At 39.9% G+C, this 144,179-nt stretch overlaps 3 protein-coding genes across 10 annotated transcripts; 2 read left to right on the forward strand and 1 right to left on the reverse strand.

Annotated features, from left to right (window-relative positions):
- The first annotated feature begins 12,871 nt into the window (after positions 1–12,871).
- Positions 12,872–33,764, forward strand: pax6b (paired box 6b). Of its 8 annotated transcripts, none has more exons than XM_041991568.1 (14): positions 12,872–13,029; positions 18,617–18,803; positions 21,656–21,709; positions 22,503–22,526; positions 24,929–25,059; positions 25,401–25,436; positions 25,521–25,736; positions 26,110–26,275; positions 29,428–29,586; positions 29,802–29,884; positions 29,981–30,131; positions 31,128–31,240; positions 31,491–31,632; positions 32,321–33,764. In XM_041991568.1, the coding sequence occupies exons 2-14, from the start codon at positions 18,791–18,793 to the stop codon at positions 32,404–32,406; spliced, it is 1,374 nt and encodes a 457-aa protein (XP_041847502.1). In that variant the 5' UTR covers positions 12,872–13,029; positions 18,617–18,790; the 3' UTR covers positions 32,407–33,764. The 8 variants fall into 8 exon arrangements, with proteins under 8 accessions (XP_041847502.1, XP_041847496.1, XP_041847527.1 ...); XM_041991562.1 differs by lacking the exon at positions 12,872–13,029 and adding an exon at positions 18,306–18,409; XM_041991593.1 differs by lacking the exon at positions 12,872–13,029 and adding an exon at positions 21,353–21,426 and having other exon boundaries at positions 18,506–18,803.
- Positions 33,765–36,637: 2,873 nt separating this feature from the next.
- Positions 36,638–100,357, reverse strand: elp4 (elongator acetyltransferase complex subunit 4). The gene is made up of 10 exons (XM_041984610.1): positions 100,138–100,357; positions 98,760–98,795; positions 94,132–94,253; positions 92,193–92,327; positions 90,647–90,783; positions 87,691–87,775; positions 85,034–85,222; positions 74,781–74,889; positions 72,767–72,873; positions 36,638–38,433 (listed from the first exon to the last, which is right to left on the reverse strand). Exons 1-10 carry the CDS (start codon positions 100,355–100,357, stop codon positions 38,305–38,307), a joined length of 1,269 nt encoding a protein of 422 aa, XP_041840544.1. The 3' UTR covers positions 36,638–38,304.
- A 56-nt stretch (positions 100,358–100,413) lies between these two features.
- On the forward strand, positions 100,414–114,253 carry immp1l (inner mitochondrial membrane peptidase subunit 1). Its single transcript, XM_041984621.1, has 6 exons — positions 100,414–100,498; positions 107,589–107,699; positions 107,806–107,894; positions 108,078–108,204; positions 113,441–113,551; positions 114,109–114,253. Exons 2-6 carry the CDS (start codon positions 107,595–107,597, stop codon positions 114,187–114,189), a joined length of 513 nt encoding a protein of 170 aa, XP_041840555.1. The 5' UTR covers positions 100,414–100,498; positions 107,589–107,594; the 3' UTR covers positions 114,190–114,253.
- The last annotated feature ends 29,926 nt before the right edge of the window (positions 114,254–144,179 follow it).

Consider the following 144,179-nt stretch of genomic DNA (forward strand, 5'->3'; position numbering starts at 1 on the left):
GACAAGGTGACAAGTTTAAGTAGATGTGAGAGTTGTTTGTTTCATGTTTCATTGTGGGCTTCCCTTTCTGAGTCACCAAGATAACGAAAATAACAAGTAAATGTTGTATAAATGAAGCGTTAAATAAGGTTTAAATAATAAGGTTTCTAGGCATTTTAACAGAGACCTAAAAAACTAAGCGAAATACCGAATATGTGGCTAAAGAAAGAAAGATAAATGAATGAATGAATGAATGAATGAAGTACTCCTATGTCCTTTAAAGCTGCGTTAAGTTGTAGAATTTTGCTTTAAACAGTAAATAATGAAAATAATATACAAACTGTCTAATTATATTATATAAACAATTTCGGTTAAATTATTTCATAACACTTCCCCATAGTAGGTTAACTATTAAAAAACAAACATACAAACACAAAACAAGTGAGTTTTTCGCAGGATCTTCCAGCTTCAGGCAAAGCAGGCTTGTGTTAAACATGCATTTCGGGTCTCCCAACATGTTCTTGGGATTGCTCTTATACGTTATTTTATGTTTATTAATTTATTTCCTTAGGGGGAGATGTAGGGAAGTAAAACATTGGTTTAAATGAACAATATCGAACAATGCGCTCTCATCACTAAATACCTCTCTTCAGTTTTTCCTCTTTTTAGTGAATTTTCAAAGTTCCAATAACTCACAGCCCGTGCTATTCTAGAGAGATTAATAAACATCTCATTGCTGCCACACAGGAGAAAAGAAACCTTTGCTCTGTTTAATGACAACTGTAAAGTGGAGGCAATCATGGGATGCCTCCCATGACATTTCCCCGTTCCTGTCCGCTCCACTTATCTTAGACAAATGGCCATGCCAGACCACTATCGAGATGAAGCGTTTTCCCCGAGTCATTACGTCTGTCACCGGGGCCATTTCCATATTGAAAAATCTGAAACAATAAACGACGCCTGAGCCTTTAATAACTGTGAAGGAATCATATTTGGAAAATTGCATTGAAGCAATAACCTTTTCTCCCTGTAATTAGATGACAGAGAGGTCCTGGTTTTAATTAAGTCAGCAATTTATAGTCGCACAGCCATACCTCAGCGTGCTGATTAGTATAGGAGGGATCACAGAACAGCGTTGCTTCAGTTTGAACAGATTTGATCTAGTAATTACTGTGTTATATGGCAAAGGCCGCAGCAAGTCTTAGACTACAGACTGTTGTTGCAGTGCTCTGTGAAGCATGGCCCTTCCTTCCTATCGTTACTCGAGCTGAAAATATGCATCGAGCAAGTGTCTGTCTGAACAGCTCTTCAGAGTTGGCCATCAACAGAGGACATAATGTTTGAGGAGGCATATTAAGGTGAAATTGTGAATGCGGGGGGGCCTGTCTGTGTTTGCAAGCAACAGAGCTCCATGCAGCATTGTAAATTGATCCTCTTGGTCACTAGTAAATGTTAACATTTGCACGACGGGGCAGGAGGGAATTAAGGATGCTGCTTTAGTGCGGTGTTAATAAACATGGCAATTTACTGTCAATTTATGTCCTGACAGGTCGTAATGAAGACCATGAAAAGAAGATTAGCTGGAGCTGTGTCGGGTCTGGGGACCGTCATCATGAGACTTTGGGGACCAGCGCGAACTGTCGGCCTCTGGCCGGCTGCAGCTGTCCATGTGATTGACATTAATGGTTCGGGTTTGGTTAAAAGGGGGGGCAAAACTCATGAATTGTGTCCTCTCGTTTATCTATAGGCTATCAGAACAATAGCACATGACAGCCCCCTTGACTTATCATTAGTGACATCAAACAGATGTTCGTGATCTGTGCCACTAATTTCATTAGATTTTCCTGTTAAGTATATCAGTGTCTTAACAATGTTGTTTAGGCAGTTATTAAATAGATGTATTAATTGTCTCTCAGTCTCTCACTTTTCAATGAGTGTGTCTTAGAGTTTTAAACTGAGTCACAAAATCATCCCTGGTGGTAATTTAGGACTAAACAACACTATAATGCATTGAAATACATTATAAAATGCAAGATTTTAATGACAAGATACATTTGTTTCACACCTAGATATCAGTGGAAAAGTGCATGGACACTCCTGCAAGACTTCTTTCAATCTGATGTGCAGTCCCAGAGGCCTAATGGAAGAATGGGGTTAATTAATCCCAGAGGACATCTCAGACTGAGGAGAGGGGCTCCTCAACCCCCTCGCTCATCCCTCCATAAAGGTCACACTTCACAATAAGAAGACAATGCATGTGTTGCCCCTCTGAGGAATTTTCATTTCCTCCCTTAAAACATCTAATTTGATCTCTTTCTTTCAATCAGCATAACTATATGGCCTGAGACCAAACCCTGGAAGCCACTATACAATAAGTGCCAATACTAAATGCCGTCCCCGGGCTCTGAATCATGCATAGATCTGTGATAAAGTGCCCTCAGAGGCAAAAGAGTCTGGTGCTAAATGTTCACCAGTGGCTAAACATAATTTGCGTGTAGAAGTTAGATGCTAAAGACTATCTCCAGGCCTTGGCTGCATGACTGTGGCCTGTGATTTATGGGTCATCATTTGGGTGACATTTTCCTCTGGTTCAACATTCTAGTCAGTTGGCATTAAAATACTTTTTGCACCTTCTCTGAACTGTGGCATATTTGAAGCAAACGTTGCCCAAGTGTATGCACGTGCCACAAATGCAGTTTCTAGCCTTTGTTGCTGTGGCTATGGGGTATTTCTGTGGCAGAGGACAGTGTATGTTGCACATTGACAGAGGCCTTAATTTTATGTGATGTTAACAGATTTGTCTCCAAACTAATAATTCTTCTCAGTGTGTTAGGTCAGTGTTAAATCAGAGAAAAACAGGAATGATGACCGAAATTCTGCAAGAGAATTAAGGAACAATGTATCAAGGTTTTCCTTGCATTACTAATCTTAATTCCACTTTTTTTTTAAGTTAATCAACATCTGCAAACACTTTCTCTGACTTGCATTTCTACTTCTCCATCCAGATAGGATAGTGGAGTGGTTTTGGCTGCAGATAGAGTGTCTCCCATGGGTTGCAGCACAGCTCCTGTCCCCTTCTCTCCCTGCAGCTGGAGGCACCAAAGCCAGATGCTTCGTAGCTCCACCACCCTCTGTCGTTCCTCTCTCTCTTCCAGGAGGATGGTGCCCAGAGAGGAAGATGACAAACGCCTCTGCCTCCTCTTACTGACGGATTTGGACGACCTGACTCCAGCCCTGCACTGTTCCAACCGCCAGCACAAGATGTTGACTTAATGGAAAGGGGTTGGCTGTGGGTAGGCCCATATGTGTTTGTATTGGGAAAATATGGCAGGGCGGTGTGTCTGTGTATCTGTGTAGTCAATGGGATTGTGTGTGTGTCTGTGTTTGTGTGTGTATCTTTTCACCTAGCCCAGACTGCCTACATCCATCATGCCATGGCGTTCTGGCAAAGAGTGGGACTCAGACAGCTTCACTAACACACGGTCAGTTAAATTGCCTGTTAAATTGTCCTGGTCCGTAGCTATCTTAGGTGTGGATAAAAACACTGCACTTAAAGCCTGCACTTAAAGGCAGAAATTGTCAAGTAAATGCCAGCCTCCTTCCCTGCATAGAGAAAGAAAGAAAGAAAAAGAGAGAGAAGGAGATCCTCTGAGGGAAACACATTTGCCGTCACATGACAAAATTCTGCTCCACTTGTCTGTGTGTAGATAACACAAATATAGCTCAAGCAAAAATATATGTAATCTGCTGTATATTTTCATGAAAACATGCCAATCTTTTCTATATGATAATGCTTTATATAGGCCATTACAATATTTCAAAGCTGAATACACCTTTTTTTTCCACTGGAGCTGATTCAAAAAATCATCAAAGAAGCTTCATACTGCAATCGGCTGCATGAACTTGAGGTCCATCTGATCAATAGGTAAATTATGCATGAGCAGCCAAACCTTAATCCCTCTTCATCAACCCGACTGTGCTTCCTTAATGATTAAAACAGTGGTCTCAATCCAATACATTTGACATTTCTCTCCATGCAACCAGATGGAAAATTAAATCTCATTCTTTTTACATTACCGGGATATTAAGGATAATTGCATTTCTTCTTCTCATGTACCTGAAGCAATAAGCTATGTATACAGAGCTGCTCTCCTATAACAAATGATGGTGCTGAAAAAGTTGGGTATGGCCACTGGTCAGTGCTCATATTGCAAAATGCAGCACAGTGGAGAAAGAAGTTTGCAAAAACACCTCTCAGTCTGAATTCAGATGTCAGAGTGGGAAAGCTTTTTTTTATGTTTTCCATTATGTCACTAAAAAAACTGTCTGCATAATGAACTAATACATAGTTAAAATAAGAAACTATGAGCTCAGATCTTATAGGTTTTTTCTTTGGCTCCAGGCGTACTCTAAAACTCAAATCTGCAGCCTTTTTGTATATTCAGATTAATTTTTAAAGAATAAGCATCATCTATTATTCACACAACTTATATATGCATGCTCTATAATTTATTATTTCATAGATGATTAGAATCATCATTTGTTTACTGTAGTGACACACAAAAAAGATGAAAAAAAGAAAGAAATTTGTTACTTCATTGACACATGGGTCTCAGAAAATAATTATGGATTTAGAAATATGTATGGTAAATAGATCAGCTGCTTTTTTTTTTATCTTAAAAGAAAGTAGATAATGTGTCACATTACATCAACTGCCCTACTGAAAACACACTGTGGATTTTATAGCAGTATAACAACCTTGATAAGTAGATGGATGCATGCAGTCTGCCAGCATAAACTGTGAAGTGATATGACAGGTCATTTCTATTGACACAATAGGGAACTACATACATACATTAACTGCATCAATGAGCAATGTGTGACAGCAAAAACATCAATATATGCCAGCAGCTATTGAGATTTTAGTGTTTGCATAAACCCATGAAAATCTTTTAACAGCTTCAAGGTGTAACAGAGAGAAAATTGTAGGCTGAGTCAAATAATGAAATCAACTGACAGAGCTCTTATAAAGTAACATTACATTGCACATGGTGAAAAAATGCATAAAAATAAGTTAAGTGAACCTTTTAAAGTAAAATTAGCTGACAGTCGAATAGCCAATTTCACTAAACTGAGTATAGCAGTGAATGTATATCCTCTATGCCTACATCATTTCTCCTTTATTTAACCAGATTAAACCGATTAGAAATGTGTTTACCAAGAGTGATTGGGCCTTTAGTCATGAATAAACTAAATAAAAGGCCCCTTTATTTTCAACAATCTTATGTGATTCAGATCAATCCGCCAGTTTAATAACAGTGCCAGTTTACTTTTGTTTAGGTGACAACAATTGAACTCACTCAAAGGGCTTGGATTCGTTACTCGCCACTAGGGGGCAGAAAAGCTCCACAAATGGCGCAGTAATGGAATCAGAGCAGCTGCAGCACACAGGTCAACCTTTCACCCTTTGCTGTTGTCTGAAGATGTTTTTAAAAAAATCATATTCAGACCCATGTTTGCATTAGGAGCTTTACATACACTCTGTTGGATTTTTATTTAATTGCTTTTACGTTTCCTGAAATGGCTCTTTGTTTCTGTCAGAATGACTTATTATATGACAAAATGACCATCTAATCATTTAAGATATTTTAAATCTAAATACAGTTAGCACACGTAAAATACAATTATTCTATCATGACGCCACTTCTGTCGTCTTAAGTTGGCTCCTATAGACCCACTATATGGGATATATTTCAACATCACAGACTGAGCTAAGAGGCTATTTTGTCTCCAGATGCTTTCGCACGAACTCGTAGGTGAAATGTGGAGTGATGATGGACACTTCTCAGTGTTTTACTTTCGATCCACATAGTGGTATTTGCTCAGGGAGATGCGACGAAGTCTAGAAGCCAAAGTGCAATCTTCGTGTTTTTTTATTTATTTATTTATTTATTTTTGTTTGTTTGTTTTTTTTTCCAGTGGTGCTCGAGCAGGTGGGGAAACTTTGCAGGGGGTTTTGGCTAAACTTCTGTCCATCTGCTTGTCCGTCTGAAAGGGGCCAAATTCTAACTTTCACAATGCAGCTTATGCAGAGAGACGTAGTTGAGTGTGGACGCGTGCGTGCCATAAGGATATAGGGTCAATCCCGAGTTTGTATAATGTGGTCTGTGTGATTGGCTTGCTATAGGGTGCACGTTTACGCGCGACACCAAAATATATGAAGACTCGTATCTGAAATTAAACCTTCCCATTAAAACACTCATCACACCAACAAAATGACATCAACACGTGATTAAAAATGTTCAGTCTTGATTAACGTTTACTTTAAAGAGGAATAATTATGGACAACGTGATATCAACTTTTACGGGTGGCATTGTCGAGCCCACCGCGGGTTGGACCATCAGATGCCGGGCTAATGCACAGGCATCACGTTAATACAAGTTGACCGGAGACTCTCCTGCGACAAAACCCTACAGCTGTCCTCATGATCACGTCAGAGAAACATGAAAAACAAGCGTATTCTTCTTCTTAAATGGCAATACTCTTCTTATTTCATATCAGAATGTTAATGCTGTATTGTAAATAAAACAAACGGAAAAAATCTAATTTGCCTTGTTAGCGGAACAGGAGCTGATTCCTCTTTTATTGCTTGATATCGAGTTAGATTTAAACTGCAGGTGCAAGGTAAAAATAATAATGATAAAAATACTTTCTTCTTTTTTTTTTATCAGTTCCTTTTCATGCCATAGCGCATTCAGATAAGCAGCAACCCTGAATCACAGTTCAACTGTCATTATTTATAGAATATTAACCGACTGTGTGCGTCTAGATTTGTGTGTTTCTTTTTTTGAATCAACACAGGAGGAGGGTTGCATCTGTTAGGGTCCAATGTTAGTCTTAATTACTGGCCTTCATGTTCTCCGTGGCCCTCAACCGTCTTTAATTAAAACCTTGATTAGGGGGGAGGAGGTCTCGGGTAAGACTATTACCAGATGGGTTTCCAGCAATAATAATAAAGACCATCCTCTGCCGCTGCTGCTGCCTGTGTGCCATAAAGCGCAGAGCGCACTAGCCGACCATATCAAAGCACAGCGAGCAGAAAGAGGCTGTTAATTACGCCGGTAATTACTTGTCTAATTACGGTTCGTTTGTGATTACATTTAGAAACGTTTCGTAGACTATGCAGAGGCTCTTCGTCGCCAGAATGCGGGCTTAACGCTGCATAGACTGAAATCTAGTGTGTATCCACAGCGGGGTGCTGCTGAATAACCGGCCTGCAAAGGATGGAGTGAATAAGATCAATAGTTAAGCACTGACCCGAAAGTTATCTTAATTTTTCTCAAAGAAGTCTTCAATAATCTATACGTTCAAGTTACAACAAAGTGTCTCAAGAATAGGCTACAAACATGTTGTCAAACACACATTACACCGCACTTCTTCTCGCCTTTCCCAATCCTGCATTATTCCCACATTTCCTTAATATTCCTTCTAGAATTTGAAAGGCTTTTGATGGCTTTTAGTGAGCTCTAGTGAGCTTAATTTAAAGGGAGTGAAGAGGTCAGTTTATGTCAGATTTTAAAAACAGACTTATTTTGTGAACTTCCAGAGCCTCAATATAATTCACATTTATTGTGCTAAAAGATTTATATAAAAATGGAAAGAGAGGCCAAATCAATAATGCATCCTGACATATTCCACAGAGCTGCATATTAGCGATTCAAGAGTCGCCACATTATGAATATATCTTGCCAATGGTCTGAAAGTCATTATGAGTGCGCACAGGCAATCCGCCTTTATATTCAAGACAGAGAAACTTGCAAATAACAATCAGTTCAATTATCCTCAAAATATTTACTCCAGGATAGGATTTGTCATCCAGACACCGAGAAGGAGGGAGGGGAGGAAGAAGTGATTTCTTGCCGCACTATACGTCCATTTTCCAGACGGTTTGTTGTCGTTATTGCCTGATTTACTGTGTGTTGTTTTACATAGCCCAGTTATCTGTGTGAGTTCACGTACACTGTGTCGCTGCATCCATTTATACATATCACACAAATCTGCGTTGAGTTTGTCACATTTGGTGTTTTATGTTCTATCTTCTCTGCTGCTTGGAGCTGCAGGCTCACTGGTCTCTGCGCCAGCCAAGCATCCCATGTTTATTTATTTGTACTTCTTCTTTGTATATTTGTTTCTTTGTAGATCTATAGATATCTATCTATCTATCTATCTATCTATCTATCTATCTATCTATCTATCTATCTATCTATCTATCTATCTATCTATCTATCTATCTATCTATCTATCTATCTATCTATCTATCTATCTATCTATCTATCTATCTATCTATCTATCTATCTATCTATCTATCTATCTATCTATCTATGCTGGCCCCTGTGCAGCGGTCCTACAGTGTAATTACCTTCCCTCCTCTGCAGCAGGTGCTCCAGCCTCTGTGACCCTGTGCAGAAAAGTCTCACAGGCCAGGTGGTGGCATTGGTGAATTAATGTCTGTTTTTAAGCACACCCCGCCTCCTCCTTCAGGAGGGAAAGGAGCAATGCCAAATAACATCCATACAAATGCCATTCCACCACACGTCACTCAAGAAGCTCGCCGAATCTTAGATGCGCTCTTTATCTAGAATCACTGTTATCGTGTGAGTTGGAGGGAGACCTTACTTTTTCCACATTTTAGGGTAAAGCTGAAAAGAACACCAAGATGATGTTTGCATTATCCGGTAATTATCAACACAACTCATAAGATTTTTGTTTTAAGCATCTTGTCTAATGTTTTTTCCCCAAACCAAAACATGATACATACTTCCGTCATGCTGGTCAGGAAATGTGAAAAATTAGTGATCAGTAAACTTATTAGATGATACTTCATCCAGCAGAACATAGATCAGGGCACCTCAGCATGGTTGAGTTAGAGACTTCTGTCAAGCCTGGGGGGTTATGTATTGTGATCATAACTACAAAACAATGTGTTGGGTACATCGCACTCTATACACAGAAGAAGGAGCAACCTCAGCGCTCAATGTCATTAGCAAAACCCTGTTTGGAGTTAAACCCTTTCTGTTCATAACACTGTGAAAGGAGTTACATTATTGCAGAGTTTGATTTAAACTCAGGCCTTGGCATAACTTAGCAATTATGTATAGAAACTCATTCAAAGACTCACGTATTCTAAAAACAACAGCAACAAAAAAAAAAAAAAAAAAAAAAAAAAAACCGACTACATAAGGGTTTTGACCTTTACTGTAAATTCATCTTTTAATCTTTAGTGTATGACTTTACTTGATTCTCTCCAAGAGTTAGATCTTGAATTTACGACTTAATACTTGAGAATTTTCCAACTAGGTGCTCTAAAAGGGTCCACAAAGACAGCTCTGCTACAATTATTTTCGTTAGTTTTTTATTTTTTTTTATTAACAACAAAGTCAAAGGTCGAGCTGTTGCCTATATATCATAGGTGTTATACAGATAGTCCTCTTTGATGGCGCCGAATCCAGGCCAACACCCTTTAGCTGATGCGTAATTTACCTCGCAGTGCGTAATTAAGTGAGTCTCCATCAGAGCCCGGTGTGTGTAACACTTTATTTTGAACGGTGCAATACGTTTCCATTAAACGTTATTAAAGCGCAGGGAGTGACGAGCTCTCATTTGTCTTGTCAGGACATCTGACAACCTCGTTAGCTCCCATTTTCCCCTGTCAGCTCACAGCGCGACACGGACACTGACTTCAGCCACTCATGGCAAGTGAGTGATAAATGCGCCTACTCAGCCCTGCGCAAAACAGCAGCATTATTGTTGCCAGCACGAAGCATCAGAATCAATCACACACAAGCCTACGTGGCAGGTGTCAGTCTCCCCTCCCCCCCCCCCCCCCCCCCCCCCCCCCCCCCCAAATCCAGCACGTTGTCAATCTTTAATCTAATTTAAAGGGTCATAGATTTGGGACATAATATCCCCTCGTTTTGACTTTCTCTCCCCAGCCTGACTCTATACTGACCATGTTACAGCCCAGATTTGGAGCACCACACATGGCATCACTGGGGGATTAGAAGTTTCACAAATTGAACTCTTATGAATATTTGGACGATCTCGTTATTTCGGGGGGGGGGGGGGGGGGGGGGGGGGGGGGGGCAGAAGAACACTTACTGGCATGGGATCTTTCCGGTCCCTGCACTTTCAGATGCAATTGTAGATCGAAGTTAGACTTGTCACGTTGAGCCAAAGTGAATTCCTAACATCCAGGACGTGCCTGTCTACTCCGGACAAATTGCATCCAATCACCCCGGGGGAATTCGGCTAATGTCTCGATCCAGGGCCGGGGAGCATAGACAGAAAACAAATCAAACTGCACACAGAGCGTGTAGAGCTTATTAAAACATTTCACACAGGAGAAACAAAGAGAGAGACGCGTTGTGTGTGTGTGTCTGTGTGTTTGCGCGTGTTTGTGCGTGCTGTGGGAGCAGGGGGGTAATTAGGTTACATTATCTTTGGACACTGTATTTCAAACTGAAAATATCAGATAACCAACCGAAATATCTTTTGCACACTGTAGGCCCTATCCCTGTTCGGGAGACAGAGTCCTGCGGGAATAAATCTCAGCGTTTCAGCCAATAGCCACAAAGTAGTTTAATAACTTTGGCCTTTCTGTTCATTCGCACGAGGGCCTATCAATTAATTTCGTCAAAAAAAAAAAAAAAAAAAGAAAAAAGAAAAAAAAACTATGCATCGAAGAATCAATGACTTTTCCATAAAGCAGATTTATGTCAGACGTGTTAGACCCCTTTTACAGCTAAATTAAACCTAAAGTCCAGAAAGAAACTTACCTCCTCGCCTCCACTGCAATTAATCCTAATTTAGATGAATGAAATGACCCCTTTGAAAAGCAGCATCAGCTCTGCGTGCACCCTCTGCTTTCGACTAACTTGCCTGGTCCCCTGGACATTTTTCTCTGTCTGCTACAGCGGCAGTAAACAATAAGCTCATGAGGCGTAGGTTATGGCAGTATAATGTTCTGCATGGCTAGAGAAGGGAGGTTGATCATTATACAATTTGTTTTAAATTTGATCTGTCAGAACGAGCAAGAGATTGACATCTGCCTTCAAAAAGTGGAGTAGGGTCCCACAGTATCCATCCAAGTTTTCATTTGCAACATGTTGCATGCAGGCCTGCAAACGTGCACATTTTAAGTTGTAACTGCGAATAAGGTCAGATATTTAACTGACAGAAATGTTTGTGTTTGGTAAACATGCATTAGGGGATAAAGAATGGGATAGCATGCAAATAAAGGGTTATATCATGAATATTTGAGCTGTAAAGTAGTTTCCATACTTCCATAAAAATGTAGTAACAACTGTCAGTGTGCTTTAGTGTGTGAGGAGGGGAGTGGGGGTTAGAGAGAGGGAGGTGGCGTTGTGTAGCAGCGTGGTGACGGCAGAGGGAAAACCGGCTGGACAGATTTGCGTTCACGCCTGATCTGCTTCTGGAGAGCAGGGCTGTGTGGGAAGGGAAAGGCAGCACCTGGCTCGACCGCTGTATCCCATCTCGTTTTATTGACAGCCTGATAAGCAGGGACCAAGCCGTGCGGTTTCCAGCGCTGATGTCGAGCACCCTGCTGCGTTGCACAGTATCAAGGCCTCTTAATGGCTGTTCCTCCAAATAATGGCCCAAACAGAGCCAGTCCTGACTGGCCCGTACCTGCGCTGCCCAGGTATCTTCCTGAGAGACAAACGGCGGCGCGGTTGCCCATTTACTCACCATCTTGTTCAAATTGACACAAACATCAGAGGCTGTGAAATAGGATTTGAGGCTTTTAGTTTGTCTTAGTAAAAGGGAAGCAAAAGCCCCTTTATATGAGTCACAAGTGATAATTAAGAGCTGTAGAAATACAACTGTTAGAGTGCAAAGCTAACAGTGCAGATGCGTGGTAAAAAATAAGTCTTTATTTAACAAAAAAGTTTTAAATCCATTGGGGCTCTGGTGCTACTGCAGATTTTTAAATAATCAGGAGTTTGGAATAACTTCTGCGTTACCTGCCCCCTTTCTTTCCACACCTGTTGCGCACCGAGGATGCTCAGATGCAAAAACACAACAAAATCAACTGGTCAATGCAGTTAGGTGTGTTTTAACATCCATTTCGTCTCCTCAATAACCCTTAGAACAGCAATTGCTGCAGCCTTTAAAGTCCAATGTGATGGTCTCCGTTGTTCTAAAGTTTTGAAAACAATAAAAACAATAACAATACATAATAATAAAGATAAATAATATTTAAGATAGCCTAATTAGCTAGTTTAATAAGGCCTTTAACACATATCCAGGAAAAGCTTTTCACATGTTGACTGTTTTTAAAATCAGTGGAGAAGCACCTGAACGCAAAAGTGCAAATGCAGACTAAACTAGCAAACAGTGGTTTACTACAATGTGCCTGTTTCCTTTTGAGCATGCTGCGGAAGTAATGGACACTCCAAAGCTTTATTGAAAGAAAAAACAGTAAAAACAATTAAAATGGAGAATATGGTGTTCAGGAGAGAATATTTCAAAGTTCAAAATTCATTGCACCTCTTTGGAAGTTTAGCACGTGCAGAAATAACAGAGCTCACTGTAATTTAATTTTATAGTTAAATGAAATTAAACAATACAAAGCTATAACAACCAAATAAGTCAGGTAGAGTGTGTTGTTAGCCGTTAGCTGTGATACAGCTACACCGTGACACGCAGGCCGGTGCGCTCCTGGGCCACCTTGTGCACTTCCCAGTTCTGCACCGAGTCCCGTCCAAGGTGTGACGTGGAGCCGTCGCTCCAGCCAATCACTGCCAACTTCAAGCTGATGCTGAAGGGAAAGTTGCTGCTAAGAGCCGCAGATTTTTTTTCTCAGTCTCACTGACATTTCAACTTCACGACGGATCCAAAGGTAGATAGATTTTAATCGGGACCTACAAGTTTCTGTTACAGGACACGGAGTAGAAATCTGGGGACTGAGAAAACCACGTTATTTTTAACGGACAGGATACCGGTTATACGCCGCTGCTGCCTTTCGTCCGGTGAGTTTGAGCGTGTTACTCTTCTGAACAATTTCGTTTTGAAATTTAAATGTAACCTTCTTGTTGAAAATACGCAAACAGCACTCATTTATGTGCTTCTACTTTTTATAACAGCTCGCAAATCATGACAATGTAACTGAGCGTTTTAAGCCTGCTTCACTGGAAACGTTTGTGGGTAAATGATGACAAAAAAATAAATATGAATATAAACCGTTTAACAACATGCACATTGTTTCATGTGGTCCTGGAAGCGTACACCCACACAAATGTGAGCGTGCTGATTCCGTTTTTTGTTGTCATCTATTACTCACACATTAAGCGTGTAATTAGCGAACATTGCTGATGGATTAGACGCACGTCACTCCTTTAAAAACGCCTGTTACTGTGAGATATACGCAATGAAAATTAGACATTTAAACCTGCACAGTGGCCTAAATTTAATGATCAGTTCTATTCAGCTCTACCCGATCTATTAGCCCAGAGGAAAGGTCGCCTTCCACAAGTGGAATTTGTCACCGTGGACTGCAGATTTGAGAGCCCGGAGATCTTCATCGTCTCGCTGAAGCTTCTGGTTTTGGAGAAACTAGAATTTTGATGTAGATGTTGAGTTAAACGTCGCGCTGTAGATCGACTTGCTTGTTTTTTTAACAACTTGCAAACATGAAAATGACACGAGGTTTGACGGTTTTCACTTGGACTTCTGTGTTTAAAGGTAAAAGGGTCTTTTGTTCAATTTCCTTCTCAAGACCCAAAGAGTCTAAGCGAGTCTCAGGTCCAGGTTCCTGCATGTTTGGCTCCTGTGTTTCTTCCTGTCACGCCTGTCGAGCAGCGTTGTGACACCATTAGCCCCGGTGTTTATCCCAGCCTTCAGCCTTTTGCCAGGAGAGGGCTTTCGCGGACCACAACTTCAACGTCCTGTACAAAAACAGCTCCATACGCCCAATATCTTGCCAGAAATTTTTAAGAATTATGAACTCTTAAAGACTGACATGTTCAATAAAGAACAGCATAAAATAAACTTATAATCCTATAAATCTAATACATTAGAAAATGCAGTCATCAGTTATGATTGAAGATGGACGCAGATGATTCGACCTTTTACACATAGAGCTAAATAGGTGCAACTTGCAAACATCTCCACTTGAAGAAGCTACATGGTTGTGTCCTGCACGCAGTGATGGAGTGATGTCTCACTATATTTTCTCAATGTCCTGAAAAATAAGTCGCCTTTAACAGAGATCCTGCTGAGGGTAGCGCTCCACGTGCACAGTCATGTTTAGAAAAACAACCGCTTGATGAAATCTTCCCGCAAAAGTCGAACAAGCAAGTGACTGTGAAATGGCTGCTGTTAAAAAAATGGACTCTTACATAGTACACTTGGAAATGATTTATGCAAATAAATTGGCGGTGTCCTCGTGCATCCGTTTCGGGTGAATGGATGTGACAGTCTGAGGCTGTTTGATGAATGACAGCTCATGTTAACAAAAATGCAGCTGCATTGTGTAAAAAAAAAATCATTTCAAAATGAGTTACAAATGTTTTAATAAAATTGAATCAATATTTATTTGTGGTAATATTTAATAATAAATGCTATGAGCAGTTTTAAGAAACATAATGAATTAATAATTATCTATTCACAAAATGAAAATGTACATCTTTTTTAACTTTTTGACAGTGAAAACACATTAATTACAAAACAAACAAAAATAAATAAAAAAACCAGACCAGAAAAAAAAAGAAGAAAAAAAAATCTAGTAAAAACCAATTTGTATTTCCTTCTGGAATAACTAAATTCCAACTTGTTTTATGATTACAAAACTATTTAAAAAATAAAGTAATTTAAAATTAGATCAATACAATGGAAATAAAAGCCAGTGTAATTAAAATTTAGATAGAATTGTTACAACTTCATGTTGTAAATATGTTGTCATTTTTTCTAGTAGACATCCCCCAGATGTTCTAATGAATACAAAGTAAGTAAACTGTGACCCCCAGTGGGGGATCATCACAAAGACAAATGACTATCAATTAAAATACAATAATGAACAAAAATGTCTTTAAAGACAAAATCCTATCACAGGAATTTACCAAATTTATTAAAAAGGGGATTTTCAAAGATTATAAAACTGCACCAATTTCTACATACCAGCTTAAAAAAAATCCATTTTCCTCTTACCAAAACGTTTTTCCAATCCAGATCATCACTCATTCAATGACTTTCGTTCTTTCTTTCCTTCCTTCATTCTTTCTTTTATTTTTGTATTTAAAAGTTTCTACAGGGGTGCAAATACCACATTGCCTAAAGGGAAAATAGCGGCCAGATTAGGCTTTCCTTTCAAGGCCTGTGACATTAGTTGCTGCTAATCCGAATTGGGCTAATTGCTTTCCCAACATCGCCCCCTTCCACCCTAATTCTTTTTCTTTTCTTTTCTTTTCTTTTCTTTTTTTGTCCTGTAGAAACTATCATATCTGCTACAAACCTGCAATGTGAACGTAATTTAGATATACAGTCTTTTTTTTCCTACACCTGGGTCCTATAAATGCTGTTGACACACTTGACAAATCCGTGTAGGTTGTGAGAAGAAAAAAATAAATAAAAAAGTAAACAAAACAAAACAGAAATCTCTTGAATGGAGACAACGAATTAGCTCTTGGAGCGGATTTACAGCTTAACCAAAGAAATCAATAACCTACTGGAGGTATTGTTTCCAAAGAAAACTACTTGACACTCTCATCGGGGAATCTGTCTTTCAGCAGGCAGGTTAGCGGTCTGCATTTTTGACAGCTGCAGTCTGTGACAAGTGAGTGGTAATAACATTTGCACAACAAAGGAAGAAATACCATACTTTTCAGTTGATGATCTTGGGGACATTTAAATTTTTAGATGCAATATTGCAGCTTTTTGTTGAATCTTGGTATGAATTTAAATCAGAAACTCGAAACCATTTCTATTTATATATATAAAAAAATATTCTCCACAGCTCTCATGCGGACGTCTGTGTCATACTGACTCAACCATCAAGCACTCATCGCTTAGTAAACACTACAAACCTCAAGACCCCTTTGGTCCTTCAGTCAACGAGCTATTCTGGCAGTCCAATATGCTTCTCTCAAATTAACCAAAAAAATAACTGATCTTGTAGGAAACTGTTAATGCTCACTGATGATGATTGTTGGTTGAAAGTTAAACTCTTCCTTTACTGTGAAAATTCAAACCAATTCGAGGTCACTTCATAGGAAAAAACTCCTGTCTGTGGGGGGACTGTGAGGTGGTGCAGGGGGTGTTTGTAGTCGAATGCATGTCTAATGGGGGGAAAGTCCTTGACGTGAAAATGTTAGGGAACCCCTCCTTCAGCTGATATAAGCTGCAGCCATTCACGCCAGGGCTATAGGCTGAGCCACCAGTCTAAGTAAGTAGAAACAAAGCAGGAAGGAGAAACAGATGAATGTGCTTGTTTAGTTTACGGGTTGTTTGATGAGGGAGTATTGGCCAAAGTGTTGTTCCTCACCGCGGGACCCTCGGTGACAGTTTGAGCCGGTCCTCTCAGCTCATTATCTCGCCGGCCCACTGAGGGCCCCATTCAAGCCGGGCAGTCCCTCACCTCCCCCTTTCCTCCCTCTCTGCCTCTCACCCTCTCCCTCTCGCTGGCAGCGTCGTTTGTCTACTCATTGAACCCACAGTCAGGAATGCGATGGTTGTTAGGGAGCCCTCTTTCACCTCCGAAGTGTTTTATTGATGAGCTCTGACTTCTCCTACTTTTTCACATGTCAAAGAAAGTCAAGTGTAGGCCTCCATGACTTCATTTCGTGGCCTCCAATCCCCAGAAAAAAAAAATCTTTCCCCTCCCCCTGCTTCTGCCCCTCTGTAGTCTCAGTCTCTTCACCCCTTCATGCACCCCCTTTTCTACTTCGGTTTGGCTTCAACATCCACACAAACCTCTCACTCTCTTCCCCTCGATTTTAACCCCCTCCCTTTTGGTCTGAGCGACGGGGCTCCTCGGCGCTGAGACTGGTGCTGCCCAAAGCCCCGAGTCTCCGCTCAAACACGGGCGCAGAGGGGTTGCTTTTGGGTGCGTTGAGGTGTGCGTTAATACCCAAGTCATTCAACCAGCGCAGTTTGGGAGCGTGTGGCCATGGCTACACAGTCATTTGCTTTACTTTATTTACGCGTGCTATTTGCTGTCAGGTCGCAAGAGTGACGTCGCCGAGCCTTGCAAATGTGTCCATAAAAAGCAGCCGAGCTTGCCTAAAGGCTGCGCTATTTACGCACGGCGTTCTTGTTGACAGGAGGGGTAAGGCTATTCAGGGGAAGGTAATGGTCAAAGAATAAACAAAAGCACGTGGTCGATTTTTCTTTTCCTTTCTTTCTTTTTTTTTCTTCAATGAGGGAAGACCGTGTTTCCCCTCTTTTTTAATGCAAGAGATTTTTGAAGTATGCAAATTTGAAGCTGAATGCTAAACAACTTTTGCCAACTTATCTGGTGCTAAAGCACCACCAAACTTCCTCTGAGACTCAGATTGATACGTTTCAGCTTAATCATCTGTTTTGGAGTAAAATAAACTTTCTTATTTTAAGCTAATCGCCTAGAAGAGAGTGAGAAGCTAGTGCGCGTCAAGCTTTTCATAGACAGACTAATGCAGAATGATAAAGTCTAAACTCCATCTAAATCTGAGCTGACGCTTTGCTACATGCCTGCAAACTTTCAAATAACACAACCACATGCGTCTCCACTTTAATCGCATCTGTACAGAATCCACTGCTTCATAAAAGGCACGCTGCAGCTCTTTGTGATTTTAATTTGGTGTTACGAGCTCCAACATTCACGTGCGCGCTGCTCTACCGGTATAGTCCCCCCTCCCTCCCCCCATCTTTTTTTTATTTTTTTTATTTTTAGTAGCACTAGCTAGCCTCAGGTTGTAGCTAGGCATGCCTGAGGTTCCCTGCCTGCCTGCGCGGACCCAATTCAGCCTTGAAGAATAGAGCTTTCCTTCCAATAAGCATTTCCACGGCAGTTGCTTTTGCAATAGGGTAATATTCAGCAAGTGAGCACAGAGTATTTGCAAGCGTGGGCTGATTAGTGGGTTGGGAAGACTCTTTCTCTCTCTCTCTCTCTCTCTCTCTCTCTCTCTCTCTCTCTCTCTCTCTCTCTCTCTCTCTCTCTCTCTCTCTCTCTCTCTCATTCTCGCTGTGGCTCGGCCCCGTTTCCCGCTTAGGCTGTGTGGTGCAGGGGGAAGTGTTTATATGGGGGATGATGACAGAGGTCGGGTCGCGCTAATGGGCCAGTGAAGAGCGGCGGAGGGAAGCGAGGAGAGGAGAGGCGCGCACAACAGACCAGGAACACATACATTAATACACTTGTTCTATCACCAATCAGCATAGGTGTGTTCATTCTCTTTACCCCCACCTCCTTTCCTCCCTCCCCTCTTTTGCCTCTACACACCCCCGTCATCACCCTCCCTCGTTCTCTTCCCCACTCTCTCTCATCCCGACTCTCTCATTCGCTCTCTCACACGCCAGCGCACATCCTCGCCAAACTCTGTGCGTCCTGACATCTGAGTTCACTGTCAATCTCTGTCTCCTTCGCAGGATCCCCTCCGTCTCCGCCGAAGACCACTGGAAACTAATTTTTTCCTCTTCTAAACTTCCCGTGAGAGACTGATCGTGGTCGGCCTTTTTTTTTTTTTTTTTTTTTTTTTTTTTCTTTGGTGTGGACAACTAGGCTAACCTATAGTTTGTCAAGGAGTTTGAAAACGACGCAGGATGCCCCAAAAAGGTGAGATCTTTACTAAAAGTTTGTTCTTAAATTATTATAAACAAATTATTATAAATCACAATTATTATTATTATTATTATTATTATTATTATTATTATTATTATTATTATTATTACAGTTGGCTTATTTTCGGGTGTAGGGTGAGGATCAGGGGTCAGGATGCATGTGTTTTATCGTTTGGACTGTGCAGCCTGTCTTCTGACTGGACTCTCTCAAAAGTGCGAACAGCCTTTAGCGCCTCTGTCGGTTTTATCTGCTCCATTTTTGTTGTTGTGTTTAGGCCTACGGATAGCTTACCGCTTATTTATGACAGCAAAGAGTAAAAAGTCACGTTGGGCCAGGACAGTGATCATCGTGGAGAATGGGGCGCAATGACCCGTTGAGGAAAGGTGTCAGATTGATTCATGCAGGCGAGTCACCCAAGCGCTTTCAAAAAAAAAAAAAAAAAAAAAAAAAACTCCACGAAGCACTTGCAAGGTCCGTTTTAGCGTGTTTGTGCGTCAGAGACCATATAACTGCCCCCCATGTTTCTAAGGTAAATTTGATGAAAACATCTTCAGCTGATTTTATAGCTTAACAGTTTGGTTCTGGGGATAATTTCAAGTAGGAAATTACTGACCTTGCTTGGCCCATAACCGTGTAAAAAAAAACATTTTTAGAAATATATCTGTTGTAAATAGATTTTGTTATTTAATAGAACATAAACTTTAATTCCAAAACTGTTGCAGCTTTTAAACTATTTTCTGTTTTTATACATGTTTTCAAAATGATGCACTGATTAACTTTAACTATACACGTACGTTGTGTAATTTTAAAACAAAACTCTGCATAAAACAGAAAAAGGTCTAAAACAATAAACAATAAAACTTTTGGTTATATATTAACATGTTCTCATCTTAACTGCATTAAACTTATCGTTTACTAAATATTTAATTGTGTGTGTGTGTATATATATACATATATATATTTATGTATATATATATATACATATATATATAGATAGATATATATCTATATATATATATATATATAGATATATACTACCAAAATTGTAGTATCCAAGGCCCACATGGCCTACTGCATGTAGGAATGAATGTTGTAATGTTGTTAGTGCAGAATCCCCGGCCTGAATAAGTATGTTGAATTAAGATTTTGCTGTTACGGATTACAGGGACAGAAAAGCATATTAGATAGATCGTCGTTAACCTCAACAACAACGTTTGAGCTTTCAACCCTAAATGAATGATTAACCACTTGCTCCTTACAATGCTAAAAGCTACTACAGGGAATTTACAGACTAACTATTGTGCAAATTTTTTTTATTAAGATTTTTTCCCTCTACATCCAATTTAACTTCACAACATTCGGCTAAAAATACACAGTGTATACAAGTTTATTTATGCGCCGTTCTAAGGTTTTCAGGCTGACTCAAAAGCAGGGCCATGTGAAGGAATCTGAATTTGATAAATGACCGAGCAGCCCATTTATTAAACATGAAAAGGAAGCTACAATCTGAAAGTAATGGCGGCCCTGCGTGCATCTCACAAACTAGTCTTGGACTAAAACGCAGTGTGTGAGACGTCGACATTACAGGCCACTTTGCTCCGCTCAAAACACAACTTTGTAGGAAGAGAGAAAATGAAAACTTCAGTCTTCTCCCTCCCTGGCCCCCTTTTTATCTGTTCTCTTTTCAATGGCTTCTTTACTGCATTTGTCTTTTCCAATTGAGCGCCCCACTGCGCTGTTGTGTATTTAAACCCGCTTTACAACCCGCACCAGCAGCACCAAATAACCACCAAATATTTTTTAACAAGAAATTACTTTTTTAAAAAAAATGTAGAAAAGCAGGGCAAACAAAACACACATTCACGCACCAGCGGCAGCGGGGTCACGGTCGTGCACGTGTGTGTGTGTGTGTGTGTGTGTTTGTGTGTGTGTGTGCGTTTTTGTGTGTGTGTGAATGGTCCCGGAGGGGGTGGATACATGCCTCCGGCTCTTTGTATTAATCTGAACTTGTTGGTGTGTTTAGTGGGGAAGCTGCGTGTTTCTAGTCGCGGAGGCCGAGTTTTCGCCCTGGGTTTGAGGTATACGGAGGCAAAAAGAGGGGGTGCATTGTTGGACTTTGTGCACCAGCTTTGTACCCCCTCCTGGTCTGGACTTTTGCAGAGCAGTGAGGCGAAGTAGACAACGTGTGTCACTGTACAGTTTCCACGATAGACTCCGCAAGAGGGGGCATATCAAGTTTAAAAGAAAAAGGCTATATAGAGGCCTCTTGCTGGGACGATAAGGGTTGATTTCTTTGTTTGAAAAGAAAAAAGAAAAGTCTGAAAACACTAAAGGAAACAGTGAAGAGTTACAGGCCCTACATCGCGACTATAGTTTGAATGATTTTTGACAGGTGCTTTAGGAAACATGCCTAATATGGAAGTTGTCAATTTGAATTTATTTGCTTGGCAACAAGAATTACGTTAATTGTAAATATAGGACAAGAAAAAAAGTATCAGTATAGCCATGGCTGTGCTAATGTGTTGTTTTGCTTTGTCCTATAGGGAGACATTAAGTAGTGAAAACGGCAGATGATTGACTAAATTGTAATAGAGTGGACAGTCAACTCTGTTTCCAGGCAAGTTTAATTAAAATGCATACATACACTGAGGATGTTAAAATTCACTGTGCATCTATAATTTTAAACAAGCAGATCCGCAAAATTCAAAACGAACGAGATGAAAAACAAATTATGTATTTTAAAGAAATGTTGCAAACTATATGACACTCAAAGCAAACAAAGATCTGTACACTGTAGATTTTTTTTTTGATGCTAACCAGTTTTGTTATTTCCCTGTGACGCTTAGAATACCACAACCAAGCCACGTGGGAGTCTGGCGTAGCCTCAATGATGCAGAACAGTAAGTTGTTTTAATATATATATATTTTTTTTTATTTTTTTTCAAACTTTTCATTACAGTCGCAGGTTCTAACGTGGTTGCAGGAAAGCAACACCCACCGACAGTTTGCACTGGTTGTTAAAGCGGAATTAATTTAAGACACACTTTAAATAAAAAGGGAAACAAAAGGAAAATTATGTGCAGGCAAAAAAAGAAAAAAGAAAAAAATGCATGACTTCCTGAGATGCGGGGAAGAAATAATCTCAGTTATTTGATGGCTGTTTCATTCTTGTTAATTTATTTTTTTTGTGCAATGATAGGTAGGCAAGTTATTATTGAACAAGTTAATCACACGTCGTCCTTCTCCAGGGAGAAAGAGAGGAGGGAGAAGGGGAGAATAGAGGGGGCTGGGTTGAGAGGGAGATTTTTGTTTCTGCTTGAGTTGGTATTAAATAATTGCACAGCCGTCTGCATTAGCGTTAGAGCTGGCTGCCAGGCTGCATACAAGATTAGCTGCGCGGAGAAGAGTCCTGCAGGAAACACAAGGAATAGCAATAATGTCATATGTAGATTAGTCCATATTCTTCCCGGACAGACAGCATGAACTAGAAAAGAAAATGCTCATATTATAACCGCAGGCCTCACTCTTGGTGCAGGCTGAACGGGGAAATAAATATTAAAACAACCATATTGTCGTGGGTGCCAATCAAAAGAAACAAGATTTATGAAGTTGCTTAAAAGTCTTATTCCTGGTGTGTGTTTCAAACAAAAAAAAGATAAACATGAAACATTTTCTCTCTTGCTGCTGGACAAGAGGTGTATGACATCTGTGATGAAGGTGTGTGGAATAATTTTATTACATTACTCTCCATATACCTTGATGACGTGTGTGTGCTGTAACCTGTGCGCATTAGTCTAAATATGTTTGAATCCAATGTTGGGCCACATGTCAGTTGGATTGTTTTGATGTGTAGAGGTGTGATTCATGTGACAAAAACAAAAAAGCTCTTTCTCATTGGAATCTTATTTACAGGCCGCAGCGCTGTAAATTTTTCTCTTTTTTTTCTTTTTCTTATATTGTCTTGCTTGCCAGTCGTCCACTATACAGATGCTAAGGCCTTATCAAAGCTGTGTACAACACCCCTGTGCTCCTGCTTGCTACGGATTGATGTTAATGGGATGCTCCCCTGGCTTGGCGTGTGATGTCTGGTGCGAATTGCCGAGGAGATATCATTGGGCTCGGCCCTTTGGGTTGTCTAAAGGTCGCGACGGCCTCGCTGGCTTTTGTGCTAATAACTCCTGGGTGTATATGGTGGGGAGCGTCCAAATTGACACCATATGTTTTCCTATTAGTCGACTTGCAATAGAATACAAGGCGCATAATCAGCGCCAGCGGGCGAGATCGACTCTGGGCACTTGAGGGAATTGCTGCATGATTAAGACTTAACCTTAGAGAATTTGATTTTTATGTGATGTCCTTATCTGACGGTTTTATCGATCCGGAGAATTTATATGATAGTTACAAATCAAAAGTGATGGAGCAGTCACGGAGAACCCGCAGAGTAGAGCAGGACTTAATGTGGGGAGGCCAATTTCAGCGTAAGAAGTCTATTAATTCCACTTAATCCTGGAATTACCAAAGAGCTGGAGGGATGATAATGGATTTACTATCAATCAGATCCACGCTAGAAGATTATTACACATTGCGGCCAAAAGGGATATGTTACTTAGTTAAACAGGTTTATATCCAGTCAAGTATAAAGAGGCCCCTTTTTGTTATTTAATATAAATAAAGTCTGTATTTAAAGCCGAGTGGCCACTGTAGCACATTTCAGAGGAAAGACACCCACTGATTCCACACAACAGGACTGCAGTGGCTGTGAGCATTTGTTGTCAAATACAAACAAGGGGGGAAAAAACTGCATGTCACTTTTAATATGTTAAGAATCCAGGCGCGCCCTCGTTTGTGTGACCGCGCGTAGCCCCTGGCCACCTTAAAACGAAGTCTCCCTCGGAGGGTAAACGAGTAGCGTCCAATTTTGTCTGAGTGATATCCAAATGCAGACAGAAAGGGTCGTTTTATCATGCTACTATTTGTCGTGACGATGCGATTTTCAAAAGCAGAGCGGTGTCATAAAGTGACATGCCTGCCACAAGTGCTCCAACTGATCTTTTCAATTAGCCTCCCATGCATGATCCGAGGCGACTTCCGCCTATTTCCAGAAATTAAGCTCAAACTTGACGTGCAGCTAGCTTTATTTTAAAGACAAATGTCAGGCAGGCTCATCATATTTTCCCCCTCTTCTATATTTGGAGCTTATTTATTGCTAAGGAGCCTCTGCTCCCGGAGTCAATGTACCGGGCGGCAGCGCAGGGGAAGGGAGCGGAGAAACAGAGAGCAGCTCAGGCACTCCGGGGAGTCAGCTCTCCCATTTGGCTTCAGGTTTGCAAGCTTATCCTGTGCTTTAGAGACATTACAACAGTATAGGAATATTTTCTTCTTTTAAAAAGAAATGATTTTTTAGACAATAAGTAATAATAAAAGTGGCTACTCTGGAGCTAGTATGTTGATGTTTATTGTTGATGCGTAATTACTGGCTGTTTAGAGGGGATATCAGAGCCGGGATTTTGTTGATTTAATGCTACTTTCCCAAAAGCGATGCTTTTGCATGGACGCTAATTTAACATTTTATTTCAGTCTGCTCTTTTATGGGATTATTGATGTTGCTGGTTCATCATTTAGATAGTTTTTATGAGGAAGGTGCTGGTCGTGGTGAGGGAATGGATAACGGTACTAGTGCTTTAACACCGAAGTTTGCCGGTTTGATAAAAGGTTGGTTGAATTTTGTCGTAGCAAACAAGCGACTGATTTGTTAATTTAGTGCTAAAAATATGGAGATGTTTTGACTAGAATTATATGATGCTGCTGTTTGATTCATTTTCTGCACGCGTTAGCTGCTATAACTGCGCAGTGTTTGAAAAGGAGGATGTTTGTCAAATGTCCTAACCTTTTTCCATTAGCAGATCACAATTTAAGGAATTTTTAAAACCTTAAATGAATCTAATTTTTTAAAGGAAACTTTTGTATGCTGCCTTCATGTTGCATCTTTAACTCGGTTAGCCTTGCGCTTTAACCATTCTCCTCACCATTAAATGAAAACCATGTGCATTCTCATACATTTTACCTGGTGCTGTGATGTGGTGTGATGTGATGACTCCGTTGCTTTTGTCCCCATGTAGGTCACAGTGGCGTAAACCAGCTTGGTGGTGTGTTTGTTAATGGTAGACCGCTGCCGGATTCCACCAGGCAGAAAATAGTTGAACTTGCTCACAGTGGTGCTCGACCCTGCGACATCTCCAGGATATTGCAGGTGACAATCTCGCTCTTTTTTAAATTTTTTTTCCAGAAAACAGGTTCATGCAGACTTTGCTGGATACAATCTACCTGATTGTAAATTAGCACATGGAGCGAAGTGGGAATAACTTAACGCTTAAGTTTTCATATAACATCCGTATTTTGTGCATCATAAATATTCAATTTCTGACAGTTTTAAACAAGAAATATTTTTACTTATATTTTTCCTTAACTGGAAATATAATAAGGCAGAAAAAAATTATTTGTTATACTTATTTAAAAATAAAAATAAACAATAATAATATTAATAATAAAACAGCCTAATATACAATTCAAGGCATATTTTCTGTGTTATAGACCCATGATGAAGTCCAAGTGCTGGACAGTGAAAAGGTGATAATTATTTGAGCCATCTTAGAAATTCCGCTAATAGTCATAAATAATGTATGTGAATTGTGTCTTTTGTTTCCTATCCAGGTATCCAACGGCTGCGTGAGCAAGATCCTGGGAAGATATTATGAAACTGGCTCCATAAGACCGAGAGCAATAGGCGGCAGCAAGCCCAGGGTCGCCACTCCAGAGGTGGTCGCGAAAATAGCGCAGTACAAGCGGGAGTGTCCGTCAATCTTCGCGTGGGAGATCCGTGATAGACTTCTGTCGGAGGGGATCTGCACCAACGACAACATACCCAGCGTAAGTGTATTTACTGGAAGTTGTGTGCATGATTTAATTTGCCACATGAAATGCCTTTTTCTCATGCAGTGGAGGAAAGGGAGATGGGCATCCAACCATTCAGTCTTATTAAATACACTGAGTTGCAAAGTGAGGGAGGGAGGAGGGAGGAAGGGGGGGTGATTGGGGGTGGGGTGGGGCAGACATGATGCGTATGTGATCACCCATACAGTCGATTAGGAGAACATCGCAGTTTTGCACTTTGCAAGATTTTTTCCCCCAGGTTTATTGTGATGAGATGTATGCACCCTGTTCCCACCCACGTCTTTGCCCCTGCATGTAGACACATTCTAATCCTAATCTTGATTTTTATCATATGCAATTTGTCATTCAGGTGTCATCAATAAACAGAGTCCTTCGCAACCTGGCTAGTGAAAAGCAACAGATGGGCGCAGATGGCATGTATGACAAGCTGAGAATGCTCAACGGTCAGACAGGAACTTGGGGGACCCGGCCCGGCTGGTACCCCGGAACATCAGTGCCAGGGCAGCCCAACCAAGGTGAGCCTCATTATCACACAGTGGCGATGAAGACACCTTGACGCACGTGGTTGTTGGGTTGTATCTGCGAAGGATTTTACCGGATGTTCTAGCTCTGATTTGGGACCCCAGGCTCTGGATCATACTGAGTCAGTTACAAAAAAAAAAAAAAAAAAAAACCCTATTTGACTTGTTTAAGGATAAATGTCCAAACTCCACAGAACTCGCCATTAACTGCCATAATGGAACATGAATTAAAGAATTACAGCTTAGTTCTCCAGTGGTTTCGTTCCAAAGGCTCTGTTAGGAGGCAGGTATTCTGATGGCGTGTTTCTGATGGCCCCTAACAAGACCCCCAATTAAGCCTTGTCTAAATTAAAGAAGCCATAGGCCATGTATGCAGTTTGAATGCCTCCACTGTCCCAGACATGGATGTGCGTGACAGCGGCTTGTCCTTTCAGCAGAGGTGTCCATCCAACAGCCTGCATTTTCCTCCCCTCCTGATGAGGAGGCAGAGCCGGGGAGCAATGTGCGGGGATATTAGTACAAAGGAATGTTTTACTTCACACGCAATGATTGGTTATGGGAACGGTCCGCACTACGTGTAATTGCTCATTAGAGGGGCTTTGTGTCTCATTATGGCAACATGCAGGAGTGTGGAGATGGTAGGGCTGCTGTGGAAGGTGTTTCACTTCAGAGGGTTTCCGGTCTTGTCGGCCTATCCAGTGCAGGCCAAAAAAACAAAAACAACAAGAACAAAAAAAACAAACAAACATCACTTTAATTCCTTAATACACACACAGTAAACGAAAAAGCACTGTCTGATTTATATGCACAGATACAAGTGTTGGAGTTATATAGGCAAACAAAAAAGAGAAGAAATTGCGTTTGTTTGGTGACCACTTGATAAGTGTGATAATAACCTGTCATCAACAAGATGTAAAAGGGAAATTATTATTATGATTATTATGAGTATTATTGTTTGCTTCAATATGAAAATGCCAATTATATTATAGCATTCATATATAATTTATTTATGCTCCACATATAATAATAATAATAATAATAATAATAATAATAATAATAACAATAATAATAATAATAATAATAATAATGAGTTGTTTATGTAGTTATTGTGTTTTTAAGTATTTGGCTAAAGTAATTGTTTCAAAGGAATGAAAATACGTTTTCCAGCAGACAGCCGAGTAAGCAAAGGAGCGACAGGGGCCCAGAAGAAGACAAGTCTATCCAAAGAGGAACAAAAAAACAAAAACTTCGCACCGATCTTGTCTTTCATCTCTTTCTAATTCTCATTCGCTGGCTATATGGCTGCAAATCCCATCTATAGGATTTAGTCTCTCACTTTCTCTTTCAGTTTTAAGCGGTTTCTCAAGAGTGTTTTGATCCAGTCTCAGCAGCTGAAAGGTGCCGCAATTGGTTCGGTATCTCCTTTTTTCTGCTTTTCCGCCTCACTGGCAGAGACATCGTGATACTAAAGAATGAGTTTATTTCCCAGCGCTTTTTATAAAGAAAACAAATCCCATCCTAGCGTCAGTGGGTCTGGCAGACGGATAATAGCTGCACAATCACTCCTTTTTATGGATTATCCGGAGTGAAGAAACAAATAGCGTGGATACAAACTATTGGCCTACAGATGAATACTTAGTGTATTATGCAGTGAGGAAAATTGTCAAAAAAAAAAAAAAAAAAAAAAAGAGAGAGAGAGGGCGTGAGAGAGAGAAAGTATCGCACCAGGTCTCTTGCACTTACTCTAAAATATAAACACTTACCATCCTTTTAGGCCAACACACGTTCAAATGTTGTCGTCATTTTATTATTATTATTATTATTATTATTATTATTATTATTATTATTATTAACAAATCATTTCATACAAACGCTTAAAAATCAATAAATGAATTTGGTGGTTATACATTGGGATTGCACGTTTTCTTTGTAGTGACCACACTGACAGTGTAACTTTATAAAACATCCGTTCTCAAGCCAAAAAAAACAAAAACAAAAACAAAACAAAACAAACAAATAAAAAACAAACAACCAAAAAATAAAAAAAAGAACCGTGCAACTTTATTACTTCAACCTATGGCGCCTGTCAGACATCAGTGAGATATTACATAAATCTCCCTCTATCAACGCACCCACTAATTTCGCATTAACTTCTCGGTGTGATAATGATGTCCAACAACAAGACAGACATTAGTCGATAAGCCTCGCCCTGTAACTGAAGGGGCCTTTGGGCCTACCGCGGACAAGCAGGAGCAGTGAATAGATTGGCCTTATTTTGGTTGTTCAGGGGGTTGCATGCTCTCTCCTCACTCATTTGTTTCCAATTGAAGACAGAAATCCTGACTGGCATGTAGCTGGCCGGGGGACGTGATTAATGATGGTAGTGGATAAGGGTTAACACACTGGACTCAAAGCTCTGTTGACTGGGATCCTCGTGTGTACAATGCCAAAGCACTATAGCCTGTGTGCCTCCACAGAGAGAGGATCCTTTTGTCATCTCCTCCAATAGCTCCCCTCCCATATATTACACCCACCGAGGGCTCACTGCTCGTCCCTGGCTGTGTCCATAGTTTAATGGTTTCCCTTACTCCTGAAGGCATTGTATCATTCTGAAAAGCGTCTTCTCCTATTCAAAAGTTGGTGGTCACCTCAATGGCTCTACCAACGCCCATATGGGAACGACCATTGAGGCACTGCTCTGTCCTAAAATAAAGAGGGGGGCTACAGAGTTTGGGGTTTTAATACATTTCATAGGCTCTGAAAGGAGGCTCGCCACATCTTGTCACATTTCTCTTAACCTTTTGAGAACACACTCTATTGTTGGGATGCGATAAGTGCGTGCAACCTTTCCCTCGCCAGCCTGTTTTTCCCACAATATTTTATAAACAGTTTAACTGTTAAGCCTTTTTGACATCACTCCTTTTCAAGCAGGCACCCGTCTGTCATCTGGCAACATTAGAGAGAAATTGCAATAATTTCTCCAATTCTGAATTAAATTAACCATGATGGGGGCCGTAATTAATGATGTATCGTCGCGGTCTGTACAATTAGCTGTAGGCTGATGCAACATGAGGCCCGATAATTAATTATTCAATTAGCTTAAATGAATGTATATTTCCATTAAGCTTTTTTTTCTATCCTCTCAGATGGCTGCCAACAACAGGACGGCGCAGGAGAAAACACAAATTCCATCAGCTCGAACGGCGAGGATTCAGAGGAGACACAGATGCGCCTGCAGCTCAAGAGGAAACTACAGAGAAATCGTACATCCTTCACACAGGAGCAAATTGAAGCACTGGAAAAAGGTCAGATAATCTGTGGAATATTTTTATTAACATGCCCTTGATCATGAAAAGTAAATTTAATTCTAAGAAAAATTGTTTGGACTGCTAAGGCCTAAAAACATATTTAGACATAGCCATTTAATTAACCAACAGCCCTGTAAAAAACCCAGATACCCTGTACCTAATCTACCTTTTCCTCCCTAACACTTTTATCTGCGCAATGTCTCCCGTTACAGAATTTGAAAGAACTCATTATCCAGATGTTTTCGCACGAGAAAGACTAGCAGCAAAAATCGACCTACCTGAAGCAAGAATACAAGTGAGTAGACACAACTTTTTCATTTGTGGGAAACAACAAGCAACCTGAGAGTTATGGCCTTTATGAAAACCATAATGGAAATGTTTTTTTTTCTAGGTATGGTTCTCAAATAGAAGAGCAAAGTGGAGGCGAGAGGAAAAGCTGCGGAACCAGCGCAGACAGGCCAACAACTCCTCCAGTCACATCCCCATCAGCAGCAGCTTCAGCACCAGCGTCTATCAGGCCATCCCACAACCCACCACACCGGGTCGGTACCCCACACACTTAAGGCCCACTTATGCTCAAAGCGGAAGAGGGATAAACAGAGGGACGGACATTAGTACTGCATCTGTTACGCACGTAATAATTTGGTCAATTTTTACAAGAGCTTACCTATCCGTCGCTTGACGCAGAAAACGAAGCAATACCACCGGAAATCGCGGGGGCAGTGCTGAGCAGAATAGCTGACATGCGACCAGCAGGGGAAAAAACCCAAACAAACAAACCAGAGAAGAAGAATGAGAACGCGGGGTAAAAAAAAAAGTAGAAGAAAACGAATCGAGCACAGCAACTGTAAAAATTGTGCAAGCTTTTATTCTACATTCTATTCTAGAGTCATTTAGCAACTTGGAAGAAAGTATGCGAGTGTAGGACATCCCAATTTATTTACGTAGTAGCCTAAAGGATCATAAATTGGCCTTGACACAACTCCCTAAGCCCTTAAAAAATAATATATTTTTGTCAACTTTTGCTCCGCACAAAAGCTCCACAGATTGTTACTTCGGTCACATGTTAGCTAAACTGCTTTACTTTCATAACGTAGCCTATAGCTTATAATAACACATCAAACTGCTAGCGGAAATCTGACAGGATCTATGTGAAACAATACCAAACATTATTATGTCTGCGGAACCACCTAAAAGTGGGGAAGAGGCCTCGGTAGCTGTGCGCTCTAGTTCACATGGAGAAGTGCCGCTGCTTTCCTTTTAATGGATGACTGAGCAAAACTTCTCAGCTGACTATCTGCGTAATTACCGAATCAGGCACGAGGGCACACCGGCAGAGCTGAAACTCATGCTCACAAGTCAATCACCTGAGACACACGGTACACTATCTGCCCGGGCCTATCAGCTTGTCAAATAAAGGCGTCACCTCACGCACGCACTGCTGAACGCTAATAAGATGAGCCCCGCACATCCCGAGGGCTGTATGTGTGTATTAAGATTTCTGCTGTTTCAACTTAATATTTCTTTTCCACTCACAGTGTCTTTCACCTCGGGGTCAATGCTGGGTAGGCCCGACTCTGCGCTCACAAACACTTACAGTGCGCTGCCCCCCATGCCCAGTTTCACCATGGCGAATAATCTACCTATGCAAGTAAGTAAAAGGCTACATACAAATTTAAGGAACCTTTCATTATGATTGGATTTATTATAAGAGTAGAATCAAGCACACCAAAAGTAATTTCAACTGTTGCTTGGCTAAATAACGATAAAAGGAAAAGTGTAAAAGTTGTATCCACGACACGGAAAAGAAACAAAACTTATTTAAAATGACAGCATTACAGGGTACTGAGCTGAAAACTATGGATGGCTAAGCTAATGTAACATTCTCTCTTCATCTATAGCCCAGCCAGACCTCCTCTTATTCCTGCATGCTGCCTACAAGTCCGCCTGTGAATGGGCGGAGCTACGAAACATACACGCCCCCTCATATGCAGGCACATATGAACAGCCAATCAATGACCACTTCTGGTACCACCTCAACAGGTAGGCAGAAAGTTTATTACTTACCAACATCCTTGGGAGTTAATGCAATCTAAAAGTGCACTTTTTGAAACATCTGCCACCTCTTCTGTAATTAGGCGGTACTATAGCAATCTCTAATTCATGATGTGTCGCAGCGGCTTTGCCTTTCCATCCAGCCTAGTCAAGAGACTTCATGGTTTACATGTCTGAGGGTCAATATTTCTACATCTCATATCATTTTCTCTCTGCAGGAGCATGAATGCAGTTAATTTCATTGCCACTCTAGGCCATCATGTCAATCCCACAACTCCAGCACATAGTTTAGTTCCACCCCATTAGGATGCTGTTTCTGAAAGCCATATATACCGGTTATAGTCATGAAGAGTTAATCATGCATAACCACATTTCCTCTGTGCTAAATTGCTAATTAATTTGATTCATTTGCTGTTGTACTCTCTCTGTTTAAATGCCATTGCCACAGCCTCAATTTATCGAGCTTGCAAGCCTTTTACTGAGCAGCCTTGTGCAGAACATTGTGACTCATTGCAGCCTCATGCTTGTTCACCTATTTTGCAAGCTTTTAAAGTACAATGCTCTGTCCTAGTGTTAGCTGTCACCTTGAGTGTGCATCTGCTTATCTAATTTAGGCTTCTTTTGGTTTGATTGGCTTTACTTTTTATTGACACCTTTCTCTTTTCTGTCTCTGCAGGACTCATCTCTCCTGGAGTGTCTGTCCCTGTCCAAGTCCCAGGGAGCGAGCCTGACATGTCTCAGTACTGGTCAAGACTACAGTAGAGAAAAGAGCTACTTCACCCTGTAAGCACCCACTCCACCATTGCCCTCCGTCAGTGCTCCTCACACATACACGGCACAGGAAAGTAAAGACATTGGGAGAGAGTTGAGGAGAGGCAACAGAGAGGACAGGAGCGGAGAAAGAAAGGAAAAGAAAGACTCTGGGAGAACCTTGGGACGTCTGGGCTTTGTTTTTCCACTGGGACAGTGTGCTGTTATGTAGCTCCAGGCACATTCAAACGAGGACTTGGAAGAGAGAACAACTATTGAGAGACAGAAAAAATGGACCTCTGTAAAGTGCCCCGTGTTAAATTTTTATGGAACAAAAACTTATCTGTCTTTTTCTATTTCCAACTTCAGTCATTGTTTCCTTTTTTTCTCTGGTGTGTTTGTAAATGGCCATTTGTATGTTAATATGAAACAAAAAGAAAAAAAAAACAAGATCAAGTACTGATAGATGGACTGCTAGAAAACCATGTTGGTCTTGCGTTTGTTTGCGAGAGGAGAACCTGAGAGATTCTGCCATGACTATCTTTTAATCTGCTTATATCGAGACTTTCTACCAGCCTTTGCATGGTCTCTGGACACTGTTGCATATCATTAAGACGAAAAGCTGGAGGGAAGACTCTTACTGTGTCAAAAAAAAAGAAAACTATTTATTAGTCTAATTTCTTACGAGTGGATATTTAACAGAGGAAACTCAAACTCGATCCACCCACTGAGGCTGTGGTCGTGGCTCCTCCGGCCTGCATTTAGACTTGGATCACTGTCAGCAGCCCCAAGTGTGCAAAGACAATGCAACGTGCAACACACCTTGGACCTCTTGCTTTGGTGGTTGGATTGACTCTAAATTACCATGAAGAACATTACATGTGGAAAACAGGTATAAAAGAATACCTGTAGTCTGTAAATGGTAGACTGCGTCTTCGATATAATCCAGTTTGTTTATGTCAAAATGTAAAGTACTTGTCTTCCCTAGAAATCTTCCAGAAAGATTTCTCAAATAAAAGTTGATTTCATTTATATCCCCAAGAATATTCTATAAATGTTCCATGCATCATGAAAAACATTTCTTTAGGGTCAGGTACAATTCGTCTCTTAGGTATAGTTGTAATATAGTGTCCTATGGTCAAAAAAACAAAAAAACAAAAAAGAAAAAAAAAAGAAAAAAAAAAAAAAAGGTGCAACTAGAAATATTTAATTCCTATAATTATGATTAAACATTGCTTGACAGAGTTTTAAACTTAAGTGTTTGGCAGTTGTTTACAAGTACATATCAGATTTAATCATTGTTGATTGTAAAACAGACCAAAGCCTTTGTATTTCATCTAGTACACAATGTTTTTTTTTATTTGTTTTTTTTTTCAAAGAATTTAATCTTGTGTTGCAAAATTTTGTAAACACGTTCTGTTCAATTACATTGGCTTCGAGTTCAGAAGACTGCAGTCAATCCCTGCAGCCCTTATTTATAATTGAAGACCATGGGAGGGTTTTTCTAGCATCATCTGTCATGCTCTTTTGAGTTTTGCATTTTTATTTCAGTGTGTACGTAGAACATGGACACATACTGGGTTTATGTCTGAGCATTGAGATAAAAACGTCTACACGCTGTCTCTTAAATATTTCAATTTAATTTTATTTAAAATGGAGCTTTCTAAATGTATTTTGTGAAAACTATAAAACATTTTGTACAGTAAAATTGTGTCTTAAAGAAAGCCTTTTTTTGCCTGGTCAATGCTGTCAGTTTTCACAGAGCAGGTAAAGACCAGATTTTGACAGAATGCATCATCACTGCAAATGAAAAACATCTCTAATATAACTAGTGTTACTAAAACAGCTAGCAATACACATAACACTTCAAATTCCCTCCGAACAAAGGTGTCCAAAATAACAAACCTCTTGATGTATGGGGGCTGAACCAAGTCGACTCAGACCACACAACACAACACAACACCACCACACAATGAGAAAGGTCAAGCAATTCACCATCACTGGCTCTTGTTTTAGTAGAGTTACGATGGTAAGAAAAAATACAGAAGCAATGAGGAGGAGGAGGGAGCAGAGAGAGAGAGAGAGAGAGAAAAAGTCATGGAATAAAGCAGTCAGCGCCTAGAGCGAAGCGGAGGAGCGATTGTGTGGCAGAGTGAGTTATTTTGCTTCACTTGCTGCCTCAGCAGGGGGGTTATATGTGTGTGTGGATTTAAAGGGGTGTGTAGGTAGAGTGAGAGACCATCTCTAAAAGAAAAAGACATCCAGGAGAGACTGAGGTCAGGTAACATTCACACAGCATGCAAAGACACCAACTGTCTTGCTAAATTGATTAATTGAATTTTTGAATTTGCACCTCACTTAATATTTAATAGTCCAATTCTGAAGTTAGAGGATTGAAAATTAATCAGTTTTCCCCCCATAGATAATTCCACTCCTCTACTGATTTAATCAAGGTTATCACACAAATGGAGGAACACCATTCAGAGTGTGCAAGCAAGAGAAGGCAGAAAAGACGACTGCACAGAGACAGAGTAGGAACATTAATAATTACAGAGAGGGAATAAAAGAGAGATTCTAAATGCAGGAAAGACTGCAATTAGTGGAGGTCTAAATAATACACAGCCTTGGAGTGAAATGGTTGAAATGTAATTCTTGCTTGCAACAAAGTAAGTTTTTGTGAAAAAGTTTTGTAAGAACTTTGCTCTTTTTGATTTGTTCTTTAATGAGACACGATTCTGACCTGGACGAGTCTTAATCTGAATTCCCACAGCAGGGACCAGAGGCTCACATACTCCCCTTCAGCGTCACTTTGCTCTGTTTGAGTGCGTGAGTGGGTTTATGGTTTGAGCAAACATGAAATAAGATTTTCCTCATCATTATAAAAACAAATAGCTTGTTATAGCGTAACTGTGTCTCAGACCAAAGACTCCACAAAGATATTTGGTGTGGTTTATGAGACTTTATCTTGATTTGTGATTTGTGTAAAACACCTGAAGGAAAACAGCAAGAATCAATAGCAGCTGGTAATCAACCAAATATTCTGCCGTCGGTGTCATATTTTTTATTTAACTACAGGCCATTTAAAAAGGGAGCCCTGTAAACTGTGCCAGTGACAGTGAATGTCATTCTTAAGCAGTGTTAAAGATGATTTTTGTAAAAAATTGACATTTTTCCCCCTTAAGAAACTCCAAACACAATGTGTTTTTTAAAAGCAAAATTCTAATGAAATCTGTTCTAATGACTACATCATATAACGTTTTATATACATGCATTTTTGCATCACGCTCTACACTGCATTGTGAGAAAATTACACTTTGACCCTATTTCCAATAATCAATGTGTTATTTTACCAACGTAAACTACCAAGTCTGAAGTCATTTGCCATAAAGGATTATAAATTAGAATTATATTATAAAGTAGGATTAATAAAGAAATAATTTGGTTTTCAGCTATTAAAAAAACATGGCCAATGAAAGCAACATGAAAACACAGCATTACATTCAGGCTCTTTGAATACCAAAGACACTACTGTGGAAGAAGTGAAAGGGACAAGGGCATCTAAAGAAGCACATGTGGTCATTTATCAGTTTTGGATTTGGTGTTTATACAGTAGGCTTAACACACTGAAACCGAAGGTTCCCATACAAATACCTTAAAACAATATTGTTCTGAATAAAAGCTTAAATAAATATGAGGGTTTTGTAAAAAACCTGAAATACAAAAGGACATTAGGAGAGTAAAGTTGGTCTGCCACAATGTTCATCCCTAAAATAAAACCAGTGGCCACAACTTTGGAAAACTGCAACACACTTATTCTGCATTAGGTTTCTAAATGGAGAATCAAACAAAAGTCAATACATGTTAAATGTTGCATCTGGTCTTGTTGGGTTACATTAAGTGGAAAATCATACTTTGAACAGCTGTTTTGCAAACACTGTAACATCTCTGATTATTTATGTGGCTGTTATGTTTCCTGTGTTGCTAGAGTTTGTGCATATAAGACTGAACAACAGCACAGAGCAGCAACAACTAATGTGTTCAAAATAATTTTTTTTCCAGGGTGTAACATTTTTCCTAAAAGCATGTATGATTTTGTTGTTGCCTTTGAGCTGCTCTAGTGCTCTAAACATTTTTGAATCTGTAGACCTACACACCATGATTATGGACAGATGTTTGACTGTAATGCAACGTGTCCAACCAACATCTCAAGAAGGGACTTTGACAAAACTCAGAAATCAGAAAAAAATGTTGAAATGCCATTTATTTTACTTCAGAGAGACGAGCACAAGTAAATACTACATTTACTCCAACTTCATAGAAAACTGAGGCAACATGTTATTCTTACAAGCACAGACATAACTCACATTACAAACAGAAGCTAATCTTTAAAAAACAAACAAACAAACAAAAAAAACAAAACAAAACTAATCAGAACAGTGACACAGGCACTTTCCAAAGTTAAGTTGTTTAAAAAGAGGTGTACCACTAGCATGCCAACATGAACTCATGGCAAAATTAATTTATTCTGTTTTCATTTACTTTAAAAGTATACCCTGAATATGCCAGAACTTTAGCAACAGCAACTCAGAGAACTATTTTCATCCTGATAACATAAACTTCTGTTTACCTGTACAAGTGACCTGTGCATGTCATGTCTCTCTCATGAACCCGATATAAGAGCGCTCCATTCGTGTATAAAACTGTCAGGTAACGCAATTCTCTCCCAACACATGTTGCAGATGGTTACCAATACTGCCAGTTTCTACAGGCAAAAATATTCAAAGTGGCATCGGTGGTGGTCTGTGGAAAACAAAAGTGAAACATTTAATTTTTCATGTTTCTTTTTCTGTTTTTATCCATCTCACCATTTGACCTAATTTGTTCTTTTGGACTTGTCATGGCAAAGCAGCTCATCCAGCAAACATGCCTGATGAGGTGTGAAGCCTGCATCCAAATCCAGTTTTCCTACCCTCTGCCTACATTCCTGCTCTGCTCCGCTTACTGGAGGTGGACGTTACTTACCGGCACAGTCTCAGGGGTCAGTTGGACATAACCCTATTTGAACCTGAAACCAGTCAGGGACCACAGAGATCAGTCATTCATAAGACACACTCTCAGGGAAAGTCACTTTTCTGCTCAGAGTTGATACTGTGGTGTAGTAAAGCAAAAAAAAAAAAAAAAAAAAAAAAATCTCAATAAAGAGAATGTGTCAGGTTCTGGTTTGTATACTTGTCATCTTTATTTCACAAGAGGACAGTTCATTGTCCTAGAAAATAAACTGTATTTTTAAATGGTGGAGCAGCACAGGAGCGACCTCATGTTTTGTAAAGTATGCCCAGAGCTTAGTTGAATTATTTAATGTTTGCCAAGATGGAGAGTCTGTGAAGACTGGAAAATATTTCATGATTACACTTTACTTGTAAACAAAATCCCCAGAGGCAGAGAAAAACACAAAGAACAAACTAAATGTACCAAACCCTGAATAATTCTCTGTATTGGATTTTAACTGGGTTAAGCACCAGTCACTCTGCCATTCATAGACCTTCATACTGCATTTTGAAGGACCTCAGGGTTTACAATTTTTGCAGATTCTGGGGGAGCTGATGATGATGATGATGACTTCAATAGGCTTCTCATGAAACTGTCTGAGTCACAAAAAAAGGCTATATGGTATACTCATATGTAAAAAAATGGCTTGAAATATATGAGTAAAAGTGTCTGTTTTGAACAGAGGTGTTGTGGATGTTTAGATCTTCACCCCTGGCTGGTACACTTGGCAGGTGGTAATGGCTGGCCAGGTTATCACTGTTGACATTATGTGGGCGAGGAAACAACCTGGTCACTGCAGCAAAGAGGACAACGTCTGCAGCATTCCAGGTGTTGGTTGCCCATGGCGACTGTGCCAGAGATCTAGAAGTCCAGGTGTTTGTTGCCGGAAGTGCCGGAGCCACAGGCTGAAGCCACCATGGCTGCTCCTGCCAGATCTCCCCTGCTCACACGACTCACAGTCTCGGACAAGTCTGGAGGCAAATGCAGCCGCTATAGAAATCAGAGGGTTGGTGGGGGTTGGGGCAAACAGAGGTAGGATCAGAGTGTTAGAGCATAACAGAAAGCACCACATTGTTTCAGCATACAGTAGATAGTACAGTTCAGTGATACTTATTTACGGTGAGACATGTTTGGTTGAAATTGCATTAGATGCTTCAGCACTCCCCTTAACACTGCTAACATGGAGTAAACCTGCTAGCCTGCTGCTAAATGCTTCAAAAAGCTTTAGATCTGTTACACCTCACTGGGATTATGTGTACATATGTGTGAGATAGTGCTTTTCTGGAGCCGTTTGTATGGAACCAAAACATTAAACTTTGAAAAGGAAATTCTATGTTCAGGCACAAATGGGTATGATAAATCCAGATGAATGTGTTTGTGCTGGCACTGACTGCTTTAGTCTAAAAGAGATTATTATGTTCGGCTAATGCCAGAGTCATTACAGTCAAGTCTTTTAGCCAATTTTAAAGCGAAGCTTATCTGTAAATCAGCCCTGCATCAACTCAAACACAAAAGCTAAGAGGTTAATGAGGGCCACTCATGTAAACCCCCTTACCCCCCTACCCTTCCACCCCCCAACTAACACCAAAATGCTAGCTATAACACAGCTTTGGAGGGGCAACACTGCTCTGCTCTCATCAGAATCAACATGAAAGGCCACCAATAGACCTGCATGAACAACATCTTGAAGTGCCCTCAAGAGCGTGAGAGGAGGGGAAGTATATCCCAAATCAAGTGTGCCCCCAACAATGGTGTTGAGTAGCATGTTGCTCGAGTGTCTATCAAGGAAGTTAATTCAGAATGCTGCCATTCTGGAGACAAGAGAGGTTAAACCCTGTAATTTGCCCCTGAAAGAATTTGCCATGACATCTGAAACCCACTGGTCAAAGCCAGCGCCTCCACCCCATCCCAGTCCTCTAAACCTTCTCTGCCCGCCTCATCCTCATCCCCTCCAGACATCCAGCTTTAGGAGAGCCCTTCCACTCCCATAGATACTTATCTTTTACTAAATGACAAGGTGTTTGGGTACAGGATTTAAGAGTGTCATTATTAAGAGATAATTCAGGACTACGCAATACTCTTCACCCCTCTAGGGTAGACTACTTCCATCCATTATTCAATGCTGCTTTATGTTTTAGAAGCATCAAAACACCCCAGTATGTTTTTTATATTGATGATGTTCATGTCTGATATGATGCCTTATATTCCTGCAGCTAAGGCAGGCCGTTCCGAGGTGTGTCATGCTTAGGTAGCTTGTTTCCTGTTCAAATTATTGCCTTTGTGTTGCAGAAGACTGCTTGTAAGGTAAGGAGACAAAGAAGAGGAGGAGAGAAAGAAGAGGAAGCAATGTCTTTGTGCTGCTCTGAAAATTATCTGCAGCAGGTGAAAGACTGAGAGAAAACCTTCAATTTAGTAAATGTGTGATTTCTTTAAGTACAACCCAATTTCAGAAAAAACCTGACACCTGATCAAATGTAAAAAAAAAAAAAAACAGAATCAAGTGATGTGCAAATCTCCTAAATTTCTCACAAACAAAAAACTGATTCATAATAAAAGAGACCTATTTCTAAATGTTAAAAGTAAGACATTTTGGTGATACATAAAAAATATTAGCCCATCTTGAATTTGATGGCAGCAACATTTGTCAAGAAAGTTGTGAAAAGCTTTACCACCGTGTAGCATTCATGAGAAGACCAGCGCTGGACCTTTGGGAGAGAAATCCCCTATTCTTGTCTGATAAACAACTAGCTGTTTAAAAGTCATGGGCTTTATCATATTTAGCATTTCATGATGCTCCAGTTGTTTTTGCCTGCTCAATGGTCTGGACTGCAGACAGGACAGTCTAGCACCAGGAATTTTCGACAATGAAACCCTGCAGTAGTAATAAATGTCTTCCCTAAAAAGGACCATAAAAAAACATTATGGAGGAAACAGGTTTCTCTAAAACATACATCTACCTTAATGTAGTGCCATCTGAGGGCCTTAAACGATGTCTCCAGATTGACTGTTTTTATGACATTATGTACTACAGATGATGGATTATTCAAAGACTTTACACCTTCGGGATAGTGAAGAACATTATTCTGAACTTGCTCCATAATTTGTAGGTGCAGTTGTTTACAGATTGTTGAACCTCTGTCCATCACTACTTGTGATGTCCTCTTTGTCTCTTTGTTATATCAAATCAAGTTACTAACCTGTTACCAATGAACCTAATTAGTAGCAATATTTTCCTACAGCTGTTTCTTTTTAGAATTACTTAATTTTCCAGCTTTTTGTTGTCCCCATGTTCCCTAAATATTTTTAAGACATGATACTGCCATCAAAGATGAGCAAATATTCAGTGAAATAGTAAAATGTCTGACTTTCAACATCTGATGTGTTTTAAATTTTCTATTTGGGGGGAAAAATAAATAATGGTTTATGACATTTGCTAATTTTTGTCTTATTAATGTTGCAACTTAAAACAACAACAACAAAAAACAACCTTTTATAGGGCTGTAGAATTTAAATCCTGATCAACTCTTTCTGTGACTCTCCGTCTTAAATATCCATGCAAAACTTAAACATCATTGGCCCTTGAGGAGGCCTCTAGAAGCTCCGCTCTGCTTCTATTCCTGCCAAACCTCACCTGTGTAACCTTTCGTGTCTTCAGCTCACTCAAGTGTGATTGAAAAAGAAAAACAATGCATTGATCAAGCCTGGACTCAGTCCTGCTTAGTGCACTGCAGCGGAAGCATGGTAGAGAAAGGGGTAGAAGAAAAATCAATCACATATACATCATCCTCACTGGGTGAGTTAAAAAAAAAAAGACATCACACTGCTGTCTGGCTGTCACGCACCCACGGGCCTGGCTACACCATGCCTGTTTGGCTCTTGGCTCTGCGAACCCACTGAGCATGTGCAGAGCGAAGGTCAAAGCAATCCAGGAGTGCAGCCCAGCTCCTCTAACCTTTGAGTTCTGGGGCAGATGAGAACAATCAATGGTAACATCAAAGTTGGAGGGAGGAGCAGACAAAACCAATCGATTGGTTTGACACACAGAGGGAAAAGACCAGCTCGAAACAGTCAAACACCATTGCAGTCATCAGTGACAGGCAGCATTAAAGCTGATAACTATAATGGTTATCAAAGCCAAGTAATCTCAGTTTATACTGTCCAATCTAAATAAACTATTTTGTGCTAAAATGAGAAAGTACAATCAATGGAGAGATTTACAAATCAGTTTATCTTGGTTTACTTCATTTAAGCAGGGTTGCCTTGAATATTCACACTGACACCAAAAGAATGAAGTTTGGTAAAAGACATGGTCAGGGAGGTTTTAAGTAGGCTTCCCTATGATCTGCACTCTATGATGTAAACAAGGACATCCGGAAAACCCTCAGAGGCATGGTGGGGTGGATATGTGTGTAAAGTCTTTCTCTGCTGCCTGGCAACCTTCATGAGGGTGCAGAAAGAGGGGAAAAAAAATAAGATGGAGGTGGAGGGGTGATGGTGGGTGTTAGATGGGAGTGGACGGTGGGTGGTGCAGTGGTGGTGGAGGGGGTGAAAATGGATGTGTGCCACAATGTTAGTGTGATTATATGTGTGTATGTGTGTGTTGTAGCTGTGATGTTTGTGTTCTCTCCCTAGTGGCAGGCAGGGGTAAAGGTCTGTGGTTCAGCTCAGCCCCACAGCCAGAGGGGCTGGGGCCATGCTGGCAACAGGGTGAGGGGTGACAAAGCTCCAAACGAGTGCTAAGCACCCCAAATGAGCCCTTAGGGCTGGCCCACAGACTAGCTTTGCCTAAGAGGGTTACTAATATCACCCCACAATGGACTATTCCTTCAGCTTACTAAAGAGCACATTCTTAAGGAATACACCCTATTCTCTACATATGTTTGTGAATATACCATTTTGTGGTTTATGGGTCAGAAAAGATGCTGTTTTTAAATGTGATGTTGTGATAAGGTTATCTGTATACAATATAATGTAATTGTTTATTATTCAGAATACTTTTCTCCAACTGGAGGGGACCCAGCCACACAAAGTAGCACCATCAAAGGAATTCCACTGGTGGTAACGGCTCGCTAATTACTGGAGTATTAGGGACTAATTTAACGAGTCATTTCTTCTATAGAGTTTTAGCTGCACTTTCAAGTGGCCCGTGTCACTGTACAGCTTAGAACTATGGGAAACCCGACACCTTGTTGGAACACATGATGACTGGTCTGGCTGTTTCAATCAGATTAACTAATGATGGAACATGCTCATGGAAGTGACACGATATTTACCATCAACACCTACTTAATACAATAACTGCTGCAACATGGTTGGCATTTTTATAAGCTGCACTAAGTCAGTGAAATGAGAGAAACTGAATGCTTTATTGCTAAGCTGACGGCATAACAGAAGAAATGGTAACCAATTAATTCAACTGTATGCGGTCATGTTGTAAATTAGTTTCCCATTACTGCAGGGATTCAGAGAAACTCACTGTTATTTTCAAATACAATAGTTAGGTGATTTTGCCATTTTTGCTTCACTTAGTGGCACAGCTGCTGTGCAGCCACTGTAAACTAATGTGTCTGACCATGACACCGGGTCAATGTCCTCCATTTCAAGCCCGATTCTACAACCAGTTAAGGGTCACAACAACTTTGGAATCTTTCACAGCTGAAGCTGGTAGATTTTTCCCAGACTTTCCTGTCTGATCATCACTATTACAAGCTAAATCGCCTACCTAGTACCGTAATCCCTCACACCTCTAAAGTTACACTGCATTGTGTGGGAAATCAGTTGCTAAACCTATAGGAAGCAGTATCAGCTTCAGTATGCCAAAAATGAGGAAATAGACATAAAACTATCATTACATTTACAGCAGCAGTTTTAGAGAATACTTCCGCTGCATTGCCAAAAAACCCCAAACAAAAACAAAACAAACAAACAGAAAAAAAACAAAAACAAAAACAAAAACACACACACACACACACAAAAAAAAACCCAAAAAACGAATGAACTTAGCCTAAATCCCATCACTTTGCTTTGGTAATTCTAGCCCACCTACACCTAACAAAAGCTCTACCTTCCTCTTATTCTGTGATAACAATGAGTGAAACACAATCCTTGGTCTTGCCCTTAGAGCAACCTGTTGACTAGAGAGGCCTTTCTACCACAGACTTAGCCATTTTTAGAGTTAAAAATAAATCTTTATTCCATTTATCTCATTTGCAATCAAACACAGCTCAGTACATCTAGAAATTTTTTGGCAAATTTGAACTTTTTCCTGTAGCTCTCCATTTTAGTGGCCTGTAAATTTGGTGATTGAGGGATTTAACCTTATTCAACCAATTAGGATCAATTGAATTCAAGTACAAAATTGTGCATGACTTGTAAAGATGGGCATGTTTTCCACCTTCACATTGTTTTGTTGAAATGCACAGTGCTTCAACAGGCATTCAGTTCATTTTTTGGAGGAAAAAAGAGCACCAAAAAAACCCCAAACCAAAACAAAAAACCAAGAGATACAGCAGAGGAAAGAAACATGTTAACAACGTGGGAGCGCTTCTCCAATTTCTCTTTGGTAATTGGGTGATGGTCACCTGCTCACTATGTCACCTGCTGCCTGATCCAGGATAATCTGAGAGGCAGGCATACAGACAGTCAGGCAGACTGACAGACAGATACAGACACAGGCTCCTCATCTCTTCCGCTTCATAGCCTAATGAATCTGACAGAGTAGGCAGCAGGCAAGCAGAAGGATGAGTAAGCATTTTGAGTGTAATTATATTCCCAAATACAGAAAGAAAGAGAAGGGACTAATAAGTGACTGAATTTCATTAAAAGGTAGCATGCCCAAACAGGAAATTGATTAGCTGACAATATTCCAATGTTTTCTTTAATACCTAATGGAATGCATATTCTTGAATAGCTAGCTCCTCACTAACCTTTTACGCTCCACAGACCAATAAAAAGCAGGATTTGATATAATCTGTCATGTTACTAAATATAACATGCATGGGAATTAGCGAGCTTTGCTGTACTTCTGAATAACAAATGGACAAACAAGGGCCAAAGTGTAACTGTACTGTAACACAACAACTTGACTTGTTATCTCCATCATCACAATCTCTAACTAAACCCTCCTCTGGGGTCCTCTACTTGGGCCTGTCAAAAGCTTTGACAGGGGAAGCAGTGTGGGGCCATTTTGTCTCTTTTCAGTTCAGTTTTGTTTCTCTTTGGAGGGCAGTGTTGGTATGTACCGTGGGCGTTTTGGGGTGAGGGCACATTGACCCTTATAGTGGTGGATAGTAAGGGGAGGCGGGTTAGTTGGTGTTATAGATGTGGGCACAGCCAGAGAGAGCTGGTTTGCCCCTGGAGTGACATGGTGCCTGGGGAGAAAGGGAGAGGGGTAGAGGGCGAAGAGTACAAATGTATCTAAGTGCTTGCCTTCACTACAGATAGGCCCATAGCATAGAGCATGGCTGCACGGGTTATGACAGCATGTCTGGGGGACCTCTTGTGCCCTCCACCCCTCGAACGCCCCTTATATCCCAAACTATGACTCTGATACAGACATCCTCAGGTTAAAACACCACTGACACTTTTGGTAAGTGCAGGTTTTCTAGTGCTGTATAAGATGCCCTGTTGTAAAAAAACAAACAAAACAAACAAAAACAAAACACACTTTAGTTACAGTTAGAGGCTAAAACTATAACTTAACAAAGTATTCAGCTCTTTCAAGTCAAAGTTTTCAAATTCTTCACTGTCTTTCAGTACAACACATTCTCATTCTCCCTCTCAGAAGACCCCTTTAACCCCTTTATTGTCACTCTCTGACACACAGGGAAATGTTCTACAGCTGCATACTGCTACTTACCTTTCTGTGGCATTAAATGACCAAACAGCTGTGTTAATAATAAATGCTGACAGGAAAGCATTATTCTACAGTAATTACTTATAAACAAGTAACATGCTTTGTGTAAGCAGGTTGGAAGAGAGGAGAGGAACAGACACTTGACTCCAAAGCATGAAACTTTTGTTCGAGTCAAAGCTTTTAATTTTTTTTTTCACTTTCTCTTGTTTTCTGTTATAATTTTGACTTCCTTCATGAATAACTGTACTATTAAAAATACCTGTTTGAGGTTAGTAAAGACTGTGATTAGTTGTTAAAAACATAATTAAGAAAATTTGATTGTGGAAAACTTTGCTAACATTTTCCACATTGTGAGGGCCTGTAGTTCAGCTAAGGATATTGGAGGTCCAAAAGTGACACGCTGGGGTGCCCTCTGCTTTCAAACCTGACCCAGTAGGCTCCGGAGAAAGCATTAGTATATGATGAGTGAAAGTGAGTTGTTTAGGCTGATTTTGTCTGTTGTGTCTTGATTTGAATCTGGAGCACATGTGTAGTCAGTCAGCATAGCTAAAGATAAAGACATCCCACCAACACTGCTAGAGTTTCATAATTCATGTGTTCTGTGTCTGCTCTGTTATTCATATTGTTAATCTGTATAAAAATCACAGTAAATATATTAAGTAGTGGTTTAATGTACAATTATACACCAAACTGTTTCTTCATCTAAAGCAGTTTCACCTAAATTAAAACTGTTTCTTTGATACTGTTTGCTGACTTGTTCTGTCACTTTGCTAGAAGAAAAAAAAAGCAAGTGCATCACCAAGAATTTTTTGTCATGCATTATTCATGCTTTCTTCTGTGTTGTATTCAGTCTTCAAGTGTGCATACCCTTTGTAAAAAAACAGACAGAAAGACACATTCTGCCACTCTCCTCTGCATGTGTCATACAGATCTATTTACAACATAAGTGCACAATGCCAGCTTGTACATCTAGAGTTTCCTAAACCCAGCCATGGCTCCAACTGAAAGTCCTATTTTTCACCCATCATTTGTCCTGTGATAGAGTTCACACAGTTTACAGGCATAACATTTGGCAAAGCGAAAGGTCGTCTGGAGGTTACTGTGTCGGGCTGCGTAAGTGGCTGACCCCTAGGGAGGGGTGGGAGTGTGGAATGATTCTCACAGAGGAAGTCTGTTGTGCTAGCAAAAAGACTAGCACTGAATAAGGCAAGAAAAACATATCTACCTGCCATGTAAAATATTTCCAGTGTCTTTCATAATCATGTTAAAGCTGTCACCACAGGTTAGTAAATCTCATCTAATACTACACCTCACTTCCATCCTGCACACTGCAGTGTAAGACACAGGAAACAAATGACAGTGCTCTACTTTATTCCTGCACAGTTCCATAAAGAGACATCTCTTGTCATCCTCTACAGTAGAGGACAAGACTGAACTGCGAATGACTGAGCTGGTTTTTGCATTAGTACAAGATCATGGACTTAAGTTCACCTGTTTCTAATCTTTAGGAAATTACGCACAATAAGGGGAAATGTACAGTCAAGAAAAGGAGAAATGTGGAGAAAACAATCAAATTTTCACCTGAAAACAGGGAGAGAATATTAATCATTGAACAAAATGAATCAACAACCAATGCCTGAGAAGGGACAATTAAAAGATAACCTCAAATGCATGTGATGTTACCAATTAATAAGGACACCAAAGAAATGTGCACGTAAACAGTTGTTAAATCTAATCCAATTTGCTGATTTGGTCTGTGATAGTTTAGATAGCTTTGTGGTTTTGCATTTATTAAGTGAAAGTGTGTGTATACTTTTGCTCATCCATGTCTGTTAGTCTGCCTGGATGAATAACGGGGGTGGGTATAATCCATCACCAGTTGATAGTGCTCACAAAAAAGAAGCCCTTTTTGCTGAGAGGACAGCCCTTGTGCGGACAAAGACCACCATACTGGGGACTTCATAGGACCCAGCTCAAAAGGTGTTGCCCAGAGTAACCCCATTCACATTAACAGGCATGCTGGCCAAAGCCAGTCATTACTGCTGACTTGGACCAGCCAGGCCACACATAGACCAGCCTAGAGCCTCGAAGGCCATTCACTCCACAGGCAAACGGCCTGAACTCTGCCACTGGGGAGGACCTAGAATTGTTACTATTCTATTTGACTGTCCGTCTTGGGAACTTCAAGGATTTGAGTAAATCAATAAAAAGATTAAAATATTATCCACTTGGTTATGTTTTGATAATTTGTTTATTTGTAAAATTCTGGCAACAATGTAAAAGGCTCTTGTAGACATATGTTTAATAATTTCACTCTAACAAATATTGACTTTAAACAAGTAGGTCAATAGTAGGGCTGGGCGATTTATTGAATTTTAATCTCAATTACGATCTGGGTTTTCAGAGATCATAAAAATGAAGTGATCCAATCTTTTGCTCTTTCGCAGTTTACTCTAGTGCTGTTCTCAGTTGCAAATCGAGCGCCACTGGCATTGCAGCGCTCTGCTGCAGACTCCTCCCACAGCCACAACCGCTTTGGTAAATTCAATGTGAGTTGCAAACACCTCTCAAGTTAAACTGAAATGTCACGACTAAATAATCCACCAGCTCCCAGAGACACAAAGAGATAACAAACGCTATAAACAAACATAACTTTTTTTTTTTTTTTCGCCAAAGACAAGTGCTCAATTAACACAGTGACCGGGATTTCAGAAACTCATCAACACTTTGGACAAACAGTATCACTGCCATCTCGTCACCATTTTAGTTGAGTGTCTCTGCCTGCCCTGTATAATGAGTGTCGTGAGAGTGACCTGTGGTCAAGCCGCACCACAGAGCTGTATATAATTGTCATGCTACATTTTATTGACATGGATTTCAACTTGAAAATGAAATGTCTCCAGACTCATTTTTTCCAGATCACACCGGGCAGAACATAGCTGCTGGTCTGAGACAAACAATAGCTATGTGGGACCTGGGTGAAAAGAAACTAGTCTGTATTGCCACAGAAAACGCTTCAAATGTCACACTGGAAGCATGTGATAAAGCTTCAGTCTTAGTTCTGCAACACTGTTTTAAAAGCTGTTTGGACCAAATTATGATCAAACTGAAAAGCAATAAATTAGTCAGCAGGCTTGTTGTAAATGTCTAAGCTCATCCAGCTATCCATTTTCTTGCAGCTTGTCCAGGGTTGGGACATAGGCAGGAAAGCCCAGACTTCCCTCTCCCTCGCTACTTCTTCCAGCTCATCCATGGGGATCCAGTGGCGTTCCCAGGCCAGCTGGGAGATATAGTCCCTCCAGCACATCTTGTACTCACAATCTTGTTCTTTCAGTCACAACCCACAGTTTAAACAATAGGTGAGCTTTGCCATTCGGCTCAGCTCTTTCTTCACTACAACAGACTAGTGCACAGTCCATATCACTGCAGATGCTGCACCGATGCCCCTGTCAATTTCCTGCTCCATCCATCCCTCACTCGTGAACAAGACCCCAAAATACTTGAACTCATCCACTTGTGACAGGACCTCATTCCCAACCTGGAGAGGACAGTCTACCCCTTTCCGGCTAAGGACCATGGTCTCAGATTTGGAGGTGCTGATTCTCATCCCAACTGCTACACACTCGGCTGTGAATCACTCCAGCAAGAGCTGGAGATCATGGCCTGATGTGCAAAATGCAAAGACACAATCCTGTGGCCACCAAACTGGATCCCTTCAACATCTAGGCTGAGCCCAGAAATTCTGTCCATAAAAGTTATAAACAGAATTGGTGACAAAGGGCAGCCTTGGCAGAATCTTACCACAGCTTCAGTTGCTGTTATGTGCATAGGCACAAACAACAGTTAGGACCTGTCCCCCTACCTGAAGGTGGAGGGAGGCTACTATCTCTTTCACCAGGTTAAACCCCAATGTATAGACACCAAGTTGGGGGCCAATGAGTATGCCAACACTTGGCACATCTCACCAGGAGCAACTCCAGAAGAGGGTTCAACCCTTCTCGAAACTGTTTCCAGAGTCCAAACCATGCGTCGAGATGAGTCCAACTATATTTAACTGGAACCACTAAACCTTGCGTACCAGTTCAGGCTCCTTCCGTCAGAGAGGTGATGGTCCATATTCATAGAGCTAGCTTCTGCTACAGCCCGAACTTGCACTGCACAGGACCCCCATGGCCACTCCAACAGGTGGTGAGCCCACAGGAGGGGAAGGCCATGGCAACCTTTTGGCTGAGACTGTCCGTGCCTGATGGGCAAAGGCCCAGCTACCAAATGTCTGCCTCCATATTCAACCTCCAGGCCCGGCTCCAGAGGAGGCCCTAGTGGCCCGCGTCCGGGAAAGGGAGACTTGGCTTCAATGTTTTTGTGGGTCACAGGGGTCGTTTGAGCCACGCTTTGTCTGGTCCTTCCCCTGGAGACCTGTTTAGCATTGATAACCCTACCATGGGCATAACTTTATTACTCTTTGAAACATTTTATAAAAAGTATATGGATATGAATGTTTAAGACATTATTTTTTATAGCTTTGTTTTTCAAAGGTTGCAAACCTATAGATAAAATGAGAGAAAGAATGGCTTGGGTTTTAAAAAACATGTCAAAATTTCAGTGTGCGGAATACAAGGTGCAATACTGACTGATGGTTTTGAAGTTTATGATAAATATCAGTACCCCAAGGTAAGCATTACATGTGGTTGCATTCATACAGGCACTATTTGGTCTGCTTTAAGTAGATTCTGGTTCAGAATAATCAGAATTAGAAATACTTCATTAATCACAGAAGGAAATTGCTGCATTGCAGTACTCCTTAAAACAATTAAATACAGTGAGACATTCAATTTCACACAGTCTAGTTCATTTGGAGCAGTGTGAATGTGCATTTGGACCTTGGTCAGGTCAGGTTTATTTATATAGCACATTTCTAACAGGTCATGCTGTCCAAAGTGCTTTACAAACTACAATACATCTAAAATAAAATAAAGTGAAGAATAACAGAGCAATAAAATAAAGCAGTAGAATAGAGCAATTAAAACAATTAAAAACAAGCTAAAAACAACTAAGACAATAATGACTAGGACAGTTAAAAAAAAGAAAAATGTTTAGGTCAACTTGAGATAAAACCCAGTCAATCTGGTGCCGACCAAAGAAGCACACTGGTCTACTTGAAAACCTGGAGCCTCGGCCCACTTGCAAGTGAACTCTGGTCCTGTGCGCTGACACTGTGAAAGGAAATGGACAATCCAGTGGACCAAAGAGAGGAAGTGATCTAGGACATGATGCAGTCCAAAAAAGGAAAAGCAGAAATCCTAGGACAGAATAAAATCATTGTTGCTCTACTGTTTACTTGCAGTGAACGAGCCGTTTTCAGTCCTGGCCAATCGATGAAGCAGATTTTCTTCTTCTTTCTCCCTCTTGCGATAAGTTGTTGTAACTGCATGGCATGGTTGAGGTGGTTGGGTCTGCTTAAGTGCAGTGTGACAGCAAACCAACTAAACGAAAGTGCGAAAATTGTTGGAATTCCCCACCCATTCGAAAGAAGTCGCCTGATTATCCTGGTGTAAATGTGCCATAAGGGCATCTTGAGAATAATTTTGTTGGCATTCAATGCAAGTTTTAAATCATAAAAGGCAAGCTGTATGCTATTCAAGTCTTTCATCTACTAGCAGAGAATGTGGCTATTTGTAGATGCAGAAGTACATCTCGATGAGGTCAGCATAAGAGTAAAAATTTGCATTTGAAACATTTTGATTTAGACTAATAGCATACAAAATTAAGAGCAAAGATGTAAAGAAGAACCACTGGAGTACACCTGTTATTATGATAAAGCAGATATAGCAATACGTTCTGTCTTTACATGTTGAAATGTGACAGTAAATTTGAACTATCAATAAAATATAAAATAAAACTTGATGAATGATACCTATCCTTACAACACATCACAAGCTTGAAGGGACAGTCACTAGAGAGAAAAGCTGATGTACTTCCAACGAACATGGGCTGGGATTTCTGGGGGCTGGAATGTGAACAACTAATCCAGTGTACAGCTAATCTAGTAACCCCTGGCAATTTGGACAGATTACATCCTTACTTTCTAAACTTCGCCAACCAAAAAAAAAAAAAAAAAAAAAAGGAAAAAAGAGTATTCTGAACTTAAATGGCAAACAATATTCAAAGTCACTATGTAAATATTTTATGCACCAGATTTTTTTTTTTCTCAAACAGATGCACATCTGTCTCCCACTCCCACCCCTCTCTCTTTCCTTCACATTTCCCCTCCATCTCCACTCCACCTCCACTCTCCTCTCCAGTACCCTCCCTGTGGGCAGGTGGTTGTGTAAATTTAGCCACAGCTAGGTGAGGTGCTTCCTGGGTAGACTGTTGGCAAAGCCACCTTTAGGGTGTTCAAGATGTCAGACGGAATGAGACATCACCTCGACTGCCCTGTCAAAAAATTCACCACCTTCCATTTACCACACAACCCCTAGGTCCTCGAAGCACCGTGGGTGATAGCGGAATTCTTGTTTTGTGTTTTCTAATTTAGCCTGAAACACACCAGCCATTATCTAACCCAGAGCGCTGGCTGAGTGTTAATTGTGAAACATTACTAAAGCTATTAAAACAGTGAGCCAGAGCCTGAGGAGAACAAACGCTAAATCAGAGACACAGTGCTAAATGCATGCTATACCATTCCTACAAAGGACCCCCAATAAGGAGCGACTCCACAGAGGATATCTACATTTAAAATTATAACAAGAAAACAAAAGTAGTTATGGATATAAAAATGAAAGAAATAAATATAATGGTTAACAGTCTTTATAGATGTGATGTTCAAGTGTCACTATAAGTTTAATAAAGAATTTATTTCTTGTAATTTCCCAGGCAATTTGGCTTAATACGAGACATTTTAGACTCAGGTTCTTTTCATTTACAATTTGTGAGGGCAAAATACTATGCTAGATTTGAGGGGATAATACTAACTCTGAAACTGTAATTTGCTGCTATAACATGAGAAACTGCTGAAGAAAGAAAGAAAGAAAAAAAAACAACAACAACCAACACACAAACAAAAATAAAATTGTGCAGCCCTAATAGGTCCCCATTCACTGAACTATGTGTTGACACTCTTCACATTGTTCCTCTTATGAAAACCATTATGGTATGAGAATGAGAAGACGAAAAATGCATCACTTTAATGAGACTTATTTAGCTTCTTAAAGTGGACAATGACCATTATGTTCTTGAGAAGGGTCACTTTAAATCAGATGACAACAATAAAACTGCACAAACTGTTCAAGGATTGTTATAAAGCTGCATCCTTGGCAATAATGAAGCTGTAATAAGTTAAATGTTTTAAAGGGTGACATTATGAGAATTAAATATGATGGTGAATTTCAGCTGCTACTGCTACTACAGTCAAGCTAAAACAATATAATTGTTTTATATAGTCAAAGTAAGAAACAGCACAGTGCGTCATTGCAGCTGCACATGTTTGATTACAAGCATCTACTTGTCAGAACAGAGGTTTAGTGTTAAATGTGCTGTACTTGAACACCGGAAATCTACAGACAGCATGCTGCAGTACTAGACTGATTAGCGAGGTGACAATCTCAATACAAATACTGTCTTATTTTCACACTTTTTCCAGTTTTGGAAATGGTTTAAGTACAGAGCTTCATTTTTGTGGTAGTTTGGAGAAACTTGTAAGCTTTTCTGTGGTTATGATTATTTATTAGAAACCTTTGATCAGAAAACCACAAACGCTTGAGACTAATGAATAAGGATATTACTTGGAGCTATGTAATTAGTGTGCAATTATATTCTGTGAAGTATAGGAAAAAGGAAAGGGTGAGTATTGTGATGGATACAGAATGCTGTTGAGTTGAAAAGAATAATAAAATTGGAAAGCGGTCCAAATGTGACTATCAGCTTCTTCATTCTCCCTGATTTCAAGTTGGGCATTTTGCTGGGAAATGGGCGGCCTGCCAGATTGGGGCCAAGTCAGAGTTGTCAGGGGATTACAGTTCTGCCTTGCTCACTGCAGGGGGTGCGGAGTGGGCCTCAATTACCCTGGAGCGGCGTGTTTGATTTGGCCCGGCACTTTTGGGGACAGACCAAAAGCTGAATAATGCACCATTAGCAACTCAAAATCCTGCCCCAAAATGAGTCCACTTATGCATCACATACAGTAATTGTGTGTCTATCAAAGGCTGGCAGGTCCACACCAATTACCCTGATAACAACAAAACAATCTATGCATAATATTATGTGCTGAACACCTGTGGGCACCCGCACACATCTAACTTTCTACCGCTCATTTAAAGCCTGTTTTCGACACATGGTGGCATGATGGCGTGTCAGCATCAAAGTGCTCAAAGACTAAAATGCAAGGCTGCTTTGAGATAATCTGAAAAAAAATTACAGAGACAGAGTGAGGGAGATCCCCCTACTCTGGCTACAGTTAGAGCCTGTGCAATTGAATTTCACAGGGTATGAGGCAGCAAATGGCATGTAAAGGCTGGTGCATCAGACGGTTCCTACCACACAAACCAGAGATAAGGGAGGTGTAAGTGACATCATTAGGTAACTCTGCAAGACATCAGGGGCAGTCTGAGGCTGGCAGGGGGACTATGAGAACCAAAGATCCTCCTTGAGCTCCATTGAACAGCTACTCAGCCTGATATACAGACACTTACAAACACACAGGGAAAATCACTTATACAAACAAGGACTCAAGTCAGAGACAAGCAAACAACCAAGCACTGTTTTCACTCTCCACCTACATATGCACATTAACACTCATGGGCATGCGCACACACTCTCACACCACTTCAAACTGCAGACGCCTCATTGAGGTATCAGCCCTGGTGATTGTGTTTGTCCACCTGGGTATGAAAGAGCCATTCTGGCTTGTGTAGAAGAGACAGCAGTGTGGTACCGCTCAAGCCAGAGCCCAGCTAGGCTACGTCTGTCTCAGAGCTCTGAGGGAGGGAAGCAGCCAAGTGTGGATGCACCTCATTACCTCACTCATCCACACACCAATTACCCCTAAATAAATACACCCAGCCCACAGGCAGCAACAATGACATCCAGCCTGAAAGGGAAGAAAGGACGCTGTTCAGAAAGCATTTGCACGCACAGAAAAGTGCTGTTGGATAACGATGAAGAAAAGAAGTACAGAGAAAAGAAGTAAAAAGAAGAACATGCAGGGGGCTCCAAGTCTTTTAAAGTGCTCAAAGAAGAAATGAAGAAAGAGAAAGAATGAAACAAACACTGAGCAAGCAGAGGGAAGTGATTCAGAAAATGATAATTTCTTGCTAAATTTCACCCAACACATCCGCAAATGATTGTTGTGGCGGGGGAGGGGCAAAGTTTAATTGTTTTAATGCACGCAGCCATGAGATAGCTCTGGTGTAGACTAAAATGGTGATCACTGTAGCGCTGACGTGTGTTTGCATGTAAGATGGACTGCTCGGGGTAATGACAACAGCAGTGTGTCCGAAGGCCAATGGAAGCAAGCTAAAAAGAAAACCAACTCATAGCCAAAAAGGTTGATACCCAGAAAGTTTGGTAAAATATAGCAGGTGGTGCTAAATGTGGTAACAAACCCTCATGCCTTAAATATGAGAAAACAGTTTAAGCTGTTAACAGGGAAAATTTACTGTTACTGGAGTGAGAAGGTGAGTGTAGGCTGCAGAAAAGAAGACAGATGTGTTTTCAGGGAAGGGTGGTACAAATGAAGAGAGGAAGCCAAGAGATCCGTCTTGCCCCCTTACCTCTCCACCCCACTCTCCCACCTCCCTCCATGTGGGATCTTTCTGCATGAGTGACTCTGTCATACCTGGGGGACAAAAATCTCTCTTTCTCTTTCTCTCTCTCTCTCTTTTCCTCTGCCCCAGTTTTTCATTCCTCTGCTCATGTATATCTGTGCTGTAATTGTGTTGACCCAAGCCTGGTTAGTTGTGTGGTGTCTAGTGGTAAATAAACCAAAATAAATGATTGTTAGTATAAATACCACAATCTATGGTATTTTTGTTTTAAGATTCTTATTACTTCAGCACCCAAAATATTCCATTTTAAAGCTCAACCAAGGAAAAACTTGTATTTAAATGGATTACTTATAGTTAAAAAAAAAGAAAAAAAAAAAAAAAAAAAGATTCACCTCCTCCTTGAACACCTGGGGAAAAAATCAGGTGATGGGTGGTACAGTTTAAAGTTGGGATGGTGTGTTGGGTGGGTGTATCAGTGTGCGATTCCTGATAGGCTGCTCTCCAGTCATCAGTGTCAGAGCCCATCCAAAACTTGACCAGAGGTAGATTCCTGGTTAAGTAAAACAATGGCTGGGAACGTATCAGTTTTCCACGCTGTTGATTCAATATAATAAACAGAAGATGATGGATGGAATGGAAGTGAAAGGAGCAGGTTTATTAGGATTCCTTCCTGATGGAGGGATAATTAAGGGAGAGCATTTTGCGTGGGTCTGGTGCCACAGGTGGGTGGAGTAGCACTGACATGCTGTGGCAGCATAGTCAGGATTCCTGGTGTACAGCTCAGCCCTTCGCTGGAATCAGACTGCATGAGAATGTCGGGCTCTGTCACACATAAGAAAACAGGTGAGGTCTATGAAGACCTCTGACTTTTTTACAAAACACTCTGTCACTTACATGTTTTGACTGTGGATGGGAATAAAAATAGAAAGAGTCCTTCACCCTTTTCCCCTCTTCCTAGCTTGATGTGGCCTGGAGGATCTTACTGAAAACACCCTACAACAACAACACATGTTGTTATCAAACCCTAAAGAATGTTTCACAGACTCATGTACAAAGAACACCATAATTTCATTACTGTTACTTGTTTTTATTTTGATAAAGTTTGTAACTAAAGTTTGTAAAAAAAAAACAACAACAACAACAAAACATATTCAATATGTCAACCCTGGTTTACTTTATATAACACTTCTTAAAATATGTGAGAAAATTTCTGAAAATGTTCTGGGAATTCCCTCATCTGGAACGTCTTTGTACCAAGGTTTGCGTGACCTGTTAGATTTCACACACTACCTGTGCCTGAGAGGAATGTACAGGAGATATGCAAGATCCTGAAGCACACACCCAGATATGCTTCATGATCTGTGCAATCAAAAAACTTAAAAATGCAGACAATAAGACACCTTCTTGCTTTTGTTTATTACCAAATTATGTCCAGTACGCAGGATTAGACATCACAGTTAGTACCTTTTTAAAACAACAAATGGAAATGGTTTTACTGACCAGTTTTATTGACTACTGCTGACCTCAGAATTGATGGGTCTGTAGTTTGTATATACTGTAAAAACAAAGCTCAGTGAAGCTAATTAACTTTTTCTGTGGTTTAAAGACTAATGAGAAGGCAGCAGCAAACATACCAACTTTTTAACCATTAAAATGATGGAAATTGCGATTTTAAAATTGCAGCACTCCTCAGTGGACAAATATGCTTCTCTTTTTCTTTTTGTTATGATATCCTAAACTTCAGCTCAGAAATGGCCTTTATGCTCAATAAGCAGACATGACACTTTGTGAAAAAGCAAATAATTAGTGGACTGCCACCATTTAGTGTGCATAATCACTAAACTGTTATGAAGGTCGAGCGAGTTCAGTCTTCATTCTTCAGAACTAGTTAACTCGCATTAATACTGAATAAGTTTATGTTTACAACCTACTAGAAATTCTGAATTCACAGTCCCAAAAATGAATAAGTTCACACTGATTTCTCACTGTTTAAAGAGCTTCTCAGAATACACTCCCTTAGGTTAGTGTTATGGAGTGTAATAAGAACTAGAACATAAACAATACAAAACAAGCAACGAAACAAACAAATAAATGTTTTTACTAGGTGACGACTGCCCCCCCCCCCGTTTGTTTTTTTTTTGGTAATTTTTTGTTGTACTTTCTGCTGTTGAAACATTGCTGTGTAGGTCAACACATCTGTAATTGACTACATAAATACAGTACATACAGCTGTATATACCATGTTTATGTCTGAATGATGCAGCAATCATAGCAAGGTCAGCGGTTTCATTTGGAGAAAACGATTCCTACTTTAAATTTGTCAGCTAAAACCTACCTCATTCAGTTCACAATACACAGAAAATATTAACCCCACTCATGAATGTGCTCGATGTAATGCATTCACGCACAACATCAGATGATTATAGAGGCTCTAAAATTTTTAGCAGCAAATATTTTGAATTGAACTACAATTTTTAATCTGGTTGCCCTCCTAACTCAATTTTAAATCACAGAAATGGTTAAAGATCTATATTCTATATTCATACTGCTATATTCATAAATTTGTTTTACATTACTACAACAATGATCATAATGATTCATTAATGATGTAAATACTCATATGGAAAGATAGATTATCACCAGGAGTGTTTGCCTTCTTGAGCTTTCTAATGCAAATGAAGTTTAGTTTACTTCACTATGAGCATGCCAGGTGTGATATTTAGCTATTGTTTTTGAGTGAATGTGAATCACTTGTGGTACATGACTTGTTCAGACAGGTATTTGTAAAGCTTGTGGGAAAACAGAGCTAGTATCCTGCCTGAAGTCTTAAGTGTCAGCATTCATATAAATCAAGCATCCTACATACAGTATGTAAATACTGACTATACAAATACTAATATCTAACTTCTTCGCCCCAGTGCAAAAGGGAAATGTACAAAACTGTTGTATAGGAAATATGAACACAGAAATGAAACTTTTCAAGGTTACTGTAGTCGGATGAACTATAGTACTCATTTGAAAGTTAATACTATAAACCAATATTTTCACAAGAGATCTCCTCAACAAAAGTTTAAAAACAACAGCGCTAATCATCCAGGGCTATGGTGAGCAAGTAACATAACTGTTTTGTTTTGTGCCACAAGAGAATTGTTATGGCACAATCTTAGAATTAGCAGTACTAAAAAAATGAAGAGATCACAGTCTTACTGGCTGTATACATTGGCAAACACATTTAGTTCATCTGCCAAATCCCAACACCTTTTTGGTGAGAAAGCTCAATTTGGAACACATCACACCAACACCACAGCTGGCATTCAAGGGTAAAATTAATTACTTCAGATACATGTGCTTCCTCTCAAAGTGGGAGACTTATTTGCATTGAAGAACATTCAGCAGAAGTAATCGATGCACACACAAAATACGGCCACCCAATGACCCCGGCCCCATCTCAAAGTCTCCTCCCCATCCCCTAAGCCCTGACGGCTCAGCCATGCATGGAGTAACAAACACAGGTAGCGAGAGCAAATCAGACTGCAACAAAACACAGAAACATGAATGGGAAGCATTACAATGACGGGCTGGATACAGGACAATGGGCCTGGCACTAAACAAACGGCAAATCCCAGGATGGGCTGCGGGAGTATGATACAGATTACAGGCACCTAGTCCCTGATGGGGAGCAGGGGAGAGGGAGAAAAAAGGACACAATATTGCAATCTGACAGCTGACGTCTTCATATAAATGTATGAATTTACATTCCAATTAGAGGAAATTTACATCTTAATCACAGCGAGCAGTGTGTCGGTCCCCCGGTTAGTGTGTTGCTACGGTAATGAGGTGGGATGCTGCTGTGCTCTCTCATCCAGACAGTGATCTGTCAGCAGACAACACCTCCCTGTTATGAGGGAGCTGTACCCTTAAATGCAACCGTCACCACAATCCAGTAATATTCATTGAAATCTGTCTTAAATACCAATAAGGTGTGAGCTGCCACCCGAGGATAATGTGCCAAATATGGAGTTTGAAAAACATCAAACATATCTTAAATACAGCGCACTGAACCAGGAATGTCTTTAACTGTCACTCTAGTGACAAGCTTTCAGTACTCTACGGTATTCCATTTCTAATTTCCATACTAATAATGGGTATATTATCTTTAATGGTTTGACTTTGTTTTATGGCATTTGAAATGGATGGGGAAGCTGTCTATGGAATTACTCAAACATATCATGTAACCAGATCACATGCCGCTTTGCTGCTAACAAAGACAATGTGAATGGGTGAGATTGAAGAATTGTGAAAGTATCGTCAATATCTTTCTGGTCAAGATTTACATCAGTGTAAATCACAGCATTCAAATAACCCTAAGGGGGGAGAATTTAATGAGTGGTCTGATAGCATGTGTAAACTTGTGGAAAGAAAAGACAAGCAGGCTAGCAAGAACAGAAGAGTGCAAAAAGGAAAACCCGCTGAAAGAACTTCTTGTTTAAGTTTCCACGGTCTAATTGTGCAAACTTGTTGTGGTTAAGATCAATTAGCAGACAAGAGATACTTGTTTGAGGTTTTGGAATGAAAACCACAAACAGTTTACAACTCTAAGGCCTGGGTAAGGGCTCTATTTAAAACATGCAATGAAAAAAAGGAAAGCAAAAGCAAAAAAAAAAAAAAAAAAAAAAAAAGCTGCACTACTGATGGCAATTTCAATAAATCCAGGAAAGCGGTTTTTTAATTTAAATATCAGAGTTCAAACATGGCTGAAATAACTTCAAACCAGTGAAATCCTTTACTTGTACAAGAACACTGATTGCTGACAATGCAATCAGGAAGAGCAGATTAGCTACTACCAAATAGAAGAGCACATAAATCATTTTAACACAGTCCTTTGCCATCTTCACGCTTGACTTTAATACTGAGATATGCGAACAAAAAAATTGGAGGGAAATGAGGCATGGCTTCTTTATCAGCTACCTCATAGCCAATCAGACCCCTCCTGCCAGAGACACTGCTCTAATGGCCGATATCTATGGGAGCAGCCTATTACTGGATACTGCCTGTAATTAAGACAAGTCTGATTAAACCAGGCCACTGCATCCTCCCTGATATGTTGGCTGCCATTAAGGCCTGAAGTGGTAAAACACTTGTACACTGCAGTGACAGAAGAAAAAAAAAAGACTTGTGGTGGGAGAGGTGAAAAAAACAACCCAAAAATCAAACAAAAAAAAAAAAAACCCCAAAAAACAACCATACTCACAAAAAATGTTGCGTGTCCAAAGTAAGTGCTGAATGCATCCCTAAACATTCCATGGGGTGAGATGTGGGGCGTGGCTGGGATTCCACTTTAGGCTAGAGGGTGTTTTGAGAGGATGCCTGAAAGCTGCACATAAACCCTTTGGCACTTATCTTGCATATTCTAAAACTGAACATTAATTCCGACAGGCTTTCTTTTTTTTTGCTTTTGCACTTCTGTCGGAGCATTTAAATGAGACGGCCTACCTTTTTTTTGCCAGTGATGTGTGTTGGGCGCAGCTTTAACGCTCACTATAATTACAACTTCGTAAAAATGGAAGCAGCTTATAAGATACCACGGTGACTTTGTGGCTGAAGATAAACAAGGTGAAAAGCGTGAATGCTGTTAAGTTAGGATAAGAGTCCTGAATGAAGAAAGAGCAACACTATTAAAAAATGAATGATTAAAAAAGGAGCACAAAATAAGTAAGTAAGGTCAGCCTGTGAGTTTGGGAAGAAATAAAGCACACAAAGGTTCTTGGTTATCACTGACTTCTCTAACATTTACTGCATTACGAATTAGATGCTGTGATTTATTCCGCCTTCATATTATGCTCACAGATTCTTTATCCTTCATTTTTAACTAGCTGTTAATACCTGTGCAAAACCCTTATGCTTCCAAACAGAAAGTGTAATAAATTCACTGCATTGATTTGATTGTGCAGTTTCTTTACAAGACTTCTGTTGATGTAGAAAAGTTTTAAATGATGTGCATAAAAGGAGGCTGTTCACTTTGATGTCATAAGAAAAATTTACACAGAGAGCCACATTCATTTGGATCTCTCTTGATGAGGTGAAAAGGCTATTTATGATATGACTAAAGCAGAAACTTGCCCAAAGATGCAAAACATTTCCATTATATCTGAATGACCAATTATCAAAAGTGTTTGAACATAGCAATTAGGCTGAGTTTTTATCTTGCATTTACGTCAAAGTACAGATAAAAATAATAAAAGAAAAAAATCTTTCAGTGAACCAAAACTAGGGTTACAAAACTGCAAGGTAAGTATGGATTTGAAGCAAATGCACGCTAAACACAAGCACAGCAGTACACAGATGCAAGTACACTCACACACATTCACAGTGGGTGATGAAGCAAGTATACATGACATCCCCATTCAAACAGTCTGTGTAAGTGAGCGTACAACATCAGGCTATCAGATCACTTCCCTCTCCAAACATGAAGCCTTTAATAGATGTGAAACTCCAGGCCCGGATGTTTTCACACCACTGAGTCGCAGCTCACATTGAGGAACATGAGGCAGAAGATGACAGTGAAACAAATAATTTTATATATATATATATATATATATATATGTGTGTGTGTGTGTGTGTGTGTGTATATATATATACACACACACACACACACACACATATATATATATATATATATATATATAAAACATCAAAAAACAAACAAAAACAATGACATATTACACAAAGGGCAAATATATTTATGATGAAGGGATCAGGTAGAAAACTACATTTGATCTGATTCAGACTTGGAAAAAACAAACACTTGTCTGAGGAAAAAAGAAAAAAAAAAACATTTATAAGAATTCTCAGACCAACATATGGAGTAACCTTTGCAGCCTTCCGGGACATAGGGGAGGCGGTGCAGTCTGGGGGGCTGGGGGGTGGGGGGGGTCTAACGCTCCAAGGACAGTAGGCACGCTAGGGAGAGGTGAGCTGTCACCCCCCATTACGATCACTGCCGGAGCTTAGAAAGGGGGAGGAGTTCCTCCCTAACCGCCATCTAGAGCCATCCTCGGGCCTAAGAACCCTGAGTCTACAATTGCCCCCTGGGAAACACTTGCACGCAAGTCCTCATCCCTTGCTATGTGGTGTAATGTGTGTGTAGGGGTAAAAGGAGGGGTTTGTGTGTTGCGTTTTGGCTGTGTAAGCAGAATGTATGGATTTTTTGCGTAACTAAAGGACAACTGTGCATGTTGTTTAAGAGTGAGGAAATATGCTGAATTTCAGTAGGGTTGGGGGAAAGAAAGGAAGCGGTGCAGAGACATAAAGAACATCTTGAGGCAACTCTTCTTATTAAAGTTTAACATGAGGGAAAAGAAAAGGCAAGGAGCATTCCATGGACTCAGTGCAATAAGGCTCTCAGTTTCAATGAACAGTACTTGACAGATGTTGCATGCTTCAAAAGGATTGCCAACTTCTTTTCAAAATTATTTAGGATGGCAATGAAACCATATAAAATAATAACAGCATGTTAGCCTGTGCACAACATAGACAAACAAAATGTTCTAGCTTATTATGTGATACATAACACAGTGCAATACAATTTGCCGGCGGACAAGAAGCTTGCCTCAGATTTGACCTTTTGCTGCCTTTTGTGTAAGTATGGGTGAGCACTGCTTAGGCGCATTCTGTTCCCCAGATCCCACTCCTAACACCCCTGTCACTCATCATCACTCATCATTGTTAGGGACAAAAGGAAAGTTTGGTTAAGCCACACACTGGAGTATTCTCCCACCCAATACCCCTGCCTCCCCAACTCTACCTTCACACATTCATGTGTGTGTGTGTGTGTGTGTGTGTGTGTGTGTGTGTGTGTGTGTTAGACAGCATAGACACACACACTGACAAACGCACAAAGAAAATTGTTCCATCTCTGCTGTATAAACACAAGCTGGTGACTCGCACATGCTCACTAATTCATGGACGGGGTCACAAACTTTTCGTTAAGACGCCATCACCTTGCTCTCTAACTTTCCTTTTGAAGTGCTGGCTTGTCCCTCGAATGGCCCTCTGGTTCATCTACTGAGTATAATTAAAGTCTATTCAGGGCTCTATATGAGTCTTAACTATTCTTCATCATCTGGCTGGGCCTTTCAGTAGCCACCTGTGAACTCTGAAGGACAGAGACACTTGCCCTCATAAAATTCATGAGTGCCGCTACATTCAGCAGCCAACCAACTTCCTTCAACAGCCAATACTACTTTAAGCAACTCTATGTTGACTGTTAGGTAAATCCTTCTTAAATACAACCATATTCAATGTGGCAATTGTTAAGTAGCTCTAATGAGAAGCTGAATTAAGTGTCTTTATGGTGTGTGTGAATATAAAGAGGAAAAGGATCAACAGACCTGAGTTTTGTCACTGCAGAACTTTTTATGATTTAAAGAAGTTAATAGAGTAAGAACAGGTTATCTGTATGTCTGCATGGTGAAAGTGATGGACTTAAAATATTTAGACTTGTGTCTTCAAATGGGAATAATGGGAAAGACAAGCTTTAAAAATGCTGACATTTGGTGGTCAACTTCCACAGGCATGAATAATAAGGAACCGGCTTTTTGCTGCTTACATCTCAAACTCTTTTCACAGAGCCTGTTCATGACAGGACTGATCTGTCTTTATTCAACCACACTGCTTTGTGTGAAACATACAGAGATGGAAGGAGGGAGCATTGTTGTTGTGCCTTTAAGCTGGGAGCGGAACTAACAAAGCCGAATCGACATGTGTGAAAGGGATAGCTGGCTTGGCAGGACATGCTACACTGGATGCTGTTGTATTACATATCACAGCTCGGACTGCAGCATCCTATCTGAAAGCACACTATGGAGCGGCATTTTTATGGCTCCATTTATCTCAATGTGAGCAAGTCTATTAATAAAAAAAGGCTGCTATTGTACCTGTGATCACATACTTGGTATTGCTTGGTTGAAATGCTATGCAATTTTGACAGGTGGCAAATCTCTGAGATAACAACTGACTGCTTAATATTTTTTTGTTTAATCAAACAAATGGTCTAAATGCAACAGCTTTCGTATAATTATTTGCAATGTTGTTTTGAATAAATTTTGCATCAGCAGTCCAAAAAGATGGACTAACTGATGTGCGTCACAGAGAGTAATAAACAACTTTTACCTCCTTTAATCATGTGGAGTATCATTTACTTATAACTTCAGTTCCACACTAACCCAAATATAGCAGAAATGCAGAAATTTGTTCACTGCCACACTTACAGAGGAAAATAAAATCTTTAAGGAACATGCACTATAACTAACTGAAGAAATTTTTGCAGCCAGACTTTGATCTGAAACAAGTTTGGGGTTTCAAATGAATTCTCAATAAACCAATATACCATATCTTAACAAAAGGCAGACACATAGAAATAAAAAAAGTACACAGTCCTCTTCATGACCCCCCCAGGACACTAAGCGGTGAGAGTGTGGGAAAGTTATTTTTAGGACCCATGCAGAGAGCCTTCCTGGGTTTGATGCTCCTGCTCCGGATCAACATTCCACCTTTGAACCACACCGGCCATGGAGCTGTTAGTGCCTAGGATGGCAAGTTTGGCTTTCTCTGTGGACCGACAGCAATGAGAGACACTGTTTCATTGTGGCTGTAGCTCAGTCATCTACCAATTGTAAGTTTGGTGGCTCGATTCCGGCTTGTGACCTTTGGTGAGATACTAAACACCATGTTGTCGCTGATGTGTTCATTGTGCATAAATCTGTGTGACAGGTAAAATAACATCACATAGATGAAACTAAGAAGTGCTGTAAAAGTGTGTGTCTATTTACCATTTAAAATGTAGCCGTCACAGTCTTCTGCCATTACGCCAAAGTTTTCAGTGCAACTGTAGAACATTCATTATTTAGAGGGCAGAATCTTCAGCATCTGGTTTATTACTGTCTCAGTGCCAGTGGACATTCCTTTTCAGTGCACATTAGCATGACAAACTCTGTGTTCCTACACTGGTGACCTAATAATTAAAGGTCACTAATGCAGGATAAATAACCTATTATTTAGCTATAGATGGGCATCTTACTTACAAACATCACAAGATGCATGCACAACCCAGGGACAAAACAACACTTGGTGATCATAGGATTGTAATTAACTTCTCTAATACACTACACATTTTCCTTTCTTTTTTGAAAATTCTTGTTGACTCAGTTATTAAATAATTTGGTCATAAACCACTATCTCAGATCAGCTTTGATATAGATTTGTGGAAAATGTCAGCATTTTTAAAGTGGTTTTACCTTTGTTTTTTAATGCTGGTTGTGTGGCTTCATGGTGGTAACATTAGTTTTACATAGATCAATAAGTAAAAATGTCCAAGACTAGTTAAAATTTACAATTTAATCCATTTACAAAAAAATGACTCCTATTACTACACCATAACCATTTACTACCACTCTATAAAGTACAACTAAATGTCAAGCAGTTCACGATTACTGAATTTGCTGATATAAACTGATTGATAACTAAAGCTTGCAGACTTAGTGAGTAATATGGCCTGATACAAATCACTGTAAATCTGAGTGTTTTCACAGAAGAAATTGGCATGCAGGCAAATCTTTAGATGCATATGTTTGTGTGCGCGTGTGGTTTAAAAACATGTCATGACATCATGGGATCAGTGTTATCTTGAAATTTGGCTTATTTAACTGTATGTGCATGTAGGTGCCTCTGCAGAACAGAAAGCAGCTACAACAGGTCTTTGTCTCTGTCAGTGTGTAAACACTTGTTGTCAACTACTACATGTCATTTTGAGCAAGATGCCAACACGTTTCCAGAGCTAGAGAAAATAACTTAGAAGTTTGTTCAGTAAGAAATCGAGTTAGACGAGTCAAGAATAAATCTAACCTAAATAGATTCATTTAACCATATTACAATGATGTTTGTCTAGTGTTGGATGTGATCTCTTTTGAATAAATGCAAATGATGTATGTCCAACCCAACCCAAGGCAGCTGGTTATCTCTGCTTTGGAGCTTGGCTCTGCTAAAGAAACCAGGTTCTTTCACTTGGTTGCACACCCACTTCCATGATGATGTTGCACATCTATATTAATTTACAGCAAATTTGCTGGTTCATGTGATTTCTTTTTTTAATCAGTATTGGGAAATATGCATCCTTCCAGTTTACTGGTCAACTCTTCTCTAGCCGTTTTATTAATAAAGTGTACTGGAAGGAAATAATTTATTTATTGTTACAAATACTTTAATTTGAATGTACAAAGTGTTCACACATAGGGAAAAATAGAAGTTCTTTACAGAACAAAAGGTTCATCTGTCAAGATTAATCAATAATTGTTAAATAAAAACATCACACCCCTCTGAACCATAACTGAATACCCAGTTTGTGAGGACTCCCAATCTTAATTCTCACTCATCTTTGAAGGCCTGGAAGTGGAAAACTGCTTTAACTGATAGCATCCATGTGATCTGTTGCAATCTTGTGTATTCATAAATGCAAAAAGCAAGATGTGCAGAGGTTGAACAACTAAATGGGCCACCAGGTATGTTCCCAACACTTTTAGCCACTTTGGCTTTGGGCCTTATTATCTTACATGTTTCCACAATTAGACATTCAATACATATATTTTGATGCTGCATATTTATTTTATAGGTTTGATTATCACCCAAAGCAAACTTTTACTTTCATGAGACAGTTCCACCACCCTGTCTGTCTGGCATCCCCTGTGCTTCCTGGTCTCGCTCGGCTTCTCTTCCCTCTCTAACTGCAGCTGTGCCTGATGTGATTGAAGCACACCTGTCCCTCATCACATTCATCACTGCTAAAAATAAAAGCCTGGGTTCTTTACACACCAGTCACCAGTTTGTCATCAAATCTGAGTGTTCTTGTTACCAGTATCCCACCTTGGAACTGACATCTTTTGTGAATAAACTGTACTCTGATCCTTTGAATGCTTCTCAGCTTACATCCTTCCTTAAAGTATGACAATTACATTTAAAATTAGGATAAAAAGAAAAATCAGTTGTAAGTGATTACAAAGCTAAACAAGAGGTTTTGCATAGTATTTAGTGATCACAATGGTCACCATTTTTAAGACTCACAAGAGGACAAACCATCAAAATTAGGCACAATTTTCAATACCCATGTAAATAACAATAAAATCAACAAGCCACAGATATAGTGGAGACCTAGTTTATAAGTACCAGGGAGCCTAAGGTTCCCCAGTCACTACCATTATGCTAATAAAACTATCTGAACACACATACATAAACCCTTTAGTGCCACAAACCCCATGGATGTGGGGTGGCATGCACATTATAGCCTCCTTCCTTTTCTCTAATGGGAGCTGAAGACAACTAGTCCTACTTTAATCAGGTCTGAGTCCAGTTCAGCCAGTCTAGTCTGATGGGGGCTGAGTGGTGCATGGACTATGTTAAGGGTTCACTGCTCACTGATACAACAACTTCACTTTCAGGGCGAGTTCAGGCAGACCACAGTCTTACTCAGTCTGGCAGGAGGAGCACATATGCCCTATTTTGTTTTGCTTTAATACCGTCTATTTGAAAGAAATGTTTCGGCATTTTGTTGATATAGTATGGAGAGCAGCACATTTAGCTGTCTCAAATATTCTGTTACTGAGCTTTGACACGGATTCTGCAAACACAACTGCTACTGCTTCTCCTCCCCAGGCGCAGGACAATAAAAATAAAAGAAGCTCATCTGGACGGTTTCAGCCAGTACCCATTGTGATCTGAAACCTTGAATTTGGTATCACAGGCACATGTTTTTTTAGCCAAACTGCATTGACTTGAAATGCGATCCTGCAACACCACTGCAGGAGGTGACATTTACCCCATTCACTTCTAAATATCTGTTGATTCATTAGCAGACTGGATCTGGTTTATGCTTTCTTAATGAGCAGAATTAACAAAAGTCAATATGGAGAAAGTCCACGCATTTGTGTGACAAACCGGAATCACTTCAGAAATTTGCAGGTGCAACACCACGTTACTAGCTTCCTTCACACATCTGAGACTGAGCACAGAAAACTTACAAACTGCGCCTTAAGAAACACATGCGGGTTTGCAGAGTAGATAAAATCCATGTTAAATAATAGATGCAAATCTGATGTATGTTGTGAATATTGTTCGGTTGAGGACTACGATTGCGTGCCACTGACTGGCCTGCACTGAGCTCTCACTCTCTTTTTCATACACGCACAAACTATAAGCACACCTCATTCCCAAGTGTGATGAAGGCTGATGTGAATCAAGGGAGGAAGTATGAATTATTCAATTGGGATATTATTCCAAAAGGGTCCATTCCCATCTGATCATGATTCCCTTGGCAGGAGTAAGAATCAGAGTCAAAGACCCAAAAGAGTATTTTGTATATCTGGTAAGCCCATTATTTGAATTTCTTTTTCATTCATTCTCACTGTGATTTGGTACTAGTAAATGTTGCATGGCTGAGTCAAATATTTTTTTTATACAATTTATTTTCTGAATTGGCCATTTCCTGGTCTTTGGTATCAAGCATTATTTGTACCACTGGGAAGCGCATATATGAAGAGGCATGCAAAGCAAACAAACATATGAACAAATACAAAAAGAAACAAGCCCTTAGGAGTCAGTCTCTGTCGAACTCTTTCCGCATTCTACAACTCTTCCTTTCCCTCCCTTTTCATTTCTCTCTCAATAAGACGGTTTGGTGCCTCTGAGGAAAAGCCCTCATTTTAATTAGACCTGACCTGAAAATCACTTAACTGCTCCTCTCCGCTTATGCCTACCCCCTCCTCTCCAAGCCTTCGCTCTGTTCCTCACATAGGTCCATTAACACCCTTCCCTTGGCACCCACAGGCTTCAACAGGGGGCAGACACAGGCGTTGTCTTAAAGACGTTTTGAGGACATGCCAAGAAACATTAACCTACTCTATACACCTCCCTCGGACTCTTTCAGTTTAGCTTCCTCTTTCCCTTAAGTCCTCTTCTACTCAACCCCATCATCGTTTTTATCTTTTTTTTTCTGCTCCTTCTCTCCTTCCTTCCCTTCTACTCACCTAAAAAGTGACTCAGTTGGCTGAAGTTTTAGATTGGTAGGATGGACGTCCATTGGGAATATGAAGATGAGGAGCTAGTTACACAAACGCTGCACCAACATCTGTTTGTTATTGGTTCACTATCAGGCTTTAGCTCACATTAGATATGTTTGGTTGCTGTCCTGAAGCTGTTTTTAGAGTCCACTTTGGTTAGCTGATCCCATCAATTTTAAAGTCTATCATTTGCTAAAATCTTTGTTAAATATTTTAAAATATCCTAAAGAGGATAGCTGGGGTGCATTTAAAAAAAACTTTACTGCATTCAGACTTACTGAAGGATGACCTTGCATTTCCTTGCAACTCCATCGCCACTGCATGAACAAAGCCTTCCTATTCACATGAATGCGGATGTAAAACTGTGAAATGAGGTCACTCAGGCATCTTGAGCATGAATCTGACTGTCTTAATGTCTCTCTTCCTCCTTCCCTCCATCTTTTACTTACTGACTCTTTTTCTTTAAAAACTTTATTATGCCACCAAACTATTCAAAAAGAAAAAAAAAAAAACGTTTTCTGTGTATTGACTACACAGTCACGGTGACATGCCCTGTAAGTGTTAGAAACACCTCTAAACAGGGTCTTTAACAGAAGACTAATTTGACATAAATCCCCATCTTACACTGTATTTGACCCGCTGACCTGCCTCTGGCACCCCAGTACCCCACAGGCACGTTGGCTGTCAGTTTAAAGGGTCAAGCAAAGGTAAAGACAATGTAATTGCGTACCATCTGCATTCTTCAGAGCAGAAGCATTTTGCATTGTGAAACTAGTGAGTGAAACCTATGTCATATTAGTATGAATGACAGGTAAACTTCTCACACATATTTTGTGCTTGAGAAATTTCAGGATAGTATAGGATGTGTCAGCATTTCTCAATTTGTTTGCATGTGCTGCTATACTAATGTCAATATCTCCAGTAATGGTTGTATATGTGTCTATGAGTATGTGTTAATCTTATCCTAACACCTTACACTCCCCTACCTGCTCAGACAGGGCCATGGGTTAATTCTGGCCTCAGGCGTCAAAGCTAATAACTGCTCATCAACCGCAGCTTGAACTCTCAAAAGTCAAGTGTTACTGTGGTAAGCTTAACACAGAACCAGCTGAGCACTGATCGAGCTGAATGTGGGATGGGGGAATAATTCCACCAAAACCTACCAGCTGTGCAAAACAAATAATGTAATTTTTAAATACAAGGGAACTTCTTTATTGACAAAACCTAAGCTCTGTGCCCTGGCAAACACAGCCTTTCTGCATTCCTGACATGTTGGGTGATAAAAGGATGAGTCAAACAGCAGTTAAGAAATTAGTTACCAGAACAAATCTACATGTAGCTGGGATGACATGCGACTGCATGACCCAGCTGGTAAGGAGCTAGTGCTGTCAATCACCTGTTATTCAACACCACCACACACATTAATCCAGATAGATGATATACAGAAAGTTGATTGGATTTTCTATTTTTTTTAAAGGATGTGTGGAAGTAGACAGGGCAGAGGAGGTAACGCTGTCCTTTGTGGCTCCAAGCAAAAGAGCCTTGTAGCTTGAGTAAATGAGATAATGAGTGGGAATGGTGTGGGCTGTCACATGTCAAACACTTTTAATCCAATCGACATCTTATATGTCAATCAGCTCCACACAAGGGCAATTAACCAACAGGTCAAGAGCAGTTTAGAAGGATCCATGTAGCTAGAAAACAACAGTAGTCCAGCTTGTTATCCTTTATACTAATATGCCTCTGTAACACAGGACTCAGAGCTAGCATGTAGTCATACCTTTGTGACATTTCTATCTCAGATGATACCCAAATTATTGACAAATGAGGTGCCAGAGAACATGCACAAAAACATAATAGGGTATTATAATGACCAATCTGTGTTTTGACTGATGTGATGCATGACTGATAATATGACACAATGTTCTCTGGGAAATTCCCCGACACAAGAATGTGTCATACCCAAGGATTGGGATTGATGTTTTATATTAAGTACACTCTTGCATCAACATCTACAGCTTTTCAGAAATGTAAAAATTTTTATGAGGAGGTCCCTCATTTTCTTTCTAAGTGCCAGAGTATTATTTCCACTAAATAAAAACCTACCTAATAATAATAATAAAAAACAAAACAAAACAAAACAAAAAAAACAGACAAAGCTTGGTTTTGACAACGTGCTGCTAGAATATTGAGTATGAGTTACTATCAAGGCCCCGCAGAGCTACTAGATTACTCTAGGCCTCAGCCCTCCCGCCTATGTTTGCCCAATACAGAAAACTAATTAAAAGGCCATTGAGAATAACCACCTTACTTTTACAGACCTTATAAATCTGTACTAGAATGGTCTATTTGGGGGTCAAATAAAGGAGGGGAGTGGGCCGATGTAGACAGGAGAAAGGATTCTGAAGAGTTGCAAAACAAGAGAAGGCGTTGACCGTAGGTTGCAGGGAAGTTTGGGGGTAGGGTGGGCATTCCTCTCCTCCCCTTCAAATCCTGCCTGAGACAATAGGACTTACTAAGAGCCAAGGACCAGTGGGTGTGATAAGGTAATGATAATGTAATGTGGACCAATCATGAGCCTGAGCTAAGAGGAGGGCCTCTTAATTTATGTCTAGAGTGGTAGTTCAGTGACAGATTCATTGCTTTGAGTGAAATTGATGATGTGACACATGCAAAATGGATGCATCCCTGACATCAAGACAAAGTAAAATATAATGAAAAATTATTAATCTGACTGAAAGAAGAAAAGGACACAGAAAACATGTAATATACAGTAAATATTTATCTCTATACATTAACAATACTTGCATTGAATTCAGACATTTTGAACTATAATACAAAGGATTTTCCTACACCACCTAAGAAAGGAGGTGCAGCAAATGATTTTTGATTACTGCACTGCCATTCACATCAACTTATAGTCCATGGTGCAGGGTAAAGTTGCTCTTCTGCTTCTCTTTCTCAACATGTCATCACTGCTGCCAACAAGGGTTTGACTGCACGGCAGAGAGCCAGATAAAGCAGAGGCGGCACCTACTCTATGTAGCTATTGTGGCTTAAAGTGTGTGCTTATGCAGCCTTGTTTTGTTCCAGTTTACTCCTTTTCTGTTAAAGTTAGGGTTAAACAAAACAACTAGCTAAATTGAAGCATGGCAAATTCATGGATATAACAGCTGCTTACTTATTTTTAAGCACTACATATATAAAATTGATAATTATACATCTTACTTGAACAGCCGTCAATATTTCTTCATGGCTTATTTATGAATATGGATAGATTTTTCTCACACTGTTGCCTCTTTACACTGCAGCAACTGTGGCAGCAACAGTGTACAATCAATAGTTTCACCTTTCATTTTGCCACCCAATAGCAGAAAAAATAAACACAGCTTGGCAACGCTTCGTTTACAGGTGAGATTTTTTTGTTGTCATTGGGATTTAATTTAGAAGGACAATGAATGTTAACAAAACAAAGTTTGGATTTAAGTTAATGAATAAATGGGAAGTTACAAAACCAAATCTCATCCGAGAGAACTTAAGAAAATAAGAAAAAATCTGTTCGCTGTAAAACCTGTTTAAGGTGTGCAACCATGACAACATACCTCAATAGTGAACTGTTTTCTCTTCAGCTTAAAGGCGAGGTCCTTGTGGTCAGGAAGTTGGCTTGCCAGACAGTTTAGGTGAGGAACCTGGTGAACATGTAGTAGACCTGTGAAGGACAGAGGAAGCAGATTAAAAGTGAGAAAGTTCAACAGTGCATGAAAAAAATTTAAAGAAAATTTAATCTGTCTGTTGTGCGTAGTGTGAGTATTATGTTACCCAATAACTAACGAACCACTCAGAATAGGCTTTGCTATTTAAAATAAAAAAGAAAGCATTTTACATTTTCATATTAATAAAATCTCCAAGCAAAATATTTCACAAATTACTAATTATTATTTGTAGTAAGCAGTAATAAAATGAGGACAAACTTTTACAGTATCAAACAGCTACATCAGCACCAAGTAACGTTGACAAGCAATATTTCAGAAGAATGAGAAACTTTACTTTAAAAATTAATCATTCACAGATATCAGCAAAAAATCTCCCTATCAGCAATCCTACTCTCTTTTTTTCCCCCTACAAGCTTAAGTGTTTAACTATTATTGGGACGAACATATGAACTAACAATTTCCGCAAAGGCTGGGCAAAAGGTCTGAGGATTTGTATGTTTCTTCTTTTATCAAAGTTTTTCCTCATTTTAGGCTTTCACAGTTACATTTTCTTCAAACTGGATGTGTACTGTACAAGTGCGGTGGTATAAATACGCATGAGAAAGAAAAGGAGAGATTAAGGGAGTAATGGAGAAAGGAAGACAGACAGGGAAAGTGGGGGATGGTGGGTTCTCTCCTCTGTGCACTTGGGTGATTTCCCCTTGCCTGATTTGCAGTGACAGGCTTCCCAGCATGCTTTGAGCAGCCCTGAACTGCTGCCGCAAACACGCACGCACGCGCAACTGCACGCACCCTCACACTCGTACCAGATGCGTTTGCACTCATGAGCACACATCAAAACAATCATACACAGAAACGTATTTCATAACCCTACCAGGATTTCTCTTGCTGGTTAAACAGGGCAAATTTATATTTTTGAACAGGAGAATCAAACAATATTCACAGCAAATCCCAAAGAACCTTTTTGCAGCGCACAATGATTTTAGAAAATGCTGTGGCACAACAGTCATGCTCAATGAGCTTAAAGCCACCTGCCTTTACAGTGCTAAGGAATGTAATCACTGTGTGAAGAGTTATCTACGTAGAAGATACTGCTGGATGCAACAAAAATCTTCCACTGAATGTTTTCAATTTTATCCCTTCACGTGTCACAACCAGGGTCTTACCCGAGGAGGGGACGGATGGGGGGGGGGGGGGGGCAAAAGCGCAAAACTGAGTGGGGGAGTTTGAGAGGCACTGCTAAAAATACTCCACTTGCTTATTTTGACCTTTATGCGTGGGGAGTGATAGAAAGGAGGATAGTGAGCAAGAGAAAGAGGGAATGATAAAACTGTGCAGAAAAAGTGATGAAGAGGACAGGGTGAGCAGAAACAAACTACATTGCCCTCCTCTTCACTGTCTTGGTTTCTTTCATTCCTTACCAGTGTCCTCTCTCCCCACTGAAAGCTTTGCCCTCCATTTATTAGCAGAGCATGCTGGCCGTGGAGACATTGAGCGAGGGATAGAGAGATAGAGGCAGAAAGGAAGAGAGAGTGATGGTGAGAATATCGATTCCCTAGTGTTGGTCTGCTCTGCTCCAGAGCCTCAGGGGTATGGGACTGGGGATAGAGAGTGGGCGAGGCGAGAGAGGCTCTGCTGGAGGGGGGGAGGCAGGGATGGAGGGGGTGAGGGTGCGAGGGAGAGGGGGTACGGCGTGGCAGCTGAATCCCCCCCGGCCTGTCTACTGAGGAGCACGTCTGATTGAGCAGCAGCACACTAACGCACACTGACAGCCTGGCCTGCAAGGGGGCTGCCCTGCCTCCATCCACAGCCCAGCCCCAGCTTTAATGCACTGCCTATGTGTGTGTGTCTGTGTATTTGATGGAAAAGAGACAGAAAGATAAGCGAGTGTGTGTGTTCTTACCATGGTAGTCTTTATAGAGAGGGTTGGTCTCTCTTTCTGAGCCTTTGAAAGATTCAAGTGCTATGGCATTGTCACATAGCCTGGTTATGCTGCCCATTAGAGCTCTGTCCTGTAGGATGGAGAGGGATCAAGATTAAGGGAGGGAGAGAGCAAGAGAGAGAACATAAGCAGGTAATTAAAAGCCTCCTGACGAGCCATCAGTGTTGCAATTAAATTAGGTCATTAATTCCTGCGGCCAGGTCACCTCTTATCATGGCTTAAGTGAGTGCAATGAGTTATAGAGGGGAAAACACTGATAGGAGTCACAAAGGTGATGTTAGAGCAGACAAACAGACATACATCTTACACCAGTCAAACATCCATAAATATGGGATAGGAAAATTCAGTGAGCACACTTAGATAATTCAACTTTATCAAAAAGGCTAATGGCAGGTCCAGAATCTTAAACCTGTGCACAGCATGCCAGGATGAAGAAGGATGAGATGCAACATAGGTTTGATGAGGAGAGCTCCCCCTACTGGTTAGATGAGTGACTTGACAAAAGAAGACGACAAATGAGGAGAGAAGAAAGTGGATAATAAAGAATGGGGGAAGTAATATACAAAGAGTGGGGGTTGAGGGAATGGAAGGGAAGGCAAGGAGAGAGAGGGACATTGGGACAGAGGGAGAGGGGGAGTCCTACATTATTAATCCCTCTGCCTTCTGAATCATTCACATCCTTCTCTGTGTTGGCTGCCATCGCCTAATGCAGTTTTCATGCCTTCATGTCTTTTCCCCACTCTTTCTTCTTCATTTTTGTCCTACTTTTAAAGTATGCATATCCTGCCAGTCAATGCCCCACCACTCAGAGGGTACCTTAGGTCACTCGTGCAGTAATTAAAGCCAGTAAGAGTTTGGATACAACAAATAACTCAAAACATTAATGGTACCATGTTAGAAAGAGTATCCGCGTGAGAGATATGGCAATTAAAACATTAGTTGTGTTACTCTGCAAAGATCATAATGACTTCAAATGGCTAACTGGCAAAGAGTCCAATCTTTCTAAATTAGAAGAAAGCCAGGAAAAAAGTCCACAGTGAGCAGGTGAGTGCACTGGCAGGATGGTAGTTTAAGAAGGTGGTCACTGGTCGGAGGAAGGCTCATTTCATCTTATTTGATTGTGTCTCCAACACGAGTTATTACCTCATGAATTCGGCAGCATTGTCTGTTAGCAACACAACTCAAAAAGTTATGGATGGATTTTGTTTAATTTTCAGAAAATCTCAGAAATGGAACAAGGAACAAGTGATTAGATTTTGAGGGTGATCTTGATAGCTTCCTGGATCCAGGATTTTTTTTTATAGGATTCTTTATTATGGCGAAACAGGGATAAATAAAATAAAAATAAACAATGCCATCTGAGTTTCTAAAAATAATACCAATAATCAATGGCATTTTTTTTACAATAGATTGGCACTCTGAGTGATTCTAGTTTTAATTTTGGAGTTAAAGTTTATGGTGGTTTAATAAGCTCCATCAGTCCTTCCAAGTAAATATATGAAAACAACCCTCATCTTAGCTGACAACCACTGATCTATATGAAGACATGAAACAGAGAGCTTATATGAAAGCTTATATTATATGATATACAGCTGGGGAAACATCAAACATCTCCATCCAGAAGAGTGCAGTCCTAGGAATAGCTAATATACTGCGTAGGATCTTCAAGCTTCCAGGACTCCGATGAATAGCAATCGAGCATATCCAGGGGAAGTGGGTGAGGGAAGAGTTATATATATATATATATATATATATATATATATATATATATATATATATATATATATATATATATATGTATCCCCCTATATATTTATGCATGCTGGATGTCCTGGGAGCTTGAGGATCCTACGACTGAATTCTTCTGGATGGAGATGTTTCATGTGTATATATATAAATATATATATATATATATATATATATATATATATATATGTATACACACATGTGTATATGTGCATGTGTGTGTATGTGTGTGTGTGTGTATGTGAGTATACAGTCCCAGAAAAAATAAGAGACCACTGCCATTTATTCTTAAATCAGCATCTGAGTATTACAACCAACAATTTAATTCCTACACACGCACATCTCATTCTGCAGTATTAGTCTCGGAGAGGGTGAAAACAACTTTGAACTGAAAGGGATGACCACAAACTCATCACTCCAGTACCATAGGCTGACATTAAGAGACCGTCAAACACACTGGCAAACTGAGACTGTGCCAAAAGCATAACGATCGTATTAAATCTGTCCATCATGTAAATACAACTGATCAGATCACTTCATCTAGCGTCCATGTAAACATGTCAGCAGCAGTCTCTGATCAGATTGATTTCAATTGATAGATTAAATGTTGTCTATGTTGTCTATGTAAACTTATTGTCTTGCACTGTTAAGTATAGAGAAGGATCAGTGATGATGGTGCTTCAGTTGTCTTGCTTAAATGTCCACCCTTGTTTCATATCGCGTCAAATTTTTGTCAAAACCAGGGAGAGCAAAATAAACATGCTCGCGCGCAGATTACACTACCATCGCGCAGAAATTCATTTACCGAGAGGACAAAAGATCCTCTCGCGTGACAGACGACCAACTCCCGCGCGCGTGTGGAAGGCCTCGCGCGCGCATTTTACGTTCCGAGCGCGCGAAGCTGGATCAGACGCGCGCGCGTTTCTGTCATGCCGCCCCCGCTTGAGGATGGCTGCGCTCTCGCCAGCGTCTCTGCCCTCGCGGTGACGTTTTCCTCGCGCGGATCAAAATGTGTTTTGACACATGGGGCGGGACAAATCTCCATTCTATAAGCCTTCTCCTGATTGGTCCGCGTACACAGGAAGTTGTGTCAGGAAGACCTTGACTGACAAGACGGCTGGAGCCGGGACAGTTGCGGTGGTTTTGGCATTTTGGCAACGATACTTTGCTTGAGGTAAGTGGAATTCACAGCAGTTCTTCCCGAAAAGTACGGATACTCCTCAGTAAACTATGCCGTTTTCGAATTAACAATTCTACAAGGACAAAAATCAATTCGATAACTTAGAATTATCTAAAAAACCAGTCTGTTTTTGGTTTCTGCAAGTGCCTTTTATACCAGGAAAACAAACTGTCAAAAAGTACCTTGGTCTATTGACATATTTTACTCGTGCTAACTACATATTCCTAAGCAATTCTAAGTTATCGAATTGATTTTTGTCCTTGTAGAATTGTTAATTCGAAAACGGCATAGTTTACTGAGGAGTATCCGTACTTTTCGGGAAGAACTGCTGTGAATTCCACTTACCTCAAGCAAAGTATCGTTGCCAAAATGCCAAAACCACCGCAACTGTCCCGGCTCCAGCCGTCTTGTCAGTCAAGGTCTTCCTGACACAACTTCCTGTGTACGCGGACCAATCAGGAGAAGGCTTATAGAATGGAGATTTGTCCCGCCCCATGTGTCAAAACACATTTTGATCCGCGCGAGGAAAACGTCACCGCGAGGGCAGAGACGCTGGCGAGAGCGCAGCCATCCTCAAGCGGGGGCGGCATGACAGAAACGCGCGCGCGTCTGATCCAGCTTCGCGCGCTCGGAACGTAAAATGCGCGCGCGAGGCCTTCCACACGCGCGCGGGAGTTGGTCGTCTGTCACGCGAGAGGATCTTTTGTCCTCTCGGTAAATGAATTTCTGCGCGATGGTAGTGTAATCTGCGCGCGAGCATGTTTATTTTGCTCTCCCTGGTTTTGACAAAAATTTGACGCGATAGTTTCATCTTCATCATCCTGATAGATGGCAGCAGATTTTGATGAAGAATGTAATGATACATTTTTCCATTCATCTTTTCTTTAATTATATGAAGTTTGCCAGTTCCATATGCTGAAAAACAGCCCCACACCATGATGTTCTCACCTCCAAACTTCACTGTTGTTATGGTGTTTTTGGGGTGATGTGCAGTGCCATTTGACCTCCAAACGTATTCTGTATTATGGCATTTAAAGAGTTAAATTTTGGTCTCATCTGACCATACTGTATATTCCCAGTATTTAACAGACTTGTCTCAATGTGCAACTAACATAAACAAGCTTCAACAAGTCTTTTCTCCAGCAGAGAAGTCTTGCGTGGTGAGTGTGCACACAGGCCATGGAGGTTGAGTGTGTTATTGTTTTCTTTGAAACAACTGTACCTGCTGATTCCAGATCTTTCTGAAGATCTCCACAAGTGGTTCTTGGCTCTTGGATAACTCTCGTGACAATTATTTTAACTCCTCTGCCAGAAATATTGTGAGGAGCACCTGGTTGTGGCCAGTTTATGGTGAAATGATGTCCTTTCCACTTTATTTCCCCACTGGATTGGATTATTGCCCCAGTGCTTAATGGAAGATTCAGAAGCTAAGAAATCATTCGATAACCAATGCGATCAGTATGTTTTGCAACAGTAACGCTGGGAAGGTCTTGAGAGTGCTCTTTGCTTTTACCCATCATGAGATGTTTCTTGTGTGACACTTTGGCAACCTTTTTAAGTCATCAGTTGGGACTGAACCAGCTGATATAAATGTGCACTGAGGGGTAGGAATGCTTTCTAACAACTGATAGATTTCAGCTGGTGTCTTGGCTTTCAGTGCCTTATTACATGTCCTTTATTTTCATATGTTGAATTTTTCCCTGTGTCATCCCATTTTATTACACATAACTTAATTTAAGGACATCTAAGTGTTGATTTCCTAGCGTGTGTGGATTGCAATGGTTTTTACCGACATATGGTGATGATTTCATGACAGTAGCACCTTTAGAAATATATTTACTTATTATAACCGTGTTCATAATATTCCGTACTATATATATATATATATATATATATATATTCACTACCGTTCAAAAGTTTGGGGTCACTTCTCTATTGAATCCCATGGCAAAGTGACCCCAAACTTTTGAACAGTAGTATATATATATATATATATATATATATATATATATATATATATATATATACACTCCATCCAATACACAAGTTATGCAATCTTGTGTGATGATTGTTTTTGAGTTGGTAGGTGGAGAAGCAGTTGCACGTGAGTCACTGTTGTGCTCACATTTAGCATTATAGTTATGTTGTTGCACGATGGTGTGGTGGTGGTTAGCACCGCAGCCTCACAGCAAGAAGGTTGCTGGTTTGAGCCTCGGCTGGGGGGAGGTTCAAACCTGGGGGGGGGTTTACATGTTCTCCCTATGTATGCGTGGGTTCTTTCTGGGTTCTCCGGCTTCCTCCCACTGTCCAAAGACATGCATGTTAGGTAATTGGTCACTCTAAATTCTCCCTAGGAGTGAGTGTGTGTGGGTGAATGGTTGTTTGTCACTATCTGTGTTGGCCCTGCGATGGACTGGTGAACTGTCCAGGGTGTACCCTGCCTCTCACCTGCTGAAAATGGTGGGATAGGCTCCAGCTTAACAGCAACCCGTAATGGACGTAACCAGTTCAAAACTGAGCCAAGCTATTTCTATTAATATCATTACAACAGTAAGGCCCAGATTTACAAGCTCTTACTTGTGCACTAAATCCTTGTTTCAGCATTAAAAGTTAATACTGGTCCTTAACAATAAGGCAGAGTGGTAATTTTGCACCTTAAAGGCTTGGATGTGGGAATTTTTGTGCTTGGCCCTCTTATTCATGGGAGTTTTCTTTTCCAAGCTCAAAATAAAAGGAAGGAATTTTTGCTTTTACCTTTGATCGTAAATCAGGATTTTTTTTTTATTTTGAGCATCACTTGCAGAACTAAATATTCCTATCAGTAGTTATGATATCAACAACATACTTAATTGCCAGGTTTAATTAATCTGGACCTAAAGGCCTTTACGCACCAAGCTGACAATCAGCTGTCAAAACTATGTGAGCACTGGTTAACATCTCAACCACTAGTTTTTTAAACATTTAAAGCACTGCCAGTTTTGTTAGAGCCTGTCAATTTTTGTTTACACTGGCATCAGTTTGGACAGTGGGAGAGACCACTTGAACTGACTGTTCAGCTTTGTGAATAAGCTCTATAATAATGTAACATTCAATTTATAGTTTGCTGCTCCATTCTACAATGCAAAAAGTTGCCCTCTTGTGCAGTTGTAGATTGTATATCATATATGGGAATTGTTTTTGCACCGTTTTTTCAAGTGTTACTCTTTTGCACAGACGCAGCTAACGTGAGGAGACATAGCAGGGAGGCCTTTCACTGCAGCTGGTTATTGCCATTGGTTTAGTGTGTCAGGGTTTTAAGTCTGAGCAGCAGGAGAGATGTGCAGTGCCTAGAGAAATCTCTCAGATGCTTTTAAGTTTTTTTTTTTTTTTTTTTTTTTTGTTAATTCATGAAAGAATAAAAGGACAGAAACATGCCATTAACATGACTTTTCTGACCTCTTTAGACCCCAGAGCATTTAAGCTCTGGTGCATCCAACATCTAACCTTGGTTTAACTGTGCCTAACTGAATTCAATGGACAAGATTATGAAGACACAAATCTGAATATGTACATTCTTGATCTGATGAAACAATCACTGAACAATTTGGTCTCAAAACAAATCAGTGTGTGCAGAGGAAACCTGACATCTCACTGGTGCCATTCCTACAATCAAACATGGTCATGGTCACTAATTAGGACAGATTAAAAAGTGGGATAAAAAATATGGAACAAACCTGAGTGAAAACCTTTTACCAGAATTACCAGAATCTAAAGCCATGGAAGAGCCATTTTATCAGGACAACAACCTGTAGTCAACAACCAAAAAAAAAAAAGACTTTCAGGAAAATTCAGTTAAAACTTTGGAGTGAACCACTCCTAATTTGGACCTGGACATAGAGCAGCATCTTTGTTAAAACCTACAAATGGCTGTGCCCTGACCATCTTATCCACACCAGATGAGCTTTCATGTTTCTGCCACGGCAAACTGGAGAAACTTCTAGAGAGAAAGCTGTAACATGATCTTAAAACATTTCCCAAGATAATCTGCTAGTGGTGCCAGTATTGCTTTAACCAAGTATAAAGTGATGTCTGAATAATTTTCTAATACTTGCTATTGATCTGTCATTGTGGCGTTTGTTGTGTAGATAAATAGAAAAAAAGAATCTGATAACTTTTAGGAGTCTAAAACATAACAAAATGCAGAACAAGCATCTGACAACTTTCAGTTTGCCTTTATTTTGTGTTTGTGTGGGCTGGGTGTGGTTGCAGGATATAGGACGATGGAGGAGAACCAGGCTAGGACAAGACTAATTAATGTTTCAGATGGACTGTGGCACAAAACTGCTGTGAGGAGGCTTTCAGTGACTCACTCAGCTTTTCAAGCTGCTCAATAATGGATTGAGCATTGTAAACTAGCAACAGTGGGCTAGCTGGCTAAGACCTAACTGTCTCAGCCAGCTAGCCGACTGCTACTAGTCTAGACAGTCTTCCAAAGGCCACACTCTCTTACCTGAAGTAGTTATCTATGTAGTGCTATGACAGAGAGAAGCTATGCTAACATGTAAGTTGGTAAAACATTTAAGGCAATACAGTGTGTGCAGAATTATTAGGCAAATGAGTATTTTAATCACATCATCCTCTTTATGCATCTTGTTCTACTCCAACCGGTACAGGCTCGAAAGCCTACTACCAATTGAACATATCGGGTGATGTGCATCTCTGTAATGAGAAGGGGTGTGGTCTAATGACATCAACACCCTATATCAGGTGTGCATAATTATTAGGCAACTTCCATTCCTTTGGCAAAATGGGTCAGAAGAGAGATTTGACGGACTCTGAAAAGTCAAAAATAGTGAGATGTCTTGCAGAGGGATGCAGCACTCTTAAAATTGCCAAGCTTTTGAGGCGTGATCATCGAACAATCAAGTGTTTCATTCAAAATAGTCAACAGGGTCGTAAGAAGCGTGTTGAAAAAACAAGGCGCAAAATAACTGCCCATGAACTGAGGAAAATCAAGCGTGAAGCTGCCAAGATGCCATTGGCCACCAGTTTCGCCATATTTCAGAGCTACAACATCACTGGAGTGCCAAGAAGCACAAGGTGTGCAATACTCAGGGACATGGCCAAGGTAAGGAAGGCTGAAAAACGACCCCCACTGAACAAGACACACAAGATAAAACGCCAAGACTGGGCCAAGAAATATCATAAGACTGATTTTTCTAAGGTTTTATGGACTGATGAAATGAGAGTGAGTCTTGATGGGCCAGATGGATGGGCCCATGGCTGGATCAGTACAGGGCAGAGAGCTCCACTCCACAGAGCTCCAGCAAGGTGGAGGTGGGATACTGGTATGGGCTGGTATCATCAAAGATGAGCTTGTGGGACCTTTTCGGGTTGAGGATGGAGTCAAGCTCAACTCCCAGTCCTACTGCCAGTTTCTGGAAGACACCTTCTTCAAGCAGTGGTACAGGAAGAAGTCAGCATTGTTCAAGAAAAACATGATTTTCATGCAAGACAATGCTCCATCACACGCATCCAAGTACTCCACTGCGTGGCTGGCCAGAAAAGGTCTAAAAGAAGAAAAAATGATGACATGGCCTCCTTGTTCACCTGATCTTAACCCCATAGAAAACCTGTGGTCCCTCATCAAATGTGAGATCTACAGGGAGGGAAAGCAGTACACCTCTCTGAACAGTGTCTGGGAGGCTGTGGTTGCTGCTGCACACAATGTTGATTGTGAACAGATCAAGACACTGACAGAATCAATGGATGGCAGGCTTTTGAGTGTCCTCGCAAAGAAAGGTGGTTACATTGGTCACTGATTTTTTTTTTGTTTTGTTTTTGAATGCCAGAAATGTATATTTGTAAATTTTGAGTTGTTATATTGGTTTCCCTGGTGAAAATAAATAAGTGAAATGGGTATATATTTGGTTTTTGTTAAGTTGCCTAATAATTATGCACAGTAATAGTCACCTGCACACACAGATATCCTCCTAAGATACTAAAACTAAAACGAGCCCCACTCCAACTTCCAAAAAATATTCAGGTTTGATATTTATGAGTCTTTTGTGTTCATTGCGAACATAGTTGTTGTTCTATAATAAAATTAATCCTCTAAAATACAACTTGCCTAATAACTCTGCACACCCTGTATTATTTCAGTTTAAAGCGATCAGCTCTCAAATGTTGGTGATCGCAACTGATCAATTTAAGTGATATCTTATTATGATAACATCAAGTGAGATTCACAATGCTAAGCTAATCATAAGGTCATAATATAACAGCCGCTAATTACCTCCATGTTGGCTTAGTCACCAAACACCTGATTCAGTCCAAAATTTTCCTCTTTTTTCTTTCCCATCTCATTCACTTCTCTCCACAGGGTGGAGAAGGAGGAGGGGACAGATTAAGGGTTTGAAAGCCTGGCCAGAGTGGGACAGGGGGACCGCTCCCACCACAGCTGACATCTGCTAGTTAGCCACTCTACCTTTTTTGACTAGGCCAAAGCCGCTGTGCACTGAGCATACAGGCCTGGAGCCAGAACGTGTTGTGACAACACAGCTGTTCTCCAAGTTAAGCACTGACCTATATTTTTGAATAAAGGGATCACAAATAAAGTGTCAAAGCTCATGTGAGTGAATGCTACAAGAGTGGTTAAAGTGTGGCCAGGTTAGTTCAGTAGAAAGTCTCAGATGGCTTCTGTGGTGAGTTTGCCTCTATGGTTGACTGTCTGGGGGGAGGGCTGTGGTTTGCCATATGCCTCAGCAGATGACTCCACCTTCACACTGAGAGGCCAGACTGGACACAGACGCATGCACGCGGACTCATAGCCCACCCCACAGCCCCCAACGACCCACAACCATAACTAGAGACACTTCTGCAAAGAGTGATGTTTTTAAGTCTATTAAATACCATCGACAGACACACACTCTGCATATGGCTACAGTTAATGAAAGCATAAACAAACAAGCAGTTTTTGATGCCTCTGGATGAAGTGTGCATTCGACTGGGGACAATGTTTGGGGTGGAGGCCCCTCATAACAAAAGACTGTATACTTTTTCTCCACTAAATGAAGAGTCCATGGAATAAACAACTACCCGTGCACAAAAATACCAACTTTCCTAACTTCAAACAACTAACTACTATTAACCTATCTCAGGTAAATTAAGTTCAGCGCCTCCTTCTGGGGAAAACTGAAGGCAGATACCTTTACTAGCATACGTTTTACAACCATTTCACCCTGACAAAAAAAAGCAGAATTAGTGTGACCTCTGACAGGTTGTATGCATGTGTGAAACACTGTCTTACCTGGATGAGATGAGAGGGTACAGTAATTACTGCAACTGACAGTGATGACCTCAGCAAGGCACGTAGTCCATAAAGAAATGTAGTCAGGGCGTGGCTGTGTGTAGGGTTATCATGGCAACTCAGGTCATCACCCCACAGAGCTGAGCCAAGAGAGTGAAGCCCAATTCTCAAGATGTTACGTGACTTTGACTATAAGAAGTTCAAAGAAAAAGAGCGTCAGAATTGTATTTCATTTCAGCAAAGTCTTGTAAACGGCTCTTGTAGCTGAAGCAAATAACAAATACACAGTAATGAAACATTTACACCAACAGAATGCATTAATCTGAACATTATCTGAAAACTGCTTCAAAATTATTTCAGAAAGGTGCTGCTGTCTTGGGGTCTAGTTGCCAAACTCAGGCAGAGAGCAACTTGACAGTCTGCTCAACAGCACAGACGATCGGAACACAGTGCCCAAACGTGACTGGACACAACTGCCCAATCACAGAAGCCATCTGACACGCGCACAATGGACCTGTCAGACAGGCTTCCAATATGGCCGCCACCCAGAAACCCCAGCACATTCTTGGCACAACAGTGATGCTCTGCAGCCAAGGGGGCCTGGGTAAGGGTGGAGTGCCTTGCCTTGAAAGCACCCTACCCCACCACAAGGGATCAACTGAAACCCACTCTCTTGAGAACTGAGAAAAAGTGGCCAAACAGTGGTGGGACATATATCACTGACCCGCAGAGAATGGAGGAGCCTGTCCAAACTGTGAGAGGTTTTTAGCCTTTAGTTCAATTGTCTTTCATTTGGGGTTTCTTTAGGATGGCTACTGATTACTGAGGTAAGAGCCAAGAGTGATTAACAAAGCCCTGGCATTGAAATCTGCTCACTTTTCTTCCTGCTTTTACTCCTTTTTTTTTTTTTTTTTTTTTTAAACCTCCCCTTCCATTAACGCAACCTTCTCAAAATCTCCACCTCACGCCCCACTGCTTCCTCTCCCAACAGTATGACCTAAGCATCGTCTGGATCTGGATCTGAATCACAAGAATCTAAAAAAAATAAACGCCATTGTTTGGAAGGTTTTCAGAGCTGGCTCATAGCTTCCAGAAGGACTCCCGCACTGAACTCTCGGACCATCTTTATTTACATAATTTAACATCAACTCTCCATCTCCACAGTTCAGACTGTTGAAATGTTTGCAATATTTATGTAGGTGACATAGTCACAATTGTCATTTCTTTGTTTAGCAGACTTTTCAAACATTTTGAGAACCGAAAAATTAGAAATATATTTCTGTGTCAGAACCCACAGGGGGGGATTGGGGGGGGGGGGGGCTGTGGAAACGAGACTGTTGCTGTGGCAACATCAGAAGGGAGGCCAAACTTAACTTCTATAGTTTAGCCTATAGAAAAATCAGGGAACAGTGCCAGTAGGGTCCAGCCAATGACCCAGGGCTAGCCATATAGACTACAACATGTCTGGAACCACAACCTAATCAGGCAGAGTCTGTTTAGACTCCTGCCACCATCCCTGCCAAATTCAACTCAAAAGAGACCAATACATATACTCAGGGACATGTATCTTTGTTCCTCTTGTTTTTTTTTTTTTATTTATTTATGACCAGAGATTTTATTATCTGCATATTTATATAATCTTCAAACAGTTAACAGTTCACATTGGCAAAATAATGATCAATGCACACACCCTATTATCCATACTGGAATTTTTTGTGCCAGTGCCCATGTCGCTCTGTGCTGGTCTGCATTCCTGGACTGTGCCAACAGCATGTCAGCCGGTCACACTACTTTAATGATGTCAGCAGTTAATCTGGTGTTTGAGTGACAGCGCTTGGGGAGGAAAAGTGGGGGGTAGATGAGGTAAATCCCATGTGTGAGTGACAGGGATAGAGGTGGCTCCAGGTGATGAGCAGAGGGGTTACAAAACATAGGTGAATAAGGTGCAAAGACAAGTATGCATGTATGGAATCACAAACATGGCAACTTCTATAGTCTTGTAAAATATATTACAGGCCCCATGGAAAACAGACAGGGTCAAAGATATTTATGACATCCTGTGAAGGACTGGTGACTATTAAAATAATGCATGTCAAAGGTAAGACACACACAGCTGCAACACACAGGTGAACAAACCTGAGCAGGTGACAGTAAAATAAACATACTCAAGTACTGGCTAGAATGAGAGAAAAGCTGGTCACACACATGCACAGATCCAACATTTTTAACACATGATAATTTAAATGCATCATAGTTAAACAGGAGCTTTTATCTTTTATGCTTTAAGAACTAAAACTGTCATGTGAGTTCACATTTCACTCACAGATGCTTTTTGATATAACGTAGTGAAATAAACAAAACTTTTGCCACCTTTAAGAGTTTAAACACCCTCTTAAATATAGCTGGCGGATTGGATTGAGAGATAATTAAATATTACAAGGATATAACATGGCTGCTGTTCAGCCACAAATGTATTTTTATATTATAGCAAATGACAAATTATTGAAAAATGATGTATGTGTTACTTAAATTATAGGGGGCTTTAATAACTCAAGATATTACACATTTCTGGAAGGTTGTTGAAGCAAAATATAATTAGTACTAACTGTTTGTATTCAGTATAGGAAATGAAAGCCATACAGTTATTCAGCTCTTACCATGGGGGCAGCCACATCAAAGCCCTCCCTTTGTATGATCTCTTGAAGAGACTTCAGCAATGCAGAGTAGGACTCAAACATGGTACTAGAGAGAGCAAAGGACAGATTGGTCACAGTGAAAAAGACAACACTAACGACATGAAGATGTTGAAACCATCACTGAGACCATTTTGATAAAACTGGGCCAAGCTTATCACTGCAGCAGCCTAATCCTTTATGACTGCAGCATGTTCCTCCTGACTGTGCTTTTTTGGAGCCACCGAAGCAGACAGATGATCCATATCAAGAGATCCAATTAATGTATTTGGTTGATTAAATTACAACATGACTGGTTCTTTGTCAGCTCCCTGAGGATCTGATTGTGCCGAGACAGACAGACAAATGAGTTGCACATATGCACAAACATACACACAACAAAGATGCAATTGGGGATTAATGGGCTGATATTTAAAATTAACAGAGGACAGCATTTTGTTGTTTAACCAAGGAGAAGATGTGCACCACTGACAAGGGGCATACAGTACCATCAGACCAACATTTAGCAACAGTCAAGGGAGAGATAACTGCTTAGCCCTCCATGAGCTTATAGGATGTCCAATAGGAATGTTAACCCCTTCTTTTTACACAGGACCCTCCACTTAAGAACACCACACTATTGTAATGACCACTCTGTCCTGATTCACAGTGGGCTGCTATGTCAGTTGTCAATTCAACCTGCAGGCTACAAAAGCTGATACACATAGACTGGTCACACGCCAATAGTCTTGCATAAAGAACGGAAATACACACTAGTGCTGATTACACTTGGACAAGTATATCCATGTACTCCATTTCAGTTATTCAGCACAACAATGGTGCCTCCTGACCCTGCTGTGGCTAATGATAGAGCTGGATTGGTGAAAGAGGGACACCTACCCTCCATGGTCTCTCTGCCCATGCACCGGCTCTGAGGTAGGGGGCTGGGATGGTTTGACATGCAGTTGTGCAGGAGGCTGCCTCTGGTTGGCAGCCATTGTGTGGGACAGCATTGTATTTTAGCTACCCCTACTGAGCAATGCTCATTCAGGTACCAAAGAGGTCTAGGTGCTTAGCGACAGGGGCTAGTGCGTCAGCTAATTAGGATCACGCACAGGGAAGCTTCTTTATCTCAGCGTTCCTCTTTAAGCATGGGAAGAAAGGAGGAGAAAAGGGGGATGCTTGGTCTTAAACAACAGGATCTGTATCACCTAGAGAGCAATTTGTGCCAATTATGCCTTCAAGTGAAACGGAGCAATTTAACAGCTAGGGTATCAACATGGGGCTGTGGACACGTGCAAGGGGGAGTAGCCTGCTTTAGAGTTTGTGTGATATGTGTGCGTGTGTAATGTGCTAAGTGTTTGTGTGTTTGCATGTATTTGTGTCAGTGCTTGGGCGGGCCTTGAGGCACAATGATGTGGTGCAGGTGTAGTTTCCAGCTGTCAATATGTCTAAGATCTATAATCCATTCACACACTACAACACCACTATTTCCCTCTTACTCACTGATGTGCAATCCGAGAAGATTTTTTTAATACTTTGCCTATTAACATAATTACGTTTGGAAATAATATTTAACAGCCACCAGGGCTGACCACTTCATGTGCTGTGCTTTTGAAGATGCAAACTTCAAACTGAATACCTGCAACATTTAATGTGTTTGTTCGGGCGCTCTGTTAAACAGTCACTACTTGCCACTAAAAAGAACGAAAGACTCTCTAAAGCCTCCTCCATATCCTCTGTGCTCCAGATTGCTGTGTTTACCCAGTATGTGCAAGTGTGCCTTCGTGTGCCTGTGTGTGTTCAGCAGCACTCTTTGAGTAAAGAGCCTGAATGACCTCTGAACTCTAAGTACACTCAACGCAGGAGAAATCAAACAGACGCTGAGCAAACAGGACCCTTATTTGAATAGACATACGCAACCTTTCCAAGAGGCTGAATGACTTAGCTGATGGCCAGCAACTCGGAATAAAAGAAGAAAAAGGCAGATTTGTATAATTAGTCTAAGAGGTGATTACACTGAGATGGCCAGCATTTAAAATTTCATTGTTTGTTGAAACACAATATTACAACTCAATAATAATAATAATAATAATGATAATAATAATAATAATAATAATAATAAAAACAATAAAAAGAAAGAAAAAAAACTTTCAAAAAGACAAGAGGCAACATATCACAATGTAGTGTAATATTATCTAAGTAGTAATGATATGATTACTACTTTCATATTTTAAAACAATTCAGTTAATCTTAAATAATGATTCAAACTCAATATCATAATACTTGTTTTCCTGCAGACAGAGGCAATTAAAGCAGATTCTATTGGGTCTGAACAACTTCCTAAATAGTTAAGAGAATGAAAGAAACCCAAACGATGCCATATATTTCAATGATTTAAGAGTTCTAGTCGTTATTAGGCAAAAGCAACAATAACCTGTTCTAGCTTATAAAATGCTGTGTTTCATGTTGTATTTCCGTTTAATATAAATGTTAATCATATTTTTGCCTTGGACAGCTTGTGATAAAAATAAAAATATGGGAAAATTATAAATGTGATGGACATTTTTTTGTCTTTTGTTACATTTTCTGGAAGAAAAAACATCAAAAACAGAGAAAAAGTCATTTTTAATAATGAAAAAACAACAGACATTTGCTATGTGTAGTTAATCTAATAATGTAAATTTCTTTTGGGGCATATGAGTAAAACTCGTCGTACAGTGTTTATACTCTATATGCTCTTTAAATCATGTTTGAATGTCTACATTATTGACTTACCTGTATTCTGTGAACAATGCCACGTTTACTTGCTTGTGTTCTGTGGGTGAGGTCTTATTTTTATAACTGTTTTGTGGATGATGTCGTGGTTGTATGCCCATGTTCTGCAGATGGTGTCTCATTGGTTTCTGTGCATTCTGTAGATGATGTCTTGTTGTTTTACCTGTGTGCGGTTGATGACAGAATGGGATGTTCTGGAAGGTAGAAGCGGTGGCACTTGGCTGCCTGACGAATTTCTGGGTCCATCGTCTTGGAGACGTCATAGTAGTGCCCAAACCGGGAAGAGGATGCCAGAGCACTCTGAGGGGGTTAATAAGACCAATTTTCAGTATGACAAAGAATATATGCAGTAGATCTATTTATCTAAAGAACATCTGAAGCTGTATCTGATGCTGCTATTTGCTTCTAAAGAGTTATGACTTTAACATATCAATTAAGAATGAAGCGGTTCTTAACATTTATACTTGTCTTTGCAATATGTTAACTACGTTTGCTTTGCAATACTATGGTAATGCAATTGCATTGTTTATGGGTCATTCCTCAACATTCCTATTGCAGAGAAGTTAAATAACCACTAGGACCATGGTCTTAATCATTTCTTCACATAAATGTCCACTTCTGGCTGTGAAAGCAAACGTGTCAGGGAAGCAGAGGAAGGCGGATGTTTTCCTGCAGCTGAAAGAGAGTTTTAGTTCTTCTCTCTCGGTGAAACCAGGGATTCCATTGTAAGAGGGGCCCTTAATCTACTCCTAATCTGGATTAGGGCCCCCGGTGTGTCCCTCTCCTGGCAGGACGAGGGGGTCAGCAGGGCAGGGGGGTCAGGGGCTCATCTTCTCTTTGTGAGCTGGGCAACCCGCTTAGTGTTCCATCCCCGCCCTGACGGCCTCACCTTTGATCTGATGTCTTCATCGAGAGAGCGACACAGTAGGCTATGGCAAGAGAGGTGTGTGTAAGGGGAAAGTAAGCGTTGACTCTCAGGGTGAATTTGGGATGCAAATCCTCTGGTGGGGCTTACTAGTGGTTTGTAAAGACGATTTTACAGGGGAAGGGGGAGAGGTGAGGAAAGTACACAGATATAAAGAAGTTTCCAGGGAGAGAGAAAGAGGGAGAGGATCCCCAGGGACACACTGTGTGCTGTTAATCCACATAGCGATATGGATTATAGACCCACGGGGGTAGACTGCAGAGAAATGGAAGGGGAGTGTCACCTCTCCTCAAAGCGGAAGAAAGAGTGTAGAGCCGCCGACCCTAGCAGGGGGAAAGGCAGGGATTTAGGGGAAGACAGAGGCGCAGGTCTGGGTCATAGGGTTGAGCGAGCAGACATGTCAATGCACAGCCTCCAAAGTACTCTTGTTTCCCAGGCTAAGCAGGGGTGCATGCGTGTGTGTGTATGTGTGTATATCAGAGTTGGGGACCAGTGAAAAGCCTACCTATTGCCAGTTAAGTGTGAGTAATCTGGTCCAGCTCTGAAAAGAGAGACTGAGGCCTCATTCACACCAGAAAGTAGTTTAGAGGCTGATGGATTTGGTGGTTGAGACAATTGCCAAACCACTGAGACAAAAGAACCAGTACTGTCCATTCTCATACCATCATTAAGAGAAATACATCTTTTTGTAAAAGCAAACCATCACAAAGTTACCTCAGTTGTAGTAAAAACAGATACAATTTAGGCAAAATGTAGCGGACAATACTAAGCAGAGTCCAATCACCTGTACTTTAGGTAGATTCTGATAGCGCCAGGCAATCTTCATGGAATCCAAACGGTTTTGGGGTTCACACGGCAGCCTGGGCTGCTCCAAAGGTTTGTGAATAGCAACATCATCCAAGATGGGTGCTGGGAGTTCCTGCGCAAAATAATGCAAAAAAATAAAAAATAAAAAAATAATTAAAATATCTCAACTGTAAACAAGAAATGGGATTATTATTTTTGTTAGAGCCATTTAAGTTCTCAAATAGTCCAGTAGTTGTCCCTATTAATTGAAAGCACCATATAGGTAGCAACCATCTATCAGTTGACAGGTGCTGCTGCATGGAGGGAGCAAACAAGCTTTTGAATATATTGCTGTCAATTTTTGGAATATAACATGAAGATGAATCTGTACTGTGGATTATTGTCAGAGATCTAAAGACTATTGGAGTGAATAAAAATTATTCAACCAAGTAAGCTGATGAAGTCTGGACACCTTTCATCAGTCAGACAAAGAAGACAAGATAGTGACACGACAAACGTATCAGGTGGCGGCATGGCTCAGTGGGTAGAGTAGTCGTCCTGTAGCCCAAGGGTTGCTGGTTCGATCCCAGCCCGGTCGAGCTCATGTTGAGGTGTCCCTGAGCAAAACACCAAACTCCTAATTGCTCGTGGTTAGCGCCTTGCATGGCAGCTTCCACCATCAGTGTGTGAATGTGTGGGTGAATGTGACGTACATGTAATGCGCTTTGGATAAAAGCGCTATATAAGTACAGACCATCTATATAAGTACAGACCATTTACCATCAGTGCCTGCGCAAACAGCCCCTCAGTTAAGTGTTGACTCATACGCTTCAGTTTTATAGTAATGATGCAAGTCAGATACTATGCCATGTCTTTTGTGAATACATGACTTTCCAAAAGAAACCTGAAGATTTCAAATATGATGAAGCAATAGCAGACAAAAAAAAAATCATGGCTTTAGAAAGGAAAGACCTTGTAGCAGAAAAGAGAGGGATACATCACACCTGTAGTGATGTGGATTAAAAAAACAAACAAACCCACAATCTGATTTTAAATCTCACTCAAACAGGACCTAAATAAGAAAAGCAACAGAAGACTATTAAAGTTCAGACAGAAACAGGCAACATGGACCCAGTTTCTGACTAAACACTGTTATTTTACTGTGTTCCCATAAGATTCTTGCAAACTGAGGTTAATAAACACTCTAGAAGTGAGTGGGAGACCTACTTTGTTTAGCTAAAGCAAGTAAACATGTGTCCTTGTTTTGCATAAAGTGTAGCTTTTGCATCTGAAGATTACCATAACTAAAATGTAACTGTGAAAACACTAAATAATAGGATATATCCCCACTGGGACTTCCCCTCTCTTAATAAGTCTTTGATATGCAAAGAGAGGGTGAGACTATGACCCCTCCCACTATCAATCAGCGAGAGAGAGGCCCTTCTCCTGTATGCTGGGTGGCAGGCAACTTCTGGGGCTACGGTCCTCTTCACAGATTGATATGCCGGAAAACATTTCAACAATGCTACAACCATGCCACCCTCGACCTCTCAGATACCCTCGTTGACCCTGACACATGTTGGGAAAAGCTGTGTGCCTGCACCATGCAGCGGGAGATGGTTATATTGTACGAGAATACATATACATATAGACACACACACACACACACATATATATATATATATATATATATATATATCCTCTAAAAGTTGTTTCCTGCATTTTATGACAAGATGATGAAAAAAGTATTTTCTTAAATTTCTTTTCTTTTTTTTTTTACATACAAAGTGACTGTTGTACTGAGTGATGCTAAAGAAGATGTGTTAAGGCCATCTTGAGGTCTTTGTGACTGACTTGTCAAGTTTTATAACTCTTGCAAAAATTTACTCTCATTTCATCCTAAAATATTAAAGAGTAGATGGCACTTCCTCTCTTACCTGTAAGATATCATCTGGATTATCTTGAGCCGCCGCCACAAAAAGTTCATGTCGACACACCACTCCTTCAGCCAGAAAGTACTTCAAGATCATGCGAGAGTAGCTATCATATCGGTCTTCCTCTGACAGAAAGAAAAATATATCAACAACATTTTATTTTAAGCAGAGAATTCAATGCCACACTGTTAAACATTGCTGGCAAAATCTCTGAAAAATACATTTTAAGATTAAACAATTTTCTCCAGTAATTCAGACACCTATCCACAGATGCAGTAGTACATGACTGCATCACAACTGTAGACTGTAATCGATGTAAGGACCACATTCTGGTTACCTTTTTGTAGGCAATACATGATGGCACAGAAGCATAGGTGTTACTGTGTGATCTGACCATCATTGTGGGGAGGTGACATCTTTAGCCTTCTTGTTGGATATCAACAGTATCCCTGTCTACTTTCACTATCTCAAGCCCAACCAACAGCAGGCGTGAGAAAGAGACACCTGCCTTAAGCATTCACCTGACCCCTCCCACAGAACAGAAATGTACCTATGTGATCAGGATGACTGACAAGAAAAGGCAGGAGGAGGATGAAATAGTAGCTGTTCTTAAAATGCTTCTTGACATTTGGCTTAATTGAATCTACTTGTTTTTTTTCTTGTATATTCTGATCGCTTCACCACTATATTGCTATTGTCATTCACATAATACATTTTTTTAGGAAAAAAAAAAAAGAAAAAAAAAAAGATATATATTCAGAGGGGGAGGACATATCCCTGCTTCAGGGAATGGTACTGCAGCATCATCTTAAAGAGTGTGGATAGGAAAACAACTCTAAATAAGCACATTCTTTCCCAAAGATAACCTTTCTTATAGGACACAATGCAGCCACCCGGCCATTAGACACCCCAAAACTGCAAAAAGAAAAAAAGGAAGAGAGAAAGTGCTTGCATCATCACCCTGAAACCCAACTGAGCAGAGCACATAACTCTGGCCAGCATGCTGCTGATGCTTCCTGTCACTGACACTATTTTGTATAGATTTCATAGGCCTTTCTTCACAATGACAAACAGTAGGCACATGGACAAAAGCAGCTGTGGTAGTTAAGGTAATGGGCAGCTGACAGCTTGGGAATGACATCCTGACGTGTCATCCTCGAACATCCGGAGAATTCTGCTCCCTCCCACGTTCCTGGTCTATGTCCTCACCTACGGACTTCGGATGGCCCAGGAAATTCCATGGCTCTTCAATTTGTTGTCGGTGGGGCTCCCTGTTCTCTTATTGATGGGTTTCTAGGTCAGCAGGCCTTTGTGGCTTTCAGCAGGCCCCACAAAGACTCCCAGATGGGCCCTCTCAAGATGGGACCTATTGTGCTTGTGTTTCTATGGGAGCCTTACAAATGGAACCTCCAGGAGTCATTAGGCTGTTGAGGTAGGGGGTAAGAGGAGGGGGCAAGAGGTGGTGGGGTGTAGGAGCAACAGGGGGTGGGGGACAGTCATATCTTTGAGGTAGATCAGTCACTCAGGACAGTCATGGCTTATTTTTCTTTTTTTTGTTTTTTGCTTATTCTGACTAAGATTCTATAAAGGGTGTGTGTGTGTGTGCGAGGGGGGGGGGGGGGGGGCTTCATTTGCCTTCAAACAAGGGAGTGGGACTGCAAGAGTCCTGAATCATATCTGCTGAAGCTGCAGGGGGAGGACACAAAATATCTAGGTCAGAATGTTTCCCTCTTGTGTGTGTTTGGTCTAAAGTGTTAGTATTTCTACTTAACAGCTTGATCAAATCTGATCAAATGTTTGAAGGCTGCTTGTTGCCGTCAGGTAAATCATGTAAGGATTTTTAAACTGTTCCCCTTCACATGTTATGACTGTATTTTTTTTTTTCTTTTTTAAACAGTATCTATCATTTATGAATGGTTGACTTGTCCTCCATAGAGCTCAAGTGTCAAACATTAGCAAAATCACATATTTAAGACAAGAATAAGTCAAAATAAAAACATCCCTGACTGCATAAAATTGGAAAGATTTACATGCCAGGTGCCCACTCCAACCAACCTTCTTATCACTTAACTTAGAACCATATTTATTAAAGGTATCACTCCTGAACCAAGGTCGGAAATACTGGATTTTGGGGTAGACAATATATGTTTGTGTTTTAGTGTGGATATTTACGCTTTCAAACTGACTCTTCTTTTGCTTTTTTCAAAACATCTTGTTTTTATAATGCTTTGATATAAACTGTAAAAGATCTACGCACAGTTGTAAAGAAAGATAGAGGATACCTGTACAAAAATATACATATTGTATTGTACTGTTTGTATTGAAAACTTAATAAAAACAAAACAAAAAGAAAAAGAAAAAAAAACAAAACAAACAAAAACAACAAAAAAAAAAAGAAATAATGACATTGGCAGCAAAAAAACAATTAATTGTAAATGGTTACAAACTGACCCACCTACATTGAATAATTGGCTGGAAGTCATAAAAGAGATCCACAAAATGGAAAGACTGACCTTTTTGCTCAGACTAAGAGAAGACTTGCATAATGAAAGATGGGCAAACTGGATGAAAGATTTGTTGGAATATGAAATAGAATGTGGTTGGTGACAGCTTTGGTTTCTTTTTTTTATTATTTTTTTATGTAGGTTAGTTCTTGTGTTTTGTTTGTGATATTTTTATTTACCCTTAAGGTGTTATTTGAGATCCCTTGGACTGTCATTCCCTTTCCTTCTGAAATATGCTCTATTTATCAGGGAATGTTCAAACATAAGTACTAGAAACCTCTGTCTAACCCACTTATACGGAATATTATATATTTATTTGGATGTAGTTGATGTTAAGTGCCAGGCTGTTTATGTTTTTTGCTATATTGTGCTGTTCTTAATTTCTACCAACGGACCAAATAAAATTTAAGTGACAAAAAGAAAAAAAGTAACAAAACAAAACAAGAAATAAACAAAGGAAACAAACAAGTCACATATAAATGTCTTTAGTTTTCTTTTTGGTCTACATGTTACAGACAAATTAGCATGATTTTCAAGTATTTTTTTCTCAAAAGTCTAAACCAAATAAACTTGCTTGTAACTTATCTCTATAACATTAAGTTATGAGTAACCTTATTATTTTCCACCTTAATTTTTAATCATTAGAACTATTTTGCTAAACACCGTCTCCAATGCTAGCATTCTCACAGCCATTATTGTGCAATTTTAAAGCTATAAAATGAGTAAAACTCTTTAACTAAACTTAATGCTGATTAATGAGGGTAAAGTGAAGCAAAAGAAGCCATATATAGTTAACATAATGCAAGCTGGGCAGCTTTGTTCCCCCACTTGCAAAAACACAAGAGATGAGAGATCTTCAGACAGCAGCCATACTGGACTGATCCCCCTCTGGATGACAAATCAGGACGGACAGCTCAAGACACTTCAAAGGCAGACAACGACCAGTCTGATAATTTTATGTCTGTGCCTCACAAACAGGCCATCACAGCTAAAGGGGCAGATTGTAGGAGATGACTGCCTGAAACAAACACAAACAAACATACACTCGAAACTCACCCCCACCAATACCACCCACCCACACAACAAAACAGACACACATGAAGCACATTGTGAGCAAACACCACATTTTCGGAGACAAACACAAGAGAGTGCGCACACACGCATTTCACCTTTACTGTGTCTCTCATTACCAGATGAAACCAACCGTACATTGATTCACAAAATGGAAGGGAAGAACGCATTAGTGTGTAATCACTGACTCCTGCATCGATTGGGGGGATGAATTAAAGGGCAAAGCAATATCATCAGTTGGTATAGGCCTTGGCTACACACAAATTACAGCTTCAAGGGGAAACATGACTACCTTAACCTTACTGTCTACCAGTGCATATAGCCTAGCCTTCGATGAATGATAATAATAATAATAATACAGTGGAAGACATTTATGTCCCGAGAAAACCCACTTGCTTTTTATGTTAATCTGAGAACTTCTAGAAAACATCTGCAAACAAGCATATCAATTAAGGATTACACTACAAGTCTGAACACCTGGGATTCTAACCAGAGACCTTCAGGTCATTAGTCTATTTGCCCCTCTGCTAGAAAGTAACATACCAACCACACAGATTCTGCAAAAAGCAGTTGTAGCTTCCTAAAGAATTACAGGGTTTAAATTGGTACACTTCCAAATCTTAGAGTGCTTTAAAGACTTTCCAAAAAGCAGCTAAGCTAAAATATTTTAGGAAAAAGCAACAAATAGTAAGGTGCAACAATATTTGGATGCAGCTGGATAGCGGCTGGATAGCTCAGTTGGCAGAGCATCTATCTCCCATGCAGGAATTGAACTGTCCTTAGGCAAGCCCCTTAACGCTAGTGCCTAACCATATCTGCAAAACGTCTGCTAAATACCTGTAATGTAATAGATGTTGACTTATTCTTTCATATATTCACCAAAATTAAAAAAAAAAACAAAAAAAAAAACAAACAAACAAACAAACAAAAAAAACCAACAACTTACGACTGATTCCACTTATGTTTTATCTTGTGTCAAAGCAAAACAGGAAATCAAGCATAACAGATAACAGAAATAATCAGTTTTTGATTTAAAAATATGAAATGAAAGCTCACCAATGAGAAGCACAGTTCCAACTGCTAACCCACCACCTGTTAGTGAAAAAAAAGAAAAACAGAAGTAACATTAGTAACATTATCACAACTGTCTCTTAATTACTCTGAAACAATTGAAGCCCCAGTTTGGCCAACAGCTTTTTCCCATAGTCTCCTTATTGGACTCCACAGCAGTGAATTTAAATTCATAAGATACGCCACAATAGTTATTTTGACCTGTTGCTGGTCAATTTTAATCCATGAGTGCTTGACAGCGAGCAGTGAGATTAATCTTTGTGCCAATTTCCCTGGTTTTCTCCACATTCCTCAGCTGTGTTCAAATGGCCTTACATGATTATCTCAAGGTGTTTAATTCAGATGGATATTCTATCAATTGCACTGCAATATCCATTGCAGTGGGCTCCTCTTAATATTAATTATATGTATCTAGTACCAAGGTCAAACACCAGAACTCACAGTTTAACTTCAATGCAGGTCCAAACTAAATAAGAAACAAGAAGAAATCAATAACTTGGAGGGAAGTTGTCATTTAGCAGTTAAAAGGTGGCTTTCCAAGGTAATAAAACCACTCATCTAAAAAGGAACAATGGCATAAGATTGAAGGGAAAACAACAAATCTTTATGTAATAACTAAAAACAAAGAATAGTGCCACACCTCTCTACCGCACCACTGAGACTATATTAATATGGTAGTTTGATCAAATCAATTCAGTAAGCTTAGTATAACAGATTAAGAAAATTAAAATATTAGCCGTTTCCAAAAAGGTTAGTTTGGGATGCACAATTGGTGTGTTGGATAGGCATGTATCAATAGAAAAGCCTGTCTTAACATGAAGATATAATTGCCTGAATTATTTTTGCCAAAAAGAAGTGGAATTGTTTTATATTTTGTGATTGAAACTTATGTCTTTATCATATTGTTTTCTAAAAAAAAAAAAAAAAAAGAAAATTAAAAAAAGAAAAGCCTGCATTAATGGTTTTATCAGACAGGAGTAGTAAAAGAAAGAGAGAGAGAGAGAGAGAGAGAGAGAGAGAGAGAGAGAGAGAGAGAAACTACTGTATTATGTCCGTCTAGTGCAAATGAAAGCTGGCCATAAAACGAGTTATGCCTAGTTTTCCTGCACTTTTACAATTGCGCTAACTAAACAGATCTTTACAGACAAAACTTGAAGATTGACATTTAGATGTGACAGATAATTCAGTTAATTGTTTGGATTCCGACAGGACTTAATAACCGTTAGTTAACCCAAACCCACTATACTGTGACGAATGACAATTTATCTTACAGAAACTTACTGCATTTTTTTTACACTGCAAGTGTAACACTAAACAAAACAGTTAGCCTGTGCTAATCATTATAACATCTAAGGACACTGACCGAGCAGATAGTCGAGTGACGTGACACCAGTCGAAATTAAGAGTTGTCCATTTTGAACGGAAGGTCTAGTACCAGGTATGGAGATTAATTTGCTTCTAGCTTTCTTCTGAAAGCTTGTACTATTGAAAGTTGAACGGTCAGCTGAGGGGTTACCCACACTGTTCACGGGAGCTGCCATATTGCTAGTAACGTGGTAACGCTTGATAGTGTTTTGGAGCATGTGATCCAATCAAAGAAGAGTTTAGTCAAAGTCAACCAATAAGGACACGGATTGTTTCGACGCCGCTTCTGGAAGCTGCCAAAGGGAAGTTCAATTTGTTATGGTACAGTGCATAGTTTCAGCGCATTGAATCAGACGTTGGTAAGTTATTAGAAAGACTGTGGAGATTTTCACAGTTTAGCAGCTACTGTTTTGAGTTTCTACGTTCTTTTAACAACCACGAACGTATGTGTTTATGGCTATAACCGGAAGATAATCCGTGTATGACAATTTCTTTTTCTGTGATGGTTTTTGTATGTAAATGACCTTGTTCGTTTAATTTAATAATACAGAATCAGAATATTGTTTGGCGGTAATGGCCCTTTTGACTAAACTCTTCTGATCTTCGAGTTTAAGTGAGCTGAACGGAACTACTGTTAAAACTGTCTGTAGCACATCATGTCCAAACAAGCTGTATCCAGAACACTGTGTTATGTTTGGTCTTGTATAAGATGTCACAGAATTAGTAAACTAAGAAAGTTTTGATAATTAGCACAAAGTGGGAACATGTAATTGAAACACATATAAAGCAACAGTAAGTGCAAGACAGTGGACAGATATTAAAACAGTTTACTATAAGTGAAACTTAAAGCATTTATTAGTAAATTAAAGTATTACAGGTGATGAGGAGGAAAGGTGCCCTCTTCTTAAAGCAATTTAATTTCTATCTCAGTTTAGTGAGCTGTGCATGAAGCATAATTCTTCTGAAGTGATTCATCATGTTCCACTCCAATTTACAAACAGCTGGCATGCTGTGTAAAAGGTAAATAACAGAATGCAAAGATTTGGAAATCTGTTAAACCAGTATTTTATTCACAACAGAACACAGAAAACATATCAAATATTGAAAGTAAGATATTTATACTTGGAAAAATATGTCACATTGCTTTTGATGGCAGCAACATGTGTAAAAACAAAGTTCAGGCCATGTTTACCAATATAAAATAACAACTCTTCATTAAACAACATTCTACATATCTGGCAATGAAGAAACTAGTTGCTTTTGAACTGAGCGCTAATATTAAGCCAGATGTTCCCTCACTTTTTTAATTTAGATTTCTAAAAATATTTTTATAATATATTGCTTTGACCACAGAACAGTTCATCATTTTGCCGCAGTTAATTTTAAATGAGCTTTGGACCAGAGATGATGACAGCACTTCATGATCATGTTCATATATGGCCACTTTGCATAATAGAGACTTAAAGTGCAGTTGTGGCACTATAGACTGTGTTCACAGACAGGGGTTTCTGAAGTTGTAGAGCTCATGCAGTGATTTTGAATTGTTTTTTAATGCAGTGCTGACTAAGAGGTACTGGATCACAGGCATCAAATACTGTCCATCACAAACACAGATATCTACAGATTATTTTGATGATATTTTAGATGAAAGAGTAGTTAAAGTCTTTGAAATTTTACATAATTATCAAATTGCTTGCCATTTTTTATATTTTTTTTATTGCTTAACCTCTGCCTGCTTTGCCTCTCATATGTGATTATATATATATGTATATGTGTATATATATATATTCATTATCTTGACCGCTTATTCCATTACGGGTCGCGGGTGAGCTGGAGCCTATCCCAGCATTTTTAACAGGGGAGAGGCAGGGTACACCCTGGACAGGTCACCAGTCTGTCGCAGGGCCAACACAGATAGACAAACAACCATTCACACGCACAGGGGAGAATTTAGAATAACCAATTAACCTATCATGCATGTCTTCGGACGGTGGGAGGAAGCCGGAGAACCCGGAGAGAACCCACGCTTACACGGGGAGAACATGCAACCTCCACACAGAAAGGCCACCGCCCCCCAGGTTCGAACCTCCCCAGAGCCGAGGCTTGAACCTTCTTGCCGTGAGGCTGCGGTGCTAACCACCACACCACCGTACAGCCATATAAGTTGCAACATAATCCTCCAGTTTTTTTTCCCCAGTACCACTTACTTTTCAAGGCTTTAGGGGAAAGGACTTATTGTCAATAATTATTTTTAAAAACTCCTAACATTCTGTTAGATTTGGCTAATTGCTGGTAAGAGAAAGCCCTGTTTAATTTTTACATTACAGTGTCCACTATTAATGCTGGTTGACAGGTGATCACTGATATCCTTAAGACAGCTGTAATAAGCTTTGTGTGGCAGAGAGAGGCTAGAGGCAGCACAAGATCGCAGGATGCTGTGATGCTCCTGAGGAAGCAGTCGCCCAACTGCTCACTTTACAAATGCTCTCAGCAGAGACGGTCCTGCTGTTTTGACATCACTGTTGAGATTTATATGTGCTGACAGGAGACCAAGGGAATATATCATGACTGACAACACTGGGCATTGTGGAAAGCCTATATGAGACAAAGATGCGCTGACTGACCTGCATCTCGAAAGGAACAGAGCCTGCTTCAGCAGTGCAATGTGCATCATGTATGAATACAATGCTTTCTCCCCTTCTTCAGAACATTGTTAGTCAACTAGTTAACAATTCTCTCTTGGACTTGTTTAACATGGTTGCACTACTTAGTAAGCAGCAAGACACAGAGCAGCTCACCATAATTGTACAAACATCTTATACATAGCCCCCTTTTAACAGTGCCATCTAGTAAATAGGTATTTTTTTGCAGTGTTTTCCAGGTTTATCAGTCTCTATATCTGATTCAGCTATATAATGGCAGCAGTCATAACATGTCAGACTTTTCCTGGTCAAAATGTTTTGGTTTCTTGAGTCTAATTCTGCCATCAGTGTTGAAGTGCAATAAGCAGTCTACTTGTTGTTTCCGGAGGATACAAGATAATCATCAGCATGCACCATATTTGTTTTGTTAGCATTGTAAGGAAAGCAAAAGTCTACGGGCACAAGTACAATGAGCATCGGACAGGTTTTGTATACAGCTAATTTTGACAAAGGATTTGACTTTTCCATTTCTTCACCGGCCCATATTGTGAATGGCTTTAGTTTGCATTCCTGAGACTTTCTTTTTGCAGATGTTCCATCAATATAACATGAGTCATATTTAGTCAGACCTTTACAGTTGAGACGTTGAAAGTATAAAAATACATAGTAATATATAAGAATACAAAACATGCACATGTAGAATTAAAGGAAATCATAATCTTAAAAAAATGCTTTTGAGTTGAGATGTCTGTCATTAGCTAGTGTTAAAATATATTAACCTGCGTCATGCCTGTGGATAACCCAAACTTCTTTGTAAATGTGATGCAACCTTAGATAACATCTCTGAACTCTCAGCACATGGCCAGGACCATGCAATGACTTGTGGTCAATACAATAAGACTTAGTGACTGATTTTCCATTGAATGTAATTTAGTTCACAGCAGCTGTATTCATATCACTTGGCCATTATTTGCTCTGGCTGACCCATTGATTGTAGGTATAAATCCAGAGCTCCTTAAATAGTAACCTAGCTCAGCTGTTTCACGGCTGTGTTGCTGCTAGTAACAATGAAAAGAGCAATATGGAGATCAGGCTTTTCAATTAAGCTTTTGATACAAGGCAGACCTAAGAGGAATGAAGCTAGACATAGTCTTCTTTCACTGGGACTTTTACATCTGTCATTCCCCATCCAGCCAGGTGTCTGTGTTTAAATCAGCAGGATTAACTCTGATTGCACTGATAGCTGAAACAGACCCCCCCGGTTGCCAAAGCTTCTCCTTTTTATAGCTCACATTAAGATCAAATCAAGCTGCGCACAACAGGGCTAATGCTCCTCCCTCCCCTGCCTTCTGCTGCCCAGAGGAAGACATCAGAGGTGGGATTCGTCCCCTCTCTGGTCTGGCTGCTCTTCCAGACTCCCTTCCATCTGGGATCCTCAGGGAGAAGAAGAATATCTGACAAGGGGCTCATAAGCCTCTTAGCCCCCCTGTTGCCCGGTTCTCTCTCAGCCCATGTTTTCCTAATTTAGTTGTGTAAGAAGTTCACTGCAAGGCCCTTGTGTGCTGTTTGGATTGAAATTCTCTTTGTGGTCCTAATAGACTATCCATGTATATCAATTAACACTACTCAGCCATGGACAGGGTCAAATCTCTTGAGACTGATAAAAAATAATTCCTTTATATTTCCTTATGGCTTTGGTAATGTGTTTTTAAGTAGGTATCACTTTTGACAGGCTGTTTTAGCTTTATTTTCTGTTTATTCCTTAAGTAGTTACATAGATATGGAAGTGTTGGCATTGGAAAACTGAGTAAAAATGAAACAATCCAACTTATTTTTTATGACTTTAAGTGGGTTTTTTTATGCCTTGTTTTTTGTTTTCTTTTGAAATGTATTAATTAAATGGGCCCTGCAATGGTTTGCAATGTACTGGTGACTTGTCCAGGGTGTATCCTGCCTCTCACCTGCTATAATGCTGGGTTAGGCTCCAGCTTCCCCGCAACCCCTCATTGGACAAAGCGGTATAGATAATGGATGAATTATTAATTAAATGACATTTTGAAATAATTATCTCAAAGTCAAAACCTTTTAAACATGTTGATGCATCAGGAATCTTGATTATAGAGCATTCTTTACTTGCAGAGCAGATCAGCAACTTTTCAAATGCTGCTCAGATATTTTGTTTTTTTTTTCCCAAAAATTAAACCAGTTTATTCTTCAGGTCTCTTTGATTGCAACAGGTAAGAAGCCTCTTTGTTCATGTTATTGCACATGACAGAAAACACTTTGTCCATATTGAATATCCACTGTCTTAAATTATTTGCTTGAGATGTTTTTGACAGTTAAGTGGAGCAGTTGGTATCTGTTATACAGCAAAATTTTACGGTCATACTTCTTTTTGGGGGAAAAAAAATGTTAGTATATGTTTCTTTTCATTAATCCTTTTTTGTGAATGAACTGCCTTGAATGAACAGGGCTCTCTCACAAAGAGGATCACAGAGTTAAAATCACATTTGTTTCCATCTGCAGCCTTTCATATGGGATCCCCCTCTTTTCCCCACTGTAGCACTGTGCTGCCACAATGGGGGGCCAGCGCCACAGATGGTTCTGCAGGAAAGGCTCTGTGACTTTTTTTTTCCCCCTATGGCCATATTTGCTGTGTAATCCTGGATTAACAGAGAGACTTTGTGTTAATTTACGGTTGTAATACAGCGTTCAATTAATGCTGGTTGCCCCCACCACATATACATGCATTGAGTATTAGAGGCAAGAGATAGTGTGGGTTGTCTGGCTCTTTACCCAGGAGAATTACATGTAATGGAGATCCAATCAGAGGTCTCTGTGGATGTCCACCTCATTCTGAAGGAATCCCTAAGGAGTCACTGCACCTCACATGTTCATAGGTGATTCTGTTTTTCGTGCATACAAACACACACTATCAATGACAGAGGGTGCCTTAGGAAACCAGGCGGCTGCATATGGACTCTCTTGATATCAATCACTGGCCGTGTGATCTTGTTATGCAAAGTCCCTTAATCCCTACCTATGATGAATGCATGCTGGAATGGGGAGGTGGAGGGGAGGGGGATGAAACGGAGATATGAGGGCAGCTGTATGGGAGGCTGTCCACTGTTCATTGCGAATGAGTGCTAACTAAGATTCCTGATCCCCAGTCTAGCAGAAGGAGGAGGACATGTGAGATCATGTCTGAGAGTGCATTACAGTTCTGTAATGACAGAGATGCTGGTGGAGCAGGCTGAGAGCAAGACGAATAGAGATGAGTATGGTGCCCTCGTGCAGGCCTAAGATTCACATTAACCTTTTTGTTCCCATCAGAGGAATTACAGGGCCAGAGGTGTCATTGTAGCAGCTGGGGGAGGACTGGGTTTATAGTTCACATGAAACAGAACAAGAAACAGGAGCAGGCTGCAACAGGAAAGGGGCACTTCATTTGGGCCCTGCACTAAACATATATATGTCCCCCTTCACCTGCTCAAGCTCTTTCACTCACAGTATTCATTGAAAAGCAGAGGGTTGCCAGGGGTGATTTGGGAACACAGAGAGGAAGCAGAGTAGCGGCACATAGGGAGGTGAGAGGATGGAGTTGTTCTTTTCTGGATCAGAAAGGATGGTGAATGGGCCACAGAGACAAACCACACTAGGGATGAAAGAATAGATAGGGGGTTTAATAGGTGAAGTCTAGTTGGAATGATGAGAGGGCAAGATGTGTGTTTGTGTGTGTGCAAGAGAAAGAGAGAGAGAAGAGTGGAGGGGGGTAATGGGATTAGGGGTAACACCTTTGGCAGGGCTCGGAGAGCCACCTGACGCCCGGTCTGTTGGGAACCTGGGGAGAAAGGCGGTGGAGGTTGTGGGGCAAGGGAGAAATTGGGGGTCTAATCCTTGTCCATCTTTGGGAAGTCATTCCCAGAGCTCTGAGGATTTGGGGCTTTGGTTTCCGCTCTGCTTGCTTTGGTTAATAATACCCTGGGAGAGAGAGGAGACATGGCGAGAGAAAGAGGGAAGGAGACAGAAGGGATAGGGGAGATGAAGAAAAAGATTTCTTTAGCCTGTGGTGGACAAGGACAGCAGCAGCCTGATGTAAAAGAAAATGTCTGAAACACACACTAACACTTAAGCCATGTGGCATCTATTGGGATACTGTTTTTATGTATATGCAGGTGTGTGCGTGTGTTTGTAAGTGCTTCTGTGTTCTACGTATGCACCCTTCATGATAGTGTGTAAATACTGGCTTGCTTTCCTCTGACCATCCCACAGGTTGAGTAAAAGTCAATAACCAGAGTGGGGCTGAGATGTTTGCTTAGAAGACACATGTGGATCGTCCTTGTGTGTGTTTAAGTGACAGTGTTTGCAGGGCAGTTGTAAGGTGCCTTGATGTTTTTGTGTTTCTATGGTGCTGACAGAAGTTGATAACAGTTCTAATGACTGTGGTGGTGGTGGAGGCAGTACTGTGTGGGACTGGCTGCAGAGCTGCTTGGCTGGACGTGTCACAGCTTCTGTGTTTGAACATCACCTGAGCACAAGGTGTTGATAGGTCCATCCTACACAAGATCAAAGTTCAGGGCACTTTTCTGGTGTGAACCGGCCGCTCAGCCCCTGAGAATGAAACACCATAGAATGTGCCATCTTAGCAGTAGGCCAACTGTGACAACCTTATCCACACTTTCACAAATTAAACCCAGAATAGCTGTTGTTTTTGGAAATGCTTTAAAACAAGTAAGCCTACTACGAGTTGATCAGACATGTACAGTGGCAACAATGTAGCATAACTTGTGGTTGTTCTTTTCCACAGGCAGAAATGTTTCGTCGTGTGCTGGGGAAGACCTTGGGCTTTGTGGGTTACACAATCCAGTATGGCTGCATTGCACATTGTGCCTTCGAATACATTGGAGAGTTTGTAGTGGTTTGTATTATTAAGATTAAAGACCTAATGCATTATTTTTCCTTATATTGTATTCATTCTTCTATGCACAAGAAATAATTGTTATTTTTGTGTTGTCTTGATTCAGTGTTCTGGTCCATCCATGGAGCCCACGATTGTAAACCATGATGTAGTGTTCTCTGAACGCATGAGTCGACATCTTTGTAAAATACAAAAGTGGGTAGCGATCATCTGCAGCAGGCAAACAGTAGACACACTGTTTACCTTTGCAATTTTCTCAAGGATTTGTGGTTTATAATTTTGCCACAAATATTTCATTATATTATATTATACAATACATTATATGAGTGACTGCACCTTGAGTTATCCGTAATAAGTATGCTTCTGTTTTGATTTCAGGGGAGACATTGTAATTGCAAAAAGCCCATTTGACCCAAATGTGATCATTTGTAAAAGAGTGATTGGACTGGAAGGTGACAAAGTCTGCACAAGTTCCCCATCAGATTTGTTTAAGACCCACACATTCGTAAGTATATTTACATCATATACACTTACTCGGGCAGGTGTTGGGCTTTTCATATACATCCAGTTATTACCTGCTTTACCAAGTGAAGATTAAGATGGCAATTTTGCTTCAGATAGTTACGGCTCACTGAGTTTCCTTGAAAGCAAAAAAAGGGGGTTAAAATGGTACAGTGAAATGGAGAATAAAATGACTAGTGTTTAGTACAAAGCACTTGATATTTTCTTATACCGTAAAATGACAAACAGGATCTTTATGCATAATGCAAAACTGTGCCTCAGTTTTTTTTTCTTTGAACATGTACCACAGTCTATAGATTGTCACAGTTGTTTACATTTTAGACCACACACATCCATTTTGTGTCACTGGTCAAAATATCAGCTTTTGACAACACCTATATTTCCTCAGAACAGTGATAAATCCAGAGAGTGAACAGGGGTTCTGCTGCTGAAACCACTGTCATTGCTTTTCTATTACTACTCTCCCCAACACCCACAGCCCAGGCCTGCAATCTCTCTGAAGCCTGTTAGAGTTAGTGCCAGCCGAATGGACAGACTGATGGGCGGGAGGAGGGGTGTCTTTGGGTGTGTTTGTATGTATGTGTGTGTGAGTGTATGAAAGTCCACAAACCAAAGGTTCTGTTTATGTTGCATGTCTTTGAATTTATTTAGTATTTTATAGACAATGGAGAGACAATGAGTTCAGCAAAACATAGCACAAGGCCAAGCCTGCAAGTGCCACCCATCAAACAAAAAATAAATAGATACAGTAGGTTTCTTTTGCTACTACCTTCAGCTCCACATGCTGCGAAGTGATACTCCTAAGGGATACCATTGTATTCTGATGTCTCAACTTGAGTAATAAAAAACAATGTTAAGTCATGTTATTGAGGGTTAGGTCAAGCTTAGGATTGTGCCAACTGGCTTCAGTTCACTTTATATGCTCACAATTCACTTACAATATATTTGTTGAGTTCTTAATCTTAAATAATAATATTCATAGGTATGTATCACATATCAGATAAGTGTATGTGTCTTGTGGTTTGTATGTAAGTGTTCATTTGTTTGGCCTATTAGAAGCTAATTTAGCCAAGGAGCTACTTCTGAGGCTGAAAATGATGCCAGTGCAGAACTTTAGTTCCTCAAATGGCAACTAAATCAAGTCAAAAGCATGATGAAGTACCAAAATTTAGAAAGGAGTTAAATTTAACATTTAACAGCTACCTAAGGAGAAAAAAAAATTGACTATTTTTTTCTATAAAGCCAGCATTTTTTCTTGCAGTTACGGAGTTTTTATATTACTCACATTTCTAAACTGTAGCCAGGATTTCATTTCTTTAAAGGTGTGGTTGCTGTAAAGGGTCCTCATTATAATAACTGACTAGTTTAAATGTTCATTTTGGTTGTCCACTAAAATTTACATGCTTTAATCTTACACTGGACGTTGCTTTAGCACTTCTTGTCTTGCTGTCTTTAAGGGCCCACCCCAAACAGCTCTGTCTGGCTGTCTATTTGACAAAAATGCATGCATGGTGGCTGCTCATTCATTGGCCATTTTTCCATTGCTTGGCACAGCCAAGTACTGCAAATAGTATCTCCTCAATGTTGTCAGAGCAGCTGCTTATCATTTGCAGCGCTGTATGAAACTGCTGTGACAGAGATGGGGCAAACTTCCTGGTGTGTGAAGAGTGGTCATTGCAGTGTTTGAGTTTGAGGCTGTTGTTATCTTCTGAGAGTGAACATGACAACACTGCACTACTGACATCACCTCCTGCCAGTGGGAAAGAAAAAAAAAAGTTGTGCAAATCTTTACTCATTATTTTTAACCTTTACTCCTGGATCTCTGTGATCTATGAGCATAGATTACATGGTTATCATATGTTCAGCAGTCCATCCCTATAGATCTGTAAATGATTTTTAAATGTATTCTTTATTCAGATAACTAGGGAGTATGTTGCTGTATTCCAACTTCAGCTTGGATTTGTTCAGAAACATTACACCCATGTATGATGATTTTTCTCTGATCTGTCAGTGCTCTGCAGTGTTTTCATGTTTCAGCTCACCTCATTTAGTTGTGATAGAAAAAATAAAGAAAAAAGTACCTGACACCAGGACTGTAGAAGGAAAAGGGTCATGTGTGCAAAGTTTTAAAAAAAGTATAACGTGAGGCATTTCAAGTAAATGTGGAACAGAGTCTTTTGTGGGGAAAAATAACTGTGATTGAGGGATGTGAATTTGTAACTTTGCAAACTTTTTTCACACATGAACTTAAAGCAATATAACACACTGAACCCTTGGTCCTTTTTAATTGTCTTAGCCGATTTGTCCTCAGGTTCTCTTTTTTTTTTTTTTTTTTTTTGTCCCTTGTACATGAGTTTTGCAACCCGGTAGGGCAAAACCAAGGATTGAAAATGCTAGTTCACAAACCTATGGGTGACAGAAAGAATATGTGTGCAGGCATCATTTGCAACACTGCCATTTCTTTTTGTTGTTTTATAAAATGTTTCAAATATATTTATTTTAAAAAAAGGAGCAAAAGGAGTGTGTTTATGACTGCCAAAACCATTTGTTAGTGTGTCATGACTTCAGTTATAGAAAAACTGAGGACACTACAGCAAAGCACACACAAAAGTGAAATTTAAAAAAATCACAGTAACAAACTACTGTTCACACATGTATGATGCATGGTGTGATACATGATACCTGGAGCATTTTAATCTCATATAGCCTCATACATGTTTTGCCATGTCTATTTTATTTTTAACTACCAGGGGCATAATCACTGTCAGTGTGACAGCATCTGTGGTAACTGAGAAAATACCTGTTGTTGACATAAATGTTTGAGCTCCCTCAGGGAGTCCCGCCCCACCCTAAAAAAAAAAGATTATATATGTTTGTGTATGAGTATTATCATGGTGTGAAGCATGATGGGTGGAGCTGTAAAGATGAATTTTTGAATGTGCTTTTAGACCCTGTCATCACGTCCTCTCGTTTAGACAGACATGCACGTCCTCTCCAGCCTCAGAGATCCAACAACAGACTAATTGCTCTCTCACCTTTAAGGAATCATTTCTTTATCTGAGCTGTTGTGTCAAAACAATGACACTCGATCTCTAATATTAAACCGGAGGGGGGAGAGTGAGACATGCAAGAGATGAAATGCGCCCATACACTTTGTTCTTTGCATTAAAGACAGACTGAGTAATATGGTGAAAGATTAACTTAATATTCATATACAGTATTAAGCTGAACATCATTCCCCACCCCAATCATGTTAACATAATGAGCAGTGTAATGGCGTGGCTGTTAAACAACACCTCTCCACAGTACAGAGCGCTCCAGTTTCGGCTCTTCTCGACACGTCTCTGACAGGTACACAATGCCTGGCATCGACCCAACCTGAAACCACAGTACGGGTGCAGGCATTCCCATCCATCACACCAGAGTCCCTGGTAGAGCTGATCAAAGCGACTGCATGTTTAAATACTTCAACTCCGTTGAGCCTGTGTGGAAATTTGGAAATATGTGTGGAAATCTGTTCCTCTGTCAAAACCAGACATATGGTTACAGTAAGGTGCCAAAGTGACAAATTGCTCACAACAACCTGTCTTCAGAGAAACAGCTTAATTACAGGTTTTACAAGTAGGCAAAATAATATCAGAGGGGTTTATAATTTTGATTATTTACTGGTGCTTAAATTGCCCCTATTATTTAGAAGCCAAGTCAAGAAAAAAAAAGTATAATATAAATTCAGCATTGCTTTTTTTTAGTCTATTTGTAGTTTATAGGTTCCATAGGCAATAGGCGAGACATTTATTCTAATGTTCACCACAATGCAGCAGGTACAGTAAGTCCAGCTCAGTATCACTTGGTAAGTGGTGCTCCTTCAGGTAGATTTGTTGTTATGAAGGCTTGAGAAGAGTGAAGTTTTTTGCTCATTAACCATAGTACTAACTTATTTTTTGTGGTTTACAGGTATTATTGATTTGCAGCAGTGTTGTCGATCATCATGTCTTTTCTTTAAATTTGGTTTCCATTTGTGGAATCTCCTGACAAAATTTTTAAAGATCCTAGGATTTCCCAATCTAAGTGCTATGTGCTTACAGTCAACACAACCAAGATGATGCTTTTATATAAAAGGAGAAACAGTGGCTCTGGTTTGGCAGATGACAAACGGTGGTGTTTCTTTTTTCCAGTGCTTGGGAGCCAGCATATGTTACCATGTTAATGAGGTGTAATGGTGAGAATCCAGCATGCTGACATATGGTTCTCAGATGACTTCTTTAATGATATTCATTTGTGTCGTTGTTATTCTGTGAGTTGTTTACCTCATGTTAGGTCAATGTGTCACTGGCTTGTGATTATGTCACATCATCTGTCTCAATTATCAAATATGAAATGAAATGCAGCATCACACAGTAGGGCTGAGGATTAATCAGAGAGCAGGGTGATGGGAATACAAACACAAATGCAGGCAAAGACGTGACATCACCTCACTGTGGTTAGTATTCCTTTTCTATATTCACATTATTCTCTTTCTTCCACAGGACTTTTGCCGTTAAAAAGTTAGGCAACACAAAAATAGACTCGTGGATTGTGATGCCCATTATGACAATATAATGTGTTGTTGATCCTGTCTGCACATATAGGGGGGACAGCACACTTAATTAGGGCCTTGACAAGCCTACTCTCCTAAAGTGATGAGATTAATCATAATTGGTGTCACTGTGAATTAGAGCCCGCTTGGATGACCGCCCCACTGGCAGGTCGGACCGTGGTTGAGACCCTTGGATGCTGCTGCTAGCCACAGCTTAGCTCTCTCCCTCTCCCTCTTTCTCCCTCTGCCCCGGTATCTCAGGCCCCTCTCTAGCTTTGCCCTCGCTGGGTAAGAGGGGCGCAGATCTTAGCCAACAGCCTAATGACCCTGTTTGAAGTTCTCCCTAAATCCCCATCCCCCGACCCAGCCCGTTACTCATGACCCCTCTCCTAAGACGATAGAGGGTTAAAGAGGGACAACCAGGTCGACGTTACCATAGACTGAGGAGGGAAGGATGGCTGAAGCGACTCATTGGGGTTAGGGGGGGTGGGGTTAAAGTAGATTTTCACTACAACACAGGGTAAGTCACTTATGTTGAATGCAATCCCAGGAACTTGTGTTCTGTTTGATTTCTTGTTTTGCTGAGGAACAGTCTACGTCTTAATAAATTTTGCCCTTTTTCTGTGTGTGGGGATGTTTTCAGGTTCCACAAGGCCATGTATGGCTGGAAGGAGATAACCTTAGGAATTCCAGTGACTCAAGGAGCTATGGCCCAGTTCCCTATGCCCTCATACGAGGGCGTGTTTGCTTAAAGGTAACGGGCAACGTTTACATCCAACATGTTCTATGGCAAAACTGAGGAGGCTACTTTGTTTACATTCCCCGATATATGTGTTGGAACCTTGGTTAAGTGGCTTGTGTTGAGCTTCTGTATGTCATTTGCTAATGAAATTTTCTTACCAATCCATTTTGGGCATTTTAAGCCCAGATCAGTGATATTAGTCAGTTGGCAGTTTAAAGCAAGTGCATCTGAATAACCAAAGCCTGGACAACATATTGTCTAGCTTTCCATTCTGCTATGTTGTCATGTCACTTGATGTCATAGCAACCATGACCCTGGAAACGGGTCACACAACCTTCTGTCCATCTGATTGGACAGCGTCACTCCACTGGAGGCCCTACTACAACAGCTGATAAAATAACAAGATTTTCAATGAGGTCAAATGCATCATTAAAAGCTGTATTTGAAACTGTATAAGATGTAAAACAAAGTTTTACACATGATGACCTGAAGCCATTTATTTTGTTTTTAAATAAGTTTTTATCTCTTCTTTAACTCCTTGTTATTCTGATTTTCTTTGTCCTGTACAGCTCTGGCCCCCGCATAGTTTTGGCACCCTGAGTGAAAGCCCAACCAAACGGATCATTAATAGTCCAAGTGACTCACATTGACTCATCCACTTTGTTCATAGTGTATGCTACTGTACTTTTTGAATAAAAATGATTCATTTATCTTTTTAAGTCTTGTTTGTTTGATTAAGGTCAGCAGCATTTCAAATATATATGCGGGGGGCAACACCTCACATTCATAAATACTTAATTATTTAAACTGTGTTATAATAGTCAGGCCTTTGTCATTTGGGCTTACAGTGTGCTCATTGTAGCTGTGCAGCACTGTATGAAGACCATTGCGTGAGCAGTGAGTAACGCTGGGTCTCTGTGGAACTGCTAATGGCAGAGCTGGCAGAGGCAAAGATGAGAAGCACAAGGTTTATGTGCTCATTCAGTAACAAGTCTCAAGCATAATAGGCAGTAATAAGGTTTTAAATCAATAAATTAAACTCATAATCGTACATAACTCTGCATATACTCGAACATAAAGATATCTTTGCACTTAACTGTGAAAACTGATTGTAAAGTGCACCTAAATCACATACAGTCTCTGCAGGATGTTTGTGAATGTGCTTTACAAAGAGATATCTGTCTAAATCCACAAATTACAGCTTAAGAAACTACTTGTTTTAAATCCCCTTACGAAGATGTTATTAATGTCATGTTTACCCTTTCTTGGCATTATGGTAAAACAAAAGCTCTCTGATTGTTAATATTTCATTAGGCTGCAAAGGCAATTGAAAAAATGTTAACATTTCCCATTTAACCATGCAATATTAATACGCACTTAGTAAGGCCTCACTCAACACTGAATACATTTTGTGTGATTTTGTGTGAGTGAGTATGTGTGTGTATGTGTGCATGTGTGTCTGGTACCTCATTCTCAGTACTGTATGTTACATGTACTTGTGGTGCCATTATTTGATGTTCTTGCAATTGTTGTGAACATGACTTCTGTTATTGGGGAAAATTAAAAGGTCAATAACTGGTCCCCCTTGCAAACGAGATGCTACATCTCAAGGGGTTTCCCATCAATAAACTGAAAAATAAATTGAAATTGTAATAATGCCACTAATGCTTTCCTTTAAACAAACATTTTTTAAACAAATACTCTGCATTTATGATATTACATGACTGCATATATATATGTATGTGTGTATATATATAATATGTGTGTGCGTATGTATGTATGTATATACATATATATATATATGTATATATATGTATATAAACATATATATGTATATATATATATATATATATGTGTATATACATACATATATATATATATATATATATATATGTGTGTATATGTATATATATATCTGTTATATCATCAGTAGGGAAAACTAAGCTGATTGTTGTGTTTTTCATCATCCTGCTGACTCTCACAAAAAGCACTGTACTGCTGCACATTTGTAAGTCTTGCCCATCCTGCTCAGACCTTCCTGGGCACAGAGACATAACAGCACATCCACATACTGAGCTCAGCTGGTCATCCTCGGAGGCAGAGAGGGACTCTTCTCCTTTGAGCTCCCCAGGGGAAGTGAGTTCTGGGCAGCCATGGGTCTCTGTCCAGCTGCCTCTTCTGTCTGGAGGGGACCAGAGGGTCACAGACAAGGCTCTTTGTGACACAGAATTATCTGCCTGAGTGTGATTGTGCCTGCTGGGAGGGACACTCAAGATTGTGTGTGTTTGTGAAAAATATTTATGCAGCGATTTGCTTCTAGCACATCTTCGTTCTCAAGGTTTTATGTTCATCTGTTGCGTGTCAACATGGTGCCACTGTTCAGCTGAAATGCTGACACAAGTAATCTAAGCATGTCCCTTTAAAGATACTGCCCCATAGAGGGAGCCATGGCTATTTGTTACTGTAACTTAAGCCCTGGTGGGTAAAAAGCTGTTTATAATTTAAGTAATGTTAACAAGGTTAAAGCTAAAGACTGTGTATTCATGCTACCTTAGGCCAGCCAGAGAAGACTGGATATTTAGATTTACTAATAGCATGCCTTAATTTGAGTTAAATGTTTAATGATACAGATTCATGAGGATGTTGTTTTCATTGTCGTACGGAGAGTTGCACCAGAGTTCCAAAGAGATGACTGGGCATAGGTGTATATCATTATCATGCTGAGTGAGCACAAAGCCTGGAGTCAGGCAGGAGGAGATGGCGATCGGAAGAAACGGACAACAGACAGCTGTGCTGAGCTATGCAGCACTGCAGAGTCAGGCTGTGTACTGTCAGCCGGGCTGAGATGTGTCTGCTTCTTCTGTACAAGAAGATGCAGACAGAAGGAAAGTGTATCGTGTTTAAGTTAGAATAGAGCAGCTTTTATTGTAAATGGAATTAATATCTGATGTCCTATGGGAATAAACATATTTCAAAGTTATTGCTGAGGAGAAGAAAATTTGGATTCTGCTTTCTTGTGTGAGTTTAAACGGCAATCTTAAAGATATTCCCATGCGATAAAATACTTTTATTAAACTAAAAAAATAAATAAATAAATAATAATAATATAGCTTTCCAACACTGAGGCTGTAAGAGGGGAGGGAGACAAGGTATCAAAGCCAAAGATTTAATAAAAGAAAGAAGAAGAAGAAGAAAAAAAAAGAGAAAACAATTAATCTTCAATCCTAACTGATGCTGCCTTGAATCAATTTACAAGGTTGGCCAGCTCCCGTAACAACCACAAAATCCTCATGTGACTGTTTTTCTTGACATATGAAAATTTCAAGCTAAGCACCTCTATTATGTCCAGTGATTTCAAATGAATGTTGTTTCATGACTAAACAGTATTATTTTTAACAGAATGTCATGTGTGTGTATATATATATATACCGTTTTAGTGTAAAAGAAGGCAAAGCTGAGATTACTCAGATATGAAAAGTAACAAGGCTGTTTAAACTTCTCACAGATGTCAGCAGTATCAAATTGTGAATTTGTTAATCATGCCAGTGCCAGTGCTAATCAGCCTTGGCTGACAGGGCCAGGGTAGGTCCCACTGGCATTATTACTGGTCCTGGAGGTATTGACATTCATTTGCCAGGTTATTTTTCCTCTGCTTAGACCGATGGCTCTGTTTCTCTCTGAGTCACACAGTTGTATGATAGAGATGTCAGAGATTTCATTTCATAGTCTGTTTTTTATAACTCTGGACCACAGGGTTTTTCTTTGTTTTTGTTTTAAGTGGTCAAAAAGTGCTCAGCTTACTTGAAGTGTGACAATTTCCATATAAAAACATGAGAGACATCTTTTTTTTTAAAATGGAGTTGAAATTGACAGCTTATATTGGTGCTGAGAATAAAATTTAACTGGGAAAAAAATCACTTGAACTTCAATAGAAGCACTGGTATTGAATCATGAGTCTTTAAAATACTGTATTTAGAAATGCAAATATTAAAAAAAAGACAACTCTCGATTTAAATATTTTTTTTCTCTCAAAAGTATTTTTATATGTTGGCAGCATTTATTTAAAAATTAAAAATTTTCCTTGTTTTATTTATTTATTTTTTTTTATTTTTCTTTACGTTGACAGTTGTCATTGTTGTGATCTAATTTAAACTCTCATGGAGAGGCAACTTCGAAGGGGCAGGGGTTTTGGTGAACATGTCTCCTCAAGGCCTGGGGTCAGGAAGAGCTGGTTAAATGGTTTAATCACCAGTTTTGTGATTTATTTTGACCCGTAGGAGTTAAAGGTCAGCGTTATTGCTGCTGTACAAGGTCTCATAATATGGAAAGTGGATTCTGCTGTAATGGTGTGTAATACATCTTGTTTTCTCCCCAATATCTTATTATAAATCTGATTTATTTGGTTCTTTTACACATGCACATGTATTAGAAAATCCCCCAAACTAGAAAACATAGGTGAAGTGGCAGAAGACCTATCACACCAAGACCAAGGGCAGATGCTTGCCGTATGAGAACCAACCATTGTTTTCTCCTCGTGGAGTATAAACAAAGGACTCCAGCAGTGTGTAGCCAGTTTTGCAGGCCTATTAGTTCCCCCATTAGAGCAGCTAATACTAATACCAAAGGAGTCATAAGGTTCAACAAAACAAGACCAGATGTTTTAAAAATTTAAGGAAATTTGAGTCTTATATCACTGTGCATATAAATACTCCAGAGGGAATGTAAAAATATAAAGAAAAATGTAAACCATGGTTTTTCAGTTATTGCATTTCTGCAGTACATGTAAACACATCAGATCCGATTAATAAACTCATCTGATTACTCATTGTTGTCAGATTGTAAATTAACTCAGTTATAGAGAGTTGAAACTAAACATACCAAAACACATCAATGAAAACTGATGAGGTAAAAAAAAATATGGGGTCACCATAAAAAACTGTCAGAATAAGCATTTGTTTAAATTGAGCTATTTCCTTCATATCTGTCATTTTTTGTTCAGTGCAACTTTTTTCAGTTCCCGTGATTCAATACCAATGTCTCCGTTTTAAGTTCAAGTTGTTTTTTTTTTTTTTTTCAAAATCAGATTTTCTTTTCAGCACCAGTATAATCTGGCATTGTTTTTAGCTCCAGAGAGAATAAGGCAGGATAGGAATAAAGTCACCACTCCTTTACTAAAATCTCTCTCAGTGAACTAAAATCATGGGTACTAAAACGTGAATAATTATTTAATTGTTCACTTTTTATATTTTGTAATTTAGTACTTATTGCCATAAAATCAGCTCCCTGCTTTGATCAGTGGAAACTGTTTCTTTTGTGGGATTGAGCAGTAATAATGCAATGGGTGTTTCATAGATTCTTCACATTTAACAAACATGTCCTTGGCTAACTAAAACTGGCAGAACTTAATGGCATTTATACATTACATGGAGTCAAAATAGTTTATAAGGTAAAACATTACACTTATCCCTTTGTTTCTGCTTGTTAAACTCCTTGGACTACATTTTCCTCCAAGTATCTCAATATTGCACTTACTGACACAATTAGTACAAAATATTCACTGGTAATTTAGCTCTAATATACAGTGGCTGCATGTTTTGTCTTGGGCCGGTTTTCATGTGTTTACTAGCCAAACCTATTATTTCTGTCTGTTTATTTGACTGTTTTTGTAACAAGTTTGGCCCTCAATTTTAAACTGCATGACAGGTTGTTTTTAAACAGGTATTTTGATAAATTTCTTATTAATAACTCAGAACAGCATTTTCATATTGCCTGGCTCTTTCATTGCCTAAAAACTTTTGCACAGGCCTAATAAAACAGTTAAGACAAAAGGAAGTTTGAAATAACTGGAGAGGAGCAGACAGGACGAAGAGAAGTGGAGTGGAGAATAGTTGAATATGGGGCAGAGACAGGAAGGTGGGCAGTGTGTGTTCATTTCAGGTTAATTGAATCCTTTAAAAGTGCAAAGACACGTGAAAGAGGAGAGCAGAAGGTATGAGTAAAGAGAGTAAGAGAAGCTGCTGTCACTGGTAATAGCCTGGTTTGTTTGTTTTCATATCCATGTTAGAGAATGTGACCCAAACGTAAACCTATAGGTCAGCTGCTGCAGAACTTGTTCTGTCAGAACATCCAGATTTTTCCTACTGCTGTCTACAAACTAAAACATCTCTAAAGATGTACCAACAGTACAAGGTCAATAATTAAACCTACTTAACCTTTGTCACATGAAACTTTTAACTTGATTTTTTTTTTTTGTTAAAACTAAAGTCATATCACTCCATGGTATGAATTTAATTATGCGTCACTTCCCCTCCTTTTCTTTCCATATTTCTCTTCTGTTGTTGCATCCTGTTTTCTTCCTCTACATTTTCTTTACACTCCCTCCTCTCCCATCCACTTGCATTGGTGTTAGCCCATAAGGGAATTGTTCCTTTCACTGATGGATCCTTTCATTCTCCCCTTTTAATCAAGCCTGTTAGTACTTCTTAATTAAAACATCACAGTGGCGTTTGATCACTCTAGCTCTTCTGTGAGAGAGGGAGGGAGACAGACAGTGAAAGAGAGCATGAAACAAGAGTGTGTATACCCGTCCCTGTTCTGTGTGTGAAGATGACTGAACAGCTTCAGTTGGGGCAGATACACCTCCAACTCTGTTCTGCCAGCTCTTAAGGCTTGTGGTGTGTACATCTCCCAAGCCAACAGGCATCAACCTCCAGAGATCCATACTAGACAGATGGTATTGGCGGCTGGGTAGGATGGCTATTGAGCTCCCTACTGTCAGTCTGTTGTGATGATCACACACTGGGCTGTCAATACTCACAGCCCACTAATCAAAGCACTTATTAAAAAAAAAAGAACACAAAGACTATTTAGAAACTTGTGCTGTTTTTTTCTTCTTCTTTTAAAGAACCAGGATGCTTTTAAAGTTGATGCTCATTTATTTTTTCTTGTATTGATACATTCTATGAATAATAAGACTGAAAAGCTATGTGTTGTGCAGAAACATTAGCCTGCCTTTGGCCTCTGCATTTTCCCCCTTAAGGCAATCAGGAACATGAGTGCTTCTTCCCTCTAATGGAGCGACTGGGAGGGATTATGGCTTTGTATGGGCTATGGGGCCTCTGCTGTATATACAGTACACTCACTGAGGGTCCAAAGGAAAACTATGGGACCTCTATCCTCAGGCAAAGAGTGATGCACAGGGGAGGGTGGGTGACTGAAGCCTTAGTCGGACAGTCCTGACCTATATCCTCTTCTATTTGATACTGAGAAAGAGAGCATAACAGGAAGATACACATTTGTTGTTAGGGAAGCTCTCTTGCTGGATGGCACCTTTTGTGGGGCGAAGGTGTGGAATTTCTTCATTTCTGTAGTTTCTTTTTCAAAATGTATTAGTTCAAGTTAACAAGACAAGTCAAAGTTAAGATGAAAATGATTACTGACTGCATTGTTGAGACAAATTAAGCCAAATCTATAGAAGTGAAGGGAAGTAGGGAAATACCACCAACAAATTGTCAACAAAGTCTACTCAAAGTGATATTTTGGATTTTGGAGTTGAAAGTTAGAACCAATGTCCCAAATAATTTAGAATGTGCAGGTGTGTCAAAATTCTAACTAGTACTGTGTGTGCAGTAATGCTAATACTTTTACTAAAGCACTGAATCCAAATCCTTCTTTTATAGTAGTGTGGTCAGCTTGATGAGTCAATAAGTGGTTGTGAGTTAAAAGATTAAACTACTATTTCTGTGTCTGTGTATGTTTTGGCGAGCCTGTGTATGTGGTCCCACTGGCATGTTTAGGATCCCGTGGTGGGACACACAGCCCTTTCTGCCTGGTTTACTGATGGGGGCTGTTCTGCTTCCAGACAATTTAGCAAAGGAAACGAGTACAACAAACATAAACAGACAGAGACTGGTCCAGGCAACAATAGACAGAGCACACACAAAACATCACACCAACACAAACAAAGAATTAAAAGTTTGCATGTGATTCAAAATAGGTACTTCCAAACTTTTCTGTGCTGTTACCTCCTCAAACCGTGAAGTCCAGCAGGGTCCGTCCTTGTATTTTGTGTAATTTGCTTAAGCTAATTCACTTTCTGTCAGTGCAAAAGATTCTCCTCTCTGGATTGGAGCTTGCAACCTCTCTTTCTTTTGAGAATTCGCCCCCAAGGTAGAGTGGGGCAGTGGGAAGAAAGGCAGGAAAGAAATAAGGAATAAAAGAGAACCAGAATGGAAAACAACGTATATCCTAAGAACGGGTCATGGGCCAGAGTGGTGAGGGAGAGCTGGCACAGGGAATCAGAGCATTGCGTGCGTGTGTGTTTGTGTTCCTCTTTGGTCACTGTAGTTCAAAAGCTGAACTGTGTCCAAGCCATGGTAATGATGCAGGCGGCCACAACAGACTACAATAACCAACAGTCTATTGCTGGCCAATTACTGTCCGCCACAATTATATTTTCAATTCATAGGTAACGAGGGAAAGTGGCCCAACTCAACTAATCATTTCGAGCAATTACTTTTAAAACTAATTAGAATGTCAGGTTGGGCTGTGCGTGCCTGAGCTCCGGGGAGGTTTTTGTTTGTGTTTTTGTTGCTGTTTTCACTTTGTCAAATGGGTGGACTTGAAAGGAGAGAGCAGGAGGAGGGGGCAATATCAGCAACAGTGAAAGCCAAACATCATCTACAGCCACAGATCAAGAGAATCGGTCATTATGCGAGTTTTGTGAGTTTAGGGAATCCATTGTGTGAGAGGAAATGCTGTGTCCAGTCTATTTATGCCTGGCACTTTGCTCAACTGGTAAAATGAGTTCTTGGTGATGCCAGCTAAAATGCTGTGAGAGAGCATGCCGACCTCAGATCTCTGGAGCCTCTGAGCTGAACAGAGGGAGATGTGAAGGACACACAAAGGATGACTGTATGTTGGAGTCATATCTGAATTTTTGGTTGGGGGGGTTGTGAGGCGATGGGGTTTATGGGGTTTTTGTGTGATTGAATATATTTTAGTATACCCCACTTTTATAAAACTTTTACTATTAAGGAATAATTTTACATAACATGAATGATAGAATATCCATCAAAATTTATATTAAATATGTTAACCTTATCATTTAAACCCTTAACAAAATTGTAAATGGAATGTCTATTTCATGAGGTTCATATGTACTGAAATGTAAGTAAATAAATGTCATTTTCTGAGTACTTATTAAGCTTGTGTGTAGTCTTTTATTGACTGAGGATGAGAACAGTTACAGGATCCTTTTTTGTTACTATGGAAACATATAAAGGATCTTATATATTTAAGAAACAAGGCAATGTAACAGGCATGCTACATTACACCAAAGAACTTTAGATGAGCATTTACAATAAAAATAAATAAATAAATGCCAGCATATCAGTGTGTGGGTGCAGATGAACTGTGTGTAAATTAATGTTTCCATTTGGAAAAACTGCAAGATGGCCTGCGTTACATATTTTATGAGTCTTGAGGTTTCTTTTTTTTTTTGCCATACCAGTCTTAGACACAAATACCTGATATACATACTGCTCAAACATGTAAGCTCTTTAAGGTGTGGAAGTAAGAATGGTTTGATCCTTTGTATGACTGGTTTACCCTTTGGTAGTGGTCTGCATTCCCTGAGTGCTTCTAGTTCTTAAAAACACAAGTATACAATCAGGATCAGAAGAATAACTTGCAAATTAGCATATTTTTGGGCTGGCGTTGGGTCATGAGTGTCCAAAATAATTGTAGACTCACTCATGCAAACAGCAAACAAATGAATAAAAACACACTAAAATGCCTCGAGTTGTTGTCATAACAGACCAGTCCTGATGGAGTGATGTCTTATTAAACGGCTAGCAGCAACTACGCGGTGTTACCTCTCCCACTTTTACAGTGACATGGTGACAGTTCAGATGTCATCAACAAGCCCACTGGATGTGAAATAAGTTGGTACATTTCTGTAAGGTATTAATTCTGCAAAATGTTTTTCAGAAAGAATGCACTTCAGGCGTGACATTTTAACAGTGTCCCAGTCGACAGGGGGAATCTTTTATACCTTTCTGTCCAGAAAATATCTAATGCCCCTGTTCTTCTCTTATGCTGTGCTCATATTGTTTTACAAGAGGGCAATCAGTTTACTATAAAACAACATTGAAAACAACTGATAAGAGACTTTAAAAGATCTGGTACTGCATTATATATACAATACATGGTGCAATAACAACTTTTTGTGTTAAAATAAATTGATAACATGCATCACAGAGTCCCAAGGCAAAGCTGTAAACCGGAAATTCATGCTTTGAAGTAATTTTTGTTCTGCTGTGCATGTGATACGAAGTTGCAGTTTTCTTGGATTTTTGTCTCAAAGAAGAGGAGGAAATTCACTGTATGTAAGACTGCTTCAGTTTCACCACCTCACTGTTTAGAGTAGAAGTCATGCAGCGTTGTCTTCCTTTAGTGCAGATTTGTTTGTTGTTTTTTTAAGCATTGATGGATGAATGAAAGTTGCAAATTAAACAAATTGAGAGGGGAAATGCACTTCATGCTTGTGACAATGTTTCATGCCATTGCCTAATAATATATTTATCATTGCTGTAATTGCTAATGAGATAAACATGGATCAGGAATCATTCATTGCTCTTTGTTACGTAGTGCACTGATAGAAGAGATGAAAAACGGTTCAGCAGAATTTTCTCCACACTGTTATACAATAAGCTGACCAGTTAAAGGTCTTTGTGTTTTACATCTCCACATCTGTAATCAACATTTGTCTTCGGATCCCTTTAAGGATCCGTGTTAGAGCATCGAGCCCATTATGTTCACCATGTGGATCTACAGACAGCTGAATTAATTCAGGCTTATTTTACCAGTGAGCATACTGTAACTGAGGGAAACCAAGATGGAAGACAGACAGAGACACGTAGCAAGGAGGGGCAGCAGCAACCAAAAGTGGAAAAAGAGGAGAGGTACTTTGATTGACAGTTGTCTGGCCTGGTGCCTGCTGAGGTTGTTCCCCCCGTCGACTGCTATTATCAGCAGAAGGACTTCCCCATCGCCTTGGCAGCAACTGTGTCACCCCCTCTCCCCTGGAGGATGCTATCCCATTTGGGAGGAGATGAATAGGGGTCCCCTCACCCTGTATGAGGTCTCTGTGGACAGAATCTTTACAGAGGGGGCACAGTGGAGTAAACAGACTTTATGTCAACACCAGCATCTATGACATTTCCGTAAGAACACTAAGGTTCTCTCAGTACTTGGCTTTCAAACTGGTTGGGAGCTCATATCTGACTTCCAATTAGTTTTTCATATCTACAACTATTGTACAGAGCTCAGAAATGGAAGCTAAAGCAGGTGCTGTATTGTTTAGCTTAATTTAACTGAATTTTAATCTCGGAATTTAAGTTTAGTGAGGGTGTCTTGCAGAGCTGCTTATTGTTATTTGCACTGAGCAATGCATTCTTAAAAAGGCCAAGCTTTAGTCAATGCCTTATGGTAATGGAAAATTATCTAAGTAATTTTGACATACAAATGATGGAACAGCTTGTCATGACTTTTGTCCCCACTTCAGTATTCAAAAGTACGTGTCTGAGAGTATTTGAGGTGCACAGTTCATTTTCTAAAGGAATGTAGACGGCTCTCAGACAACACATAGACAGCTGCACTGTTCAGTGATTGGCATGTTCAATGTTCTATGTGTAATACAAGCAAATCCTTTACTTAGGCAGGTGTGTGAGATAGAAAGAAAACACCAGGAGACACAGAAAGAAAGAAAGCATGTGCAGGTGTCATGGACAGGTTTATTAAATTTTGTTCTCTTGACAACATCCCTGCAGCTGTGGGTGTAGAGAGCTTCTTGACTTGCTTGTGAATTTGGATGTGTTGTTTTTTTTCTCACTCTAGATGGTCTATTATCAGGCCACAAGGAGGAAAAATCTGAAAAGGACCACATGGCAGTGCAGACACACAGTTTGAAGTCCATGTCTAATATTATCATGTATATAATTTTCTTCCATTTGGGTAAAGTGTAATGCTTTTATCATCAGGGTTGTTGCCTAATGTGGTTAGTGAGTGTGATAAATACAGAGGACAGTATCCCTGGTGAGAAACTATAGAGATTTTTTGTGCACCTTATGTATACCACAACACCTGAACCCATTCACCTACTCTGTCACCCCAACTGTCAGCCTGCAGCAGCCTTTTGCTGACCATTGTGGGCTGATGCAGGAGCCTTGCTTCTTACCACACCTCACGTACCCTCACACACGCATACACTCATACTTCCTTACTCTCAATTTAATCCTGGTGTGTGATCGGGGCCATGGTTAGGTTCCTTGCAGGTGTTAATGGCCAATGAAGCAGATATCGTGATGAGTGATCAATCTAGTTCCTTTCTGTCACAGCAACACATTAGCCATTTATACAAATTCAGTCCACTCGCCCAAGCAGAAGATCTGGATGCATATTTAATGTTTATCTTTTACAGATCTTGTTTTAGCAGAACTGTTCATGAAGGAAAGTCTTCAAAAGGGTGACAAAGTTGATGTGAAGCCAGCTCCTGCTTGACAGAATCAAACAAGTTTGTCCTTCATCTGTACTTCAAGAGATGCTGGGATAATGACATGATTATTTAATGATTAATAAGATGTGCTGAAAGTACTTTACAATTAATATAATGGCTTGGATAAGGTGCACTTCGCCAGTTTAGCAAGACCAAAAACAAATGCCGCAAGATGAATGAAAGCTGATGCACATATTTTCAAGATATAACATGCTGCATCCATAAGAGATCCTGAGAGAGGACAGTAACTGAGTGTCTGCATTTAAGTACCTCAATCATGCACCTGTCACTCCGCTTCCTCACACAGACATCAGTGTTTATCAAAATGAGGGCTGACAGAAGACATCAGTGCTGCTTTGTGTGCAAACAGCTTGTGTGGACAGCCTCGTGCAGTCAGCTTTATCCTGCACAATGATGCATTTTTTTCTAGTTTGTGTGAGATACTATTTTAGACATCTTGAAGCTTGAGTACTGTACACTTGTTAGAAGGTAATTTTGGGTCAGTGTGCTGACATTACATGTGGATAAGATGTCATGCATGTAGGCTAATATCTGTGGCAGTGCCCCCAACACTCCTTTGTGGCAGGCCAATTGTCATTATTATCTCAAACCAGTCAGAAGACACATTAAGTATCTCAACAAGTTAAAACAACCTTGAATGCATTTGCAAGGGATCCCCCATTTTTAAAAGCTCAACAATTTCAGCATCATGTATCCCAAGTCACCCGAACAAAGTCTGAATGCAGGTTTCAGGCAAGGCTGGTTCCAATTCAACTGTGATAAATGGGCAGATAAGACAATCAGTGCACACTGTGACATAGGGCAATGTAAGCTGTCAGATCAGCACTCTGCTGGGGAGTTCAGGTGCACCCATGGTCCTGCAACCAAGGAAGGGGATAAAAGAACATTCACAAGGAGGCAGGCTGTGTGATAAATATTCTAGTTCATGTATAAAAGGTGACTTTAATTTCGAGCAAAATTTTTTTTACCTTCACTACTGTAAACCACACGTGTAAGTTTTAGGCCTTTCAAAATGAAGAAACACATTTGCAGCAAATTAAAACTGCAGTGTTTTTAGGGTTTGTGTCGGCTGATGCAGGAAATCAGAGGATCCTCGAGCCAGGATGGAAGACTGTTTTGCAGCTGAGAAACTCATATCAGTGTCAAGTGGTGAGTTGGCCACACACCTAAATACAGTTTGCCAATTGCTGATAAATGTAAACTGTGTGCCTGGCTGAGTGAAGAGTAGATGAATGAGCAGGCAGTTAGATTTTTTTTCTGTTGAATTGTGGTGATAAATGTATACATGTGTATGTACACAATTATCTGTCTCCAAAGGGTGTCAAGTCACAGCCGGAGTGTGCCCATCACTGCATCTTCCATTCGCAGGACACAATGATAAGACTAATTGTGTTTTGCTAACTTGTACAGATCATAGCATTTTTTTTTTTGCTTATTCTCTGCAAGTATTATTCTGCATGCAAAACCCCCACCAATCCCAAATCACAGCACATTTCTCCATGTCTCATAACAAGTCCAGATAAAAGTTCCTTGTATGACTTTACTGCTAAATGAATACTGGTTTTATTGCTATTAACATTGAGTTAGCATATCTATCACCTAATGTAGCTACTGTATTCTTTTAAAAGTGTAATTGATATATTTTTAATGTCGGACATTAATGGAAAGATCAACGAAAGTTCCACTGAAACAACATCTATTATCAATACACTCCTAAAGCAGTGGAAAATCTTATTTTCTGTGATATGCATGGGAAAATACTATAAGAAATTTAACATTTCCTGCAGGATCAAATACTCAGACTGGGCTTGTGCCAAACTCTAAATGTAATATGACTGTAGACTTACATATTATGTGTTGTCTTTGAAAGCTAGCGAGGTTGATGATCATCCATCAGCACCAAACAGTATTTTTCTGTGAATCTAGAGAGCTGAGTTTTCATTTAAAGTTGTCAAAACTGGAGCAGAGAGAGGCCAGCTTGAGAGGTGAGGTTGAAATGACAATACTGCCACCTAGAGGCCTCAGGAGGCGCAAACACAACAGAAATACTGTCACTACTCAACTGCAGATGATGAAAAAGGCTGGTACTAAATATATGGTCAGCCTCCACTTTACAGTATTAAAGCCACATCATGAATTTGAGGTTTTATAAGAGCATGTGTGCATTTATGTGCACTCATGTCTCTGTCGTGGCCATCAAAAGGGTAGAAAAAGAGAACTCTGGCTACAGTGTGGTCACATCAGGTGGGTTATCCACTGAATTTCATCTCCAATGAAACCCATCTGTCCTGCAGAAGTAACCCAGCACATGTTGACCTGCTCTCATTTGCTGTCAGAGGTACAGAAGGTGACTATATTTAAAAGGAAAAAAGGAAAGAAACAAAAAAAGGGAAAGAGAGAGGGCTCACCTGTGAACCAGAGATGCCCTGTTCAGGTGGGACCTGTTTTGACCTGTTGCCACAGGGACCCTAATGTAAGAGGTGAAGGAGGAGTGGCCATCTGGTGTGGTGCGTTTGTAATTATATGTGCACTCCTTTGTTTATGTGTCCAAAGGCATTAATAGGCCAATGGATTTCTCAACAGCTGTCACCAGGCACAACATGAAAATATAATTAGCTGTTTAAAATGTAGACATTTGCTCTCATCGACACACAGTATAGCACTTGCACCAAATTAAAAGAGATGTATATTTTATACATTTTCATGTAATTGTTGAATGTAGAAGACAAACAGTTTCATCCTCTCACTGTATATTAAAAATTGAAACGTTTAATCTCTTCTGTTAGGAGCTGTAAAGTCTGTCGGTGGCTGTATCTGAGTGAGGAGGACTGAATGGAGAAGAAAAGACAGAAAAAGCTAATGAGTTTGCATCACTTACCATGTATTATTTCATGCTTCCCTGCATGACGCAGTGTGTTGCAGCAATTGCAGTGTAACTATGCAAAGAAAAATAGGAACTTTAAGTATCAGTGTGTGTGTGGGGGGAGTGTTACATTCCCCTCATTGCTTTAGTCCTTTCTATTTTCTTTCATCTTTACAAGCTTTATCTTCTCTATTGAATTTTTATTGAAAGGTGAAAGAACCCAAAAGAATCTTCTGACAGTGACAGTGATGTGATCTTCTACTTTTTACAGTCAAAGGTCAGACGTTTCTACGATTGTAACAGTAACAGTCAAAACAAAATCACACACACTAATCGGAACAATAACATGCACCGACTCAGACAGCGAATGACCTTTGTTTTTTCTATGGAAGAACTGGTTGTTTGATAATCTCTCGCACATAAACATATATGAATACACACTTACCTCTTGAGAGTATTGAAAAAAAATGTCATGGGATTTAAATTAGTTGAGGGCCTGGGGGGTCTTATTTGACTGTGTGGCTTGTCTGTCTCCTGTTTCTGTCTCTCTAAGGTCATTTAAAAGTGCTTGTTTAAGGATGAGTGATTAATGAAGATGTCCAGGGGCTTCCGACTCATCTGAGGCTTCCTGGAAAGGCAGGATAGACCTGCTACAGTGACACGGCTGAACAGCCAAGGCTCCGAGGCTTTTTACGTCCAGTACAGTGGGGATTCTGCTGTGATTGTGAATCAGTGCAATGGAGGCTTTTGTGTTTAAACTGCATGTATGTAATTACATATAACAGCTTAATTTATGGATTCCTCATGTGAATAAGTTTGTGTAGTGTTACACACTCTGACCCAGACCTTTTAATACCAGGAGACAACATGTCACGACATTAAAATGACTGCGTTGAACATGCACATCTATGCATGCGCAGGGTAACACATGCACACAATGCAACAAAGTCCTCTCTTGAACCTGACATCCAATTTAACAAACACCAGTTTAAAGTCCTGTTGACAAGAAGCAGGAAGCGAGAAGAGAAAGAGGATATGACATGAGGAGAAATCGGCTCCTTCTGTTCCTTGTCACTCCAGATTATTGAAGACTTACCCAACATGCACCTGGGGGAATCAGTGTCTGTCCACCCGAGTCTCTCTGTCTTATGTTGCTCTGACTCTCTCTTTAAGACACACACACATGCACACACTTTCCCTTTCTTTCCCCTTCTCTTTCTTCTAATCAAAAATAAGCCTGTGCACTCTCATCTGCATTTCTTCTCATTCCTTGCAAATTTTCTCTTTTCTTTCTTTCTTTCTTTCTTTCTTTCTTTCTTTCTTTCTTTCTTTCTTTCTTTCTTTCTTTCTTTCTTTCTTTCTTTCTTTTTATGTTTTACATTTTCTTGTGTTCCAACGGGTCCAGAGTGGGCATGGATGTCTGCCTGTGTGTGTTTATACATATGTGTACATGTGTGAGCAGATGTTTGCTCGAGGCGGTCTCGCATGTCCGTCCCTGATAGCTCAATGGAAATGTGGGACAAACTTGAAATCACAAAAGAACTTTGCGTTGAGATGTATTCAGCACATGCACTGTATAAATAATAGGAGCCTGGTCAGCTCATCTCCATCAAATTGTACTGTCCACGTTTTTGGGACTCACTATTCATTACATGACAATTTATTTTAATTTCATTATTTCTATGTGTTCAAGGAAGAGGAAAAATACATCTGTTAATAGCGTGAATCTCTTGATAATGTCCCTGCAGAATAGGCTTCTGCTTCCCATCTGATATTAATAGGTCTTAGAAACACAGCTGTAGTTATTACAGTTATTTATACATTTTACTTCACAAAGCCAGCATACCTCAATGAACACCAAATATATTTAGTCAAACTCTTTAATGGTAATTTAATGAACCGTAACCTTTGGATGACAATTAATGCCAGATGTATTTCCACAGTGTTCATTTATTACTGGCTAATTTTACCTTGCCTGCATTTTCTCCTTTGCAGACATTCATGCAAGTCATGTTTAAATGAGCTCTTCATCATTAGTTAGCCTCACCAGGACAAAGACTCCGCTGTACACTTTCTGGAACTGCATTAGAAAATCTAGCTATCAATTCTTAATGAATATGTTTATGAAATACAGGGACTGATATACTAGCAGCCTTTATTTATTTATTTATTTTTAATTATGAGTTATTTCAATACGGCTTAGATTGTTATATCCATTATTGGGATTCATTTTAAAGCTGTACTTTATATGGACACTCATAAAGTTTATAAAGCTGATTAAATGTAACTTTAATCAATTCATTTATTGACAGATTGGAGGCAGACCAAACCAAGCTCTTGAAGTGCTTCAATTTTTTTGCCTTATCACAAGTCTGGAACTTTTTTCTTTAGCCAAGTGAGACAATCATCACAAGATCTCAGAAATATCTAGTTTCCTCTTGTTCCTTTTTCTACCCCCCACCCTTCTCACTATGTTTCCAGTCTATCATACATCCCCCTCTTACTGGGATCAGTGGGGCCATCACGCGCACACCTTTGATGTCTCCCAGAGTTAAGCCAGTTTTGAAGTCAGATTAGTGAATTGTAAACACCCTTTTAGACCTTCAGACTCTCTTTGCAGAAAGAGGGAGAGAGAAAGTAAAAGAGTTGTGGGATTAACCCATACACCACAGCTCAAAGGTTGGCCGAACCTAAAAACCACGCTCCACGTTGCCATGTACAAAAGCATAAACTGAAGTGTTTAACTCAGTTATCATCTGCTTTCCTCCCTTGCCTCACCTCTTTTCATTTCATTTCTTTTTATTTTGGGGGTGCTGAAAAGGCTGGATTGCAGTAAACAGTAGATATATACGAGAACAAGAGTGACCTCTCACACACACAAATATGCATACACACACACATATATGCATGCACACGTGTACGGAGAGAGGGCAGTGTTTTTCAGACGAGAAGCCCGTCTGTCTCTTTCACATTCCATTAGTTCCTGGAGCTACATCAGAGGGCAGAGAGAGCACACAGACATTCCTGCAAGACGCAGATGTCAGGATCAAAAGTCAGACAGACTCCTGTACGCAGCAGGGGAGAAAGACGGAGTAAGAAAAGAGAGGCAGAGAGAAAGAGAAGAAAAAGAATTTATGTTGGGTATGGCGAGAAAGTGGGGCTGCTTTAAAAAAAAAAATTAAAAACATCCTGTGTGTTGTGTTACTCCTTCAACAAATCCTCCAATTTTCGAAAAACAAAGGCCTCGTCCACTGCTGTGTGTTTCTATCTGCACCTGTAATGCTTTGTATATTTACTGTTCTCAGGGCTATTGTTGCTATTGTTACTTACCGCTCTCTTGCTGCCAGGCTGATGGGAAACCATGCACCATGCTGCCTACATCTTGTGCCTTGTTTTAGTTATTAAAAGGCACGGGACCAGATGGTGTGTGTGAGTGTGTGGGTGTACGTGCGCCTGTGTGTGTAAATGTGTGAGTGTGTGTGTGTGTCTCCAGGTCTATACTTTGGCTCCAGGCTCTTGCAGAACTGGCACAAGCCCAACTGGGTCATCCATGCAAAGACTCAGTCTCTCCTCCTCCTCCTCACCAAGAGCGCATCTGTGTAGGCCTGTACATCGGGAGTGTGTGTGTTTGTTTGTGTTTGTGTGCATTTGAAGTGAAGATACAGTATGTATTATAGAAAGGAAAGGAGGGGAAGGGGGATGCTTGGCAAAGTATGGCCTCTACTCAACAAAACATAAATTCTGTTCTACATATGTCCACCCCTCCTCTAGGGTTTTTCTCTTGCCTTTCTGTTTATTTTCCATCTCATTTGTTTTTTTTTTTGTTTGTTTGTTTGTTTTTTTAATTTCATGCTTTTTCTCATCTTTAGCCAGTAGAGAAGCCAGGTGAACTTAAATTAAAGAGTTCAAGGTATGCTATTTTTGCAATTTTTACAAGATAGCTAAAGGAAGGGATGAAAAATAAAAACAACAGAGGAACTGAAAACGGTTGACTCGAGAGGGAGTCAAGGTGGTGAGCTGCAGACATTTGTGCAGTCACACTGAAGTGAATGGCAGAGGATGGGAGGGTAAACACTTTCACCGTTGGCTGAAGAAATAAAGATGGGAAGGACAGAAGGAGTTAAGAAGAGCCATGGGCCTAGTAGAGCTGTCAGAGTGGTTGGAGAGTTGCAAAACAACAGACTGTCAGGAAACATTGAGTACCCCCAAGAACAACCAGAAGTTGTTTGAACTCACACCATCATGGTTGTGTTTGATGTGTCTTTAGATGCAAACACAGTTTTTAAACATGTGCTCAGAGATCATACTCATACATTTACATGTCATTGTTACATTAAGCAGGCTTGAGATGAGACATCATGGATTTAGCTCAGAGCTTTGCTGCAGATTCTTTATCTATCATACTGTGTGTTCTTCACTTTTTAGACATAGACTGAAATTTGACAGGCGGGCAATTGTATGTGTTTGCTTCAAGCAGCTCTTTCACTCTGTTTAACCTCCAAAAACATGAAAAAATGTATTTTTTCTTTTTTAAAACTATATTTTTTTTGTTTGAAGTTGTGTAGCTCTCCATGCTTTCCCTTATTATTTACCTTTGCATGACATAATGTATAAACTAGGCTCTATACACACGAATGGGCAAAATCATTCATGATAGCGATATTATTAACATCAGTTTAAACTTAAAATAAAATTTTTCTTTTAGCTGTGCCTTTGGCAATCACAACCAGGAGTTACGAAACTGTAAAAATGTACAAAACCCAATTTTCAATTAATTATGTTTTGATTGACCAAATCTTAGTATTATTACAATTGTTTTATAAACACAAACTCAATATTTCCATCATTCTAAAATCCCAGTTATCACCAGTACTGGTAATTTGCATCACCTCCAGTTTAAACTGTAAGTATATTTTGTACATACTGTATATGTGTGTAAGGGATCCCCAGTGCTTGACTCCTGCCTATCCACCCACCTGTCTTACTGCTAATCTCACCCCTCATCACCTGCTTCTCAGCTTGCACAGCCACTGATTACATTAGTCCTCAGAGGGCTGCCCAGATCAATACAGAGTCACTGTTCAATCCGGTGCAGTTGCGGCCACTGGCTAATGAGAAGTGCAAACAGAGATAAGACAAAGCATAACAAAAACTGATGAGGGTCTGCTCTGTTTTCATCAAAATGGAACCTTGTGCTAGATTCACCTGTTCTAATACTGAGATGTTACCTTTAGGTATTGTGTCAGGATTTTCACTTTTACTGTAACAAGACTTTATCACCTGCTATCTCTTTTTAAAAATTTTTCATCAGGCTCCTAACATGAGCGCCCATCTTCCTCTCTGCAACTATCCCATTGTCTTTCATGGGCTCTCTCTTTTTTTTCTTTTTTTTTTTGGCTCAGTCTTTCTCTCTCTTGCACATCGTGGTTTAATGATGGTAATTTTCCACCCAGGTCCGAGAGTGAGCTGATGTGGTGAGGCTCTTGGCCCCCTGCTGTTCCTGATGAGGCATGATGGGAAATTACCCAGAGCTCTCTGTTGTCAGATAGTAACTCACTGTTTGGTTGTAATAAGCAGGCAAACCCCTGCATGTGTGTTCACACACACACACACACATACTCAGACACCTCTGATTGTGTGCATTAATTGCACTGTGTGAGATCACCACAGTGACCACAGCTGTGTGGGCTACGCCTTGCTTTCCGGGTCACTTGGGTCATCAACTCTCCATAACAGCTACAGCACTGTCACTGTCAGACATGACAGCACATAATGAGAGTTCTCCTGGCTCTGCTCACTGTTCAGATACCACTCTCCTCCATCCATGCATCACTTCCTTTCTTTTACTTTCCCTCTATGTCCTAATGTCCTTAACATTTCCAGGTTGTCAATGCTGCTGTTGCTGTTGTGTATGTGGCTTGTGTGGCTGCCTGCAGTTTTATTGACTGGCAAGTGGGAGGTACAGGGCTCTCAGGGACAGCACTGCTGGGTTAGGTACTATGCTGGAAAGTGTGTGTGTTTGTGGGGGATGGCTGGCCCTGTCACTGTGGTGTGTCACCTTTGCAGCAGCCCTGTCACCAGCAAATGGAGCTTCAGTGGAACCCTGTAAAGAGTCCTGCTGTGGTGCTGTTAGAATCTGCTTGAGGCCAGTGGGAGACCGCAAGTTGTTTGATCAACATCAGTTGATGTTGGGAGGATGTCCACTGTCAGCTTAACTACAGATGACCATCCACTGTCAACACAGACAGTGGGTATTTATCATAATGGCCTTTATTTAAACAAAGTTTTAGCTATCAGTCTAATATAAGAATATATAAGAAGTTTGTACTGTATTCTTTGGATTGACAACCATCTATTGGACCTTTTCCAAAAAATACTCTTCTGTGAATAATCTTGACAAAAAAGATAAACAATAATATATCTAAGTTTTCCAGAAAGCCCTTAGATTTTAGAAGGTTTTTAAGTAAAGTACAGGGAAAGTAAACCTAAACCCTTCAGCACATTATTGTGTAAATCATTCAAATTTAAAAACGCTCCCTAGACATCATGATCAAGTATTCTTGTAAATTAACAATAAGTAAAACATGTATGCAAGGCAATGGATTTAATTTGACTTTTACTACTGGAAAAGCCAGTTCTCCCAAGTTTGTTTTGTCACTGCAATTCTGTGTTGCTGTTCAGTCCTGCTGGGTATGGTTACTGTGCTCTAGATGAATTAATAAGTCTGTCTGAATCAGGAATCCACACTTTGGCAGTAAACGTAATAGACTAGTCATTTTAAAATATCTAGCCTTGATAAATGTTTGTGAAACATATGAAGTATGACTCAAGAAGCTTACTCGAGATGATGATTGAAATTTACTCAGTAATGGTAAAAATGTGATGCCAAAAAGTCAATACGACCTCAGCATGTTTAATTCTAAAAAACAACATGTGGGCATTACAGACCCAGCTGGATCATTTTAAATATTGAGTAAACATTTGTAATTTTATACTGTAAATTCAGTAAATTAATATTGAATGATCTCATTGTTTGACTCTCAAGCACAGTGGATCTCCACATCACATCTTTAATATCTGTGTATCATATTGAGGGCATAGCAATTACACTTCTCCCTGCAGCACAAACTGCCGTGCCCAGCACTTCGGTGCATCGCTGTGGAGATACTCTTCCAAGAAAGGCTTTAGCTAATGCATAACAGTCAGCATCGCCACTATCATAGAGCCCCTGGCTGAATGTGGGCAAAATGGCAAGGCCCAGCTAAACTGGTGTGACTGAAAACGGTCTCAGATAGGGCAAAATCAGTCCGCCTCACACACATACTCACACACACACGCACACACCCAGGGGCCAGGAGCTGACAGTAAATAAAACCAGAGTCCCTCCTTAATTAGCTCTTTGCCTGAGGGTAAAAATGCAGAGAAAGTGTGTCAGTCTCTCCCTGTGTAGGACACTAAGCTGCCACCCAATCTTTCTGATAGCCGCAGCCAAGAAAAACGGGCATTTCAGCACACTGATTTGTGTGCACATGTAGTTTACTTAGGTATAAGGGGATTGTTTTAAAGTCAGTGGTCCTTAGTGCTAATTATCTCTTAATTGTATATTTTTTTATGTTAACTCAATTCTATAGTGCCATGATACATAAGAGAAAGCTTTGTGCACAGATATGCTGTCTTATTAAAAATAAAGTTAATTTTAAAATTAGGCCACAAATGTCATTAGATATCTGAATTCACTCAGGTGAAAAGTATAAAAAGGTTATTAAATTAAGCAATTACAAAATAATGTCAGTATTTACCTTTGTGCCGACCGATGTCTCAGCCGCTTACTTCAACCGTCATTAGGATGTAAAAATAAGCTTTTTCCCCTCATCAGTTCTCCATGAGTTAGTGACTTTCATCCACGTGTTTAAAAGGAGCTACTAGCAAGAGAATAATTGTTTTAAGTGATATTATCTTTTTAAAAATTGAATTTCATGTGATTTTACTTAATATTTATAATCACTTCATAATCCAGAAAATAGGTAAATCTGGAAATGTAACTAAGAGTAGCCTCTGTACAATCTTGTCCTCTAAAGATTTGGTTTGAGAAGAAGTTAATCAGCTGACAACAAGAAACTGAGATAGTGGTGTACTACTGTCCCCTGCTGGTGAGATCCTTCCAGGAGAAAACAGAAGTAAAGATCATTTTCCTCTTGACATAAATGTTTTGCTTTCTTTGCTTTTGTTTGCATTTTTTTTTTATTATCAAGTTAAATGTGTATTGTATTTTTTACATCATATATTATATGGTATACAATTTTGAGAAAAACCAAACTAAACCAAAACCTTTTGCTTATGATCTTCCAGATGTCTTTTCACATGATTTACTTTATCCAAGCTTTTAATGTTCAGTTTGTGACCATTAGTTTATTTTTCATGTAAACTCTTTGGGGTATATAACTGATTTCAGCGTGGAAAAACATGGGAAGAGACGGCGTGTGTGTGACATGCAACAAGGTAGCAAAATGTTTATGCATTTGCAATGGCAATTGAGTTAAATCCTAAAAAAAATCAAATGAATACCCTCTACAGCAGTGGAAAAAAACAAAACAAATTAACATACCCTCTCAGCACAAATTAATATACTATACAATTTTCCCTCCTAAACAGTGTTGTGTCACACCTGACTTAACTGCGGCTGGGATCCTTAAGAGCAATGGGTTTACACCTCGTTGCTCATTCAATGTCACTAAGCCATGGGTCAGACGGAGGAGGAGAGTGCTGGTAAGTGAGACCTTTGGGAGAGAGCAGCTTCAGGAGGTTAAGTAAATCTTGTAGTGGACAAAAGCTCAATCAGACAGGACACAGAGGAGGCTTGTTATGACTCAATTCCTCATCGAGTAGTAGGAATAAGGGCATAAGGTGAAATGGTAAACCTGCTTTTGATGAATGGAGAATACAGTATGCTACAGCTTATTTTCTCTCCCCACAGCTGAGGGTTGTATGACAGATTCTTGTAAGAGAAGACCAGTAACCTTATGAGATCAGACAAGCACAGGACATGCGTCAGTATCAGCGCATGGCTGTGGCCCTGGAGCCATGGCTGGCTATGAGTGGACTATCAGTCTCTATTGTAAAGAAAGGCCCAATTAAGAACATTAATTATGCTTCCTTGGCGCTAACTCTATCACTCTCTTTTTAGCCTGAAGAACATTTAACTCTAAGGCCGTGGCTGCATGCTCTCTCTCGTGCTATAATCCAATCTAGTTGAGAAAGTTTGTCATGTTTGGCAGAATTGGACTCTCTAGGATGAGCTGAGAAATCCAGATAGACAGAGTAGCAGAGTCCAGCTCATCCACAGGGTAAGGATGTGTAGTCGCACAGAAAATCTGGTATGATCTCATAGACTAATTCTACAAGGTTCCCTTAATACACTGTGAAAAACCTGTGAGGGAGGCAGATGCAACATGTTTCACATCAGCATGCCTCATAGCTCTTTGCTGACACAGAAAATGCTAAACTGATACAAGTTTAATGTCAATTAGAATTTCTAAATACAAACAGAACTGAGGATAATGTGTGCATTTTTTCAGTTTATGTACTAGAATTAATGATAGGAAATGAAATGTGCTTTTGCTTTTAATTTCTCTGTCATGCCGGAGGCGTGCTGCCTCAACATGTAAAGGTTTTAATTGAGTGGGTTGTTCTGCCTTTAGACTAAGTTCTCCTTCCTCTCTGTTCAGTAATTACTAACGTAATCAGGTTTACTTGTCATAGATTAGCATTCATTTGTCACTCTTTTAACTATGTTCAAGCTTAGGTTATTTTCAGGGGGTGTTTATTAAGAAGTTGTTAATTAGCCTTAGAAATAAAGACATTTGAAAGGTTTAGAAAAATATATCTTTGTAAGTGCGCTAGTGTGAAAAATGGACATAACCGCTACAGAAAATCAGTCCATGGGCAAAAATTGATTAATACAGTTAAAGCACTAAAATGTCTTTGATAAAATGAATGAAGATGATAATTCATTATCAGATTAATATGAAATTTATTTACCTCAAGGTAGCTGCATTTGTCTGAGCATCTCTTAATTGCATGTAAAATGTTTATTTTTGAGTCCAAATAACACCTCTTATGGAGCAAAGTCTGTATATATTCAACCTCTTTTCATTTCTATTGTCATTTCCCTGTCTCTAAGTTGTGCATAACTTCATGGTACTTTATTATTTCTGCCTGAATATTAAGTCATCTGGCTGAGTTGGTCTTTTGCAAAATAATTTTCACCAGCAGTGAACTTCTTAAACTATTTTATTTCTTCTATCCACTATAGAAATTTAGTTTTTGTTAAACTGACAGAACTTGATTTTCTAAGACTTTTGTATTTGCAGTTTTTTAAATAAAATGTCATATAGGTTTTAAAGATTAAGATATTCTGAAAAGAATTATGTGCCAACAACCAAAATGGCCAGTGATGGATGTTTTTATAAGAAATAAAAAAGGCAGCTATAGATTAAAGCTTTTTCTATTTTTTTTCTTTTTTTTTTTTTTCACATTAAGTTCAAAGTTCATCAAAAGCAGTGGAGGAGACTTCAGTTAGTGGTCCACATCTCCACAGATAAATAAAGCTGGTAAAAACAGAGACACTAATACAATTTAGTGAGTGAAAAAGTTTATGTTCTGATTCATCTTTATGTCCATCACTGTCCCAACCCACATGTCCCAAACACAACTCACTCAGTTATCATGCTTTAAAATATCAAGAGATTACCAGACCTCTGTTTTCATGGCCAACAGAACATTAGCATGCTTATTGCTCTCACCGATTATCCTCACTATGTACGGTACATTAGCGAACTGTACGATTGGCCAACCCCCTGCCTGTGCAATCAACAGAGAGCGTGAATGAATGATCAGCCATTAGCAGGTCGGGTGTGAACTGTGAAAATGGGCTCTCACACCAATGACTGCAGGAGGCCTTGATTTGCTTTAGCCTAGCATAGCAAACCTGCTAGCAAGGCCCTGTACTTGTTACACTGTGTGGCAGCACATCAGCTAGCATTAGCCTGCCCAATGTAATTCAGTGGAATACAGACTAGTGTAGCGTGTTGAAGCCCAGTCTAGTGGAGTGCTGTGTGCAAGATCATAGTAAGACTCCTTGCTAACATATGCTTGTGTTTAATGCAGCGACCTGCTTCTGCATGGTGGGTTTACACATACCCTACAGTGAAGGTAGTGTGTGTGTTTGTGTGTGTGTAATATCAGTAATCAGTGTACCTCACACAGACAGAGTATAACTAGGCCTGGTGTGGTGAGAGTGCTGGAGACCAGCGCTCTGCCAGTCTGGGCTGACTATTTCAGCCACTCTGTGTGTGTGGTTGTGAGTATGTGTATCATGGCTACTAAAATTGGAGGCTCCACCTTCAGATGCCACCATGACAACCAAGACCCCAAAGGTCCAGGTAATAGGGAGACATGTCAGTATATTGTTTGCTATTCATAGTATGTCTTATTTTGTTCTTTAAAACTCCTCTGTGACATCTATGCGTGTGTGCATGCCTGTGCATTAATGCACTTATGACCTTTGAGCATTACACATGAGGGAAGGGAAGAGACAATTCAGTTATCAGTGTTGCAGGAATGCTGCAGAAAGGCTATATCTAAGTCTCAGTGGAGAGGTGTGTTTGGGTATGTGTGTGTGTCTTTCTGTAGATGAAGCAGTGTTCGTTTGGTCTCTGTGGATAGGATGCTATTAGAGCTGCCAGCATGAAGGCAGCAGCATGTCGAGGGTCAAAAGAGGATTTCAGATGGGCAGAAAAAAAATATCAGAGGATATAGCCAAGTGATCTGAAGCTATAATTTGTCAAAGTAAATGTAAAAATGACAGAAAGTGACAAAGAAAAAGTCACTTATGTAGAAGTTAAAAAGATACCTCCTGCAGTAGAACTGCTGGGGGTTGTTTATTAATTCATTACTTGCACACTTTTTTTTTCCTTTGAAGCCTTGAAAAGTTAAAAAGCTAGTTTCCAAGATTTTTTTTAACAACGTAATTATTCTCTTTTGAGAATATTTGCATGGCTTAGCCTTTGAAGTTGGTGATAAAGTATTTGGTATTTCAACAAAATACGGAGAAATATGGAACATTACTCAGAACAATGAAATCAAGCCACTTCTGATCTTGTACAATTGTCTTTTTTATCGAGTCTGACAGTGTTGAATCCTGGGAATGAGAGAGGCGACAAAGTGTGATACCGTGTCTCGGTCTTATGCTTATTTGGTTTTCTCACCTTCACACCCCAGTCTAATTTCACAGTATACAATGCTTGCTGCTGTGCATGATGGTTTCTGGTAGTCTTAAAATCAGTGGACCAGAGTGGACCTGAGGCTGCTGACTGAGCCCACAACTAACCAGCATTTGCTCAATGCACTGATGCCCACATGTGCACAGTTAATTCGGTTGTTATTGTCGCTTATGTGTGTCCCAGCGAAGCCACGGCGTGTTGGTTTGCAGACTGAGTTTTAGTTCCACTCACTAGTCTAGATGCACACATGAAAGCTGATGTGAGCTCCCTCTGGGCTGCTTCATGTGTGAAAACCTGAAACTGTTATCTGATGCTGATTACATTACATTAGTTTTGTCATTTTTATGTGAGTGATGGAGACAGTTAAGCCTGGGTGAGAACTTTTTGGGCCATACTGTTTGCATGCACTGATGGTTTTATTTTGTGAGTCAAAATAATTTCATTGTATATTGTTTAGACCTAAAGAAAATATTTTCAGTTTTTGACACATAAGAATGAATTATCTACTTGCATATTAAAGTAATCAACTGAAGCCTGTTATTATGAGGTAATGTTTGGGTATTTTCTTTTTCTTTGTCATGCAGAAAAATTACAATGTGTAAGCTGACGCAACACACTGAACACACACAAACCCTACATTTCACAGTCCACTGTGTTTATCTGTTCCAGCAATGTTACTTAAATGATGATCTCTCTGTTCCCTGCCGTTGAGCAGCATAAGGACCATCAAAATCTTATCCCACTGTCATATTCACATCACAGTGCTTATCTAAGCTCCCTGTTCATCAGCAGAAGCAAGCATTTTATTATTCATATAAATCACTGGCAGATCACTAACTCATTCCTTACACACTGGAATCAAGTCATATTTTTGAATAATAGCATCCAAAGTTTCAGCATCTCACTTTCTGCCACCTCAAGTTCTTATGAACTCATGTATGGGACATGGCCAGTGGCTGTGTGATAAGGAGGCTGCATAATGAGTGAGCTTCAAAGCAAATAATGGCTGAGCTTCACTATTAAAATCTCACACTAGGGATTTTTAGATTAGTGTCGCTTTTTGATCTCATACACTCAACCCCTTGATGCAACATTATGGACAGTTGCCCTGATCTTCATGCATACTTGAAGTTGTACTAACGAGCAACAGGATGGGTGCAGCAAGAAACTGTGAGACAAATACAGAATGTGTGTGATGTTAAGTGTAAACACTCTTCACTGGATTCACCTGATTTGTGCCAATTTATGCTCTAATGGTTCCAGCATTGTTAGATATCCAGCATCCAGGCTCATTATAAAGCCTAACTCAATTGACCTGGAGATGTTTATGTGTGTTTGTAGATATATGATTGGTAGTCAGGGGACCACAATGATGAAATATAGTGATTTTCTTTCATTTAATAACCACACAGCCTTAACAGTGATGGTGTAAAACTAAAGAAATAGCGATAATGTAGTAATTGCCAGTGCAGGGCACTAAAACAGAGAAAGGGAGAAGGGGGGTTAGTGTAGGCCCAGCTTGTGTCCCATGCTTACTTGGGTGTAATGACCCATCAATGGTGACATCTTGTTTCATCAATTTCTGCTTCTCTTCACCTGTCTGTCTGGACCCTGTCTCTCCCTTTCTCCTGCCCTTCTCCCCTTCTGCCTACTGTAATTCATCTTCCTCTCATGTTTCTTATTGTAACCCCCCCATAAATGCCTGTCTGCCCCTGCTAGATGTAAAGGATAACCCTGAACTATGTGCTTAGAGACATACAGTTTCAGAGTGAGAGATTGTTTTGTGATACAGTGTCCAGTAATAGTTTTTCAAATCATCAAACATATGTCCGAAACAACATTGAGATGCATGTCTACTGATTAATTTAGAGGGGACCATTGCAGAATCCCATCTAAATGAATCACAATAAGGATAATTGTGTCTCAGAAAACTGGTTATTTGGCTTGGTTTGCATGGAATTATCAGTTCTGACAGTAATACCGCTTCTTGAATATTGATTAACTCTCATTCAAATAAGGGATGCTTCAAATAACTTAAATTATCACAAAACCTTAACTTTGTTTTTTGTTTTGGAATTATGTACAGGCAACCTGGATCTCTCCTGCATCTCATTCTCTTGCTCTTTTTGTCTTTTTTTAAACATTTGTTTATTTCAGTAGTTCTATATAGATAAAATGTATTTTTCAAAGACTCAAAAAACATAGAAACATGTGCATTTACATGTTTGAAATTGAAAAATTGTAGTTTTATTCCAAAGAGAGTTAACCGAGGTGATAGTGGTGTGAACCAAAAGCAATATAACAGCATAAACTGCATTGTGATTTTCCCTGTTAGATGTGTGTGTGTGTGTGTGTGTGTGTGTGTGTGTGTGTAAGTGCATGTGAAGAAGCAGGAGGCCCAGCTGACGAAGCTTCTCACTGGGACACTGGCAGGCCTAACTCGCCGCAGGCCCAGCTCTCAGCTCCACCTCTGACAGGCTTCATACTTATTGCTCAATGACATTCGATGTTTTCCTTCAGTTTGCTGTAAGATTGATTTCCCAGATATGTTTGAAATATCTCTAGAGCCCTAGAGCATGGTGACTGGCACAGCGGCACAGAGAGGGAGAGAGACAGAGAGGTGGTGTGGCAGGGGAGTGAAGGGGGAGATGGTGTGTTTGGGGTGAGGAAAAAGAAGTAAATGTAAAAACCAGTGCTAAAAGCTCAGGGTTGCATTTGGGGGGAAACTATTGGTTAATTATCCACTTCTCTAAATAATAATTTATATAGATAAATAATTAGCATTATTAAAGTAATAGTTGATTGTAACAGTTAAACTTTAGACCCAAATTATGAAATAAACAATAAAGGCCCCAGAAAAGATCCTTGTGGAACACCATAATCAAGAGATGAAGAGGAGGATTTGAACCTTGTAGCAGC

This window comes from Melanotaenia boesemani, chromosome 1, assembly GCF_017639745.1.
Source record: "Melanotaenia boesemani isolate fMelBoe1 chromosome 1, fMelBoe1.pri, whole genome shotgun sequence".
NCBI classification, from domain to species: Eukaryota; Metazoa; Chordata; class Actinopteri; order Atheriniformes; family Melanotaeniidae; genus Melanotaenia; species Melanotaenia boesemani.

What these genes read in the sequence shown, in the direction of transcription:
- pax6b (XM_041991568.1), top strand. An exon ending in AGCCTCAATGATGCAGAACA is followed by an intron (nt 21,710 to 22,502) that starts GTAAGTTGTTTT and finishes CTGCTGGACAAG; the next exon opens with AGGTGTATGACATCTGTGAT. An exon ending in AAGTGCTGGACAGTGAAAAG is followed by an intron (nt 25,437 to 25,520) that starts GTGATAATTATT and finishes TTTCCTATCCAG; the next exon opens with GTATCCAACGGCTGCGTGAG.
- elp4 (XM_041984610.1), bottom strand. Translation starts at nt 100,357, where the DNA reads ATGCTCCAAAACACTATCAAGCGTTACCACGTTACTAGCAATATGGCA. An exon ending in TCTCTATAAAGACTACCATG is followed by an intron (nt 72,874 to 74,780) that starts GTAAGAACACAC and finishes TGTCCTTCACAG; the next exon opens with GTCTACTACATGTTCACCAG. An exon ending in GAAAACAGTTCACTATTGAG is followed by an intron (nt 38,434 to 72,766) that starts GTATGTTGTCAT and finishes TGATTTCTATAG; the next exon opens with CGGCTGCATTTGCCTCCAGA.
- immp1l (XM_041984621.1), top strand. Translation starts at nt 107,595, where the DNA reads ATGTTTCGTCGTGTGCTGGGGAAGACCTTGGGCTTTGTGGGTTACACA. An exon ending in CATCTTTGTAAAATACAAAA is followed by an intron (nt 107,895 to 108,077) that starts GTGGGTAGCGAT and finishes TTTTGATTTCAG; the next exon opens with GGGAGACATTGTAATTGCAA. An exon ending in GAGGGCGTGTTTGCTTAAAG is followed by an intron (nt 113,552 to 114,108) that starts GTAACGGGCAAC and finishes TGTCCTGTACAG; the next exon opens with CTCTGGCCCCCGCATAGTTT.